At 43.4% G+C, this 144,179-nt stretch overlaps 1 protein-coding gene across 1 annotated transcript; it reads left to right on the forward strand.

Annotated features, from left to right (window-relative positions):
- Positions 1–17,115: 17,115 nt before the first annotated feature.
- LOC127584846 (zinc finger SWIM domain-containing protein 4-like) lies at positions 17,116–94,072 on the forward strand. The gene is made up of 15 exons (XM_052041806.1): positions 17,116–17,289; positions 21,317–21,518; positions 55,804–56,160; positions 59,375–59,523; positions 60,420–60,570; positions 67,468–67,656; positions 72,300–72,461; positions 73,611–73,757; positions 74,157–74,294; positions 77,137–77,397; positions 79,877–80,012; positions 84,852–85,009; positions 88,227–88,390; positions 90,129–90,210; positions 91,029–94,072. The coding sequence occupies exons 1-15, from the start codon at positions 17,116–17,118 to the stop codon at positions 91,889–91,891; spliced, it is 3,333 nt and encodes a 1,110-aa protein (XP_051897766.1). The 3' UTR covers positions 91,892–94,072.
- The last annotated feature ends 50,107 nt before the right edge of the window (positions 94,073–144,179 follow it).

Raw genomic sequence — 144,179 nt, forward strand, 5'->3', positions numbered from 1 at the left:
ATTGTATTGGTCTATTATTGTCACATGTACCGAGAAACAGTGAAAAGCTTTTGTCTTGCATGCCATTCAGACAGATATTGAGCATAGAAAAGTACAGCACAGGACAGGCCCTTCAGCCCATGATATTATGCTGAACTAATTAGTTACTGACACCTAATCCCTTCTGGTGGCACATGGTCCATGTCTCTCCATTCTCTGCACATTCATGTACCTATCTAAGAGCCTCTTAAAAGCCTCTATCTTATCTAGTTCCACCACCACCCCTGGCAGCACATTCCAGGCACCCACCATTCTCTGTGGAAAAAAAAACCTGCCCCGCACAACTCCTTTGAACTTTCTGCCTCTCACCTTAAATGCATGTCTTCCAGTATTAGACATTTCAGCCCTAGGAAAAAGATACAGGCTGTCTACTCTATCTGTGCCTCTCATAATCTTATAGACTTTCATCAGATCTCCCCTCAGGCTCCACCGTTCCAGAGAAAACAACCCAAGTTTGTCCATCCCATACATAATCGCATTGAGGTAGTAAAAACAAAACAAAATGCAGAATATATTACAGTTACAGAGAAAGTGCAATGCAGGTAGACAAATAAAGTGCAAGGTCCATGACAAGGTAGATCGAGAGATCAAGAGTTTATATTTAGTGTACGAGAGGTTAGTTCAAGAGTCTGATAACAGTGGGATAGAAGCTGTCCTTGAGTCTGGTGGTACGTGCTGTCAAGCCTTTGTATCTTCTGCCTGATGGGAGGGGGGAGAAGAGAGAATGACTGGGGTGGGAGAGGTCTTTGATTATGTTACACGACCAAGGCAGTGAGAAGTGTAGACAAGAGTCCATGGAGGGGAGACTGGTTTGAGTGATGGACTGGGCTGTATTCACAATTTACTGCAATGTTTTGCAGCCTTGGGCAGCACAGTTGCCATACCAAGCTGTGATGCATCTGGACAGGATGCTTTCAATGCGCATCTGTAAAAATTGGTGAGCATCATCAGGGACATGCCAAATTCCCTTAGCCTTCTGAGGAAGTAGAGGCATTGTTGTGCTTTCTTGGCCATAGCATCCACGTGGCTGGACCAGGACAAATTATTGATGATATTTTCACTGAGGAACGAAGCTCTCAACCATCTCCACCTCAGCACCATTGATATGGTCAGGGGTGTGTACTCCACTCCAGATCCGTTCTGAATCTAGCTCATTCAGTACGACTGTCATGCCAAACAATGTGATGGAGCATGTTCTAAGTGTGAAGACAATACTCCAAGTACTGCACATTATTCTGGGAATTCTCAACTGTGTGCTAGCAATTCACCTTGCTAAACAGAGGTGAGTTAGAGAACTGCTGCTTCTTCCAACGCAGCTGAATAAAATGGACCAGGTTCAATAACCAGGGAGAATTGATTATAATTTAGAAGGGAGTTGAAGAAAGGTGTTTGGAACCTTTCGCAAAACTGGAACCTGCCGCAAAACAAGAAATTTCACGGCATATGTCAGTGATAATAAATCTGATACTGATTCTGTTTGAGAGGATTACGGAGGTAGAAACTCCCATAACGTTTAGAAAGAACATGAATGTGCAATTGACATGTCCTGACCCACAAGGTAATGAACTAAAAACTGCAGGATTATTCTGAAAGGCTCTATTTTGGCCTGACACACAAAAAGCTGGGGGAGCTCAGCAGGTCAGGCAAGCATCCACAGAGTCAATGTTTCAGGTCGAGACCCTTCATCTTGTCCAGATATCAATTGTGGGTTAGCGATACTCCCAGCTTTTTGTGTGAATCAGAATCAGGTTTATTATCACTGACATATGACGTGAAATTTGTTGTTTTGTGGCAGTAGCACAGTGCAAGACATAAAGACATAAAGACATAAAAATTACTATAAGTTTCAAAAATAAATAAATAATGTGAAAGAGGTATAACGAGGTAGTGTTTATGGGTTCATGGACCATTCAGAAATCTGGCAGTGGAGAGGAAGGAGCTGTTCCTGAAACCTGTTACTCCAGATTTCAGCAGCCGCAGTCGTTTGTGTCTTTATTTTGGCCTATGTGGGTACAGTAGACTGAATAGTCTCCTGTGCTGTAAATTGCTATGATTTTTGTACGTAGCACTGAGACTGGAATAATCTGCTCTTTTTGATATTATCATTACAGGAGCTTGGAGACTTGGAGTCTGGAATGACCCATGACGTGAGAGGTCCTGAGAGTCTCCGAGATTGGATGGTGTGACCTTTATGTATTGACTGGGGATTGGGAGAAGCAGGAAAAAGCTCTTCAGAATCGTGTAAGGCAACAAGTCTCAGGAGCAATTGTAACATTTTGGAATTCCCCCACTGGGCTGAATGGCCTTTAGCAGCTGCTGTAGAATGACTACCCCAGAGTAAAGCACGGATCATGCATTTATATTACATTTCAGCAATTTGATACTGTAAATTGAAGAAAGATTTTATCCATCGATTTGTTTTTCTTTTGTTATACTTTAGTTGAATGTGTGTTACTGAGCACCAGTTGGATCATCCCTAGAATGGGCTTAGTTTACATTAGTATTGTTTGCAACCTGCAGTAGACAGATACTGCTATAAAACCGTGGGTAATGTAAAAAAAAATGATTTTTCAATTTGTGCCTCCTTTTTTTTCACAGCGCCTTGCATTTATGTGGAGCAAAAATCAGCTGGTCAGGCAGCATCTGTGGAGGCAGAGGGATGGTCAATGTTTATGGTTAAGACCCTGCATCAGGACTGAGAGTTGTAAGGGGGAGAAAGCCAGTATAAAGAGGTGAGGGGGAGGAGTGAGCAACGGATGGATCCAGGTGAATCCATCTGCCCATCAACCCCTCTGCACCTGGGTCTACATATCGCTTGCCAGTTCCTGCCTCACCCCTCACCTCTCTATACTGGCTATCTTCCCTCTACACAAGTTAGCTTCCCTCTACACACTCGGTCCTGATGTAGGGTCACACCCGAAATGTCGACCATCCACAGATGCCGCCTGACCCGCTGGGTTCCTCCAGCATTTCGTGTGTTGCTCTAGATCCCAGCATCTGCAGTCTCTGGTGTCTCCAGTTTGCATTCATGTGGCACCTTCTCAATGTAAAATAAGCAGAAGAAAAGTAGATGAAAATCAAAAAAAGATCTTGTGTCTCCTCAGGTCAGCTGTGAACTTACTGAATGGCAGAGCAGGATAGAGGGGCTGAATGTCTTAGCCCTAAGTGTGGTTAGAACGTGGTATTCACAGCCATAGGGACTTTGGAAGCAAAAGAATATGGTTGTATTTAAAGGGAAATTAGATAATAAATGAGGGAGAAAGTGATCAAAAGTTATGTTGATGGGATTAGATACAGATATGTATTTATATCTATACTTCTGTTCTATATTTATGTTCTACACCAATGCTCAATACAAGATGGCATGACCTTAAAGTAATGGGTGGGAAGTTCAAGGGAGATATCAGAGGAAGGTTCTTTACCCAGAGGGTGGTTGGGGCATGGAATGCGCTGCCTGGGGCGGTGGTGGAGGCAGGTACATTGGTCAAATTCAAAAGATTACTAGATAAGCATATGGAGGAATTTAAAATAGAGGAATATGTGGGAGGAAGGGGTTAGATAGTCTTAGGCGAGGTTTAAAGATCGGCACAACGTTGTGGGCCGAAGGGCCTGTATTGTGCTGTACTGTTCTATGTTCTATATGCACCTACTGTATATGTCCCAAAACACTCAAACCAATGTAGTGTTTTGAAATAGAGCAGTTTTTGTTTGATTTCCATCTGTTCTCATTACAAATGCTGAGTGACCAGTGTTGGCCAGATAACTCCCCTGTACTTTGTAAAAGGCTCCACGGGACCAACCTGCATCCACCTGAGAGAGCAGACAGGCCCCGGATCTGAGAGAGGGACCTCTTGCAGTGTTGGACTCCCTCAGACTGATCCAGGTTGTCAGTCTACTTACTTATACCCAAGTCACTGAACGGGAATTGAACCTGTCACAAAACCAGAGTACTGTCAACTGAGCCAGTGAGCTGGGAGGATGCGCATGTGGAACTTTAATTCTAGTGTGGTCAAATAGCCCATATCTGTCTGTGATATCAGACCAGATGTGGAGTGCAACACAGCTCAGGAATGGGCAGTGCTGAACTGAATTAGTAGCCAGGAAGGAGGGGTGGAATTAGTTGTTGAGGCACAAAATGGGAATAGAATGGGGTCCTGTATAAAGTTGCTATCTTCACAGATTTCAAGATGTACAGTAAGTAAGTATATTCAAGACTTCTTCCTCGTGTATTATCCAGTTTCCCTGCAAATACATCTGTATTCTTTGCCTCCACAGTCCCTGTGATCATGAATTCCACATTGTAGCCACACTTTGGACAAAGACATTCAGCTTGTCGATCATGCTCTGCCATTGAGTAAGGTCATAGCTGATCTGATCTGTCTCGACTTAACTTGCCAGCTTGTTCTCCACGACCCTTGGTCCTCTGCAGTCCAAAAATCTGGCTCTCCTCACCTTGAAGTACAGGTATATCAGATTCATAGTAGTTCGTTGTCATGTACACCAGGGTGCAATGAAATTCCTTGCTCGCGTGCAGCTCACAGAGTGAACAGTGTCCACGGGAATAATAAATACAGTAACGAGTACAAGGCAATGGAATTGTGCAAAGTATAGCAGTGCAAACCGAGGTAGTGCAAGGAGAAGTTCTAACTTAACAATAATAGAAGAGGTAGAATTGAGGGTTTTTGAGAATATGGCAACACCATTGGGAAGGGGAGGTGAGAGAGGTGACTGGTTCAGGAGTCTGACAGCAGTGGGGAAGAAGCTGTTCTTGAGTCTGGACATTCAGGCTTTCAAGCTCCTGTATCTTCTCCCAGAAGGTAGAAGAGAGAAGAGGGAATGGCCAGGGTGGCAGGTGTCCTTGACAATACTGGTAGCCTTCCTGGAGCAACGTACCGTGAAGATAGACAGGATGGAAGTGACGAGCCTGTGATGGACTGGCCAGTGTTTACCACTCACAGCAGGTTCCGACAATCCAGAGCAGAGCAGTTGCCTTACCAGGCTGAGGTGCAACCCATAAGGGTATCTTCTCTAGTGCATCTGTAGAAGTTCGAGAGAATCTTTGTGGACAAGCGGAATCTTCTCAGATGCCCCAGAAAGTTTGATCGGTTTTGGATGCTGAAGGGTTCGGGGAGTATGGTGATTGAGGTAGACTGTAGTCTTGATGCACAGGATCAGCTTAGAGCAGGCTCGAAAGGGTCTGGTGCTGCTCCTGTTCCTAATGCTCGATCTTTCAATGATGTAAGGAGGAAATGAGAAACATAGGGTTAGTCTTCGAATGGAAAGACAAACTCAGTTGGCTGCTGAGATACAACGGTGTTGTTAATTGGCTGTCATTATTGGAAAAAAGTCTTCTCTAATTGTTTCTATTGAAACAAATTCAAACTTGTTGGTTGGGTCAAAGTGCCTCGGGGATGAAAATTAGCCTATTTTTATGTTTGTGGTGCTATTTTGCTCCTTTGTACGATCAATAAATCCTTACATCTGTTTGACATTTCATCAATAAAGAACACGTGTTACAGATGGAGCTCAGCACAGATCTTACCAGAAAATATTTTAAAAATTCTGTCAAATAGCAGACAAAAAGAAAACATCAGGCATTCATGTCCCATCATGTAGAGCACAATGCTGTGAGTCAATTGATTTTGGTGCCCTTTCACTGAGGGGCTGTTCCCCACCTGTCTGCCATGTTGTGGTCCATGTAATAGGACAGATGAAAACAGACAGGTTGGGTTTGGCTCTTGGGTCAATTGCCTTACAACTTGACTCTGCCCACTGTGGCAAACAGGGGGACAGTGATCATGTTAAGGGCAAGGTCAGGATGAGTTCCGATTGGTATCCTAGTAGGAGCAGTAGTCAGCCACACGGCAGCTAGTTGAGCTGCTGCCTCACAGCTCCAGACACTTGGGTTCAATCCCGATCTCCTGTGCTGAATGTCTGGAGTTTGCACGTTCTCCCTGTGACCACAGCCCCAGACACCTGGGTTCAATCCTGATCTCCTGTGCTGAATGTCTGGAGACTGCATGTTCTCCCTGTGACCTGGTTTCCTCCAGGTGCTCCACTTTCTTCCCACATCCCAAAGACATGCAGTTTGGTAGGTTAATTGGCCACTGTAAATCGTCCCTGGAACACAGAACCTAGAACAGTCCATCAGAGGAACGGGCCCTTCGGCCCACAATATTGGGGCTAAGCATGATGCCAAATTAAACTAATCCCTTCTGCCTGCACACTGTCCATATCCCTCCATTCCCTGCATATTCATGTGCCTATCTAAATGCCACTATCGTATCTGCCTCAACCTCCACCCCTGGCAGCACATTCCAGGCATCCACCACTCTCTGTGTAAAAAAAAACCTAGTGGGTGAGTGATAGAATCTGGGGCGGTTGATGGGAATGTGGGGAGAATAAAATGGGATTAGTGTCAATGGGTGGTTGATGGTCGGCATGGACTCGATGGGCCGAAGGGCCTTTGTCTGTACTGTGTGACTCTTTATACAACTTGAGCCTGATCTGATCTTAGTCTCAGCTCCACTTTCCTGTTTGTTCCCCAAAACATTTGACTCCCATATAAACCAAAAATCAGTCTGTCTTGGCCTTGAATATATTCAGTGACTGTCTCCACTGCCCTCTGGGTTAAAGAACGCCAAAGATTCAGAACCCAATGGGAAAAGAAAGTCCTCCTCATCCTCACCTCTGTCTCAAGTGAGTGACCTCTTATCGGAACCTATCAGAATCAGGTTTGTTATCACTGATTTATACGATGTGAAGTTTGTTGTCTTGCGGCAGCAGTACAGTGCAAAGACATAAAATTACTATAAATTACAAAATAACTAAATAGTGCAAAAAAGAAGAAATAACGAGGTAGTGTTCATGGACCGTTCAGAAATCTGACAGTGGAGGGGAAGAAGCTGTTCCTGAATCGTTGAGTGTGGGTCTTCAGGCTCCTGTACCTCCTCCCCGATGGTAGTAACGAGAAGAGAACATGTCCCGGATGGTGAGGGTCCTTAGTGATGGATGCCACCTTCTTGAGTCACCGTCCCTTGAATACGTCCTCGATGATGGGGAGGGTTGTGCCTGTGATGGTGCTGGCTGAGTCTACAACCCTCTACGCCCCCTGGTTCTAGACTTCCCATGAGGGGGAGCATTCTATCAGCACCAACCATGCTCTGAAGCATGCTTCAGAAGGGACATAAAGGACAGCAGGCTGTGCAAGATATTAAAAAACAGTTTCAGTGAGTGTGATATGAGGTTGTATCATAGGGATGAGTTTGTGACTGGTTGGCATGGAAGCATCAGAATTTGCACAAAACAAGTCTTCTATGTTAGGATTGTGTGGACAATGGTTTTGGTCAGATTTAGTAGGAGGCACAGATATTTGTAGGGGGCACTTACTTCTAAGTTAGAAGGTCAGGAATTCATTCCCAGCTCAGAGGCAGGCGCGGTGGCTGTCTGAATATTGCAGAGGGAATGCCATTATGTCAGGACAGAATCATGCAAAACTTACAACACAAGAGGTCTGTTCAGCCCATTGTGTCAATGCTGTTCGAGAAGGAGCAACACACATTCTGCTGGAAGAACTCAGCAGGCGAAGCAGCGTCTGTGGGAGGATAGGAATTGTCGATGTTTTGGGTCGAAACCCTGGGCTTCACCCGCTGGATTCTTCCAGCGGACTATTTGCTGCTCCAGATTCCAGCATCTGCAGTCTCTGTGTCTCCTCTGTTCGAGAAGGAGTTACCCGATCTAGTCCCACCTACCAGCACTGGATACGTAACCCTGCCGGTCATCGCCTACAAGCACTGTTTAAATGTGATGTGGTGTTTAGATTTGAATTATCATCAAAAACCCCCACCATCCGGGCCGTGCCATCTTGCAGCTGCCATCGAGCAGGAGGTACAGAAGGCTGAAGTCCCACACCACCAGGTTCAGGAACAGCTACTTCCCTTCAACCATTCGGTTCTTGAACCAACCGGCAAAACCCTAATCACTACCTCAGTATAGCAACACTATGACCAATTTGCGCTACAATGGACTTTGTGTGTTATTTTGGTTCTAATTGTGTTCTTTCTTGTATAATTCATGTATAAATTATGTTTAATTTATGTTTTTCTTATGAATGTTGTGTCTCTGATGCCATGTGCCTGTGATGCTGCTGCAAGTAAGTTTTTCATTGCACCTGTGCACTTGTGCATGTATGTACTTGTGCATGTGACAATAAACTCGACTTGGACTTGTGTTTCTGCCTCACCCACCTTTTCAGGCAGTGAGACCCTCACCATCTGGGTGAAAAGCTTTTCCTCGTCTCCACTCTCATTTTCTACCAATTACTTTAAATCAATGCCCCCTCACTTCAGGGGCATTTGTCCTTGCTACATCTGTGTTCATAATTTCTCCAGACCTCGATTAGGTCTTCCCTCAGCCTCTGTTCCAAGGTAGACTCCCCTAGCCTATCTTCTCTGGGATAAGATGGGATTCATCAGATATCAGGGAAGGAGGAAGGTGGATTCGCAATCTCAGTGGGCTGATCAGGAGGCACTGGTACTGTGGCCGGGACATCGAGTTTGTGATATTGCTGGGCTCTCTGGATGCTAATGAGCAGCCCTACCTCAAGTCAAGTCGAGTTCATTGTCATGTGCACAAGTACAGTGAGGTCAGGTACAATGAAAAACTTGCTTGCAGCAGCATCATAGGCGCATAGGTACAGGCAACACACAGGACATAAATTGTACATAAATTATACAAGACAGTGAAGAAAAAAAGACCTTAGTGCAAAACAAACAATCAGAGACAAGTCCATGGGAGTGCAAGAGGTGGTCCGTGGTGTTCCGTTGCTGAGGTAGGGTTAGGGTTGTGCAGGTCGGTTCAAGAACCTGATGGTTGTAGGGCATAGCTGTTCCTGAACCTGGTGGTGTGGGACTTCAGGCTTCTGTACCTCCTGCCCGACGGTAGCAGCGAGAAGAGGGCATGACCCAGATGGTGGGGATCCTTGATGATAGGTGCCACCTTCTTGAGGCAGCATCTCCTGTAGATGCTGTCAGTGGTGGCGAGGGCTGTACCTGTGATGGACCGGGCTGTGTCCATACTCTCTGCACCCTCTTTCATTCCTGTGCATTGGAATTGCCGAACCAAGCTGTGATGCAACCAGTCAGGATACCTTCAGCAGTGCATCTGTAGAAGTTTGTTGGAGTATTTGGTGACATGCCAAATCTCCTTAAGCTTCTAAGAAAGTAGGGGCACAGTCATATTAGAAAACAAAGAGTTGGAATAAATGGGTCCTTCTCAGAGTGGAGAGATGTAACTGCTGGAGCACCCCAGGGATTGACTCCCGGCCCTCAATTGTTTACTATTTACAAAATGACCTGGAGGAGGGAACGGAATGTAAGGGTTCCAAGTTTGGGAATGATACAAAAATAGGTGAAGAGGCATGTTGTCGTGAGGACATTGTGATTCCTTAATGGAATATGGATTGATGGAGTGATTGGGTGAAAACCCAGCAAATGAAGTTTAATGTGGGGAAGCATGAGGTCGTGCACTTCGGTAAGAGGAAGCAAAAGGAGGATTATTATCTGAAAGGGGTGAGACTGCAAACGAGTGAAGTTCAGACAGATCTGCATGTTCCAGTGCATGAATCACACAAGTTAGCAGGCAGGTCCAACCAGTAGTTAAGATAGCAAATAACACGTTGGTTTTTATTGCGAAGGGATAGGAGTTTAAGAAAAGGGGAAGTTGTTACAGTAATCCAGGGTGTTGGTGAGGCCTCACCTGGAATACTGGGGCACAGTTTTGGTCCCCTGACCTAAAAAAAAGGATACAGGAGCATTGGAGGTGGTCTAGAGGAGATCCAACTGGGATGAGAGGGTTGTCCCGTCAAGAGAGGCTGGACAGATTGGGTCGGTATTCCTTGGAGTGTCGAAGAAATGAGGGGTGACCTTATTCAAACAGATAAGATCCTAAGGAGACTTGACAGGGTAGACGTTGAGATGTTTTCTCAAGTGGAAAAGTCACAAACAAGGGAACATAGCTTCAAAATAAGGGGTCGGACATTTAAAATGGAGGTGCGTAGAAATTTCTTCTCGGAGTGTGGTGAATCTCTGGAATTCTCTGTCCCCGAGGGTGGTGGAGGCCGGATTATTAGATAGATTTAAGGTGGAGATAGATAAATATTTGAAAGATCGAGGAATTGTGCATATGACAATAAACTCAACTTTGACTTTGAGGGTTATGGAGAACTGGCACAGAAGAGGAGTTGAGGCCAGCATAGATCAGCCATGATCATATTGAATGATGGGGCAGGCTTGAGGGGCCAGGCAGCCTACTTCTGCTCCTATTCACTTGTGTTCTTGTGTACTTGCTGAACTACCCTTCTAAGGCCAAGGACAGCCAGGGCTGTTCAACCTTCCACCCCAAGTGACACGACCATCTTCAATACAGAAAGCCTGAAGCCCAGGGAAAGGGCGTAAGAAATTGGAAGGGATATGGAGCAGCTAATCAAAGTATTTTATCTTGTATTTCTGACTCTTGTCTTTGGAGTTTTGCCTAAATGTTTAACTGCTCCGGTTTTTATAATTGTCTCTCATTATTTTCATGTTTATTTCCGTTGCCCTCCTTCACTTTCCCTTGCACGTCATTATCACACTCAGTAAAAGTAAATGCTCACAGGCTTGTCTCCAGGCCTTATCTCATTTACTTTTCATTTCACAGGCTTGCTCACGGATATTCAGGGACTAGTGTATTGCATTTATCCAATCAGGTGCTCTTTCCAAGAAAGGAAAACAAGCCATCTCTTCAATTTTAGCTTCCTGACTGCAGTTTGCACCTTGTTCTGGGAGGTGTGAGGGGTAGTCCTTTGTGTACTGTACCTTTTATCAGCAGCCCTGCTCTTGAATCATCTTCAGTGCTTGTTCACACCTCATTCCCGGGTTGCTCAAGTGCATTAAAGTACTTGCCACAGTTCCTGTGATGATCAGCAAGTTAAACCACAGTTAAACCAGGTGTGTTACAAAAGGCAGTGTCAGGTGAGCATTTTGCCATTCCTACTCTGGCATTCCTTTCATTCTACTCTCTTGTGCAACTTCTAGCCCTCTTGCCTTCCGATATGGACTCCTGGTGCTCCACATATCAGAGATGGTTTCAGATTGAGTTCAGGATCAGAATCAGACTTATTATCACTGACTTGTATGTTGTGAAATTTGTTATTTTGTGACAGCAGTACACTGCAAAGACAAAATTACTATAAATTACAAAAATAAATAAATAGTGCACAAAAAAAGGAATAACAAGGCAGTGTTCATGGGTTCGTGGACCATTCAGAAATCTGATGGCGGAGGGGAAGAAGCTGTTCCTGAATCATTGAGTGTAGGTCTTCAGGCTCCTGTACCTCCTCCCCGATGATAGTAACGAGGAGAGGGCATGTCCCAGATGGTGAGGGTCATGCATCCTTAGCGATGGATGCCGCCTTCTTGAGGCGCCGCCTCTTGAAGATGTTCTCGATGGCGGGGAGGGTTGTGCTCGTGATGGAGCTGGCTGAGTCTACAACCCTCTGCAGCCTCTTGCGATCCTGTGCATTGGAGCCTCTGTACCAGGCGGTGATGCAACCAGTCAGAATGCTCTCCATCTATAGAAATGTGTAAGAGACTTTAGTGACATACCGAATCTCCTCAAACTTCTAATGACGTAGAGCCGCTAGTGTGCCTTCTCCGTGATTATACCAATCTGTTCGGGCATCCACTTGTCTTTCACGGAAGCTCCTTAAAACATGTGAACATATGAACTTGGATCAGGAGTCGGACAGTCACCCCTTGAGCCTGCTCTGTCATTTAATAAGATCACAGCTGATCTGATTATAAACTCAACCCTGCATTCCCATCCCTCCACGATAACTTTTCACCCTTAGCTTATCAAGAATGGCTGACCCTTTATTTTTAAAGTGCGACCCCAGGTTCTAGATTTTACCACGAGAGGAAACACCTTCTCTGCATCCACCCTGTAAAGACTTTTCAGGATGCTGTATATTTCGAAACCTACCTATCCTATTAACTCCAGTGACTTGGTCTCAAAAATAGAATATATTGGAATTTATTACCCAGAGCGTTATAGACTTGTGGAATTCTTTAGTCCCGGAGGACTGTTGATGTATAGTTGTTGAGCATATTCAAGTGGAAGATTGACAGATAATTTATTGGACAGTCAGGAGGTTATGGAGATGGGCGGAAAAGTGACCTTAAGCCACAGGATCATGTGCAATCTTATTGAATGGCAGAGCAGACTCTAAGGGTTCGATTAAATTCTTATGTAATGCTCCTGTGAAATACCTTAGGTCATTCATGGGACTGTTTTAGTGCAAGTTATTGCTAGCCATAATGTAGAAAATAAAACTCTAGGTCCTGGAAAAGAATGAGATGTATTAATCTGTTATTCTGATTAAGGAAAGGGAGCTGGTGTAATCTGCGCAGTTGGGAGGTGCTCATCAAGTTTGTCTTCTGCCAGTCTCTGAAGTAAAAGTGGAGCCTAGTGTAACCACAGCGATGAGATCCTGGCTCCAAGTGTTAGAACAGAAGAGCTGCACATGTTATCCAATGTCAGGAAGCCTGACGTCAGGGGGACAGCTGTAGGAATGCTGTACCCTGGGGGTTTTTATGGAACTAAGGCACCGATTTGCTCTCTTCAATTAGAATCATAGAAATAAGTTCACAGGAAGGCATTCAGTCCATCGCACCCATGTTGGGTCAGACCTATATAGGTTAATCCCATTTGCCAGTTTCTGTCTTCAGCCCTGTAGGTTACAGCTCTTTGATTACTGATTCAGTAGCTTTTTAAATATGCCTGTACCTTCAATCCCTTTCAGGCGGTGTACTCCAAGTCCCTATCACGTTCTTAGTGAAAAGAAATTCCTCAACTCCTCTCTAAGTCTTTGTAAAAATGACCTTAAATCTATGTCCCATAGTTACTGAACATGCAAAGAGAAATGGGTCTTTTCTTTGGGAACATTTTATTGCTTTTTTACTCCTTAATTAAATCTCCTCTTTTCCAATTAAAAAAATGACCTCCATTTCCATTCATCAGAGGAAGTGGATCTGTGCATGACGGACTTAAAGTGACAACACTGGTGGTCACAATTTGCATCTGAAATCTTTGTAGAAGTGTCTGCCATTCAGACACTGAGGCTGTTGCTTGGAAATGGAAATAGCAACAGAGCAGCTCCCAAGTGTGAGACACAAGAAGGACTGGAAATCTGGAGCAACATACAAAATGCTGGAGGAACTCAGCGGGTCAGGCAGCATCTATGGATGGAAATGGACAGTCCCGAAACATCGACTGTCCATTTCCTTCCATAGTTGCTGCCTGACCCGCTGAGTTCCTCCAGCATTTTGTGTGTTGCTCCCAAGTGTGAGAGACAGCCTCGATGGGTCAGTTTCTCTTTTCTCTCCCGGTCTGGAGACCACCGGCTCATTGGGCAGAGGAGCTTTCAGATGGGTTTCCGAGAAACTTTTCACAAGTTCCATAAAGGGGAGGGGTAGCAAAATTGAGGAATTAATGATTCCTTTGTGACTTGCCTTCATAATTGATTGGACCTTTGGAAATAGAGAGTACATAGAACATAGAACAGTGCAGCACAAGATCAGGCCCTTCAGCCCACAATGTTGTGCCGAACTAATTAAGCTTATGACAGTGGACTCTGCCCAATACATCAGGGGTGCGTCCTCTCCCACCATCGGTAGTATCTACAGGAGGTGCTGCCTCAAGAAGGCAATATCCATTACCAAAGATCCCTACCATCGGGCAGGAGGTACAGAAGCCTGAAGTCCCACACCACCAGGTTCAAGAACAGCTACCTCCCTTCAACCATTCAGTTCTTGAACCAACCGGCACAACCCTAATCACTACAGTTTAGCAACAATGTGGCCACTTTGATCACTTTGCACTACAATGGACTCTTTTTTTGTTCTAATTGTGTTCATTCTTGTAAAAATTGTGTATAATTTAAGTTTTTCTTGTGAATTCTGCTTATATGATGCTATGTGCCTGTGATGCTGCTGCAAGTAAGTTTTTCATTGCACCTGTGCACACATGTACTTGTGTAGATGACCATAAACTCAACTTTGACCTAATCCTTTCTGCCTGTATGTGGCCCATATCCCTCTATTCTCTGCACATTCATGTGCCTATCTAAGAGCCTCTTAAATGCCTCTATCATATCGAGCCTCTTAAATGCCTCTATCATATCTGCCTCCACCACCACCCCTGGCAGCACATTCTAGGCACCTATGTAAAAAAAATTGTCCCACACATCTCCTTCGAACTTTTTTCCTCTCACCTTAAATCCATGCCCTCTAGTATCGACCCTGGGAAAAAGATACTGGCTATCTATCTATGTCTACTCTATCTGAGCAGGCGTAAAGTGTTTGGTCTCTGAATGTTGTGTACCTCAACATTCAGAGACCAAATATGTACTTGGGCCTCAACTTTGCATGCTCTAAATGAATGGCATCAAAGGAATATCTCATCACCTTTCCAAGCTTGCAGTTGAAGCTGCTGTGAGGCACAAATCTTATGTTCATGAATCTGCAGACAGGTGTGGAGAGAATAAGAAAGAGGGTAGACAGAGTTCAGTATCGGGAAGTGTAAGGGTATCTTTGTGACCATCAAATAACCATCTATACTAATCCCATGTAACAGCACTTGGTCTGAAGCCTTCTATGCACTGGGATTCAAGTGCTCATCTAAATACTGAAATGTTGTGACAGTACCTGCCATTATCACCCCTTCAGGCAGTTTGCTTCAGATTCAAACCACCCTCTCGGTAAAAAAAAATCTCTTCCTTGGATCCCTTTTAAGCCTTAAATTAAATCTATGCATCTTAGATATAATTTTGTACATCAGATCCCCCTCAGCCTCCTCCATTCTGACAAAGTAAATCCAATCTCTCCTTAGAAATAAAGCACTCCATCCCAGGCAACATCCTGGTGAACTTCCTCTGCACCCTCTCCAATGCAATCACATCCTTCCTATAGTGCAGTGACCAGAACTGCATGCAGTACTCCAATGTTTTCTCAGTAGTTGGATTTAGATATCCATGTACACCTCATTAAATGGTATAAATAACAATCAGGAAAGCTAATAAAATCTTGGTCTGTTCTCAGTGCAGTCTGAGTACAGAAATGACAACATTATGCTTTAGTGTGCAGAGCCTTAGTCAAACCTCAGTACCCCCAATGACTGAAACCTATCTCAAATATCTTCATTTTTGGGCAGGAAGAATATATAAACCCTGGGAAGGGTACCACGGCTTAAAAGGGTCAAATTATGTGGTTACAAAGACCTGATTTATATTCCCTTTAGGAGACTGAGGGGTGACCTCATCAAAGTACTTCAGTGATTAAGAGTTTCAGTAGAATAGAGAGAAGCTATTTTCTGTCATTGAGGAAATCCAGGAGAAGGGCACATCATCTCCAATTCCGAGCTGGGTCACTTAGGCATGAAATTAGGAAGGATATTTTCACACAAATGATCATAAAAGTCTGACACTATCCCCCTTAAAAGTTTGTGGATGCTAGGCTGAAAGTGTTAGATTATCAGTAGGTAAGGGTGTGGAAGAGAGGTGGGAATAATGGAATTGGAAAACCATGATCCGACTGAATGTCAGAAAGGCTTCAGGGGCTAAATGAACTCATCCTATTCCCATGTTTCTGTTGGGTTGGTTTACAGACAAAAGCTGTTACTTTGGAATGTGTGTTACCCACAAAACAGTATTCATTGAGTTACAGTAGAATGAGATATGCAATAATGATCCTTCTCTTAACCTCCAACCTCTGTGGAGTATTTCATGCATCACATACACTATGTTTTAACTTTCCATACCAGCCAGGCTGTGACCTCTTCTACGTGAGGTTGCCAGTCAGAGGTCTTGATCCATAGCCGATGCAACTTGTCTGGATTTCGACACGTATTATAAGAGATTGCCAGGGGAAAAGTAGCAAAGATTAGAGTATTTCTGCTGAAAAAAAATCTGTAAATTGGCCAAATAAATTGAAATGTGTAAGCAAATTATTTTATAAACATACTGTCTGAAATTCTAGGAACAGTTTAGAGAATTATATTCATTTAATGAGAGCAGGCTGTACCATAAAACTTATCATAATATAACAGTTCTCTTTTGATGATCCAAGTGCATTAGACTTTCTAAAATTGTTCCAGGCACAAGCTTTTGCTCCTGTCAGTTTCCTCTCTTTCATTTGTCAAAGGCTTTGACTTGTTACGTAGGTAAGTTTCAACCTGAAAAGTTAGCTCTGCTTCTATTCCCATAGAAGCGGCCTGATAATGTTATTTTTTTATTTCCTATTACTTGACTGCTTACTTTCTGTGATACTTGATACTTGACTGGTAAGCAACTTTTAACACCACAGTCCTGATGCAGAGTCTCGACCAATGCGTTGACCATCCTTTGCCTCCACAGATGCCACCTGACCTGCTGAGTTCCTCTGGCACTTTGTCTTTTGGTCCAGAGTAACACTGCAGCTGAGTATCCATGCATGTTGATTGCAACTAGGCCTGTTTTGTTTGTTTTGTGTATTGCGCTCTTGCCCAGAGTGTTGAGGGTAATGACAACCTTCCTACCATCCCCAATGGCTAAAGCCCATCTCATCTTAGGTCTTGAATTGAATTTGGCTCCTTTAGTCCTGTTGTTTAGTTCAAATAACTTTTCGAAGGGATTATCCCGAGATCCAAATCCTGTCTGCTAATGATTTAAAATGTCCAAGCCTAGACTGTCCCAGACATGAGCATGATTGAGTCAGTCTGCAATAATAGACATTAATTCTCCTGGAACTGGGAGAGTGGGATCTCTGTATGATTGAAAGGTCGACAGCCAATGGCCGAAGCGGAGGGCGGGCTAAGCGGCGATTGACGCGGCGGCGACGCGGGGCGGGGCTCCCAGGCCTGACGGACGGAGGCGCGGGGCAATGAGGAGCGAGGAGGCGGCGGCGCAGGGCCAATGGCGGCGGGAGGGAGGCGGGAGCAGCGGCGGCCGTATAAAACGGGGCGCCGGGAGCCGGCGTGCGGTCAGTTGTGAGCGAGTCGTCGGCGATGGCGGACGTGAGGGGGGAGCCGCCGGCGAAGCGGCCGTGCCTCGGGAATTGCGGGGCTCCGACGAAAGCGGCCCAGACAAAGCCGGGCCACGGCAACGGCAGGTCCCACAAGCCCGACACCCTGCTGGACATCAGCGCCAAGAAGGTGGCGGAGAAATGGCCCTTCGAGCAGGTGAGCAGTGCAAGCGCAACAAACGAGGGAATTAAAAATAAATCACCTCAGTAAACAAGGGGGATGGCGTGGAGAGGGGCTGAAAACAATAGGCAATAAACCCCGAGCTGTCACTCCGCATCTCCAGCCCAGCAAATGCCCCCTTTTCCAACTTTTACACCAAATAAACACCTTCAATCAATTTTATTTTCACTCCTGTAATTTCTTTCCCCAATCTCTTTGTTTTTGGAAGATTTATATCTAGAAATGTTTATTGTTTCTTTACATTTTTTTAATGTATTTGCTCCTCAGACTTGTAAAATTGTACGGTTCTTTAATGAAATCTGTCCTGGCTGCTGTTAGTCCTGCACCAGGTTCATTTCTAAACATCTTTTTTTTAAAAAAATGTATATTGAGGGGGGATGCAGTGGTTGAGCTGCAATGGGATTTAAAAAAAAATCTTTTTAATTCCCCAACTTTCAATTAATGTGTATCTGGTGGGAGAGAGGAATGAGAAATCGCAGCAGTGACTGGGGAGATGAGGAAATTGGAGAGGAAAGAAATTGAGTGTGAATTGCTTGGGGTGTTGGTGGTGAAGGATACTGCATTACTGAGTGTAAAGGGAACCCAGATAGGAATTGTCAAAGACTTTTACTACACTTGGTTTTGAGCAATTTGTTTAAATGATTAACTGAGCAATTCCTCCAGTTTTTCCCTCCCCTCTTCTCTCCCCCCCCCCTTATAGTTTTTGTGCATTCTTCATCTTAATGTAAAGATTGACACCCACAGTTGATGCCTGCAGTAGAAATTGTGGCACTTCTGGGTTAACTGGTATCTGTAGCTGATTTTGTTATTCGATGTTGGTGAAAGATTTTGGCATTTTACAATCTTTGTTCTGTTGTTCAACAGGCGACTTAACCAAACCAGCCAGCACAGTTATTTTGCAGTAAATTACTGTAAACTCGTTTGGCTAACTACGCTAATTGATGTTTTGATTTTTGTGCTGACTTCATTTGCACAGTGACTTTTCCAAACAATGACAGCCATAACTTGAGAAAAAGGACTTTCCTCTGTACATGGGTATAAACAAGCAAATAAAATATAATTCACTGACAAATAGAATTGTTTGTGATACTGAATGTAACATGGAGAAAAGGGTCTTTTTGTTTTCACATAGTTGGAAATATATTAAAGTTGGGTTTTATTTAATGGATGTTCTAAGATGTGTTTGACTGTATTGAGTCTGTGCGTGCGTAGTTTCTTGTTGATGGAATGAGTTTCTTGTCTGCCTGCATGAGAGTAGAGATTTGTCCGTGAAGACTTGTATTGTTTCCACAGGAACCACATTCAAGAGGTGTGTGTCAGCAAGGGTGGGAGTGAATATTCTTGTTTCCGTCTGACTATTTTTACCCACCTCCTCTCTTTTTTTTCCCATTTTCCGTCTCCCCCAGGGTGTGGGTGTGAATATTTGCCCCATAGAGAGGGTTTGAAAGTCGGTCAGAGTAGCTGTGATTCAGACTTTATGATTAAAGCAATAACTATTGCCAGAGGTTTCTGTTAAATATTTAAATATTGATTTGTAGCGTAGAAGAGACCAAGACCGCATGAATTGTACCGTCAACCAAGATACTGGTCTGGACTGTCTTGCTGTTTCAGTTCCCATAGTGGGTCTTTTAAAATGATTGGATAATGTGGGTCATATTGAGCTCAGACTTTTGGTAGGAATATCCTCACATTTAATCAAACTGATTAAATTTGCTTAATGCTGCACCCAATGGTAATTTTATGACACATCAGGCCAAATGTGTTTTACGTTGCGTATGCATTGTAATTTTAATCTGTTGGTCTAAATACTGATCCAAAGAGTATCTAAGGCTTGTTGACTGAAATTGATTTGCTTTGTAAGGTGGTCAGTAACTTGTGTTTGGGGGGGGGTGAAGAAAGCATGCGGTTAAGGGAGTAATATCGATTATTGGGTGTTGTGCGCAGTGTGGAGTAGGGGTGAATGTTGTCAGACACAGTGTAATGCAGTCTCTGGTTCATGTATTTTGAGTATCCCAAACAATCAGCACTGTAGAAAGTAGGTTAACTGTGGAACTGAGTGGGTGTGAAAATAAAAATACCATCAGACATTCCCCTCCTTCACAGGATGTACCAATCCCACAACTGGGCACTGACGTAACTCCGTTTGAAGGTAATTGAGGCTGTAGCAGCTAACAAAAAACCATAACAAAGCCTTTCCACTTCAAAGCAGAAATTTCCAAGAAAAACAGCGTGGTTTGTGGTTTCTTGTAGTGTCGCTCTCAATTTGCTATATGTGGAATGGGACTGGCAGACAGATTGGGTTTGTGTGGCGCTTCTCTCATTCGGCACATCCAACGTGGTGCTGTTGCAGGGTAGGGAACGCAGCTGCCAGTTTGCACTCAGTAAGGTCCGTCAGACGGTGATGTGGCTCTTACCAAATTTTCTGTCTGAGGGGTACAACTACTGGCTGGACCACTGCTGACAGCTCCCGTGCTCATCTTTGGAAATAATGGCTTATTTTAACATCTCATCCATCAGTGCAGTGCACTCTCAGTTCTACACTGTAGCTTCAGCCCAGCTTTTGTGCTCAAATCTTCCAAGTTGGCCTCGAACCCCCAACCTTGTAACCGGGTGAGACTGCGACAAATTGAGCCATAACTGACAACTAATAGTAATAGGAGATGTCAGGGAGATTGAAGTCTGTGCCCATCAAAGGGGGTTTCCATAAATTCACAAGTGGCACAAAGGTGATTGTTGTCTTAATCCACCTTGAACTCCTTTTCACTCTGGGTTATTTTTGTGTAGTGTTTAAATTGCCTTGCAAAAGCATTTGCCACTTGAAATTTGAACAAGGTGCAAATTGCACTTTTTTTTGACAGTAACAACGTATAATTTCTTTGTATTTAGAATCTTGCTGTTTAGGGGGATTGGTGGGGAATCATTGTGTGTGTGTGTGCTTCAGCTGTGGTGAGAAAAGATCAGTGCAGTTTTCATGTTTGCAAATGCAGAGAATTTTAAGCTCCAGTGATATCATTAATAGTCAGGGTGGGGAGCTTATTTGAGGTAACACATTGAGAATATTGCATGACTGCATAAGTTGAAATGTAATGTTTCATAGTCTGTTGGCACCAGTTCACTAAGACTTGTTAATGCTGTATGATTTCCCAATGTAGTTGTATCAAATTCCTGCATTGAAGTTCTAATTTGTTTAGAGTAAATGTGTTAAGACTTTAGCTTGTGGTCAGCAGAGAGACTTGAATGAGTACAGTTGGTGTTCACAGGTAATACTACAACTGACTTCCAGGTGTGAATATTAGCATGATCTGATTTTCTGATGCCATATTTACTTCTAGTGAGAACTCTGTTTTTAACTAGTTTATGCTTTATTAACTATTTTTGATGTGTTAGAACCTAGTTGGCAGATGGAGTGCTCAATTCAGAAGGCATGTGGTTAAAGAAATCTGTCCTGTATGGATATGAACTCCTCACTTGCAGAAAAAACTGTGCCACTTCTATTCATGTTTTGGGTGGAGTCCACAACAGGTTAAATTATACACAATGGGTGGAAAGAACAGGCTTGACTGGCCAAATCATGGTCTTCATGCTTCCTAAATTATTTGAATTAGTTATTCTCTCGTGAGTTGGGATGGTTGTAAACTGCTTAAAACTAACTACTGTGTTTTCTAATGGGTGAGAGTGGCTGGTATTTATATCTAGAGTTGTGATATTGCAGGAATCCTTTTTAAGCAAGTGGTGGAGCTGATAAAACTAATAGTCACCGGTAATTATCATGCACAGCACTTGCTGTCCTGCATGCTGTGGTTCCTTCAGCTTGTTGAAAGCTGGGAATTGAAATTTACTTTTCAATTTGCAGACTTGTACATTGATTGCTTAGAAGCTCAGACCACATTTTGGGAGTGTTTTATTCCCACCTTATCGTTTAGGTTTGGTTCTTGAACTCATCATTGTACTGGTCTCTAATGACAGGATGCAGTTGGTTAATTTTTTGTGCATTTATTTTTAGGTAGAGGAGCGATTTTCTCGAATTCCAGAGCCAGTTCAGAGGAGGATTATTTTCTGGTCCTTCCCCAGAAATGAGCGAGAGATCTGCATGTACTCATCACTCAGCTATCAGTGTCAAGAAGGGGAGAAGGATGGTGAAGTTCCTTTCAACAAAGGGCTGAGATTATTGGAAACAGGAGCCATTGAGCGTGTACTGCAAGTAGGTGAGTATTATCAAAATGCCTGGAGGTGGGTTTGTTAGATGTGGATAATTGCCAAATTAATGCAGTTTGAATCTATGCACTTAGTATGATATGGTGGCATTCCTGAATGCTACTGCTTAGTTTAAGACATTGCCACAGTATGATGGTTGCATTGCCTTTGTGTACCAGAAGTACAGGAAGATGGAAATGCCCTTCAGGATGTTTGCTGAAGGGCTTGCTTCCTCATGCAGCCTGCATGTAGGAGGAATGACTTGGGTCCATCGAGACTCGTAATTGTGGAAATGCATTTGATGGTTTGTAACGGCTGTGGCTTTGAAATCTTTACTTGAAATTACTGTGGTTTGATTTTATTTTGTTGCTGCATTGCTGTTAGAATGCTACTGGACTAGTTTGAAAAGCAGGTATAATTTTTCAGGAGCCATTAACAAGATCTAGATTACTAACTTGGCATTGAGTAGCTTTTAGCAACATGCGTTAAGTAATGGACTTCCTTTTATGACGCTCGTGTGGTCCCTAGCCGGTGGAAATGGAGCATTTTCCCACAATAGTGAAGTCATAATATAACTTCAGAAGGCTTGGGGCACAACCCTCAGTTCAAAATAAAAATTGAATTGGGCTCTGTTTTGTACTCTGAGTTGCAGTAACCACCAAGAGTTTGTGTAGAAGGATTTAAAGTTCCAGTTACACTCCCACCCCCATATTAGATTCTCTCCTTTTTTCCTTCCTCTTGCCAGTCCCCTGCACTGATTCATTGGCTGAGACTATCATTTGATGCTGCAGATTGCCTAAAGTGGGAGCCGTAGTCAAATGCTGGCATTCTTGCCTCTGCTTAAAGTTGTAGATTGAAGTCCCACTAAAGGGATTTGAGTACAGAAGTTCAGGCTGATAAGTACTGTACTGTGTCTCATTAAGTTTTAAACTGAAACCTTGTCTGGCTGTCAAGCGGATATAGATGATCTTCTAGTTCAGTTTGAAGATCTTTATAGAACCCTGACCAATATTTACCCTTCAATCAACATCTTTCCTTTTTGAAAGAAAGGGGTCATTATCATGTTGCTTTTTGTGAGCTTAGTGTGTGTGTGCAAGTATATAGGTTGCCTCACTTCCTACATTACAATGAGTGTATCCACTGTTGTAATGTGCTTTGGGGTGTCCTGATGTCATGAAAAGTGCTGGATGAATGAAAAGTGATGGTTCACCATTGCCTCAGGAGTTCCAATGGAACAACTCAGCCAGGACCACCGCTGCTGGAACTCCTGATACATGCTGAGCCTGTTTATGATGGACAATTTGACCTTTGGAGACGGGAAATAGTCTCAGTTGGTACTCCATCCGAGTTTCATCCATGTGGTTGAGTTCGTGCCTTTTTAAAGTGAGAGAAAATGATCAAATCCTACATTGTTATATGTTCCATTTCTTCCTATAGTTGCTGAGTTTTGCCTGACTTCATACTTGTTATAGCATCTGAGCAACCTCGAGGCATTTGTGTAACTTTTATTGAGCTCATCAGCCTTTCACAAAAATTGCCTTTTTATAGTGGTTGCATAACAGGTGAACCTTATGCACAGTTCCAAAAGCTGATTAGGCGATGAGTCAGTAATCCAGTTTTCCTCTGTGTGGTAACAGTGCACCAATGTCTCTGAGTTGTTGGCCTCCAGGCTTCCCAAACTGATTTGTTTGGGGTGTGTAATTATGTATAATTCATATCAGAGGTCCCTGAAACCACTCAGGTGTCTGTTTAACATGCTTATTTTTGCACACACATGGTCACTTAACTGAGCCAATCCAGCAACGCACAAGAAAATAATTTTGACAAAAGTGTACAAATGTTACATTTGCAATAAAGTGTGAGCTGTACCCAAGGGTTTCTAATGATGACCTAAATCGTAAAAGTGGAATATGAGCAGTTTGCAAAGTCTTCTGAGCACCAGTGACTTTTTCAACCTTGATGTGCAAGTCAGCTGTTTTGTAAATTAATTTTGCTGTGTTTATCTAGTATAGCTTTGACTTTCTCATTTAACAGTAGTTCATTTAAAGTGCATCCAAATTTCCTTAAATATTCTGTTTTGATAGCTCCTTCCTTCTCACCAGTCTCTCACCTTTTGAGCCCTTTGTCTGAAGAAATGTCCAGTACTCTCCTTAGCACTACCCTCTAGAGTGACGCATTAAAGTACTCTTGGACCAGGGAAAACGTCTTCCAGTATATTTTAGTGGAAAAAATAAGACAGCATCAAAAGTTGCCAGCTTGCTGAACATGCCCATGTTGTACACACTTGCTCTGTCAATGAGTGCATTGCATCATTGGCACTCAGCCAATGAAATTGTGGTATGTAATGACCCCTTTTAGAGCTGGTTCAATTAGCAGTCTAGTTCACGGGAATGCTTCGTCAGTACTAAGTGAAGTACCAGTGTATTGTGCAGTTAAGTTTTGTTTTGGCACCACTGTTGAAGGTTTGTCGTTAGGGGGAATAAAACAGAAACCATTTTGTGTTTGGCATAGGCAAGGTTGATCCACAAGATCACAAGACAAGGGAGCAGAAGTAAGCCATTTGTCCCATTGAGTCTGTTCCAAGGAAGAGGAGAAAAAGAAAAAAATGAGATGGGGGGGGGGAAGGAGAAGAAAAAACTATTCTAATCCCAATTTCCGGCTTTATCCCCATATCCCTTGATACCCCGACTATTTAGATATCTATCTATCTCTTCCTTAAACACCCCCAATGATCTGGCCTCCACTACTGTACCTGGCAAGGAGTTCCACAAATTAACCACCCTCTGGCTAAAGAAATTTCTCCTCATCTGTTTTGAAACTGTACCCTCTAATTCTAAGATTGTGCCCTCTGGTCCTGGACTCACCCACCAAGGGAAACAGCCTAGCCACATCTACTCTGTCCATTCCTTTCAACATTTTAAATGTCTCTGAGGTCCCCTCTCATTCTTCTGTACTCCAGTGAGTACAGTTCAAGAGCCGACAAACGCTCATCATGCATAAGCCCTTTCATTCTGGGAATCATTCTCGTAAATTTCCTCTGAACCCTCTCCAACATCGGCACATCCTCCCTAAGATATGGGGCCCAAAACTGTGCATATTGTCAATCAGTCTGGAATTCTTAAACTTAAGGAGAAAAATCAAATAATGATGCAAATTGAAAATCTATTTGGGATTTGCAGAGAAAAGGAACAATTGCACTCTGTATGTGTGCACCATTCCAATCAATCGAGACCTGCAGTTCCAGTTGGAGATGCACAAGATGGCAGATGCTGGAATCTGGAGCAATCTGACCTGCTGAGTTCCTCCAGCTCTCTGTGTGTTGCTTCAGTTCCATTTGTCCCATTCAATGGTGGAAAGCTAACACTGCAGACCATCAGAACAGGTTGTTCTCCTTCATTCTTGTCTATGGCTTGAGCAATATTTATAGCTTGAGATTCATCATTCATTGTACAGGCTTTTGGTGAAAGGAGTTAGCTTGTAGATGTCTCCATTTATTATGGATTGAGGGCAGGATGTGATGATTTGGGATATTGCAGGCAGGAGTAAGTTTGCTACTTGGGCAACACGTGCAATTGATGCGCATGACACGTTTGCTTTCTGAAGCCCATGAACCCTTCCCATCAGGTCTCTAGTTCCTTGTTTTGGCCAGTATTTTCATTTGGGCTTTACTTCATTTTTCATTACTGTTGAAATTGATGTGATGGTAGTAGAATGAGGAAGGGTTCCCCGCAACCATGCGGAGTGTTGCAGTTGGAGGTGGTTACGGGGCAGTGGTTAGTGTTCCCAGTGGATTGGTATTGTGCCCAGTTCTGGACACCACACTTGAGGAAAGATCTAAAGACTTTAGAGAAGGTGCAGAAGAAAGTTACTAAAATGTTGATAGCTAAGGTCCTTCTTAGAACAGACGGGGTTGCTGGAGATCTGCTGGAGGTGTTTAACATGTATGGTCTAATATAGGTAGTGAAACTGTTCCCATTGTTGATGGGGTCAAGAACTTGACAATACAGAACAAGGTGATGTGGGGGATTTGTTTTTTTTAAAACAGCAGTTGGGTCCAGGTAAGCATGCCAGGTGAAATTAGAGGCAAATTCAATTGTTGGTTCAAAAGGGAGCTGGATAAGGAGCTGAAGAGAGAATTTGCAGGACTATTGGGACCAGCTGAATTGCTCCTGTGTAGCCAGTACAGACCAGCTGAGCCAAGTGCTGCCTCTTGCACAGTAACCATTCTAAGATGTGGATTACTGAAGATTCACAATCTGTCACAGCATCTCAACAACTGTCCTGAGAACTATTATTCCTCTTTAATTTATCTAACATCATCTATGACCATGGACACTTTTTTTGAAGATCTGTTTTTGACAGAACTACTTCTAGTGGATTAATTGTAGGTTGGGACACAAATGCAAAAGTACAAATTAATATATAGATTTAAATGTCATGCTGTGCATCCATCTTAAGACAAAAAATTTAGACATCCTGATTTTAGATGGGCTTTTTGTGGATGAGGAGGATTTTTTTTCTTGTATAACCACCTGTTAATTGCTGCTACATTTAATATTGATTAACTCAAATCATTGTAGGTGTGTTTAGCAATTTTGGACAGTTATCTTGTACACTTCAGGTGTAGTTCCTGGAATGAATATGGCACTACTAATACCTGATGGTATTTTGTAACATGGAAGGAAGGTGATTCTTTGTTTGTTCTCCCTGCCTGCCCCTCCAAAATTATTACATTATTCAGCAGACAATTTGTCCCACTGCTTCTGTTATCTGCTAGGTCCTATTCCCCATGTCTTCAAATTTTCTTTCTAAATTTATTTTGCTGCTTTTAAAATTACTTAAAAGGATTTTGTTCACAGCTGTTTTTGGTAGAAGATTCTGTAAGATTCCCAGGAGACCAATGTTAAATTTTAAATGTCTCCTTCAGTACTGCCTCAACTGGATTATTCGAAGCATAAATTAAGACTGCTTTTTCAAGCTGGGTGAACCTAGGGCCAGTCCACTGTTTGGTCATCACCTGGGAGAGAATATGATGGGCTGCTTGTATAATCATGGACTTTTGAAACAGAAATTATGCATTATTTTGGATCCTAGTTATTAGAAAAGAAACATAGGGTTGCTTCAGGTAGCCTGTAAATTGAGCAGCTTCCCAGCAAAATGAACAAATACAAGCTCTGAGACTCCAAGAAGCCTGAAGCGGGCTTCTCGCTTGCTAACTCTGATCTGCTGGCAAGCACAAGTTGGCTGACTTTATCAAGCCACCTGTATAGGCCAACAAGATTGTTTGCCAATGGAATAAACTCCTTTTGGTGGGTGAGAGGAATCTCCCAGGAATGGAGTGACTTGGAGGAGAATACCCAATTTATTCTGCAGTCAAGCACCTTTTTAGATCTACTGTTATATTGCAAGGAAGAGAAAAAAAAAACTAGATGAGGTGATAGAAAAGGGAATCATGCTTTCTGTATTTTTTTAACTCAGTGGATGCTTTAAACTGAATGGAAATGTAGGCAAGGTCTTTCTGGAAACAGTTGACTTTTTAATGATCTTTCATCAGAATACTGGATTATAAAATTTTCTTAGTGTAACTAGGTATGAGAATTGATGAAATTATACTTGAGTTCTGAAGCTTAGCATATTGAGTAAATGCCAGTGTTCTTGCAGAAACATCGTCATGGTGCTGCATCTTGTGTAGGTTATTTATGGTTGAGTCTCTAATTCAAGTAGTCCCTTCTCCCCTTCATGCCAGCAAAAATAACAGGCAGCTATCTTCAATACTCATTTTTGTCTATAGAAGTAGATTTGCCTTGCACGTAGTACTTTCACAGGCTATTTTACTGCATGGGTGGGTGATAAGAGACCAGTTTGAATGGATCACCTGTGTGAATCATGTACAAACAAACATTAGTAGAGAGTGACCGATGGAGACTTGGCACACAGTGGCAAAACCAGATGTGAGCCTTTTTAGTCCTCCTAAAGGGGTAACTTGTGCCTGAACATGGTTTTACAGAGCACAAAAAAAACTACCAGTATCCAATTCCTTAATGAAGGTGGTAATCTTTGGTGCATTTTGAGTCTAGAGGTTACAGACAACCTTGGTGTAATACTCCGCTTAAATGCACATGTTTCAACGGATTGAAAGCAAGACTGCAGGCTGACTTTGCGACATTAGGTACCCCTCACTTCCATGGCTTGGCTGCCAACTGTAGTATCCATCCAAGTATCCTGACAGTGACTTAACTTGGTGTATACCAAGAAAGCTAACTGGATTTTGGTTGTCTGTGACCTGAGGTGTTTTTACATGGCAATTTGCAGTTCCTGACTCAATTCCTTTGGACATTGGATGTTGGTCAGTTACATTAGTGCCATTAGATACTGGCTCACTGGGATGGGGAAATGACAAGCATGTTCAGAGATGAGTGATTCTGAAACTGGTACCATGGGGTGGTGGAGAGAAATGGGAAGATTGCACTTCTGGTGTGCAGTGGTGGTGAATGGTGGGGGGGGGGTGGAAAGAGTAAAAACATCTTAAGAACATGACATGCTTTGTCATTGGTTGAAGTTGATGCTATTGAATCTTTTTGGGAGGGCAAACTGACTATTTAAAGACAATAGTGCAGGGTTTGTAAAGCAAGAATGTATCAGAAATCTTCCAGTAAAGTGCTGGGACCAGATTATCTGTAACTGTACAGTTTGAAACACACCAGCCAATTTGCAGTTTTTAGTTCTGAAAGCATTGTACCATTGTGTCACAGTGGAGGCACTGACTGGTATGATTGCTGGATTTGTGTTGACACTCCTGGCAGTAAAATTGTAGCTCATGCAAACTTTGATCTTCTAATCTGCTGTCATTATAAAGCAGTGAGCATACCAAATGAGGTGCTGGTCTTTCAGAAACTAAATTAAAGCAGCAACATGAAAGCCAGTGGGTGAGTGCCTTTCTCCTAATTAACCTGGTGTAACTTTCTTTTTGGTGATTTGTGTATCTGTACCTCCCCAACTTTTCCTGCCTTGAGTTGCCATCAGAAGCCATAGTTGAGAGAGCAGGAGAGATTTGTAGAACTGGAAGAGGTTAGAAATGGGGAGAGTTTTTTGTCCAGGAAACAGTGTAATTACTCATGGTTCTTGCAGTTCCTGTTTGCTAAAAATGAATGTCCAAATGGCAAGTTGCACAGGAAAAACTCAATCACGCTAGAAATTGTTTTATTTTTATGCTTTTAAGTATGGTACATTGGGATATAGTTGTCAGGCAAGTAACCTAGAATGCTGCACTAACAATCTAGAGATATTTAACTCCTACTCTGGAATTTAATTTGTATGGATTTTTTTCTTTAAAAGAACAGTCAATCTTGGTTTTGATGACCACAAACTACTGAATTTACTGATGTATATTAAAACATGAATTCTGCCACTCTTGCCCAGTCTGGCCTAGAAGTGACTGAAGACTCGGCAAGATGAGTCTCTTCAATCCACTCTGAAGTGGCCTTGCAAGGCCCTCTCTGCTGGAGCAGCTGTAAGAGAACACATTGAATTACTGGTACAATGAATGTAGACAAAGACGTGTTCCAGTTGTATATATTATGAATAAAGTCCATTTTTGAGTAAAAACGAGTAATAAATGGTGACCTTGCCAACATTGCCCAGATCCTTTTTGGGGTGGGGGTAGAGAAATGAATAACAAAAGTCAACAAAGGGTGGGAAATTGCTAAGATGCCTTGGTTCAAATTGTTTTAACAGCCTTCATTGTTGAGGGTTGTGTATTGGCTAAATAACAGGCTTTGTCCTCTGATTGTGAACAAGCTTTTCTGTGCAAAGTGTTTGGCTCTACAACTTCAAAGCTATTTGTGTTCGCTTGTTTAAGAGATCTGAAGGAAGTGACCATTGGGTTTGGGGACGGCACAGTTGGAGATGTTAACACAGCCTTGAACCAAAGACGTGTTTGAACAGACATTTTAAACTTTTTTGTTTAAGTGTCTTGCCATAATCCCTGGCTGTGATAGATCACTTATCGAGATTGATCATTCTGCATGTCTCTAGCTCACCACATGTGCAAAGCACCGCTACTTTTGAAGTTTAGACAGTGGTCTCCTGTGAGTTTTAGCAAACAGATTTGTTTGGGTTCCAGCAGTAGCTGAATTTCAGTTTGGAAGTCCAGTAACAATGAGATGAATGTGATTTTTAAATTTAACAATTGTAATGCATTCTCTATGGTTACATCTTGTTGCTTGCTCCTGCTTAATCTTAAACAGAAGCTAAAGATACTTGCTGTGTTTTTCTGTAACTTCCAGGTTGGATGTTCATGTGGGTGAAGGTGGGGACTAGTGCTAGGTGGAGTTGCACTCTCTTGAACCCTGTCACTTTGGTACAGACTGCTGCTATCACTGGAGATTGTTAGGGAATTGTGTGGTGCTTTAAATGTTTTAGGAAGATGAAAAATGAACAGCTTCATTTGCCTATGTCTGTGCTACTTTGAATCTACTCTTGTGGACAGACTCCTTTCGGAATTGATTACTAGCAATCTTCTGTAATTTGTGCAAAAGGTTGTAAAGGATTTTTAAATTGTTATCATTTGCATTAATTTCTATATTTGTTGCACTGAGCACTTGTTCTTTTGAGATCTGGAGGCAGGTGATGTAGTGCAGGAGTCCTTGCTGTAGAAGTCAGTCACCTAAATTGGGGGAAAAGCCAAGCTAGGCATATCTGGTGGAAACATAACAGGTTTGAAAGTCAAAAGTCAAACTTCCTACTGGTAGTCACTCCAAGGAAAGAGCTGTGCAGGGAAGGGTCTATGTACTCAGTTTCATAGTGTCAGTGAACTAGGAATCAGCAAGAGGCTGATAAATTTTGGATGCGAGGCCACCAGACTTGAGTGAAACTGAATCTGAGACCAAGAAAGATGCTGGGGATCTTGTTGAGCTGCGTGTTGTTAATTATTGAATGAATGCCTGTAGACAGTTTGTACCTGCCCTGTTGTGAAGCAAGATAACTAAGTTAGTACCGGTTTCAAGTAAGGGTGCTCCATATTTGGACAAAATCAGTCTTGTATTTCCTGTTGAATTGCAGGGAATGTAATGGAGGAAAAATAGGAAAATCAAACTGCCTTTCAAGTTGGCATCTTGCCTCACTCCTGACCTCAGTGAAATTCCACATTCTATTTACCTTTAGGCATTGTACTTGCGTACTAGTTTTGATTTTGTATGTGAAGGGCACTGATGTGGAGTTTAACTTGCTTAACTGTTCACCAACCTCAGCTGTTGGCATGGTGACAAGAAGTTCACATCCCAGTATAGCAGCTGGAAAATTTAAATTCCAGTTTTCTCTTAAATAAAATATCATCTGGTATCGACAATGGCTATCATTTGATACACTTGCAGGATGCGGAAGTGCTGAGCTCACTTGATGTAGCCTGAATGTGACTCTAGCCTCATCAATTTTTGACATATTCTAGCAAGTCATTTATTGGGGGGGGGGGTGTGGGGGGAGTAATAAATCTTAGCCTTGCCAGTGACATCCACATCCTGTGAACAAATTAGATTTAATCTAGCTGCTTTCTGTTAGGAAAATATTCAAATTCAAAGTGCAGAGTTCTGCACAATTTTGGTCATTCATTTAAATGTGAAAGGTTACTGCAGGTGAATGGAAATACAGAGTTGAAATTTCAATTGCTTCAGTTGTGATTTTATTAAATATCTGAAGCAGGCTTGAGGAATCCAAATAGTTCTTGTGCCCCTTTGTAATGTCCTGCTGCCATCTACATGACTTGTTGTTCCTATAGGTGTTATTTACAAGATTGGATCTCCAACTTCCTAATCCTATTTAATTAAAAAGGTGAACTTTAAATGTAATGTTGGGGAGGAATGGCAGTGGAGGGTGATAGTTATTATCCTGCCGGTTGGACAATAAACCTTTTATCCTCCCACTTGCTGCCTTCTTCAAAATCAACTGTTGGATCCACTTCTACACTTGTCCTTTTGATAATCATTGTAGATATTTATTGAAAGTCTAGATAAAATTCACATGTACTTATGAACTATTCTACTAGCTGCAGGGCAGTAAGAGGCAATCAGTTAGAGAGGGGCAAATCCTAGATCTTAAGACTGTATCTACTGATTTTTTTTATATACATCGAAACAGTGAAATGCATCTTTTTGTGTAGTGTTCTGGGGCAGCCTACAAGTGTCGCCATGCTTCTGATGCCAACATAGCATGCTCACAACTTCCTAACCCCCCCATGTCTTTGGAATGTGGGAGGACATCAGAGCACCCAGAGGAAACCCCCACAGACGTGGGAGAACGTACAAACTCCTTACAGACAGTGGCGGGAATTGAACCTGGGTCACTGGCACTGTAATAGTGTTATGATAACCACTACACGTATAAACACTTGGTAACTCTTAAATCTTCTAGTAACCTCATAATGCCAAACTGTGAGGAAAGTGAGTAGTAAGAACAATGTTTGATTAAAACTTTTAAAAACTTATACAGCACAGTAACAGGCCCTTCCCACCAATGAGTCCACACTGCCCCTTTAAACCCATGTTAACCTACCCATATGTCTTTTGGACTGTGGGAGGAAACCAGAGCACCCAGAGGAAACCCACACATGGGGAGAACATGCAGACTCCTTGCAGACAGTGATGGGAATTGAACCCACGTTGCTGGCACTGTAATAGCATCACACTAACCACTATGCTACTGTGCTGCCCTGAATTACCTACCAGACAGACACCTTGAATTGTGGTGGGGAGGGAGGTGTTCTTGGAAAACAGTCTGAATCACTTCTATCACGTGAACCTGTCATCTGCACATTCACAAGTTAAAGGTTTGTTGATTTTATTTGTTCACAGAAATGAGAGTAAATTTTATTCTGTATTTCAAATTTTTGGGTTGTAATTTGAATTCTGTAAGGGTGAATTTCCTTGACCCAAATGGTCATAACACAGGGATGGCATGTGTAGTGTTTTGTTTTATGTAGTTCTATCATAGGAGGTGAGCATTTGCCCATTGCCCCTGCAATTTTCATGGTGAGGGTGGTTATTTTCAGGGGCAGGAATCTACCTTCCCCACCTCCTTATGGTTTGGTAGATCAGCAATACCCACCTCTCTGATCAAGCTTGGCTTGGGGCAGGAGTCAGCTTTTGTGGTTCAATACAATGACTGGGATGTAGAACTGCCTTTGGAGGGAAAAACCTGGTACTTTTGAATTTTCCAAAAGCTTGTGCATCATGCTACCTCTTTAAATGAATTTTGCTAGTTTTGGTGTAAATGTTTTGCATCTTAATAGACTAAAGATGATCAGAATACACCAAGCAGTTGCCACCATCTTTGCAAGTTAGACACATTCACTACCGACTTTTGATGTGTGTATCTCAACCCATAAACATGTTATGAGAGGAGTTTAATAATGGTAGCTTATTTGATTCAGTTTTACCTCGGGGAATACTTAGCAGCTGATGGATGAATAGTTCAGGAAGTTTCAGTCTCTTTGCAAGTTTCTGTGACCCTCCCCTCTGACTCACCCTTCCACTAGTGAGTTACTGGTGAACTATGTGACCAGGGAAACAGCAGTGAGTTATATTAGCCTTCTATTGTTACACCATTATGGCTTTGAACTAAGCAAGTTGCACAGCTGCAGATTGTCTTGTGAAGAAATTAACTCTATGTAATTTTACAAGTTTAAATGTTATAAGTATTTCCAAGTGCTTAAGTTTTAAGATGAGCCCTCGCTGGCTGCTCCACCAACCCAAACTTCCCTTTAGCTGGTTTCCACAGATCACTCCTAGTCACTTTGAGTTCTTTTGTACTGTATTTTAATACAGAACCAAATGGAGAAGCCTTGTGTTGAGTACACTTAACTCAGAGTTGAGAATAAAGCAGGGCATTACATTCAGTCAGACCCACGTGAAATACTTGCTGAGATTGGTGTTAACATTTTCTAGGCGAAATGTCTGAATAAAAGAGGCCATGTTGCAATGCAGTGTATGTAAAATTTAATTTCTAATCTCCAGCATCTCATGTACCTCATTAATAATAAACTTGTATGTGCAAGCAAAGTTGTTACCAACTTCAGAAGTTGGTAACTATCTTTTACAGAATACTGTTTTTCAGAATTATATGCAGCAGTATAACCATTGCAGGTTTCACACAAGTTGCATTTGAAATGTGGACTGTATTCACGTCTAGGTCAACACCAAACCACTTGAGTGTTAACAACAGCCTACAGCTTTGAAGATTACTTTTTAAAAAATTCTATATATTAACATACTAAATTCAGTTTTGTACCTTGTGTTGGAGTTTACCCTTGTGGCTTCAGGATTGCTCATTAAGTGGCATAGCCACAAAATATGAGCTTATTTGTTTTTGTGTATTGGTTTGTAAATGCCATATTTAAGTGATTTGCTGAGAAATGAATGTGCCCTTACTGCAGTACCTATCTTGTTATACTAGTCGTTGTAATTTTGATTGTTGTACACATTCAGAATGCTCTGTGAACTAAAAAGTGAAAGTAAGACTTTGTCCTTTGAAAGGAAATGGCTGTCCAAGTGGTCAAGTGTACTAGGTGTCTATTGTACCAAAGATGGAAGGCTCCAGTTTCATTGTGGATACTCTGCAAAGTAACACATTTCTCTAGTGCAGATCTGCTGAGGCATAAAATTCAAACACAACTTGAGCTTAGTCCATGGCTAATTGAAACCCAACCCAAGCTTGAGGATTTGTAACCTACTTGATACTCAACCTGGAACTCTTGCAGAAACAGTCAGTTCCCATTGGGCAGTCAAGGTACCCAAGGACTCCAGTTAGTCTGTACCAGGGAAATGAAAAATTAAAGAACTGTAAATGCTGGAAACACTCAGCAGGTCAGATGGCATCTATAAAAGAGAAGCAGTTAACATTTCAGATGGAAGATCCTTTGTTGGAATTGGGGAAAGAGAAAAGCAAGTAGAAGTTGCAAAGTGGGTAGGGTGAGGGTGTGTAGGACAAAGGGAATATCTGTGAAGGGCCAAGGCCAGGTCAAATGGATGCAGTTGGAGGGTGATTATGCTTTGTGTATTGTGAATAGCAGGACTGTGGGATATGCCCAGCAGGTCAGGCTGTTGGGGAGAGAAATGGAGCCAGGATTTTGGATTGATAACTAATTTGCAGCAGAAATGGCCAGTTTGGGTGCAGATAAAGCAAATTGTCTAATGTTGAAGAAGTTAAGTTGCAAAGGCTGCACCATGTCTGGATGGAAAATGAGATGCTCTTAAGCTTGTATTGGTCCTTGTAACCATGCAGTGAGCCACAGTTCAGAGTAAAAGTTGGTGACTGGCAACTTTGGCCAGTCACCAAGTGTTAAGCAATGGGGTGCTATGAGTAGAGTCACCTCTGGACTGGACTGGACTGAACTATATGGGTTCCCATAGCCACATCTTTGATCTGGAAAAAGTGAAATTGAAGGGGATAGTCAGTATGAGAGCAGGTTCAGCCAAGTGAATCAACACTGATAGAGAAACTCAGTGGGTCAGGCAGTATTTGTGGAGTTTTCTGGTCAAGACCCTTCATCTGGGCAGTCAAGTGAATGATTTTTGGTGGTGGAGGGGAACTGGACTCTCCCCACATCTGGAGGTACTTTACTGACCTTGTATTGCTCAACTTTGTGCCAGGTAATGTTAGTAAAGTCATTGGCTTGTGTTGGAAGTGCATTATGCTTGCACTGAACTATGAAGCTTCCTCTGCCAAACTCTTTAATAATTTGGAGTGCACAAAAGGCCTATTGCCTCCATTCCTATTTGTACACTGGTTTGGCTAGTTTTATTTTCAAGGATTTGAGGTTTGAAAAGGACTTTCAGTGACTACAACAAAACAATGTGTTGTGCAGCAGGAATGGTTGCATTCTTCTAACTTTGTGGTACAACACTGGATTCTGAAGCAAACAATACATTTATGTGATAGAAAAGCAGAGCTCTGAAAATTCTCATTTTGCATAACAATAAATGGTTCTCTTCTAATTAACATTCACAAATACTTTAATACTCTTGTTAAAGAGATTCAAATGGTAAACTGCTCCAGTTGATTCCAGCTCAAACCTCTTGGCTGTGCCTCACTTTGCCTCATCATTGGCTTCAGTTTCCTAGTCCCAGATTTATCTTTCCACCTTACCATAGTTCCTTTGGCAAAGCTTCTGATTATCTTCCCTAATTTGTTTTTAAAATTTAAGAGAATGCTCAATGCTGGATCGTAATACAGGTTGAAACTCTCTACTCTTGGCATCCTTGAGACCTGACTGGTGCCAGATAACAGAAAATATCAGGTTACAGAAATTGTAATACAGGAAAGTACGGGACACTTCATGGGTTACATGACTGCTTCATTCCTGAGAACCATCAGTAACCCAAAGTTTCAGTAAATTCGGATTGCTGTTGCCTCGATGGCAGAAGTTAGGTACTTTTAGATTTAATTATATTTTAAAATTAGTTAATTAGTACAGATCTATATACAGATCAATAATACTCCATACAACAGGAGTTGCTGGACCACAGAATGTCACACCTGCACTGCTTTGGTAAATGTGACAAAGTTGGAATGGTAAAGATAACGATTTATTAAACCTGAGAATTGCCAGTTGTATCTCCTGTCACCCAGTGTGGGACTTCTCAAATTCCAAGTAAGTTGTAAGAACTCCTTTCAAAATGCTTTTTAAAATGAAGCTCTGACATTAGTTCTTCCAGTTTCAGAGCCATGTACAAAGTATGAACAGATTGCTTGGAGGATAGTTTAGGTCTATATTTGTAATTAGTATCACATTGCTTTTTCCCCTTGTTTGTGTAGCTGGGCATTTGTCGTGGGAGAGCACATGGCTGTCACATGACAGTAACAACACTGACCGCTCTGGTCAGAGGACAGCATTGCTCCTTAGATCAGAAGTGACACCACTGTCAATCAAGGTGTGGCTTCACCCGACCCATCGGGTGTGGGCATAGGGATTGGACTTGGAGAGCACCTTTGTTTCTGAACCTGCCTGACCATTGGCCTGTCTAAATCACCTGGCCAGGCTCCACCCAGCCTCCCAGCATTATAAAGTGTTGCAATCCTCTCGCTCTCTCTCGCTACAATGCTGCAGAGACAGCTGGTAAGGGTGTGCACTACCATGTGGTTTCGGAGCATCTTAATCAGATTCCAGGGAGTGTTAGAGGCAATGCTTGTCTAGGTCAAGGTATTCAGGCATTGAAGTATTTATCCTTTAAGCTGTACCTTTTTTTTTTGTGTGTGTGCATCTCATCCTTGTTGCAATTTCCCCCCTCACGTTCGCGGTCTCCTGTGTGTGTGCGAGTGTGCATCCGTTCCCATTCATTCTGTTCCCGCATTTGCCTTTGTGATTAAACTGTTTTTAAAATCCAAAGCCTGTGTCCAGAACCCTCCATCTTTAAGATTCCGAAAGAACCTTTTCACACAACAGCATTTCATTCATGTGGAATTCCTGGAACTGGGGACAGTGTGAGTAACAAGTGAACTATTCTGAGCACCTTTCAACATAAAATACTTGATCAATTAACTAGTGAAATAACTTCACAATGAACTTGAATCTATTTTTATGACCCTTAATGGTGGCCTTTCCTATTACTGGGTTACAATAATAGAATTAGAGCAGAATTTGGCAATAGGCAAATTTCCATTCTATATTTGTACAAATGGGTGTATAAATATACAGCAATATTTTAGATTTAAAATTTTTATCTAAATCTGATCAGGGCACGTAGAGCTGTTAGTACTAGTGGTTCCAGGTACTGTCAGCTATTGAATGGATAGAAAGTAGTGCATAAAGATCCTGCTGCCATGTTAAAACAAGTGCCAACTGATTTTTTTTTTCCCTTTCAGCTCAGCCATGAACCAGGGTGAGATGCCTTGAAGGTTCAAAATGGTGAAAAGATTAACTATTGCCTGTTACTCTTGCTCCACATTAAGCATCATAACTGGAAGTTCCAGAGATAACTTTCAGCAAAATCATAGGAGAAAATTTGGTTCAAACCAACATTGTCCTGTAATATACCATAGGATGTTGATGTTTCAGGGAAATGCAGAAAATGTCCTGGTTTGTTGGATGGCTTTAAGTAGCTGGTTATGTTTTGCAGACATGTTAATTTACTTAACCAATTGCTGAATTCTTTCAATTACAAAAATAGAAATCTACAAAATTATACCTAGCGCATCATTTTAAAGGAAAGAGTTTAACAACCAGATCCCAATACTGACATCAAATTTCCAGTTTTGCTGCACCAAAAGCAGCTTAAAATTGTTGGTCTTCAGTTCCCCATTGTATTTGCTCAGAACGTACTGTGGTTGCCTGTGCTTTGAGTTTACTTGTTCTGTATTTGTGTTCTGACGATTGTCAAACTTGAGTGAGATTAGACATCTGTTTGGTGAAATTGCATTTACCCCATTAGATTTGAATGGACTCCTTTTCCTCACTGGTCACATTGCCAAAGCAGCAACACCAATCAGGAGAACTTGAGGCTGCTTTTTTTACTCATGAGGCAAATCTAGAATGCAGATACTGAGGGACTTGATTTGTTTAATATTACATTAAAGACCCAAGTGGTATAATGGACCAATATCTCGTATCCTCAAGTCCTGCTCCATCAAATTCTCTCACTGAATTGGAGACTGATGTCAGGATTATGTAACCCAGAGTGTGGTTAACTTGGCATCCACATGTAAATGGAGCAACAGGATTTAACTGTTTATTTAGCTGGGTCTACTTAGGATGAAGTTTTTAATTGTTTATGGAGAGCTCTGTGGGTCTGGTGGTCCTGTTTGTTGTTTTGCAATTACCTACATGCTTTGACAACCAGTGTTTAGAATTGGCACAGTTCAGCTGTGAAATTGTCAACCTTTTGCCAGTCACAGTTCCCAGGTCACTTTGTAAGTGTGGTTAGTTTTGTTTGAGTTGGTGCATTACAAAATTGTCTCATTTCCCTGCCCTTTTTAAATGGAGATGTGCATTGGTGGTTGTCATTGATGTAATGGTCATGTGTGTGGAGCTCTTTTGGGTGGTCCAAAGCTGACAAAGCATGTCAGGAGTCCAGGCATTTCAAAGAAAGCATAACATTGGATGTGTATTATGCCTTAAAGCCTGTTCTGTAAATATAGGCTGAGGAGGAAGGTGTGAAGTATGCTGGTGTGTATTTTAATCCAATTTTCTGGTGCTGTTTAATTTTAGTGTTGTGGAGATGGGGGAAAGTTGGTGGCTGCCTGTAATAAGTACCCCCCCCCACCCCCCAAAATGAGGAAAGGGAAAGAGTTACGTCACCTCCAAGGGGAGTACATACTGATGGTTACTTGTATGGGGCAGACAGTCCTAGAATTAAGATTTTAAATGTGTAGCTGAAGGTTTTTGTTCTGTGTTGATACATGAACAACTATTGCACGGAACAGGCAAGTCTTAAGTGTCTGTTACATTTCACAGTAATGGAAGACTGCTGGAAAATCTTGAAGTCCTTTGTCACCACTCGTGATCACCATTCATTTTTCCAAATATTTCTTTACTTTTACCCTGATCCTTCAAAGCAGTAGCTTTGTAGCTTGTAACAATCATCCCCTGAAGCACAAATGGACACTGTCAGCTGCTGTTGTCATCCTTGATGTATGGGGGTATCATTTTATTTGATGAGCTAAATATTCATTTGATACTTTTCTTGCATTAACTGATTGTATAGCTTGCTTAAATAAAATAAGTTTGAGTGTGTTCATGTCCTGATGTCTGAGATGCCAGGAACAAAACCATTTTCCTTGCATCTTCTCCAAACCTCTACCTATAAATATCAGTTTCCTGGTGGGTTGCCATATCTTACACAAGTGATTTATGAAAAATGTGTTTTCTCTTTTCTAACTTGGTCCCTTCATAATCCTATTTTTAAAAATAAAATTTTGGACTAAACCTTCATCTTGTCCAAGTAGTTGCTCTCTGCAGGCATTGGAATTCAAAGCATTCTGATAGGTCATCAAGCTGTAACCTTAAGTTTTTTTTTGTAATCTGCAGATACTACCTGATTAAAGTATTTATAGCAGCTTTTTCTTTTTGGTGTAGAACATCCATGGTTTTTTTGCCTAACTACATAAGAGTTTTGTGCAGTTTTTTGTTGCAACACAAATTTAGAGGTCCAAGAAGTTGCATCAATCCTTAAGGTATTGATGGTTTCGATGTAAAACAAAACTAGATTCAGTCCTGTTCACTGCACAATGGCATGTGTTTGATATTAGAATGTTCTTGTCAGCTCTTTGTCTGTTGGCTCAGCTTGTGTTTTGTCAGTTGGTGAATTCCAAGTCTGTGTTCAGCAGTGATGCAACAAATCTGTCAAGGTTTCTGAACAAACCTATATTCTACATAGACTTATTTCGTTCTTTCAAGATGCTTGCAAACTAATGAGTTACTGAAGTGCAGTGCTGCTAGGTGAATAAACACTAAGTGGAATGAATGTTAGTGGTAACATTTCAGTAGTGTTAGTTGGAGGAGAAATTTTGGTCGGGGTAATGGAAGAATTGAAGTGTCATCGATCTGAAATGTCATCTCTAGTTCTCTCTGGTTGCTGCCAGACCTGCTGGGTATTTACAGCATTTTCTGTTTCCAGTGGGGGAATTGTTTTCTTTGGATAGTGCCAAGGAATGCTTGTCCACCAGAGCTGCCATGCAGCCTTGATTTGAAACAGTAACTCATCCAAACTTAAGCAAAAGAGCTGAAGATGCTGGAAATCTGAAATAAGTAAATTCTGGAAATCAGGTCAAGTAACATCTGTGGGGTGAATTGTCTCTTTGGATCCATGTCCTGATATCTAAACATTGGACTCCTTTGAGTATTGTATAATGCTGGAATGCCACTTTCTGCGGTGTCTGAATAACTTTTGTCATTGTATTACCTCTTATATTCATCTTGTTTTACTGATTTGGTGTTTTCTAGGACCTTAAAGCTATACTATATTTAAAATTTCTCCTTTTTTTTCCCTGCATAGTTCAAAATCTTGAGCATGATTTAACCTAACTTTTATTTTCTGCTTCTGTTCTGATGATTTTGCTGAAATTATGGGGCCCTGATCAAAGTTTCTCAATCCTTCCATTTCTGCATGAGGGGATCCACTGTCTGCTCAACCACATCAAATTCATGGTCGAGCTGCTTGTCAGGGGTATGGAGGTATACAGAATGGAAATGGGTCCTTCAGCCCACTGAGTTGCTACTGACTGACAAGCACCCAATTACTCATCCTACACTAATCCCAATTTATTCTTCACACTTCCTCATCAACTCCTTCATTCTATCTCTCAACTACACTGGGGGCAATTTACAATGCCAATTAAATCCACGAACCCACATGTTTGGAATGTGGGAGGAAACCCATGCAGTCACAAGGAAGACGCGTCAACTCGGAATTGAATCCAGGTTGGTAGAACTGTAAGTAGCTCTACCAGCTGTGCCACTGTCCTGCCATTAGTCTTGAGACATTGACATCAATTTTTACATGTTCCTTAAATTCAGCTGTGGAAATAGATTTTTGGGAATATCTGTGCTATTTGGGGTTGTATTGGGGGAAAAAATGGAAGTATGATATTAAGCCTTGGACTGCATGAAGAGCATGTATACCAGTTTTTTAATCAATAAGCAAGGAATTGGTTTGTCTGTTTTTATTATTTGGGATATTGGAATTTTTTTTTTTAAAAATGGGAAACCTTTGTGCTTTTTGGTATAAGTTACCCAGGCTCCCAATTGTGAAATCATACCAATAGGTAGTGTTATGTTGTCTGAATTTGCCACAATAGATTCCCTTTTCCAACTCGAGCAAAACCCCATTCTGATCTTTGTAGTGTCTTAACAACTAATTAAAACTGTTAATGAAATGCAGTATTCAAATTGCACTCAAATAGCAATTAGATTGGGTGTTTTCACTTCCAATTTAAAAAAAATCACTATTGTCTGTCAACAAAAGGATCATCAGTTTTAAGTCTGGTGTACTGCATCAATGTCATAAATCTCATCCTGCTCTTTTGCATTGTCACTGCAATATAAATGCAATCAATTATAGTTCATCTGAAGATAAAGGTTATCTTGTCTCAACTAGCATGTTTGAAAGGACTACATTAAAAACAGACTGAGACTGTGTCCAGAACACACTCCCTTTTCTCATTGACCCTTTGTACTGCTGGTATTGGAGCCAGTCTTGTTCTAAAACAGCTGTGTGAGTCTCTGCATCTTGAACATACACAGGCCTTGCTCTGGTCAAATGGCTGTATACATAGCACATTTCATGCTACTTAGGTAACCACTGCCCTTGGCCTTCACAGCTAGTATCATGCTGGTTTTACTCAGTTTTTTGAGGTGAGAATTTTTTTGATTTTTGGCAACCTGAGACCTTGACATTTCAACAGTTACCATAAAATGAACCCTGTTAATAGCCTGGTTTGGTTTGATAACTTCCTTTCTTTCCTCTCCTGCATATTTTGCATATCCATGCCAAGTATGACCTGATAATTTTCCACACATCGGGAGTTCTACTTCAGAATTTCGGTGTAATTGGAGTGGATGACCTTTTATTAGGTTGATTTGAATTTATTCAGCAAAGCTGGATAATAAAATCAAATGTCATCTTTTCATTCAACTAGGGTAGAATATGTTGAGTTTTGGCATTGGAATATGTCAATCAAAAAAAAGAATGGAAATCTGATGTGGAAACAAAATGCTGGAAATGCTCAGCAGCTTGGGCAGTATCTGTGGAAAGAAACAGTTAATGTTTCAGACCTTTCATCAGAATGGAGGAAAATACAAGTGAACTTTGGGTTTGAGACCATGTGTGGGAATTCCAGCAATTCCCATTTAGCATTAATGTAGCACTTTTCATAAAATTATATCTCAGACATCTTTGCAAAGAAAGCAATATTTTTAAGGGGACTTGAGAGACAAAAGCACCAATTAAGCCTTGCCAATTTCATAACCATTGTTCTTAACCATGTCCTGAGTTTTGAATTGCTGAATTACTCTGCGACAGTCAGCTCTATTTATGAGATCCTGAGATTTAGGAAGCAAACATGCAGTAGATTTTGCATATGTAAATGTTCACTTGTTTATTCATTCCATCAGTGCTTTGAATCTCTACATGAGCAGTAACTGAACTTGTCTTTTTTTGCACCAAGGCCTTTTTGCAATTTTTTTTTCTCTTGTCTTGTATAATTTGTATTGTTGTCTGTACCTATGTCTGTGATGCTGCTGCAAGCAAGCTTTTCATTGTACCTGTACCTCATCATACTTGTGCACATGATAATAAACTTGACTTTTTGTGGCTCAGTGTCTGCTTGTTTAGTTTTTATCTCTAGTTTCTAAAGACTTTTGCATCCCACTCCAGTTTACTCCAATTTCACTTCATACTTAAAATTTACATGATTTTTCTTAAAATCTTAAACCTTGGGGTAACCTGATTATTTTTAATAATTTGGGGTGTTGTCCACTACATTTTGGGGGATACAGCTGCTGTAGTATTGCAGAAAGTGTGCAAAAGCAGTGAATATTCAAAGATGAAGGGTAAAAAGAAGTCCCAAATGGTGCAGTTGCTGTTTCAGAATGATACAATATTACTGCAGAGACTGGTTTGGCAGTAGTTATACTTTAACCATTGCGCATGAAGTGCATTTTACCCAAAAGAATGGAACTGGCCAGTTAGTACAATGGGCAACACACTAGGGTCTTTAAAGATAGAGCTATCAAAAAAAACATGATGACACTCCAAGCTGACTTGTAGGGTGCCTGGAGTCTTTGCCTGGCTTTGCATACATGCACCAAGCCTTGGATGCTTTTATGGGAGTGGGACTGTGGCAGACAATAGAAGCAAGAAAAAGTCGCATGCTTGTGAGAAGGATAATGTTTCGCAGCATGTGTTCCTTTTAGCTGGGGGTGTGATTCAGATGGAGATGTGTACGTATGAGGTTTCAGTTTGAGGCCCCCATGTTCTTATCACTGTTGTGATAACTGTATTAATGCGTAGCCATATGGAGACAGAATTAGCATTTTGGAAGGTCATCAGCTGATACCTTGGTTTCCTGTTCTAACAGGCAGCAGGCGAGCTGCTGTAGCCAGTTGAAAAGGAGGAAATTAAAGCCAGCCAGATGGAGAGATGGGAGCTTTTAAACACCCAGCCTACCTCTTCCCTCCCTTCCCCCGAGTTAACACGCTCATCCGAAGTAAAACTTGAGCGGCACTTGAAGAACAAATCTCCAGTTTTGCTGGCTATTTTGTTTGCAGTTTTATTTTTGAGATGCTGACTTTATTGATCTGGATAAGCATAATTAAAATGTCACAGCTAGAATGGCTAAACAGTTTGTTTAGGCTGTTTATTTCCAGAACATCTCTCTGTAAACACTGGAGTTCTCAGTAACCAGTGTTCTGCTGGAGGCAAGAGCATTAAGAATTAATTTTGAAGGTCATCGTTATGCTTGGCCATCCCAAATTGTCTTGACTGAACGATAGAAATCACTTTTTCAAAATAAGAAAACAGGAAGGAATGAGAGTACAGCATGGGATTGGCAGAATTATAAGCAAACTAGTCTGTTTCCGGGAACAAAAGTAGTAAAGTGTTTGGAGAACGGGGACTTCCTGTATAATGCGTCCAAGAGTCATGCAGCACAGAAATGGGTCCTTCAGCCCACCAACCATCAAGTACTAATTTACCTTCATCCCACTTTATTTTCTCCACATTCCCATCAACACCCCGCCACACTGAACTCTACTGCTCACCTACACAATCTGGTGGCCAACTAAACACTAACTCAAGTCTTTGGCCTGTGGAAGGAAACTGGAGGATCTGGGGGAACCCACATGGTCACAGGAAAAAGTGCAAACTACACACACACAGTACTGGAGGTTAGGATTGAACCCATTGCTGAAGCCACTGAGATGTTCTAAATGAGATGGGAGTGTTGCTTAATAAATCAATTACTTCTGAGCCATTGAGGATTCAAGCACAGTTCTGTGCTGCATGAGGCTAGTTTAAGGTGTTAACTTGGTGTCTCTACTCCCAGCTGTGGAAAATTTGCCATTCTTACTGCTCATTATTCAATAATTACTGGAAATCTTGCATCCTTATCCAAAAGAGCAGGCTGGTGATTGCCCTTTTGATTAAATAGACAGATTAAATGTGAAATGGTCAGAGATAGTGTGGTCATGGAGCCTACAGGAATATTAGTTGATGCCATCTGAGGGAGAGAGGCCATTCCTAATGGACATGGAGTCAGAGAGTGGGATAAGAATGCAAACTTTTGGAATACTTTCTCTTTCGTGGTCCATTGCCATTACTTGAGTATTGAGCAGGAAAGTGAGCAGCAATGGGTAGTTTTTAAAATGCTCTAAAGTTGGTGTTTTCCTCCACTAATTCCTTTTTGACTTAGTTGGTTGAAAATGTTTGTTTCTTTTGCACTGATCATTTAATTTTGTCTACCCAATAAATGAGAAAACTAAACAATGGAAGTTTGAGTTGTCAAGAGCTATTAATTTGCACTTGGGAGTGAAGGAACCTGCCCAAAAGGTGAAGAGAAACATTTAATTTTATAGGACCGACTCTCTCCCATCTTGTAGCTCATAGTTTCCAAAATTTAAGCTAATGGTAGAAAATACTAATCATGTTAAGAAGCATCTATGAAGAGAAGTGGTTAAAGACCTTGCAAGAGAATTTATCATTGACACATTTGAGCCCTGGATATCAAAAACTGTTCCCGTGACAAAAAGCATCTCGTATGCCCCAGCTGTAGGTGGAAGCAAGTGGACAAGGGAGGGAAAAAGTAGCCATGAAATAAGTTTTGCTGAACAAGAACAGGCTGAAACAATAGCTCTGCCAGGACAATTCTGCTTGTAGATTTTGGAGGGAAGTTAGAATGTGTATGTGATTGAGGTATTTGGGTGATTGAGATTGGAAGCTATGATTTCCAGAAGAAACTAGAGCATTGCTTGTCTGGAAAATGGCCTCGTGTTTTGTGGTGGGATCATGGTTACAGCACAGCAGAAGGCCGTTCATCCAAATTGGTTTTATACAAGAGCAATCCGCCTAGTCCCAGTCCCCTGCCTTTTCCTTGAAGCCCTGTAGATCTTCCTCTACTACCCTGGTAGTTCCAGATCCTAACCACTCGCTATTTTTCAAAATCATCACTTGCCTTCTGCCAATTACCTTCATCCTCTGTTCCAGATCTTAACAACTCTACCAATGGGAACAGTTTCTTTCAATGTTTTGTTTTCACCCTTCGTGATTTTAAATACCTCCTTTAGCATATCTCCTTGCAATCTACTAGGTTCCAAGGAGAACATCAGTTTCTCATTTCTAGCTACATAACAGTAAATTGTTCTATTGTCACGTGTACTGAGGTACAGTGATAACTTTGCTTTGCATGTCATCCATACAGATCATTTCATCACATCAGTGCATTAAGGTAGTACAAGGGAAAACAATAACAATACAGAATAAAGTTAGTTACAGAGAAAGTGCAGTGCAGGCAGACAATAAGGTGCAAGGTCATAATGAGGTAGATTGTGAGGTCAAGAGTCCATCTTATTGTACTAGGGGACCATTCCATAGTCTTATAGCAGCAGGATAGAAGCTGTCCTTAAGCCTGGTGGGATGTGCTTTCAGGCTTTCCCTGGAATCAATTTGCTAAATTTCTTCACTGCCTCCTCCAAAGCTTTCACATCTTTCCTAACCTGTCTAGTTGAGGCCTAACCAGTCTTTCTGTGTAGGTACAGAACATTGAAGCTTGCGATTCCCTATGCTTTTATTAATTACTTTCTCAGCCTCCGCTGCCAGGCATGTTTATCCCCAGATCTGTTTTTGTACCACAGTTCAGAATATACTTTTCTTGCCAAAAATATTACACTGCACATTTTGAAATTGTGCCTTGTGCACTTGCGTAAACCGTAAATGCATTAATAAAAGAAGTGATCCAGTATCACTGTACCCTATTATACAACAAAAACCTTCACTGCTACACTGTTTACTTTGGCAATTTTCCAGCTGTGGTCCCATGGCCTTTATTCTAGGGCCTTCAATTATTGTTCTGGCACCTTATTGAGAAACTTTTGGAAATCCATATTTTATTAAACCAACTATGTTTCTCTTACCAACTGTTCCTTCATCAAAAGTGCTTTGCCCTTTTCAAACCCACACTGGCTTACTCTCTTCATTCCACATGGTTAATTCTACTCCTGATTACTGTCCTTAGAACTGCCGCTGAAGCTTTAAGGACAGTAACTAGTCCACATTTAGCGAGGTTATCTTTACTTCATTTAAAAAAAAATCGCACTTTTCTAGATCTTGGGTACTGGCCCTGAACCTATAGGCTTTTGGAAGGTGTTGACTAGGGTCTTGACAATTTCTTCCCCCAGTTGCCTCAGTACTGTTGAGTGCAGGTGGTTTGTCCATGCAGAGTGTAGCTTATCTGCATGTTGTAAGAGGTTTGCTTATCAATTTGTAGACTATCTAAAACTCCAAGTGCACCTTCCTTTCCTTGCATTTCAGCATCTTTGCGCTGTAATACTGCTGTAAAGTCCCATTTTTGTTTGCTGTTGCTCTTTACTTTTCACTTTATAAATTTTGTATAATGAGCTTGGTTCTCACCTGTCCTGACATTTTGTATAATGTGCTTGGTCCTGACATCTCAATTTTTTTTCTTTTGCTCTATTTTTGTTTCTCCTCCGTCTGTGATAACTCATGGAGCTCTGCCTTAATTTCTCTACCCACTTTTCCAGCTTTGAACCGGCTAATACTCCATTTGAACTCAAATGAAAATACCGACTGTTAGAGATCATTCATAAGCAATACTGTGGAGACTTTGGGTAGTTATTTGACTTTGCAAGACATCACTGGTATCCTTCCTTTCTTTCTTTCCTGCTAGGTTGTTAAACCCAATTAGTTGAAGCATCTTGGCTGAAATCAGCTGCTCAACAGACCAAAGATGCACCTTGTGACCTTTCTGATCCCTTGCTTTTACTGTTTTACTGGCATTTCTTTCAGCTGATCAAGTTAGTTCTTGTACAGTGTGTAGGGCTGTACATTGATAATACTCTCCAATGTATGCCAGTTAAAGAATGACCTGTTATTGGAAATTGATGAAAACACTAAACCAATCATGAGTTTAATTGAAATGTGATGCTCCACTTGCTTGCACCCATTAAATGAATGGTGTTAGAGATAAAATTCATTCCTGCCTCACCTGAGCAACCACTGCTACAGAATAATTTGATTTTCCCCCTACCCCCAACCTTGAAAGGAAATACAACAAGTTGTCACTGTGTGGAGCAGTGAAGGTCTAAATGTACGTGGAGCTCAGTTGACTTTGGTGTTCTGTGCTTCGCAATGTTTCCACGCACCCCCCCCCCCCCCCCACCATTCCAGAGCTTGAACAGAATGACATGAAGACGTGTATTAACGTGATGGTCTGCTGGTCTTTGTTTTAGTGTCACTTGCCATCATTGGGTAAAATCTTGTCTGCTCTTACTATCGAGACATGACAGATAAGTCTTATTTTTTAAAAAAGTAGTCAGTGATGTGCAAATGAACTTGCAAGCCTAGGTAACATTCTTAAAAATAAAATATGTCATTTACAAATGTTTCATGTGGTGAGTAACTAAATATGTAAAGAAAATCACATTTTCCCATTTTAATGGAACTGTGCCGAGATGCTGACAGTCCTGTCTCCATCTTAAGTTCAGTGGAGACAATTTCAATATCTTATACTGGAATCAGGATGAGAACAATAGTGTTGAGCCCTGTGATCGACCTTCTGTTTTTATTTCCACTCCTCCTGCCTCTTTTCCAGTCTCTAGCTTTGTCTCTTAGAAAGAATCCAATGTTTTATTTTTAAAACATGATCTTCAATGGCTAATCCATTTGAGAGGTCTTCCTTCCTAGTCGGAAATGTGTCTTTGTTTTAATTTTGATCCATTTGTTTCACGCCTGCACAAATTAAACTTGCTGTTCAGTATGGAGTCCCATGTTAATGCATCTTCACAGTATATCTCCTGTTTCACATATTGAAGTACATATTGAAGAATTTTCAATTTGCGCTCATTGTCATGATTTTGAATTTAATTTTGAGGTGTACTATTCCCCTATTGTCCTTTTACCAGATAAGGTTGGGCAGGTGGGGGGTTGTGTGTGTGAGAAAGTGCCATTCCACCCTTCTGTCAGTGTTATAAAGTTTCCGAGTAATTTGATTGATTAAGCTAGCAGCACACGCTGAGGCGTTGAGCTCCAGTAAATCCCGACAAAGAAATCCCAACTCTGCTAGAAAAATGCTTTTCTCCAGAGAGAAAAGGATGTCATTTCATATGGCTCGCAACAGTGACATGCCTTTTTGTTCTAAAGGCTGTTATGGCTCCTTGGGGAGCAATTTGGATTTTTTGGGCTCCTTGGAGAACATGACTGCATGCAAGGACATGCAGTGGGGACGATCTAACTAATCCAGTTCTACAGCGCTGCAGTATTTGTGACTACTTGGCTTTTATTGATGAATGGTTGATATTGTGCTGTTCACTGTACTGTGCTGCAGTATCATTGTGAACTCCATGGGCCAGCAGTGGTAAACTTAACATCTACTGTGGTAAATGGCCTTTGGTAATATCTTTCTTTTTGAGTAATAAATTGAAGGAATTTGGTTGGCTAGTTGCATGTTGCAAAAGCCTTTGTTCATTTTGTCAGATCTGGTGTCAGCTTATGACTAAAATAAGTGATGCCATTCTCTCAATATTTTTTTAAGCAAAACAATGCGTTCAGTGAAAATCAACTTAGGAGGTTGCAGTATTGATTTGGCTGATCTCAGGCAGACTGGTACGGGGTGTGCTGCAGTGAGTCTGAACCAGGTAAGGAGAGCAGTTGGTTTGTTGGGGTGTCTTTGTTATACCTGATAAATTCTAGTTAGTCTAAACTGATCACTTTAAAATAGGTATGGTATATAATGTTTCTCATGCTTGAAGTTAATTGATCAGCTTAACAAAGTCATTGATTCTTAAATGTGCACGAGTTGATGCCTTTGGGAAAGGGGAGAAGAAAATTGGGATGGAATTCTAAATCGCGTCACTTATTTACTTGGTCTTGTCCTTCCCTGTGCAACAAGGCATCTCTTGAATTTGGAGCATTGGAGAGCACATTTCTTTGGGTTCGGGTTTCACTTTTGACTGAAAAAATGTTTTCATATCAGTGTTTTCCAGGTTACTGAATTGAGTGGCTACAAAAGAACATCTGTACACCTAAGTGTCCAGAGCATTTTTCATTTGCAGTACTGATTATCAAACAAAGGCAGGTGACCACGTGTTGAAATGATGCATTTAAGATCCTTTGAAGGCCTGGAAGATAGAGGTGGAGATGTTTAGGAAGGTAACTGGAACCATAGCTGCCACTAACAGATCAGTGATAATTGGGTAATACGGAAGGTCAAGACTGGCAGTTGGACGAATGACTGCAGCCAATTTTTGTGACATGTCTTACTTTGTTGTACTTCTTGTTGTCCTGACAGCACTAGGCCAGTTCTTCAAGAATACAAAAGCTCATGGGCTAGGAATACATTTGGTTAACACTTCAAGCCTACTTGTCAGAATTTTGTTTCCAATTCCAGAGTTGCATTGTACCCTTGACAAATGCTTTCATGATGCTTTTCTGTGCTAGGATGCCACTTAAGACCCATTACTGGCCCCCATCTCTACCTTGTCCTGGGTGCAGGCCTGGAGTCAAAAGGCATCTACCTGAAGCCTTGGGTGCCCACGAGGCTTCACACTTTGTAGTGCCCTGTAGCTTTTATGTGCGCAGTCCCTTTGTGCCCATTTATTCTATATTTATTCGTCTGTTTGGTTTTGGAAACTTGATGTTAGTAAGCTGTCTCCTGATGTTTGCAGTTGAACCTGAATACTTCAGACTTGCCTTAGACAGAGCCCTGGATCAGTGATGCAAAGTAGCAAGTGAAGTGAGATGGTGCATTGCACAGGCAGTTTGCCGACTTGCTAAAGATTGGTTGAAAGATAATGGTTTCAGGAGGTGGTTGTTTATCCATCCATGCTCAGTGATTGTTTTTTTTTAAAAGTACATTATTCCCAGGAATTGAGTTTTCCATTGGACCTTCACAATAATGTCAGTACAAGTCTAATTTATAAGCTACTTGAAAGCTTTGTCTGTTCCTACCTGCTGTATTTATTTCCATATGAAGCTACTGTTCCATCAGGTCTCCTAGTGTGCACATGCTGACAGCATGAATATGTGCCTTGCCTGTGCACATTTGCTAGACCAGAAAATCAAATGCAGTATGTTTAACTGCTACTGATTTTTCTTCCCCTGAAAGTGCTAAGAAGTTCCATGGTTTAAAGTGACTTGATGCAGCAGTAGAATTTTTAGGCCACACACTATTATTTTAATCTGCAAGCATCGCTCCTGATCTGTTTTGTTTTCCCACTTACCCCCACCCCCAACCAGCTTTTTTTCTCCACTCGGCTGTGAACAGCCACTGTGCTCTTGGTAAATGAACTGAGCTGCTGTGCGTACCACAGCAATTCTCAAGAAGCTGTGTGTTTGAGGAGCTAAGTCTTTGGAGAAAGAAATGCATATTGGAAAAAGCCGAAACTGTTTCGTGGGAATTTGTTTTTCAGTATATCAAATCATTCATAAACTTAACCAAATAGAATAGTTCACACTTAACTCTTAATTGCAACAAAAGCACTAGTTTAAGTTCCAATTTAAGCTTTGTTCTCCAGCAGTGCATCTTTACTCAAGTTCAAATATTTAGAACACTGACTGGAAATGTTAACGCTAAACTAAAGTGCTGCTTACTTCACCTCATTTCTCAGCACTCTTAGAACTTGGTGTTGATTTCCAAGTTCTGCCACAGTTAACCCTGGCTGAATAATAGTTCTTTAACCTCCTTGAGCTAGAATGTCATGGGTTTAAGCCCCACTCCAGAGACATGAGCACATAATCCAGACTGACTCTGGTGTTCGGCATTAAGGGTGAACTACATCATTGGATGGAAGAATTATTAAATGGAGCCCAGCTTCTTTTGGATTCCAGTGATCTTCTGGAATAGGAATAAGGGAGTTTTCCCAGTATCTTGGCTAATGATCTTAACCAGCTCATTACTCTGACGTTTCTCATTGTGCACACTTTCCTTCCCTATCCCTGCCTACATCGCAATGCATTTCAGTCACTGTTGTAAATTTCATTTTGAGGTTGTTGAAGATGCTAAGTTTGTAAGCCAAGGGAACAGTTTTCAAGTAATAACACTTTTCAGCCTGCCTTTTGGTGGGTGGTGAAAGTTGCTTAAGAGAGAAGTTTTCATTCAGAAATGTTAAAAATTGACATAGTTCAAAATTTAAGTTTTTAAAATAATTACAAGTAAACTGAAACATTGCATTGCTGTTATTTTAAAAGTAAATGGTGAGATAAAAGTAAATTTGGCTAAATTTAATTCTTTTGGTGAAGGTCAATAACTCATTCAAATGACCGTGCTCACCACTGGCTGAAAGAGCTTAAAGGGTTAGCTGCTGACTTGGTGCAGAGTCCAGGGGCAGGCAGTTGGATGCAGCAGCACATGATCTTCAGGGCATCTCAGACTTGCACACTGCAAAGAAAAGATGAACTGTGGTTCCCTTTGGGATCACTGCCCTCAACACAGCCCAATATTGTGCAATGTTGTATAATCTGTTTGAAAGTCCTTGCTGAAGATGATGTGTGGGTATACTGTTGGTTTGCTGTACACTTTCACCAAAGCTTCTTTTACTGGGCATTATATGAAGAGGAGAAAGCTGGTCTGGAAGATTAGATCACATGGGATCCACATCTGCTGGCCATTTGGATACAAGATTGGCTCAGTGGAAGGAGCCAGAGTGATGGAGGCTTATTTTTCAAATTGTGACCAGTGGTGTGCTGCATGGATCAGTGCTAGGTCAACTGTTCATCACCATCTAGATTAATGATTTGGATGAGAATGTAATTGGCATGGTTGGTAAGTCTGTGCATGACACCAAAGTTGGTGGTATCATGGACAGTGGAAACAGGTTGTCTTAGACTACAGTAGGATCCAGATCAAATGGGAAAATGGGCCATGAAATGGCAGATGGAGTTTAACTTGGACAAGTGCAAAGAGTTGCATTTTGGTAAGTTAAACCAGGCAGGACATAAATAATGAATGACCAGAGCCCTGAGGAGTGTTGTAGAACAAAGACCTAGGGTACTAGTTCCCTTAAAATGGCAACTCTGGTAGACAGGGTGGTGAAGAAGGCATTTGCATGTTTTCCTTCAATAGTCAGGCCATTGAGTACACGAGCTGGGACATTGCCTTGCAACTGTACAAGATGTTGGCGAGACCAGACTTGGAGTATTGTGTACCAAACCATAGGAAGGATGTCTTTAAGCTGGAAAGAGTGCAGAAAAGATGCAACTGGGACTGGAGGGTTTGAGTTATTAGGATGGACTGGAAAGCTTGGGGCTTTTTACCTGGAGTGTTGGACACCGAGGGGTGACCTTGTAGAGGCATATGAAGAAAAAAATCATGAGGGGTGTGGATAAGGTGGATGTCAGTCATTTTCCCAGGGTAGGGAAGTCTAAAACTACATGGCCGAGGTTTAAGGTGAGAGAGGCAAGATTTAAAGGGGACATGGGGGGGGGGGGGGGGGTCTGTTTTTCCATACAGAGCGTGGTGGACATGTGGAATGAGCTACCAGAGGAAGTGGTAGAGGTAGGTACACTCAAATGTTTAAGACATATGGACAGGTACTTGAGTAGGAAAGGTTTAGAGGGATATGGGCCAAACACAGGCAAATAGGAGTGGCTCAGGCAGGAAACTTGGTCGGCATGGACCGGTTGGGCCGAAGGTCATGTTTCCCTGCCATGTGACTCTGACTCTGACTCTGAGCAGGAGTGAAATTCATTCTGTCAGCAGATAAGTGCAGTATGTGGGAGATGCTGGTGTGTACTCTCTGCATCCAGTAACTGTGCTGTATACTTAAAGTATCCTGGGAATGCAAAGCTTACTGTTGGTTTAAAATTAACTGACTGCACAGAGTACAGACTTCACTCGGTAAGATGTTCTTTGAACAAAGTGTAGCTGATTGAATGAGAACAATTGTTAGCAAGGTGTTAACCAGTGGTACAATGCATTAATTTGAATTTCCATAGTAATCCATTATTGCAGACAACTGTGCAAAATAACAGGAGTTTTGACCTCCTTTATGAATTTGATTGGAACAGCTGAGACCAAGGAGTATGCTATATATTTAAAAAGGGCTTGTTTCTCTTTATTATAGTTAAATTAAAGACCAAAGCCACAATTGTTAGCTTTGATGTCTGTTTTCCCCAATATACAGGAAGTTAATGTTGTGTTGAAATGTAATAGCTCAATTTGTATGTAGGTAGAGTTGCACATGTTTATCTATAATTCAGTATGCTGGCAACTGCTGAGGGGATAGAATATTGCATTGTACCTTTTTGCCTTTGGACAGAACTGAGACAGCTGATTGATTGCTCCCCAAGGGTAGTGTAACTCCTGCCTCTCCCTCCTCTCCACTGCAGTCAATGCAACTCAATAGACGTCCAGTAAACTAAAGACCAGTGTCATCTGTCTGCCATCGATTCATTTATTAAAACTAATTAAGGAAAAATGAGCTTCCAGCAGAGCCTGGGGATGGGTCTGTTCCTCCTGGGGAATTAGACTGATGGAGGTGTGATGTGGTACCATGAGCTTGGCAGCTGACAGCATCAATTACCTTCTCAACAAGGGAGGCATTTGTGAAAATGACTTTTTACTCTTCTTTCCTTTCTCCTTCCTTACTCTCCTGGAACAAGTTACCGTTGTGGCCATTTAAAGGGATAGCAGTTTCATCACAATATCATCCTTATTTTTAAGTCCATTCCTAATACTTGGTGACTGGAGTGCATTTGGCCTTCATTTGTGATGCCACCTGGTTTGCCAAGACAATGGGGAATGCTGGGATTTGTGTTGTCAAATGTTAACAAAAAATTTACAAAAATCAGTGTTTTTTTTCAAAAAAATTGAAATTCGAGTAATTGTTTCATCACCGATATTTTTAATGTCATCTTAAAAAACCCAAATATTACTAAGGTTCTTTCAATTCAGTATATGAGATTTTATGAAGCTTGGAACCAGTCCAGAGGCTTTCCACTTCCATATATATGCCGAACCTGGGAATGGGTTGAGTATTGCTTGTGGTTGTGCTTTTCAGCTGTATATCTGGGAGTCAGTTCAAATTAAGCTGCAGCAAACCAACCCATTTTGCAATTTCTATTTTTAATTCTCGTTGGCTGCTGAACTAAGCTTCGTTCACACTGCGGATTTCTAAATCCTAGTGGGTCCCAGCACTGTAATTTACTTGTAATTCATTGCTGGATGGTTTTAACATTTACTCTACTGTCCTGTGTGGTCAGGGAGTTGCTTGATGCAACACAATGAGGTATCTAAACCAAAAAAGAGTTTATGGTTCATAGCTTTATTTGTCTACTGTGAGCAAATCAACATTTCAGGAAGATGGATCTAAACTGGAATTCCCTTTTAAGCCACATTTTTTCCATTCTGTTCTGCATTGAGATTTTTGGGTTGATAGCTTTTGAGCATTTTGAGGTCTGGTTTAGCCTAGCCAGAAAACCTTGACTCTTAGTTTTGTGCCTTTGCTGTTCTTTAATTCATTGCATTGGCAGCTTTTTAATTCTGGTTCTGGGAAACCAGAGTCTGAGACTCCCTAAATTTATGATACCAGTCTTGTCTTCCTGGCATGGCTTCAGGGTTTTTTTAAACTCCACTTTTTTTTGTGCCCAGGTCTGTTGGAACCAAGGAACACCATGCAATGTGGTCCTGAGATTAGATGCCCGTCGCCCAAAATCTGAATTAAAATAGAGCTATTATAAAAGTGACAAGATGCCCAAATTGTGGACACTTTTGTTTTGCTACATTCTCATGAGATTGCTCCAGATTCTTTTCTCCAAGCAATGAAAGAAGGGAGACTTTCTCATTGGGTTTGTCTGGATCCAAGCCCAAACCTCATTTCATCTGTGCTTGGCAGACGATTTGACTGCAAAAGGCCAGGGAGACATGACAATCTAGCCAAGATCCTTGCATCCTATTTGCATGTGTATTTACAGAAGTTGTTGTTGGATAATAGTCAGGAGTTTTGCTTCCCTTGGTACCCCAGTTGCTGACCTCATTGAGTTTCAATCTTGAAACCCTCAATTCTGCATGCTATCATGCTCTTCATGTGGAAAGAAGTTGGTGTTGATTTGAAGGCTACTTCAAATGTCTTTGTTTTTCTTGCAGGGTTTCATTTGAGTGGAACTGTGACGGAACTGGCCAGCCAGGGTGAACCTGAGAAAACATACAAAGTTGCTATCAGCTTTGACCGTTGCAAAATTACCTCTGTGACGTGTGGGTGTGGTAACAAGGACATCTTCTACTGTGGCCACGTAGTGGCACTCTCTCTGTACCGTATTCGGAAAGCTCAGCAGGTGGAACTGCGCCTCCCCATCTCTGAAACGTTATCGCAAATGAATCGGGATCAACTGCAGAAATTTGTGCAGTACCTTATCACGGCTCACCACACAGAGGTTCTTCCCACCGCACAGAAACTGGCCGATGAAATTCTGTCTTCGTGTTCCGAAATTAATCAAGTTCATGGTAAGGATCAGTGCAGTACATTGTGGGTATTGTTCAATTCATCATTTAACCCTATATTAGTCTGTATTAAAATAATTTCAGAACTTGTATACACAATTCTAGTCTGTTTAAATACAAATCTGCAACTTGCAAATTGCCCTCAGCTGTTAAAACTCTTAATTTTCTGTTTCACAGTAAACTCATTGTTATTTTATGCAGTTTCCTGTTCTTTTATTCTGTTTCTCTTCAGGTGTTTCTAAACCAGTCTGTGCTCTTCCAGATGAGGACTTCTTATTTTTAGAGCAGCATACCTGGCTTTTATTCTTGTTTCATATCCTGAATTAAGTGAAATCATGTATTTCATGGTTAAAATGCAGACTGAATAAATGTAATCTACCTTGAACTGGGATAAGGACTCAATCTCTGATTTTCTTTTGTCATTTCTGCAGCAACTCTCTATAGATATCCTAATATTGCAAGTTTGGAGCAGGTTTGTTGCTTGTCTCTTAGCTCCAGAAAAAATAGTTGGACCTTACTCAGCATCGTATTTTCTCAAATCCTTGTCTAGCAGCCATGAGCCACATCACTATCCGTGCTGGAAATTTTTACCCAAATCCGAAATGTACATCTCAGCCTTCCAATGTGGTGTTTGTGTGGGTATGCATGTGTGTAAACTCTGCAATTCAGATTACGATTTTTTAAAAATAATGCAGTTCAATTTTTAGGGTTGCCACAACTTCACAAAGAGCAGAGTATATGGAGTTGCATGGTATAATGGGGATACAGCATAAATGCATGAGGAGAAAAGGAATAAAGAATAGGATAGAGTGAGGTGAAGCAGAGTGAAGATGGCTTGTAGAGAGCACAAACATAGCCCAGACCAGATGGCCCAAATGACCTGTCTGTCATTTGTGTACTGTGAGTACTGTTGAAAAAGTGCTTTTCTAAAAATTCAATGTATTGAAAATGTTTGAAAGTATTTCATTGAAATAGTGAGTGAATAGTTGAATATGACAGCTGTTCTAGGATAATATTCCACAGAGGGCAGTAAGATGCATGTGCACTTTTGATTTTTGTAGTATTATTTAACTAAGAACACTTGGGCTGCAGACTGAATAATTGTTTGTGTTGCCATGAGATTTTAACACCCACCTTTAAGTCACCAGAGACCAGCTTAATGTCTTATTGGTGACTGGCACCCTTGACTTGGCTTTCTCCAGCACGGTAAGTCAGCCCGGACTTGTTTGTTCATGTATAATATACATGTCCTTTTTATATTCAGCTAACTCAGCAAAGCCGTCTGCTGAATGCAAGCTATATCTAAACCAAAAGCAAACCACTTCCCATGCAGTCCCCCTTTGACCATGATCTGATTAGGTCTGTGTTCAATTCATGCCTCATAAATTGAGACTTCATAGAGAAAAGGTTACTGAAAAGTTGTCAACAATTTTTATGCAAAAATACATTGGTGGCCAGTTGCAATTAGAGTGAGATGTGCACATTGCTGATCACAGAAATACAAGTGGGTCACTCGTTTTCTTGGCGATATCTTGTTATTATATCAACCAGAATGTACCGATTAGAATGCTTAAGTTGTCTTCAGGGCAGCTTCCAAGCAAAACACGTTACACTTATAAATTTTATGCCGAAACTTCCTGAAAGGAGTGATGTTAAGAGTCTATTCAGCAGATCTTTCTGGTACAGTGGTACAAGGCCTTTGACATTTCAGTGCAATCTTCTGCCAAGAGGACTGAACTTGCACTGTATTTGTGGTTTTTTGTTACTCATTTCAAATGAGAATGATTCCTGTAATTGTAAAGGGTGATAATAGTGATCTGAGTGCAACAGTGCGTAAAGACCTTTTGCTGGTTCATGCTGGTGTAGCCTTGACCCAATGGGTAATGAATTTGCTAAATGTTGCACTAACTACAGTGAATGAAACAGATGGTTTAGATGCAGAGTAGATGCAGTATTTTTTTCCATAGAAGGCGAGTGGTGCGGTGATTGGGGATGACTCCATTATGTATCATGTCAAATGATTTTCTTGGGCTATTTTACTCTTTCAAAGAGAAAAATAATGTAGGTATTTTAATTTATACATGTGCTTCTTGTCTATTGCTTTGCACCACCTGCCAGCCTCCTAAGCCTTGGATTGTGCTAATGTTCACTTCTGCTACTTTGTACAGCACCCATCACTGAGTCAGTTCCAAATGAACATTGTTCTTGCAGTGATCTGCACACAGATTGATGGCATACTCTGTTGTAGAGGATATCTTCGGTTCTGAATGTTAACCATATTCTATTCACACCTTTCAGTAGAACCATAGAATTTAGAATTTAGAAGTGCTAAATAATGATTGGGAGTGATAAATATGGTCTTGGTTTTTCCTTTAGGTAAAGGTGCTGTGATCTGTTGCATTGCCTCAATTCCTAGCCATTTCCACCTTGCATTTATCACTCTTCTAATGACCTTGATTAATTATTTTAGGAATACAGGAGACTGTAAACACTGTTCACATCCATCTTAGTTTTCATCCTGGTGTATAGATGGGATTCAACATTTTTTTTTAAACCTTAACCTATTTGATCTGTTCTGAGCACTTAATTCTAAATTTTAATTGTTAGAAGCTCAAAAGATGTCTTGCAGGTGAGATGTAGGAAGTTTGGGAGCACTCAATCTAGGCACTAGACAGAAACAAATATTTGTACAATGTTTATTTATATATCTGTGATCTTTAAACATTCTTTATTATAAAGATTTCCCCAAATCCTAACTGATCTTGTATCTTGCACTTATTAGCAATGGATGTGAACCCTGTCTTAATGACTTTTGCAAAGCTGGCATTGAATTAGGCTATTCATCTTCATTTTGGCCTGCAGCTGGGTTTAACAGTCCTTGGAAAAGGAGCTCAAAGCCATAAAGAATTGTAAGGCTGAGGCTTGAATTATCGGTACTGAGTCAAGCAATGCAATAATTCCGCATTAGGAATGGATTTCTTCTGCGGAACCTCCCATACTTGCTCACATGAAGTTTGGATTATTGTGCATTCATTGTATGTGAATTTGCATGGCTTAAGTTTGTTCTGGTGGGGAGAGGTCCTGGTTTGCTGACAGCTTGATGTAAGTAATTGATACAAGTAGCATCCTTGCTAACCCATGGGATTCCATCTGTGATGATATTTTTCCTGTAGAAACCAAACAGAGCACCTAAAGTACTTTCCTTGTTGAATTTCAGGTGCTCCTGATCCCACAGCAGGTGCAAGCATAGATGATGAGAACTGCTGGCATCTAGATGAAGAGCAGGTACAGGAGCAGGTGAAGGTGCTGCTGTCCATCAGTGGGTACTATGGAGCTAGCAAACAACTACATTCCATGTTTGCTAAGGTAAGAACTTGTACGAAGGGCTTTACAATCCATACCCTACATTGTGCAAGAATAAACCTGTTGAATATTTTAACTTCAATATTCCTTGACGATATCTGCGAGGGATATGATTAAACTTTTTGTTTAGTGGAGTGATTTCTCTCCCAGTGCTTTCAAGCCATTTGTTGTGCCCAAGTCTGTGATATTGTTTCCATTTATTTCAGTATTGACGAACATTGCGTGAACAGCTTTGGTCCTCACCATGCCCTCGCTGTTTATCAGAAATGGAAATTGTTCGGAACGTGAAGGTGTTGAGGAAATATTGGGTGTGTGCCTGTGTGTAGTGTTGGCTTAAATGGGCATATTTAGATTTTGTAATTTGCAGTAAAGTTATCCCACTAGCCTATTTTGTGTTTTTTTTTGCAATGTATTTTTTTTGAAAACCAAATCATTCTTTGAATAAGGTGTTGATGTGCTCTGCACAGTCCAGTCCCAAATACATTGGCAAGACTCTGGCACCTTCACTTGTGATCACTTTGCATTTCTAATAATAGGCAATGAATGACAAGCCCTCAGCACAATCCCACCCTTGCTGACCATCAACATGGTTTCCCCATTAGGAATTTCTGAGAGTGGGGTTCTTCTCTCCAAAACTCTTCCTCACCTTTATTTCTGAGGCTAATCATCATGGCTCCATTCTGTAGGTGAGATCAGCTTATTGAACCAACAGGACTCTCAGCCTGATTTATCAGCTTCCACAGTAGGCATCCACAGATGCTGCATACATGTTTAATTTACCCTTGTGCCAGTCTGTTAATTTAATAGCAAATGGTTAATTACTTGTGCCTATTGTTTCTGGTGGAGCCTTTAGCTGTTAAGTTTGCACTGTTTCAAAAGTTTCATTTATTGCACTGCAGGTACGGGAGATGCTAAGGATGCGAGATTCCAACGGGGCTCGTATGTTGACACTAATGACGGAGCAGTTTATGGAAGACCCACGCCTCTCACTGTGGCGACAACAGGGGACGGGAATGACTGATAAATGCCGAGAGCTGTGGGATGAGTTAGGTAATGGCTGCTGCTTGAACTTTGTAATAAGCATGCAGTTTCTTTTAACAGCTCATTTGTGGTTTTCTGTTTGATGGGTTGAAGATATTACACAATCACTTCTACATATGTTCTTTTGTGTTTTGAGGATGGATCTGTCTGAGAATGACTGTTTTTATTGGATTAACTGGAGCTGGCATGAGATTATTTTAGGTACTGGATGTTCACATAGTTTTAAAATTGGCCAGTCAGTTAGCAAAGATTTTGTTTTTCCAATTAATTCTTTGACTTGGCCTGTTCTCTTCATTGGCTGAACAAGCACCAACTTGGTATGAAACTAATCAGGTTCAGCAGCATTAATAGAAGAAAAAGATTGTTAATGTTTCAGATGACCTTTGTTGGGCTAACACATCTTACCACACTATTAGGGTTTTTGAATCATTTGCAGGATCGAGGATGCCGATGGTGTTAGTAGGAAACTATTTAGTTGGAAAACTTAATAGGTTAGTGGGAAATGTTTTCTCAATAGCACAAATCCCACATGTTGTATAAAAGTCATCTTTTATTATGAGGCATTTTGGCATGTTCATGAATGATTATTGATGTGCAATTTGTTGTCGGACACCTGCTTCTCAACTGCCATGGGGATTTTCAGGTTTACCTGTATCAACAACTTTGAGTCCATAATATTAGTCATCGAGAACATCTGATAATGCCGCACTTCCCTGACTTTTGCATTGAAGTGTTTGTCTGGATCACGCTCAGGTCTTGAAGGGAGTTTGACTCCAATTTTCTTGTGCGAATGCAAGATTCAAACTGGTTATATGCAGTAACGTTAACTGTACCCATGTAAATATTTTAAAGGCAATGTTGAATTTATTAATATATTTCAGTTAAATACACATTTCCAATGGGCAAATATCCAGAATTTAAAAAATGCAGGGCACCTTCAATACTAATATTTGAGTATAATGGATAAAGTGAGTTCTTTCACAAATAAAATCAGAAAATGCTGGGAACACTTGGCAGGTTAGGCAGCATCGTACAAAGGGCAGCAGTTATTTCAGGCTGAAGGTCTTCCATCAAATGATTTTGAAATTATTTCAGAAGTTGATCAATAATTACAGGGAGGATTAGGGAAAAAACAGGTATTTTAAATGACTAAAACAGTTTAATGTTTTGAGGGTAAGTTGTTTGATAGGAATCTTAAAGGCTAAAAAGTATTACAGGTAACAAAAAAAAAGCAGGCTAAATGGCTTTCTTGTGTTTTGGAGTCAAGTACCAACTTTAGTTTGTGCCCATGATCAGCTCCCTCTGCATTGCAACAACCAGTGTGGCTTAAATGCCAACATTGAGAGCATTTGCTGTCTCAGTATGTGACTTACTATTTCAACACTCGCACCTTGTCTTTCTGATCAAGGCTGATCTGACGCCAGGGCATGGTGAGCTTCTGCTGCCATCCATGGTTCACAAAATCTAATGTTAAATTGCTTGGTTCTCATTTCTATAAGGATCCTAGTAGCTGGCATGGTCAATTTGTTCTTCAGTGATAACACTAGACTTTGGAGGGGTAAAACATGCGTACATATTTGATTTCTGGAAGATAATTATTTCACCTGTGGCTTTGCATTCACACAGGGAAAACTGATACTTCTGGGTAAACTAGATTTAACAACAATGCTATTCAAGGACAGTAGAAGTGATTGGATAATTTCCTTATCAAATCTCATTACTGTAAATTTTTTTTGCACTTCACTTGCATGGAACTATTCTCCCTTCACTGCATTCTTTGGCGATGCTGCCCTGCTTTGGTTGCTAAAACGGACTGGTACTGTTGGCTATTACTGAGAATGAAGATTAGTTTCAGCTTTTACTCATCTCATTGGTCTCATTAATCCTGTCCTATCATAGAACAGTACAGCACAATACAGGCCCTTCAGCCCACAATGTTGTGCCATCCTTTAAACCTCGCCTAAGACTATATAACCCCTTCCTCCCATATATTCCTCTATTTTAAATTCCTCCATATGCTTATCATTGAATTTGACCAATGTACCTGCCTCCACCACCACCCCAGGCAGTGCATTCCATGCCCCAACCACTCTCTGGGTAAAAAGCCTTCCTCTGATATCTCCCTTGAACTTCCCACCCTCTCCCTTGATGACCCTCTCTGCAGACGGCCCAAAACATCATTGGGACTCAGTTACCAGCGATGGAGGACATCTGTCAGGCTCGATGTTGGAGCAGGGCTTTAAACATCATTCGAGAACCAGCTCACTCTGCTCACTACCTTTTTAAACTACTCCCCTCTGGTAGGCAATACAGGACAATACATGCACACACTACAAGATTGAAACACAGCTTTTTTCCCCAAAGCTGTTAAATTGTTGAACATGGACTGACACCTCCTATACATACATACATACACACACTATGTCTTCCCCCCTTTACCGGCTGGACTCATCATGGTGTTATTTAATATATTGATATTGATATGCTGCTGATTATCATTATTATTATCATCACGGTTCATTTGCACACTGCCTTTTTATTTTTTTTATATACTTTATATTTGTGTAAGTATGTTTTATTTTATAGTTATAACTGCTCTTATCAATTTACTGTTTTGGTTTTTATTAGGCAAGGGAGTGCCATCGTAATCTCGTTGTGTTGTTGTTGCAACAGTACAATGACAAATAAAGAAATAAAGAGAATTACTTTAAAGCCATGCCCTCTTGTATTGAGCATTGGTGCCCTGGGAAAGAGGTGCTGGCTGTCAACTCTATCTATTCCTCTCCACTAAGTTTCAATAAAGAGTGAAAAGGAATGTAGTAGTAAAGGAGCAGTGTAATTCGTGGGTTAGATGCTGCTCTCTGTGGTAGGGAGCATGAATCCCAAAGATTCCCCCCACAGATGCTGCTTTACCTGCTGAATTCCTCCAGCTGTTTGATTTTACTTTGGATCTTGAAGGTTTTGTTCCCTGGGTGCCAGGGTTAAGGATGATATCCTGGGGGTTGAGAGAAATTTGGAGTGAGAAGGGAAAGACCTATCTGTCATTTTCTATGTGGGAGCCATCAACGTAGGAGGTTTTGCTAAAAGAATATGAGCAGCTCGGATACGTATTTAAAAGCAAAAGCATGAGAATTGTTATCTCTGGAGTAAAAACTTTATAAAACTTTATTTGTACAGCACGGTAACAGGCCCTTCTGGCCCAACAAGTCTGTACTGTCTATTTACAGCCATGGTAACCTACCCGAATGTCTTTGGAATGTGGGAGGAAACCCACGCAGACACGGGGAGAACGTACAAACTCCTTACAGAGAGTGACGGGAATTGAACCCCGATCGCTGGTGCTGTAATAGTGTCACGCTAACGCTACGCTACCGTGGTGCCCGAGTACTACCCGAGCCACATGCAGATCAGCACAGGGTCAATGAGATCAGAGATGAATGTTAAGATTGGTGTGGGAAGAATGGACATCAATTCATGGGATATTGGCATCACTGAGAAAGCAGGCACTACTCTGGGATGCGCTTCATTTTAATTGGGTTGGGAACAATGCCTCAGTGAATTGAAGGATTGGGGCTATAGAGTAAATGGTGTTGGTGGTGGGGATGGGGGATGGGGAGGAAGCAGTGTGTGTGTTCTAGTGAAGGGAAATTTACAGACGTAATAGAAAGTGCAGAGCAGTGTTGTGAATTGGGTAATGATAACTAGCTTCTATTGGACAGAGCATATAAACAGGTATACCTCTAGCTCGTGTCATAGAAAAAAATAATAAAAACATGGTATTAAAATCCCTTTAACTGAATGGGCACAACATTCACAACAGATTGAAGTTACCATGATCTGTAAAGTTATGGTTGCAAGGTAATCAAGGTTGGGAGTTATTCCAGAATAATTTTTAGAAGATGTGAGCAAAATAGGAAAGATGGATTACTTCCGTTTTGGATATATGTTGAAGTGAGCTTGTTCCCTTTATCCTGTCACTAATTTGCTTTTGTGACAGCAGTCAATGTTGTCTGGAGGAAGGTGGGTGGGGTTTGAACCAGGCGTAGTGAGACAAGCGTGCAGTGTCTACTGACGTGTCTTCAACTCCTCCCTTCTCCACACCCTGTGTGGGAATGCCATGCCTCTGCTTACCAGCTCCTCCTGCCAGCACAGGAGATTAGGAAACCAGACATATTTTTATAGCCTGCTGTCAAGTTATTATGTTAACTACTCGGGTTTGGAGAGTGCGCTTCCTTGATTTCAAAGCATTCATTTCAAGCCCTAGCCTATTTTGAATTCCTTTTTAACCTTGCCCATTTTGCTCTGTGTGCATGTCCAGTGAATATATCGCCCTCACCCACAGGGTGGGGTGGACAAGGATGTTGGGGTCACTAAAAGGTGGGGGGAAAGTGTTTGGAACTCAAAATCCAAGTGATTGGCTTTTAAATCTAACATGAGGTGCAAAGGTGGGTAAAATTACAAATTTCCAAAGACATTTGGGCAGGTGCATGGTTAGGAAAGGTTTAGTGGGATATGGGCCAAATGCAGGCAAATATGACCAGATAAGTTAAGCAGTTTGGTCGGCATTGGTGAGCTGGGCTGAAGGGCCTGTTTCTGTGCTGTTGGCTGTATGACTCCATCATGGATTTGCGTTAATCAAAGACAATAAGGGATATGGGATAAAGCAGGTACATAGAGTCTCATTGGATGCAAGAGCAGGCCTAAGATGCCTTGGAAAGTCTGTATTCATTTCACCTACTTCCTATGTTTCTGCAACTTGCCTTTACCTCCAATTTCCCATCCCGACTTATAGTGGATGTAGCTGAGAAAGCTTTTAAAGTGCTACAGCCCATTGATAAGTTAATGTAACAATGAACTAATACTGCAGTTGGTATCATTTGCATGTTTTCCCTGTTGAGAACAAAGTATAACAATCCAATTCACGTTCAAGAGACTTGATTGGAATGTTACGTACCGGCAACAATAGAAACACAACGAGCCATGTATAAGTGTTAGAAACTATTTTATTAATAACTGCTTGTAATAATAAGAAAAGTAAAAAAACGGTAGATGTTGAACATTGACCCCAAAAATAAACTCAGTGTATGTGTGGCAAATTCCCAAACCCCAAGTCTAGGAATAGTTCTCAAAGTTCAGTTCAGCAAGTCATAAGGTAGAACGTGAGCAAAGGCTTTTGCAAAACCACAGCTGACTGGACAGAAAACGTAGAGAGAATTTATGAAATCCACACATTCTACGATGGAACCCACACAACACCTCAGTCTCCAATGATCTCCATTGTTTTGTTTCGAAGTATCTGCTACACCAAAGGCATTCGATACCTGGCCGCCCACAGAAATACGTGCTTTCCAGTACAGGTTAATGACAAAGTGGACTCCACTTGATTGCTCCAAAAATCCATACGTGGATTGTATAGTGACAGACAGTTATTGTTCTACATCCATAGATACAGAGACCGTCAGTCAGCCTTCAGTACGCTGCAGTTATAGTCTTGTAGATAACACTCACACTCACACACACTCTACTCTACTGTCCAGGTGCCTTAAAGGGACATTCACCAAGTAGCAACCTGGCTCGTAACAGGAAAGGAAAGAATTGTTTTTAGTACTTCTGAATTTGGTTAAAGTGGTAATTGGGGGGGGGGGGGGGTGTGGTGAAGCAGTCAAATTGCGTTCAACAACTTGGTGAAAAAATCTAAAAGAAACATTCTTTCGATTATCCAAGTAAATAGAAAATATAGTTCTGTCTCGCTGTTTCACAGAGGAATACGTATTTGTTGAAAAGTGAGGCTTCATGTATCTGAAGCTTGCTTTAGACTGGGCTCAAGATGGGACTTTTTCTGAAGTGACTGTATAATTAATGCATTTGCATTATTTAAGGTCATTGTTCGTGTATACTTGCAGCTTTATGAACATTGTGCATCCTACACAAAGTACTTATCGGAAGTAAACTGTTGCTGCATTTAGGCTAGTTGTGTCAGAGCTTATGTAATACGAAGGTTGAATCAGCCTGTTTGGCTGAGCTTGAACAGTATAATGGAGTCCTGCATTCTGGTGGTTTGCAGACCTCAGTGTCTCAACATCAAGGAATATAATGGTGTGCTGAGGAATGAACTTGTGCTGTGTGTGTACTCAGGACTGAGCGTGGAAATTACCCTGTTATATTTGATGAAGTATTGGTACACCGAGTTGGAAGGGGAAATTTGGGCAACAATGTAGGAAACAAGTGAGTAAAGTTTAAGCAATTAAAATGTAGAAAACTGTTAATGTTTTGTGTCAATGACCTTTCATCAGTACTGGGAGCTTCTTAAAGATGAAGTGTAGTTTTGTTTTGCATTATCAATCTAAATTGACACATAAAGTCAGCTTAACATTGGCACTGTTTAAGGTCTCTGGCAACTAAATACAGTCAAACCCCAGCGCTCTCAACCAATTCAATCTCTAAACACCACAAGGACCACTATTAATGTTTTTTTTGTGTTGTGATAATGAGCATGATTGAAGTATTCTTGAATTGCTAAAGTCCAGAATCCTGTTAAATGTGTGTCACTGGGAAGTGAGAGGAAAGAAATGTGAATGTTCCAATCACACACCAAATATTAACTGCGTTTTCGGATTTTTTTCGCACTGTTAGAATGGCAAATATCTCCATTACTCTTTCAAAAAGAGCACATCATAGGAAAATGTCTGTGTGGTTAGTGATCACCAGTGTAGTTAGCTCGTTTGAATTTCTTTTTGATGTCAGTAAACAGCTGAGAAAACCAGCGGGCTAAGTTCCAGGACACCACAGACTTACCCCGAGGTAACACGCTGTACTTGCCCTATTGTTTACACAGCAACACCAAAGAGGTACGGGTTTAATTTGGTCATTTTTGTTTTTAATTGCCAGTTTCTCCCTCTCCCTCAGGTGCTCTCTGGGTGTGTGTAGTACTAAACCCTCATTGTAAGCAGGAGGAGAAAGCTGGCTGGGTCGAGCTTCTCAAGAAGTGGAACAACATGGATGTCTGCCCACAAGAAGATGGTAACTATGGCAATCATGTCAACGAAACCCCGAGTATCACAGCTGGTATACAACACAACTCAAATCGAAACCAAGGTACTTAGCATGTTGTTGTATTGGAACTTTCCAAAAAAAAATGCCACAAACATGTTTGTTGCAATTTCCTATTCACCTTTGAATTGTAACAATAATTGGAAAAAACTGACTTTTGCTACTCTCCCCTCTTTGAAATCTTCTTGTTTTGTTCACACAAAGAACTTACGTGTCATAAAGATGTTCCTTCTTCCTGAGTCATTTAGTTACAGCCTTGCTTCAGTTTTGGGGCTATCAAATATTCCTCAGTACTGACCGTGGGGTGCATTTGACTGTGAGGGTGGGGAATGGGGTGTGGTTGGAACAGTAGTGTTGCATAGCCATGTTATCCAGGATGGAGTTGGGGTTAAGAACCCTAGTCTTCTTGACTCTTTTCAGCTGCCCTTCTCCACACAAAAGCCTTTTGATTTTACATTTTTTTTGTGCAGATGTCTCTATCTAATGGTTAGAGGAGACTGTTCAAATGTGAAAAGGCATTGATCTGGGCCGGGTGGGTTTTCCTTTGACAGTTCATCTCAACACTCTCTCAAGTTATTTGTTTTAAATAAGCTACTGATTAGGCTTTGATGGTTGAACTTGGGCATAAGGTGGTCTCCATTGTCTCGAGGCATAGGATAGCATGTGGACTCAACTGTCTTGTCTGTGCTTGGACATTTAGCTATCTTTCAAAAATGCTAATGTTGATCACAGAAAAGAAACAACTTGGGACAATGAATGTAAAGTGTATTTTCAAGCTTAAAATGGGTTTCATTGTGCAGATATGGCACACTAAACAGTTTGGGAGCAGTTCAGCTTTCAAAAAAAAGGGCATGGTCTGTTGGTTTGAGGGTTACTGACTTTTGAGGCAATAGGAGAAATAACTGCATCCTCCTAGTATGGGATCACTGTGAGGCTGGAGGTGTACTGGGAGGTGGCCCAGGGTAAGAATTGATTCATGGTGCAATGTGCCCTTTCTCATTCTGAACTTTATTTTGCTGTACAGCCTTGACATTAGATTTCAGTATACTTTGAATTTGAAGTCTAGTGACATCCCCACATTTCTGAAGCTTGTTTTGTGAAGAAATGTTGGGATGGGGGTTATTTTAGTTGGATCTTCCAATGAAAAGTTCATAGCACAAAGAAAATGCTCTTTAAAAGTTCAAACAGCAGCAGGCTCTTTATTTAAAGATAATCTCTGCTAGGAAATGTTTGAACTTTGCTACCACTTTCTCTTGATTATAGTTTGAGGTTCAAAGTAACTTGATTCAGTAGCTGTGGATGGTTGAGATTGCTAAACACAATAAAAATGCAGTTAGTTCTGCTCTGTCGAAACCTCCTTGATTGATATTGTGGAACAACTTACAGTGAAGGTGGTTTTGTGAAATTACTTGCTACCCTCCCACTGCGTTGGACTTGGAGTGCTGGAAAAACTACCTGGCATTTGCAGGTTTGTACAGGCCAGCTGTGTGGGAACTGTACTGCCACCACATGCAGTAGGCATGTGGAACAGTTGTCTTGTAATACTCGACAGCCTGCAGTCTCGTGTCCCAGCAGCAGTGTGACTTGCCCGCAGGGTTAGGTGAAGATACTATCCTACAAAGTGGCTGTGTTCAGCACAACAGTTGTTACAGAACTGGACTGAACAAGTTAAATTAGTGTTTATGTATTTGTGAATCACATGAAGGAGTGGCAGGCCATAGGTTGGCATCCACTAAATATTGCAATATTTTATCAGGTTAAGCATTCAATTTGGGAACATCAGGTTCTTAGTTAGAAACCGGAACCTCTTGGAAACCAACTTCTAAGCAGCATCTACCCCCTCAAGGTATATTAATCGTAGCTTTAAAGAAATGTGTGAATTTTATTTTAGTTTCTCCATTATTCGAAAAGTGTAGACCCTGGAAAATATTACCCCTTACACCTTTTGCTTTGCCCAAGTAATTGTAAGCTTGGGTGGCTTGTGCAAGGTTATTTTAGTTCTAAGTGTACTAAAACTGTAGCAGTGATAACTGCTGCAGCTGCTGTGCTATTGCGATTTGGTATTTGAATGGCAGAGAGGGAAATCAACACTTGCACTGAGTCCTTGGTTATTAGAAGAGATAATCTTGGTGTTGACCTTGTGGTCCCATTGGTACCTAAACCACTGGAACAGCCCAGCCACTGTCTCATCTGAAATCAGTTAAACTAAATTTCAGATTAAAGCTATGGCTTTAGACCATAAGACATAGGAGCAGAATTAGGCCATTGAGTCTGTGCTGCCATTCGATCATGGATGATTTATTTTTCCCTCTCAACCCCATTCTTCTGCCTTCTCCCTGTAACCTTTGTCCTTACTAATCAAGAATCTATCAACCTCCTCTTTAAATATACCCAATGACTTGGCCTCCACAGCCATCTGTGACAATGAATTCCACAAATTCACCACCCTCTGGCTATAGAAGTTCCTCCTCATCTCTATTCTAAAGAGACGTCCTTCTATTCTGAGGCTGTGCCCTCTGGTCCTAGACTCTCCCACTACTGGAAACCTCCTCTCTACGTCCACTCTATCCAGGCCTTTCAATATTTGGTAGGTTTCAATGAGATGCCCCCTCATCCTTCTGAGCTATAGCAAGTACAGGCCCAGAGGCCATTAAACGCTCCTTGTATGTTAACGCTGCTCATACATTAACCCTTTCGTTCCCAGGGTCATTCTTGTGAACCTCCTCTGGACCCTCTCCAATGCCAGCACGTCATTCCTTAGATATGGGGCCCAAAACTGCTCTCAATACTCCAAATGTGGTCTGACCAATGCCTTATAAAGCCTCAGCATTACATCCTTGCTTTTATATTCTAGTTCTCTTGAAACTAATGCTAACATTGCATTTGCCTTCCTTACTACTAACTCAACCTGCAAATTAACCTTTAGGGAATCCTGCACTAGGACTCCCAAGTCCCTTTGCACCTCCGATTTCTGAATTCGCTCCCTGTTTAGAAAATAGTCTACGCCTTTATTCCTTCTACCAAAGTGCATGACCGTACACTTCCCTACGCTGTATTCTGTCTGCCACTTCTTTGCCCATTTTTCCAATCTGTCCAAGTCCTGCTGCACACTCCCTGCTTCCTCAACACTATCTGCCCCTCCACCTATCTTTGTATCCTCCGCAAACTTGGCCCCAAAGCCATCAATTCTGTCATCCAGATCATTAACATGTAACGTGAAAAGTAGCAGACCCAATACCTACCCCTGCGGAACACCACTAGTCACTGGCAGCCAAACAGCAGAGGCCCCCTTTATTCCCACTCTTTGCCTTCTGCCAGTCAGCCAATCTTCTATCCATGCTAGTACCTTTCCTGTAATACCACGGGCTTCTATCTTGTTTAGCAGCCTCGTGTGCGGCACCTTATCAAAGGCCTTCTGAAAATCCAAGTAAACAACATCTACTGACTCTCCTTTGTCTATCCTGCCTGTTACTTCTTCAAAGAATTCCAACATATTTGTCAAGTAAGATCTCCCCTCCAGGAAACCATACTGACTTCGGCCTATTTGATCATGTACTTCCAAGTACCAGGAAACCTGATCCTTAATAATGGACTCTTAACATCTTACCAACTACTGAAGTCAGGCTAACTGGCCTATAATTTCCTATCTTTTGCCTCCATCCCTTCTTAAAGAGTGGAGTCCTCCGGAACCATTCCTGAATTTAGTGATTCTTGAAAGATCACTACCAATGCCTTCAGCTACCTCTTTCAGAACCCTGGGGTGTAGTTCTTCTGGTCCTGGTGACTTATCTACCTTCAGACCTTTCAGTTTCCCAAGCACTTTCTCCTTAGTAATAGTGACTACACTCGCTTCTCTCCCCCAACTCTCTCAGATTTCTGGCATGTTGCTGGTGTCTTCCACAGTGAAGACTGATGCAAAATACTTATTCAGTTCATCTACCATTTCTTCTCCATTACTACTTCTCCAGCGTCATTTTCCAGCAGCCCAATGTCCACTCTTGCTTCTCTTTTACTCTTTATATATCTTATAAAAGAGGATACCGGAAGTTTTTTTTACACTATTGGATAGCTTACCTTCTTATTTCACCTTTTCTCCCCTTATTGCTTTTTTTAGTTCCCTTCCGTTGGTTTTTAAAAGCTTCCCTATCCTCTAGCTTCCCACTAATTTTTGCAGTAGTGTACACCCTCTTTTTTTGCTTTTATGCTGTCTTTGACTTCTCTCTTCAGCCACGGTTGTCTCATCCTCCCTTTAGAATGCTGCTGCTTCTTTGGGATGAACTGATCCCGCTTGTTCCGGATTACTCCCAGAAACTCCTGCCATGGCTGCTCGACCGTCATCCCTGCTAGGGTCCCCTTCCAATAAACCGGCCAGCTCCTCTCTCATACCTCTGTAGTTACCTTTTACTCAGCCGTAATACTGACACGTCCAATTTTATCTTCTCCCTCTCAAACTGTGGGGTGAATTCTGAGAGTAAACCAGTATTATATAAGAATAAATCTAAGTTCAAAGTCAAAGAGAAAGAAAAGGATATGTTGATCAGATGGCATCTAGAACATGCACATGGGCATTCAGTTGGACCTAAATAATCCTGTTTCTGGATTTAGAATTGAGTATTTTTGGTTTGTGTGTGCTGTGTGCATTTGGGAGGCTGGACTGCAGACCATTGAAACAAATGCTTCTCTCCTAGTTGGATCACGGAGAACTGTTTTTGTGCGTGCAATAGAAGCCTGTGGCCTCGATTGGAAAGACTGTCACCTTCGCAAAATTATCAGCAGCGACAACTATACAAACCAGTGGCGTGATGGAGACCGGTCGTTGTTTGACTCCCAGGGGCGGCCTCTTTGGCTGGGTATGTACAGCATTGTTGTAGACCATCAACAAATTGTGTCGAACTCCTTCCTTACTCTGTCACCACAGATGTACACACTGTGCCAACTGCTCTCTGGGACTTTTGCAATGACAGTTGCACCAGAAAGGTTTTTTAAAAAAAACTCTCAACTAAAGATGTTCAACACCAAGATCAAGTAAATAAGACACAGTTAACTGATCATCCTATTGTTCCAAAGAGAATGAACTTCTCAAGGAATTGTTGGTTATCCTCGTAATTTAAAAGAGAATGTGGTATAGCTATGGGTAATTTGTGTACGATCAGGTCATTGCATGCATAATGCTTCCTTCTGTAATCAACTGAATCCGACACAGCCGGTTCCTTTCTCTCTCCTCCCCTTGGCAAGTAACTGCCAGACTGTCAAAATTGGTAGTCGACCCATAAGCAAAATGAGACATCTGTGACTCCACATACATCCTGGTTATTTGTTGTTCATGTTGATGGCCTTAACCTTACAGAACGCTCAGCTACTTTTTTTTCAAACATTGGCTGAGGCAAATGTGTGAAGCATGTGCATGGAAATTATTGAATTTACTGTTATGTTTTGTTCTAACTACCTTCTGTCCTGAATCCCTCACAGTCGATGCTGTCACAGGTAATGTCCTTTGTCTTGTCTAGTACACAGGCAATGCACATTAGCAGCTTGTTAAAAATTCCCTGTCTACCCACCCCATTGTGGCCTGGTTCCTGGCCACTGCAGCTCCCAACCTGCATTGCAGTAGCTGAGTGTAGCAGTTAAGTGGGATGATGATGATTTTAAACTGCGTTCCACTTTCTTGTGGTAAGGTCTTTCAACTTAGTTGGGTATAGTCATTCATCTTTCAACATCATAGTTCTGTTTACACAAGCATGATGAATGCTGGCCTTTTCTCTATGGGAGACATTGCAGATCACAGCTGTATTCTGTATCAGAAGCAAGTAGTGTGGGGAAGCTTCCATTGCTTGGAAGAAACTGATTTTTCATCTTGCATTCTTTGTGTTGCAACATCGTCTTTTCTCATCCCCTTCCCTATGTTTATGTATTCTTAAAGTGTAGCTAGAAATTTGGGTTTGTATTGTAAATAATTTTGAAATGTTTTTAATTCCATTGTTGAAAATCTAATTCCACAGAGCATGTACCAACTGCTTGCGCCAGAGTGGATGCATTGAGGTCCCATGGATACCCCAGGGAATCTCTTCGTCTGGCTGTGGCAATCGTCAATACTGTCAGGTTACAGAAAAGACGTCAGTTGGAAACGTACAAGCAACAGAAGAAAGGTAAGGGGCCACAAGGTGGATCAGAGAATGGGTTGTGAGCTCACAAACAAGTAGTAAAACAATCTTGGGTGGCTACAGAGTTAATACGTTTGGTTTTTAGTTCAGAAAGTCGATCGAAGCCATCACCACCCTGCATATTGGGAAAATGTTCTTATTTCTGAATTGACATTTTGCCAAATTGTGTCATGTTACTGTTGAAGGAAAATAAGTAAATCTTATTAACAAAAAAATAAAAATTGTATGTAAAATAATTGGGATGGAGAAATGTGCTTTATAAACCTTTTGGAAACTGGATCTAATGGCTGGTTTGTTATGCAGTATATCTTTAGCAAGCATCATGAACTTTGAAAGGCTGCATGGAAAAGGACATATTTTAATAGTTCCTTTATTTTTCTCCAGAGCTATTACAGAAAGGTGTAACCACAATTGCAAATCAAGAAGGTTGGGTTGGACATCCTCTAGATCCGATCGGGTGCTTGTGCAGAACGTTGCTCGAGGCTTGTAAAATGGACGATGAAAGCTCTGTGTTATTCACAGGTAAATGCTCCATTCTTTTCAGAGTTGAAGATGTGAGCTTTGTTCATAACCCATGCAGTTATCTGCTTGAAGCCGAGGCAATAACTGGGATGCTACAAGTGACTCAGTTAGAGGGTAATTTTGTGTGCTGGTAGTTTGATATTGGAGCAAACATAAATCCTGCCTATGGTAGATGAGCAGAGAAATGGACTTGATTGAACAAGGGTAGAGCCAGGTGCCATACGAGGTCTGCTTTAACTGATCAAATGATTCCCAAGAGGAGAGAGAAAGGTGGGTGGTGATTTTTATAACATGGCTGGTGCAACCAACCTGACCAATGGGTAAGACTGTAAAAGACCTAGTGAATGGAAGGTTGGCACTGTGTCACATCGAAAGGGATTTGCGAAGTATTTTAAGACTGAACAAGTTGTCCACTATACATCTGTTCCCTTAAATCTAATTGTTATCAGTGGTCATGTAAACTGTTGTCATCGCAGCATATTAATGGAAGAATGGCTAAGCTGAATATGTAAATTATAAAATCTATCCCTATAAAGCTTCATTCCAATGAATTTTTCATGGGAATAGATATACTAGTAGATTTTATGAAGGCTTGGGGAACCTGGATCCAACCCTGATTACTATTCTTTTTGGTGGAAGTGATGTACTTTTGTTGGTGACGAGTTTTTGCTGCACTTATTTATAATGGAAATGGTTTGGGAATCTGTGGATCTTAATGCCTATTATTGTTGTAATCTGATTAAAGTAACAACCCCTCTAACACGGTCCCTCTCAGAATCGGGTTTATTGTCACTGACGTATGTCATGAAATTTGTTGTTTTGCGGTAGCAGTACAGTGCAAAACATAAAAATTACTATAAGTTACAAAAATAAATGAATAGTGTCAAACGAGGAATGACGAGGTAGTGTTCAGGGGTTCATGGGCTGTTCAGAAATCTGATGGTGGAGGGGAAGAAGCTGTTCCTGAAATGTTGAGTGTGGGTCTTCAGGCTCCTGTACCTCCTCCCCGATGGTAGTAATGAGAAGAGGGCATGTACCGGATGGTGAGGGTCCTTAATGATGGATGCCACCACCTCTTGAAGATGTCCTCAATGGTGGGGAGGGTTGTGCCCGTGATGGACTCTCTCCACCTCTCAATTCGATGCAAGGAAAGAAAGTGTTGGTAGTAGTGTTTGATTAGAATTTTAGAATTGAGACTACAGCTGGAGTACTCTATACAGCTTTTCCCCCACCCCACCCCCCCCACCCTTTTTTTAAAAAGATACGTGCAATAGAGGAAGGTAGCGAAGGTCCACCAGGCTAGTTCCTTTGGCATGTCTAGCATATAAAGAGATTGAGCAAGGTAGGCCTCTATAAAGTTTAGAAGAATGAGAGTGACCTTGCTAAAATGTGCAAACTTCTGAGGGCTAATTGGGGCAGATATCGTGGCTGAGGAGTCTAGGACCATGGGTTACAGTTTCAAAATTAGGGGTAGGCTTTTTGGGACTGAAATGAGGAAAATCTTCAAAAGATGGTGAACCTTTGGAATTCTGAATCACTGGGGGGGTATGGAGGATCAGTCATTGACATCACTATGAACTAAGGCTGATAGATTTGGTATTGGTTTATTATTCTCATGTGTACTGAAATTGAGAAGCTTTTGTTTTGAGTGCCATCCAGACAGATCATAACATTACATCGAGGTAGTAAAAAGAAAAACAATGCAGAATATATTGTTAGAGTTACAGAGAAAGTACAGTGCAGGTGAGTATATGGAACGAGCTGCCAGAGGAAGTGGTTGAGGCAGGTACAATAGTTTCATTTAAGAAGCACTTGGATAGGTTCATGCAGGGGCAGGGCCTATGGGTCAAACGCATGAAATTGAGATTGGACCGGTGGCCACCATGGTTGACGTGGACTAGTTGGGCCGAAGGGCCTGTATCTGTGCTGTATTGGTCTATGACTCTTGACTCTGGGTAGACAAAGTGCAGGGGCCATGATGAGGTAGACTCTAAGATCTAGAGTTCATCTATTAGTGTATGAGAGGTTCATTCAAGAATCTAATAACAGTGGGATAGAAGCTGTCCTTGAGTCTGGTGGCACGTGCTCTTTGGCTTTTGGATTTTCTGCCCGAGGGGAGAAAAGAAAATGACCTGGATGGGAGGGGTCCTTGATTGCTTTCCCAAGGCAGTGAGAAGTGTAGACAGAGTCCATGGAGGGGAGGCTGGTTTGCATGATGGACTGGGCTACGTTCACAACTCTCTGCAATTCCTTGCGGTCTTGGTCAGAAGAGTTGCCATACCAAGCCATGATAGGTTGCCGGAGCTTGGAGAAATCAGGGATATAGGGATCGAGCAGGAAAATGGTACTTGAGAGAGATGAGCCTGATGTTTTGGGATAGCCTGATAGGGCTGAATGGCCTACTTGTGTTTCAAGCCATCTTGGAAGGCAGTGCAGTGGTTGTTAGCAAAAATATTGATGCCCAATTGGGGCTTCTGTGTTCTAAAATATTTCCCACTGGGTGCCTATGTATGTGATTGTAATTGATGTGAACATTTTTAGCAGGGAAAGTCGAAGTCAGTTTATGTTAAATATAGCATGTTGTCCAGAAGTCTGCACAGACATCTTAATTTTGGCAGCTTTTAGAGGTATGTGTGCACCTACCCTTGCTGTTACGTGATGAGTCTGTGCACACATTCTTAACTACACTTAATGTTGTGTTTGCATGCACACTCAGCAGTTTTTATTGTATTTGTGTGAATGTCTTCCCCCTCCTTCACTTTCAGTATCCAAGAACACAAGCCATCGTTAAACTTTCTAACTGTAATTAAACTGACTCAGTGTGATGTTTCGTTGTTATCAGATTCGATAAATGATATTCGGAAGCCGATCTATCAGCACTTTCCAGTTCCTGGCAGCAGCAACACTGGAGAGTCTTATTATGCACTTGCACTTGAAGTGGCACTAATAGGATTAGGCCAGCAGAGGTTAATGCCAGAAGGACTCTATGCTCAGGACAAAGTGTGTCGGAATGAAGAACAGCTTGTATCAATGCTGTCACAAATGGAATTTGATGAACGGCTCGTTCAAGTATTGCGAAAGCAAGCTGTCTTATTACTGGAAGGTAAAAAAGGTTTTAGAAATGTTTTTGTTACTGTTTGCTCTCTGCTCTTTCATTCAAGGTTTGAATCCTTTCTAAAGCTGCTTTACGCATGTCGCACTTCACTGTCTTAGCTGCGAGCCAGTTTCGAGCCTGTGCCTGGGCAATATGAGCAAGCTGTTTTACTGCTGGCGAATGGGGAATCGGATCCTGCCTCAGCCTGCTGCTACTTGCTGCATGGTCATCTGGTGGTCTGAAAGTGGTGATCAACATTATGGACCCTTGCCCCTCTTCACTGTTCCATAACCTCATGATATTAAGGCTGCTGTTTAATGCAGTGGCTGACTGGGGGAAACTCTACAAAGGCTGAGATTGAAATGGGGATTTCATTGTAAGTTGTTACCTGAAGTAACTGAGCTGTGTTTAACTCTTTAATTGACAGACGATTAATTGCCTTTTCTGCAGCTTTGTGGTCAACAATTACTTTAGAGATTGGAATTCATTTCAGTATTTTTTTCCCCTCCCCTGCATCTGCCTAATTCTTTATACATTTAAGTCTCTTGCAAGGCTGGTGGTTTGGGGGTACGTAAAATCGGTGGTAAAGATGTCAGGACCCTGTGCAGTAGGCCTGGACCAACCAAGCTTTACATTGTCCAAGTTATGGTATGGTTGCTGGCACTGAGTTAAGCTTGGCATCCTGATGCAACTTTTTTCTGAGTCCTTTATGCTCATTGTCATTTGAAATTAATGATCAGGAACAGAAGCTTATTTTGGGCTGATAGCTTTAAAATCTGAAATTAAAAATGGTGCTGTTAAATACTTGGCAGATCAGATATCCTCTGGAGGGAGAAATTATTGAGGTTTTGAGTCAGTCCTTCCAACTATTTCACTTACGAGCATTTTCCAGTTTTTAATAATACTGCTGTGCAATCCAATTGCATAATGCTGTATTTTTCAGTATTGTGATTGGGAATCATTTTTTTCCCCAGAGATGTGTTGTTACAATCACTTCACTTTTGTTGCTCAGAGATCATATCAAGCATGCATCACTTCTGTGCTTTTGACATGATCTCTGCCTTGGTGTCAGCCCAGGGGGGCATTCCTATTCAACATTCCTTTTGGTGCATTGCAAAGGGATAAGTTGGACTTTGTTGTCCTAGAGCTGACCATCATTGGCCTGTCCCAGAGCTGACCATCATTGGCCTGTCCCAAGGCAACCTGGTCTTCCAAGCATAGCATGAGACAGAGGGATACGTGTTAGTCAAGTCAAGCCTTCAACTCATCACCTTTGCTGTCCCGATATCTCATGCCTTATCCTGTTTCCCCATTGGAGCACTGAACCATGGGGCCACTGACATCCACCTCTCACAACCACCTGAAGGTGACAGCAGGATGACTAAGCCACTTCTCAAAGTGTGCTGCAATTTGTAAGCCTATGTTATTGAACAGGGATCAGTTCTTCAATGCCAAAGATTTAAAGGAGTGTCCAATTCCCATCTGATCAATTTTGCTATTTTCTTACTCTCCTTCTGTTATAAAACATCGTGAAGATAACTAACACATGAATGGACTTGGGGGGCTTTGTTTTGTCCCAGAATTCGGCACTCTGTTATAGGCAGGTCAAATTTTTGTGCAGTTTGAGTACCCTGGCAGTATGTGATTTTTTTTATTTTTCCCCCACACTAAAGTGGAGATTTGGAGCCTTAACTGTTGTCATCTGAAAAGTGGAGTTGGCGCACATGGGTCAAGTTGTAGGAGAATCTGTTGCTCCACTTGGTCTCAAAATTTCCATTGCGAAGCAAAAACCCACTGAAGAGTTAACCTTTGAAAACCACACTTTCTGCTCTGCACAAATGTCAGTGTGGTTGTTCGGTGCAGGTCTTGCGTGCACTTGCACATGCTCTCTACTGCGTTTTCAAAATGTGGTTCAATCTATTTGGATTACTTAGCCTTAATTTTGTTTTGCTAGCTGCCGATTTAATCTTTGTCTGACCTCTACGCTGTGCGTAATAGTGCTGGGTTTGGTCAATTTGGTAAAGCTCTTCATTGAAAGAGTTTATTGTTCATTCACTGCATTGCTATCAGTGTAATTCCTGCAGTTGGGCAATGAGAGAAACAAAGCTAACTATTGCAAAATGTTCTCAAAGTAACCCTGTAAATCTGTTTTTAAGTTCTTGAGAGTTCAGTGTGCAATATATTTTACTGTGGGAAACTGTTGGATGAGTCCTTTTTGTTATTGATGTGTGTTTTCTGGCCAGGATCATTGGATAAGAGTGGGTATGGAAACGCTTCTGTCCCCACTCCAGCCCAAGATCGCTGAAGTCAAACATGTCCTATTAATGCCCTGGATCTAATGTGGAACCCAGGAATTAAATGAGTCTGTTTCATGCAATGTCACAAGTCATTAGGAAAGTACACAGAGGAGTGCGATTTTGTTCAAATGAGACAAGTTCCCAATTCATTTCAGAGATAATGATACTAAAAATTGGCTTTTTTTTTCCAGGAGGTCCATTTAGTGGCCTGGGGGAAGTTGTCCACAGGGAAAGTGTTCCCATGCACACTTTTGCAAGATATTTGTTCAAAGCTCTCCTGCTTCATGACCCTGATCTGGCGTACAAAGTGTCTTTGAGAGCAATGAGGTAAGGTGAAATACTTGAGGAAACCTTCAACTCATTAAATGTTCAATAGTTGTATCCTGCAAGTGCAAACTGTACAGTTTTATTTTGCCTTCAAAAGACAAACTTTAAAAATTGAAGCTCAATATAAAAGTGTTCAACAAATATTGAAGAATAGCACTTGTATGGAAATGGAATAAATACTGTAATGTGGGCTTTTGTTTCCATGAGGACTGTTAATACCTTGCTTAAGTGGGGGAATTGGAACAATTTTTTTTAGTGTAGCTGGCTCATCTAACCCATTTCATAAAGAAAATAGGTCTCCATGCATTAGTTTACTCATTGCAACTCTGCACTATTTTTAAATAAAAAGGGAGTGAACACTTTAGACTGTGAGTCACTGCTAGGACAAGCAGCAGTGCTCCTCCACTCGCCACTTCCCACTTGGCACTCTTGACACCTGTGGTTTGTGACATTTTATATGCCGGTGTGTGACGTGATTAAAGAGGCCCTTCGTGACCCAGTATGACATCCATTGTGGTAAGCCTGAGCCCTCTCATCAGTAGGCTGTGGGCTGTCAAGATGAGGGAAACTTCTCTAATGTGACATCACATTGCTGCTTATCTTTGCGTGGGTTCCCTTGGCTGCCTGAGCAAGAGAAGTTACGTGACCACAGACCCAGTTAAATAATCCAAGAGGTTTCCCTCTGTAAACCACACTTCTTCCAGAGAGCTGCCCCAAAATATTTTTCTTTCATCGATCAGTTCTCTGATCTGTGGAATTCTCTTGTGAATGCCTTAAACTTGATCCACGATTGCACTTTACTGACTTTATAGAATTACAAGGATTATACAACACAAAAGCAGACTATTAAAGTACCATTCAACCCTCCTTCCTTCCAGCCTCTTAACTCTTAATAGCCTAAAACTTTATTCCTTCAATTAAGTGCATCTGAGTGTAAATGTGATGCTTGTTTCAAATGTGTAAGCAAATTTGTAAGGGCACGCATTTAAAGTGAGAGTAGGAAATTTGAAAGGTGTGTGGAGAAAGTTTTTTTTTAGTGGTAGTCGCCTGGAATGGGCAGCTGGGGTAGAGGTGGAAGCAGAAACGATGGTGGCGTTTAAGAGAACATACGAATATGCAGGGAATGGAGGGATATGGATAATGTGTCTCTAATGCTATGTGCCTGTGATGCTGCTGGATATAAGTTTTTCATAGCACCTGTACATGCACTTGTGCATATGATAATAAACTCAACTTTGACTTTGTGCAGGTAGAAGAGATTTGTTTAATTTGGCGTTGTGTTCAGCACAGTGTGGTGGGCTGAAAAGCTTGTTCCTGTGCTGTTCCGTTCTATAAGTTCCATTGTCTCTCCACTCGAAATTTGTTGCTTGGTTCCTTAGTCACTATCCCACGAGTTTTGCTCCTCAAATGAAGTACTATCTCCTGCAGCAAAACTTTTGGTATTTTTATGGAACTTTATTAGGTCACACTGTGGACTTCTCTTCAAGAGGATCCCAGCCTTGTTTTTCCTTTCCTGAGGGGAATAAACTCTCATTTCTATATCATCCTTGCAATTATTCTGTAAAAGACCATTCCTTGTGGCTTTAAATGTGCTTTCCTGGACTATAGACAGTATTCCAAGATCCCAGAATTTAACTGGTCTTGGGAAGTGGGCATTAATCAGCATCACTATTGAAAGTTGGGTGGTAAGGACAAAAGAATAACAGTAACCTCTATTTAAATGCAAGAAGCACTTTGAGCAAGCCATTTGCAATGTTGCAGTTGTAACTCAAATCTGCAATCATTGCCACTCCAGAGCCATGACCAACTCTTGTTTGAGACCAAGGATATCGACTCGACCCTGTCGGCCTTCAATCTTGAGCATGTAATCTCAGCCTGCGCTCTCAGTGCAGTGCCCAAGGGGGAGCTGCCTTATCAGAACCACAACCTCCCAGGCACAGTAGTGTAGTGGTTAGCGTAACACTATTACAGCGCCAGCGACCCGAGTTCAATTCTGGCCGCTGTCTGTAAGGAGTTTGTACGTTCTCCCCGTGTCTGCGTGGGTTTCCTTCGGGTGCTACGGTTTCCTCCCCCATTCCAAAGACGTATGGGTTAGGAAGTTGTGAGCATGCTATGTTGGCGCCGGAAGCGTGGCGACACTTGCGGGCTGTCCCCCAGAACACTCTACGCAAAAGATGCATTTCACTGTGTGTTTCGATGTATGTGTGACTAATAAAGATATCTTAAATATTTTATTCCTCGTGCAAAATCATGCAAACCTTTCTGATCATTTGTCCCTGGGACCTGGCAGTGTGAAAATTGGCTCCTACAATTTCCTATGTTGTCAGAATACTTAACCATAAAATCCTGAATTTGTGGCAGGATTTGTGTAAATGCAGGTTTTTAAAATATTGCAACAGCAGCACAAGTTGGGTTATAATTCTCTTTTTGTGCTTCAGGATAGGAAGATAATTGGAAGATATCTTTTGGGTTCTTTTGATTGCTAACTAAAGTGTGTGTCTGCGGGTGGGGATCCCATTGTGATGGTAAAAAGAGCAACAAGAAAGTGGTTCCGCTGTGGCGGTCGAGAGGTTACAGATGGTATTAGATAAAAGGATAATGTTGCCAAAAATAGTAGCAAGCTGTGGATGGGAACATTTCACAATTCAGCTAAAGAGCACAAAGGCATTGAAGAGCAAAGTAGAATACGAGAGTAGCTTTGCGCGGATCACAAAGTGGGCTTCTGTGTGTACATAGTGAGGAAAAGATTAGCTAAAATTAATGCAGGTCCCTTACAAACTGACACGAATCAATAATTTTGGGGAATGTGGAAGTAGCAGAGAAATTAAGTAAAATGGTCTTCACTGAGCAAGAGGCGAAGCTGTTGCAGGTGGTGGAAAACTACAAGTGAAGGATGGACCAGGAGCTCAGAGCAGCATTAGTGACAAATTAATATTGGAGAAATTAATGGAATTAAAAGGCAATGAGTCGTTGAGACATGGTCTGCATCCCAGGGGTTTGAAGGCAAAGGCTGTGGAGGTGATGGGTGGACTCATCATCTTCCAAAGTTCCATGGATTGTAGAATGTTGACCACAAATCAAAAGGTAGCAAGTGTAACACCAGGAGAGAGAAAACGGACATTACACTCCAGTTAGCCTGACGTCAGTAATGGGGGAAAAGTGTATTGGGAAAAATGACCTCTATTAAGGAAATTTTGTTGGTATGATCAGAAATTTATCACAACAGGATTGGGCAGAGTCAGTGCAGGTTTATGAAAGGAAAATTGCTTTTAACAAATACTGTTTTTAATAATTAACTAGCAGAATAGATGAGGGTGAACCTGTGTTTGCTGTGTCTTCAGACTTTCAGAAGGCCTTCAATAAGGTGCTACGCAAGATTATTTAGAATGCAGGGTGTTGGCGTGGACTGAGGGTTGTTTAAAGGACAAGATATTTTCGCTTTGGGTGCCTGACAGGCCGGGGTACCTCCAGGATCAGTGCTGGGGCCCTGGCTGTTGACCATCTATCAATGATTTGGATGCCGGAATCAACTGTAATATATCCAGGTTTGTTTTTGATAGAGAGATAGGAAGCGGTGTGATCTGTGAGGGACATAGAGGCTTCAGCAGACTAAATGAATGGGCAAGGACACAGCAGATGGAATATAATGTGGAAGAATGTGAGGTTATCCACTTTAGAAGGAATTAAATGGTGAGAAATTGAAAGATGAAATATTGTCCAAAGGGACCTGGTTGTCCTCCTGCATGAATCACTAAGCGTGCAGGTACAGCAGACAGCAAGGAAAGCAAAGTGTGTTGGCCTTTATTGCAAAAGCATTTGGGTACAAGAGTAGAGATCTTGCTCCAATTACACATGCAGTCTAGAGTTTAGAAGAATGAAAGGTGACTTTATTGAAATGCTTAGTATATTTAAGACCATAATTAATAGATTTTTTTTGATATTAAGGAACTCAAGTGATATAGAGTTAGTGCAGGGAAAGTAGCACTGAAATAAAAGATTTTACCAACCAGCAGACTGTACAATGGGCCAAAAGCCTATTTAATGTATTTCTTAAGTTCTTGCATTAGTAGTCTGGTGGTGTCCTGTTACAGTTTCAAGTTGCAGTTTGGGCAATTGACAGCACTAGTGGTAATGTCCCAAACTGAGATGGGGACTTTCAGGGTCTGAGGGGAAGATAAGGAGACGAGAGCTGATTAAAGTGAAAAATTACTTTGGCATTACAAAAAGGCACATTCCTGGGTCCGTTCCCATTCAGATTGCGTATGGCAGACCTGTGATCAGGGGAAATGGTTGGAGATAAAGGGCTGCTCTACAGAGGGACTCACAGGTGCTAAATCTTGGTACCATTGAAGGTGTGTGCAACTTAGTAGAATATTAACCAAGGCAAATCATTAAAAGTAGAGTAACATCATAGGAAGAGAGATTGGACTTCTGAATCAACAGGTCTTTCCTTGTTCTTGTAGGTCATGAGTGGTCTGTACAATTTAAAAATAAAAGGCTGGTAATCCTCAGCAGGTCAGGCAGCATGTATGGAGGTAGAAACAAATACCAATTCAGGCTGGTGGACCTCTAATTGGGATTCATTTCATCATTAATTCCATTGTTCTGTACTCGTTGATAACACAAAAATCTTATAGGTCCCACTTATTGAAAAACTAAGCTTGTTGGGATGAATTCCTGAGTGTTTTAAAGCATTATGTGTACAAGAGTAAACACATTCCCTAATTTTGCTCCCCAGTGGATTGTGATTGGAGTTCGGTTACAAACCGGTGGTTGGATGTAGAATCTTATGTTGAAAGAAAATGCAGCCTCTTCTAACTTCATTTTTTCTTTCTGCAGGTTGCCAGTGCTGGAATCAATGGCCCCAGCTGGGGATGGTTCTCACCCACATCTGGTAGCGTTGGTGGATCCTAGTCGTTATCCACGTTGGTTCATCCTTGGGCACCTTGAAACGCAGCAGTGTGAGCTGGCATCTACCATGTTGACAGCCGCAAAAGGTACAGATCAGGTTATAGAAGCCCTTGTGGGTACCTTGCTGTTTCAGGCTGCTTGTGAGCTCCTGCTTCAGGCTGCTTGTAAGCTATTACTGTGATTGCATTTGCTGGAAGGAAAATGCCTGTCTCAACTATTCTCATAATGGCAATTTATTTGAGTATAAGTATGAATGGAGAATGCTTGTAAAAGAAATGCCAAAGTTTTTTGGGGGGGGGAGAGGATGGTGGGGGGATGAAATGGAAGCTGAAATAATTTACAATTTTTGATCAGAATGTATGCCTTGTTTTCAACCATTCTGATGTATGGACCTGTATGAGATGTTAGCATGCCATCAAATGCTGACTGGTCTAAGCATAGATTTTCTTTGAGAAATGGGTGTAGTTTTTAAGTCTCATCATAATGTGAAGCTTTATACATTGGTAATCTCATTCCAGGCCAGATCATTTCAATTCAGTAATAAACTTCCTGCAAGTGAGCTTCTATAGCCACCATGGAACTTAACTGCTAGTTTTAGTAATGTGAAATTCGTAGAATTGTAGGAAATTTGCAATGCAGAAGGAAACTATTTGGCCCACGTCAGTTGAGAAAGAGCTCGTCAGCTTAATCCCACATTTCATCACTAGTTTTGTATCCTTGCTGGTTGTGGTTTTCGGGTGCACAAACAAGTACTGTTTAAATGTCATAAAGGTTTCTGCCTCTCCCACTGTTTCTGACAGAGATTGAGCCCGACCATCTTGTGGAGAAAACACTGTCATTTGTCTTCAATCATCCTACCATTTACTTTAAATGTTAGATGGGTCGAAAAACGGGGTGAAGGGAAATAGGTTTTTATTTATCATAATTTGCGATTTTGAAGAAAAATAACTAAACTTATCCGATATTTCCTCAGCAATTTTTTGGTCCTGGAAATCTCCTCAAAATCTGTCTGCTTTACCTCCAGTGGAAATGCACTGTTCCTGTAATGTGGTGAGCAGGCTGTCACCATGTTACAGGAGAGCTCAAGCTGTGGGCTGTTTAGTGTTACCTACAGCTCAAGAAGAACTCTGCTCAGTTTGGGTCTTGCTGCCTGCACAGTTACACTTAATGCTAGTGCTTGGCTTTTGTTTGTGTTGTGACTGCAAGCTTTTGGGTGGCTCTAGTTGCTTTCTATTTTACTATTCATAGGCTGCTTGGATTATCACAGTGCCATCAGCAGAAGCCAGGGTATTAATGCACATTAATTTTTAGTCTTTTCAAAAAGTCACCATGATTTTTATAAACCTGGAGGGCCTTTTTGATGACTTTCCTGTTCCACAACTGAACAAGAAAGTTAACTAATGTTCTTGCTGATGATGCATTTTAAAAGCAGAAGTTTAACGTATCCAGTTCTTGTACTACTACTGTCTCGCCAGTTGTGTTTCTCTTGTGGTTCCATTAAATTTCAACAAAGAGCACTCTGCAAGATTGTTTAAAAGAATAAAAATCAAGCTTACCAGTTAAATGTTACTGACATCATTTAAAATTGCAATCATCAATAACTAGCAATTAGCTAGATCCTGTGCAATATAATTAAGTATTCTTGATAGCTATGGAAATGTTTATAGGAATTAATTTCATAAGGTTCTCTATTCCTGCTACAACATTCATTTCTTTTCCAGTGTTTCCCCACCAAAATTGCATCTAGCTCAAGACTCCTTTCTTGCAGAACTTGCGTTCATAAGTTACTGACATTCATGGGTTTTCCTGCAAAAACAAGCTTGTGAAAATGTCAGCTGTGGTGTGTTCTGCTTCCACTTCATTTTGTGCCACTTTCGTATTCCTTTTTTCAGAAGCCAGCATATAAAGCAGAAAAGGAGTTTTCCTTTAAGAACATTTAAGTCTCTTGTGGAGTTGTTTAAACTAATAGCATGATTTAAGGGTTGAACATCTGGTTTTGATTCCAAGGTGCATTGGGGGTGATTTTGGATTATATATTGTATTTGAGAAAGTGGGTTCTCTGAATAAATCATACCTTTTACCTGGCACAGTTGTACATTCAAGCAAATGGGTGGAAAACTACTCTGGGTCTTCCTGCAAGTGTTGCTCCAGCTATATCCTTTCCAGATAGAGGATGTGCCCCGGCACCACCTTCCTCTGGGGGAAATGCCTTTATAGGTCAAAAGGGTGTGGCTATGAGACAGTGTCTCCATGCCATGTTTTATGTGCTGTGCTTCTAATTATCCTGCAGTATTGGAACACAGATGGAGACTATTCAGCTCACTAGTTCAGTGAGACTCATTCCCAACCTAGTTAATTTTAATCAAATATTTATCCACGACTTCCACCATTATTTTTTGTGGTGTATTCATACATATAACATCTGATTTTTGCAAGATTTTGTGAATTGAAATTCATGGTAGTAAAATGGTTAAGATACAGGGAGGACTGGACTATTGATCCAGATACACAATTTCAAATCCCACAAACAAAAACAGCATTGGTAATGGTGACTGTGAAATTGCTGTTTTAAAAATTCCCTTCCTTCTGGAAAGAAAATATAGCCCTTTTTTTTGATGGGTTATACGTGACTCCAGACCACCAACACCATTGACCCTTAATTGCCCATGGAATAGCCCAACAAGCCACGTTATGGCTATAAACCCCTGTTTGTCGGCAACAACCACATCCTGCGAGTAAATTAAACTTCAAAAAAAAATTCAGTAATTTCCCTTAGAAAAATGCTACTTTTTCCTCTCAAATAGGGTATTCAGGTTTTACCCTAAATAATTGCTGTATGTCCCTTAAGTTTTAAGAATAAATTGAATAGATATATAGAGGGGAGAGGTCTGGAGGGTTAGGGACTGAGTGCAGGTCAATGGGACTAGCGGAATAAAGTTTCGGCACAGACTGGAAGGGCCGAATGGCCTGTTATATATAAACAGAGCACACCAGGAGTTGGTAGAGAAAGGTATAATGACAGAGCTTAAAGAGCATTTGGACAGGTACATGGATAGGAAAGCAATAGAGGGATAGGGGCCAAACACCGGCAAATGGGATTAGCACCTTGGCTAGCATAGGCGAGTTGGGCCAAAGGGCCATTTTCCATGCTGTATGACTCTGTAACCAAATGATTCCAGTCAGGCCATGTGTTTAAAATATTCCACACATGGAGCTACAGGTGAAAAATCTGTGGGCTTGTGTTTGGGCACTGAGCTATTCTTTATGGTTTGATCAATCTGTTAATACTTGCTGTTGTTGCAGGAGACCCAAAGTGGCTGCGAGTGGTGTTGGAGTCCATTCAGCAAAACATCCATTCTCCATCGCTCATTTACAAGCTGGCACAGGATGCTTGCAAGACGGCAACACCTCCCAACTGTGCACCTGACATTACACTCCTCAATGTATCTCTGGAGCTCGGGCTACAGGTGCGATCTTAGTGTATGCACTAATGGTGTTTATGATGGTGCAGCATTGCAGTTAGGAAGGTAATTGGTATGTGAGTAGGAGAGGACTTGGGTATAGGAATAATGTGATGGGGAATCCAAGCAGGAAATTGGTATCTCCCTGTTGCAAAGAGTACTGTTAAAGCATTCTGAGGTACAAAAGGTTGAAATTCGGGAGCATGTATACAAAGTTAAAACACTCAGCAGCAAAAACAAGATTATTTTTTGAGATGTGTCTCTTTCATTTGAACTACTCATGAAATTTTCACTTAGTTCCATTGTCAGGGACAAAGGATATTTCACAGAATTCTACACATTGATTAATAATCCTTGTTTTGTTAACCACTGTAACAATGGTTGCATACCTAATGCAGGTAAATAGGATTAGTGTAGCTAGTGGACAGAATGGATGTGATGGTCCAAAGGGCCTGTTGCTGTGCTGTATTACTCTGACTCTGATTCTATAACTCGAAGTCTTACTGCATTTATATATTACAAGAAACCTTGGTGAGACCACACTGGGAGTATTGTATACAGCTTTGGTCCTTTTGTCTAAAAGAGGATATAATTGTCACAGGGAGTGTGATGAAGATTCATAGACTTCATCCTAGGATGGCAGGTTTTCTGTACGAGGAGAAGTAGGGTTGGCTAGACCTGTCTTCTGTGGAGTTCAGAAGAATGAAAAGTGATCTCAGAAATTTGCAAAATTCTGAGCTTGATAGGCTCTATGCAGAGAGGATGTGCCCCTGGCTGAAAAGTCTAAAACCAGAGGTCAGTTTCAGATTAAGGGACTGGGCATTGAGGACAGGTGAGAAATTTCTTCACTCAAAGGGTGTTAAACTTTGGAGTTCTCTCTCCCAGAAGGTCCTGGAGACTCGGACATTCTGGATGTTGGGAGATGTGGGAATAGTGGAGGAAAATGGTGTTGAGGTAGATCATCATCCAGGTACAAATGCAACATTTAAAAGGCATTTGGACAGGTAAATAATAGGAAAAGTTTACAGGAATATGGACCAACACAGGCAAAGGGAACTAGCTCAGGTAGACAACTTGGTCAGCAGAACGAGTTGGGCCGAAGGGCCTGTTTTCCGTGCTGTATAGCTCTGAATCTAGCAGGCATGATCTTGATGAAAGGTGGAGCAGGCTCAGAGGGCCAAATGGTGGACTCCTTGTTTCTTTCTTCATATATTCAGTATCCTGGATGCCTCTTTTATTTTTCCCTTTTCAATCTGCAGTAGGATTTCATGCATTCGATGTGGCAGTTCCTTCACGTTATTGACCATGCATGTGCTTGGAATGGTTTGGGAAGGGAATAGTTTAAGGCCCAGGCTGATGATCAAGCCAGACTCTCAGCAGCAGGTGTCTTGGAGGGTTGGGGGGTTAGGTGGGAGGCTATGGAGGGATTTGAGGCCAAAGATGAGAATTTTAAAATCACAGCTTTGATACAGTGGGTCACTTGTAATGAGGTGATAGATGAATTGGATGGGCTTTGGTTACCAAAGGTTTGAATAGTTTTTATTTTGTGGGTCCAAGGGGGAAGGCCAACCCGGTGTACTCGAAGAGTAACAAAGGAATGTTTGGTCTGCCATTTTTTTTCTCTCATGATTTTGCAACCACTTGAACCTGTGAAAGCAGAAGATATTTTTTGCAAGTCCACACCATCAGAACTTGTATTAGTGTAACCGCTGGGATTTGACTGTGGAATGCATTCACCCTGCAGGTAATGAGAATGACGCTGTCAACCATGAATTGGCGTCGCCGTGAGATGGTGCGCTGGCTGGTGAGCTGTGCTACAGAAGTCGGTAAGTTGGTGGGAGTTCATAATGAAAGCATTCCCTCCCTCCCTGGAATGCCATGAAATACCAACTTGCACATCTCGCTCAGAAGCACCAAAGTCATGGGATTTGTTTTAATTCAAAAGATGATATTTTTACATCTAAGTATATGCAGGAAATACAATGCAATGCATCAGTACCACTCGTTCCCCTCTCAGCACTACACCCATGAAATGTTTGAGATTTGTTTTTAAGGTAGTTTTGGCTGGTTCACAGCCAGCACTGATCTTAAAGGGTGGAGCCCGTGTTTTCGCCCTCCCTGATGCTGTAGTGAATTGTAATTCACAGTCGTGGTTAACCTGATTAACCTTGGACGTCCTTGTTCTGCTTGAGATGGAGGATTGCCTCTGAATCTGCATTAGCTGTGAATCAGAGGCAGCAGTTTGAGTTGGTTTTGGCTTGAGCCCACTCAAATGCTGACATGAATACAGTGCTAGGGGAGTGCTGCACTGTCAGAGGTCATTTGTTTGTGGATCATTTGCAAAAGTCCCCCTCCTACCCCCTTTTTTTTTGAGTGAATGTAAAAGATCAAATGTAACTGTTCGGAAAAACAGAGAGGAGGCCTTTCTGGCATTGTGGCCAACACGTCCCTCATCCAACATTTGCAGTGTTGTGCCTTTCATAGCTGTGTGTGTAATCTTGCTGTGGAAAAAAATAGCTGCTGCCAATTAACTGTGGGGCATCATGAACGGTGTATAATAATAAATCCTTATGGAACCTGCCTCTGTTCTAACAAATAATGAAATTGCCTACAGCGTTTAAGTAGTCCAACTCTCGTCTTTCAGGTGTTTGTGCCTTGATGAATATCATGCAGAACTGGTATTCTCTCTTCACTCCAACTGAAGCAACTACAATAGTCGCTGCCACAGTAACCTCTCATGCCACTGTTCTGCGCCTGAATCTGGACTATACCCAACGCGAAGAGCTCGACAGCTGTGCCCGGACAGTTGCACTCCAATGCACAATGAAGGATCCTCAGAACTGCGCCTTGTCAGCTCTGACTCTGTGTGAGAAGAACCACGTAGCCTTTGAAACCGCGTACCAGATTGTTCTCGACTCTGCTTCCACGGGGATGAGCTACTCGCACTTGTTCACCATCGCTCGGTACATGGAGCACAGGGGCTTCCCCATCCGTGCCTACAAGATGGCCAGCCTGGCCCTGGCCCACCTCAACGTCGCTTACAATCAGGACACTCACCCAGCCATCACTGACGTCCTGTGGGCCTGCTCCCTGAGTCACTCGCTGGGCAAGAACGAGTTGGCTGCCATAGTCCCGCTGGTCATCAAGAGCGTGCAGTGTGCCCCTGTGCTGTCGGACATTCTGAGGAGATGCACCATGTCTGCCCCTGGCCTGCCCGGCGTTCCCGGCCGGAGAAACTCCGGAAAACTCATGTCGACAGAGAAGGCCCCCCTTTGCCAGTTGCTCAATGCAACCATCGACGCCTACATCAGCACCACACACTCGCGCCTGACTCACATAAGCCCCCGTCACTATGGCGAGTTCATCGAGTTCCTCAGCAAAGCTCGAGAGACGTTCCTGATGGCTCAGGATGGACACATACAATTTACACAGTTCATAGACAACCTCAAACAGACTTACAAAGGCAAGAAGAAGCTCATGATGCTGGTTCGAGAACGTTTTGGCTGAATTTCAGGCTTGTTCCTGTTCCCAAGTCTTCCTTTGTTCCAGTGAACTCCTTTCTATTAATGATAGAGCCAAAATTACAAAGTCATTCCATGTGCACACTGTTGGTGCAGCCGTAAATAGGAACTTTTGAGAGCTGGTTCTGTCCTGGGCTGAGTCCCAACAAGGGCAGAGTTTAGAGCACCCCATCCTCTGCGTCCTTCTGTCAGGGGTCAAAGGTGCTGGTGTTAGGAATTTGGATGTTGTCTTCAATGGGGTGAGACTGGAATGGGAATACAAAACTTGCAAGGTGTGAGTTATCCCAGCTGAGGGTCCCCAATCATTTCACAGACCTGAGCTAATTTTTTTGTAAAGAACTGTTCTATTGCAGTCCCTGTTTAGAGATGGTTATACCTTGTTATTTCAGTGGGTGAGGGTAGGAATCACGAACTCTAAGGATGGTTAAATGATTTATAGCAGAATGCGTCCCCATCTTTCAGTCAAAAGATATGAAGGGGTGGACTCACTGGGAAGAGTGCTGTATGATTCTTCGCTTTCCTGTGTGACGTGAGCTTGGTCAGACCTGTTTGTAACTCCCACCCCCTGCCCGAGCACCCTTGCACAAACCTTGGTGTGCCATAGCCAGAAAGCTGCCTGTGTTTTAATGCTGTTGCTGTGTTGAGAGTCCCCACTCTGAGACCATGTAACAAAGACTAGTGCTGGGGATGAGGCCAGTCTTGCACAGGTTCAGTAAAAAAAAAGCTCTCCAGAAATTATGGTTCATCATTGGAGGAGGGAGCAGAGTTTATGTCCATCTCTCTCTCTCTCTCTCTCTCTCTCTCTCTCTCTCTCCCTCCCTCGTGAATCTAACTCAGTGGGTGATACTGACACCTAGTGCCAAAAATGGGAGTGTTCCATTCCCAAGCAGTGTCCTCTTCCATAGTTTTGCTCATTAATCAGTATTTTTACACTTTACTCGAGGTTCAACCCACTTTGCATTTCGCTTGCATGTATTTTTTTAACAACTGGAATGTCTTTAAGTTATGTCCTATCGTAATGCTTCCTGTTAGAGCTGGACTGTGTGAGAACCAGTGAACTAAACCCTTTCCCCAGCCTAACCACCATTTCCCTAAATAAGAAGGCCATGTTTCCTTTTTTGTTTTAAAAAAAGTATCCATTATATAACTTACAAGTGTGATTAGTGAGTGAAACAGAGCAGTGATGTATAACTGAACCAGCAAACACTGTTCACAAATGAGACGTTTTGGTGCTGAGAAGTACTAACCATTTTGTTCCTGCCCAACTTGCTGGTTAAGGACTCTGTTTCTCTTGCAATGTGTGGCACTCTTCAGAAAACGTATGGAGCAATCTTAACATTTTTAGAGAACCAACAAAAGTGATGCTGTAAATTTACTTAACAACTCTGCTGAATGGAATACTCTATCAGACATACTGTGGTAGTTAAAATTCTTGTGGGGAAATACCTTGGTATTCTGTTCTGTAAGCTTGGAGTACTCTCTACAGGGAATCTCTTCCCTTTGTGGTTTTTTTTCCCAACCCCCAAGTTAACACAGAGCAACACCGACCAAAAATGAAAACTTGGAGACACCAGTGAATTACCACATGTAACCTACTATACCAAATCTCCTGATGTATACCTCCTTCCAACACTTTCTCTCTGTCTCTATCTCTTGCCAACAAACTCCTGCCAAACTTGAATTTAAAAAAAATAAGGAAGAAAAAACTAAGCCATTCTGAACAGGCGAGTGTTTTTTGTAAACCTGTGTGTGCTGTGACTGAGCCCATTCTCAGGGAAGAAGAAAATGGTTTGTAAATAGTATTTTATTTGTCAAATTAATATGAAAAAATTTAAAAAACCTTTAATTTATGGAATATGTGTAATATAGTACTTGAATTTCTTTTGTGGGCAAGCAGATTGTCATCCTTAAATTTTTTTGATGTATTGCACAGCTGTAGGGTTAAACTTAAAACAGCTGCTGGTCAGTTTAATTGCTCTTGATTTTTGTACAGTGTATCCTCAATTTTTTGTTAAATATTTATTAAAGTTTGTAAATGGTTTCACTGTTGAGAAATAGACCTATTAAGATGACAAATTGCTGCGTGTTTTTGGTTCATTCTCTTATAACTGTGTTGAAGTGTGTGCAGTGAATCAGCTATTATTAGCTTTATTTTCCCTGAGTCAGACAGACACACAAGAGTTAGAGGGTCAGCAAACTGGTCCATTTTGACTTTGTAATCCAAAAGCAAAATGCAGCAGATGCTGGAAATCTGAAATAAAACGCTGTAAATCAGAGTCATTGAGCAACACAGCACGGAAACAGGCCCTTTGGCCCACCCGTCCATGCTGACCACGATGCTCTGATACTCTGAAATACTCTGAACTTCTGACGGAAGGTGATTTGATTTGAAACATTTAACTCTGCTTCTCCTTCCACAGGTATGCCTGATCTGAGTAATTACGGCATTTTGTTTTATATTGACCTTTTTTTACTCTCCTGTATTTTCACTCTCATATCCACCTGGTTCATCATTTTACCATAGTCCTAGAGGGAGGCAGCACAGGAACAGACCCTTGGACCCATTTACTCTAATTCTACATTAATCCCAGTGTTATTCTCCTCGCATTCCCAGTTTACAGCAGCCAGTTGACCTACCGACCCTTACGCCTTTTGGGATGTGGAGCATCCGGGGAGAAAACAGACAGTCACAGGGAGAACGTGCAAACTCCACACAGACAGCACCGGAAGTCAGCGTTGAACCTGGGTCACTGGTGCTGTGAGGTAGCGGCTCCACCAGCCTTGCCACGACGTTGCCCAATTGTGTTTGGAGTTTAACTGTGTGTCCTGCTGCCTCAGCTCAGAAATAAAGATTAAACCTGCTTTCCACAATGCCGACACACCGTTTAGTCTTGTGTTCCCCTCTGAACCATTCTTGGGGTTGCTCAGTCTCCTGACTTTAGTGCAGATGGAGAAATGTGGGTCAACATCAGAAGGCTTGCGTCAAAACGTAATGAGGGCAGAGTGAGGGGTGGTGAAGTTGGAGTGACGGTAACGAGCAGTGAGTAGGCAGTGTGGACGGGTTTCAGGATGACTGTGGCTCAGCATGTAAAGCTTCATGTCCCGCCGTCACGTATTTAGACTGAGGTATGTTGCAAGCAGCATGTGAACTGACACAAAGCAAACAAGAAACTGGTTCCATTTTGGTCTGTATAACTTCCAATGCTGCAACGTGTTACCTGCTGGATTTCAGGAATTGCCCAGCTCCCCTTGACCTTCACTGAAAGTGGCTATGGGCTTAAGCATTTTATCACAGGCCACCAACTTCTCCCTTCCCTGAAGGTGGTAAGTCCTGGCTGAGGCAGACTTCAGCAGCTGTTGAACTGGTGGAGACCATCCAGCCCCATGTTCCATCATTTTGGTGGGTCAAGTACACACAAGCTCCACTTTCCCACCTCTATTCCAAAGCCTTGCCCTACAAAAAACAATTGACCCCGGTGCTAAATGCTCAGTTGGCTCCCAGTAATGCCAACTTTTTTTGGGGGGATGGTACAAGGGGGATGGATGAGAGGAGAAAGGAGGTCTGAAGTGTTGGTTGCACTTGGTATGAGGGCATCAAGTGGTGAGCTATACAATCAGAATCAGGTTTATTATTGCTGACATATGTCATGAAATTTGTTTTGCGGCAGCAGTAAAAATTACTATAAGTTACAAAAAGAAATAGTGCAAAAGAGCAATAATGAGGTAGTGTTCATGGGTTCATGAACTGTTCAGAAATCTGATGGTGGAGGGGAAGAAGCTGTTCCTGAATCATTGAGTGTGCGTCTTCAGGCTCCTGTACCTCCTCCCCGATGGTAGTAACACAAAGAGGGCATGTTTTGGAAAGTGAGGGTCCTTAATGATGGATGCTGCCTTCTTGAGGCACCGCCTCTTGATGATCTCAGTGGCAGGGAGGGTTGTGCCCGTGATGGAGCTGGCTGAGTCTACAACCCTCTGCAGCCCCTTGTGATCCTGCACATTGGAGCCTCCATACCAGGCTGTGATGCAACCAGTCAGAGTGCTCTCCACCATACATCTGTAGAAATTTGCAAGGGTCTTTGGTGACATACCAAATCTCGTCAAACTCCTAATGAAGTAGAGCTACTGGTGTGCTGCCATCGTGATTGCATCAACATGTTGGGAAGGTTTGCTCTTGGAATCATTGTAGTGTAGAAAGAGGCTGTCAACTCTAGCCCATGCTAATTCCTAGTAGAACAACCCAGTCAGACCTCTTTTCCCCCCACAGTCCCTGGTACTGCAAACCATCCTCCATCAAGTCCATCCAATTCCCTTTGGAAAGCCATGAGTGATTTGTTTCCACCTCCTGTGTTCTGGATCATCACACTCTCTCCTGTGTTTTAAATTAATAGGTATACAGCACAGAAATAGGCCCTTTGGCCCAACTCTTCCATGCTGACTGAGTTGCCTATCTGTGCTAATCCCATTTGCCTGCATTTGGCCCATGTCTCTAAACCTTTCCTTTCCATGTACCTCTCCAAATGTCTTTTAAACCTTGTAATTGTACCCACCTCTACCACTTCCTTTAGCAGCTCGTTCTATATACCCACCACCCTCTGTGTGGAGAAACCTGCCCCTCAGGTCCCCTTTCCCCTCTCACTTTAAACCTATGCCTTCTAGCTTTAGACTCCCTACCCCAGGAAAAAGACCGACTATCTATGCCCCTCATGATTTTATAAACCTCTAAGATTTGAAGCCAACTATCTACTCTACGTCCCTCATAATCTTATAATCAGATTTAAAGACTTCCCCTCTCCCTCTCTGCTTTACTTGGTTGGGCCTACAAGACACTGACACTACTGGAACCCACACTGTTAATTTGGCTCCCTCTACTTCAACAGTGGCCTCATTGACACAGTTTTATTTGGATTCTAACACTGGTTCCTGGAATAAGAAGCAAATTCTTGGAATTAAGTTCAAAATTTAAAAGTGACTCAATATGAAGGGGATTAGAGTCTGCGAACTGTGAAAGGAGTTTGGTGTCGTGACTGTGATGTGTTCTGCTTACTAGATGTCTGAAATTGGGGTGGTTTGATCTTGGACTATTTTGAGCACTATTCACCAAACTAGGGAAAAGTTTAAAAACTTACAAGCTCCCTTTGGAGACACAAGAGACTACAGATGCTGGAAATCTGGAGCAACACACTCAGTGCTGGAGGAACTCAGCAGGTCAGGCAGCATCTATGGAGGGAAATAAGCAGTCGATGTTTCGGGCCGAGACCCTTCATCAGGGCAGTCCTGGAAAAGGTGGGTTCAGTGCAAGGGTAGCTGGGCTGCTTCGAGCAGAGAAGGTTGAGAAGAGATTTGGTGGAGGTGGAGAAGATCAAAATGGGTTTGGCGGGAGGAAATGGAAGGTGATCAAGGACGGGGAGAGGGACGCGCAAGATCTAGGGGGACTTGCAGTGGGGAATGGGAGGGGGTTTCCAGTGGTTGTGCTTAAAGGGTGGTGGACATGGAGCCAATTAGGACTTGCAAAAAGGAATTTGATAGTTACCTGAGAAAATATAACTTTCAAAGATTTAGGGGTGGGAAGGGGATAGATTGCTTGGACTGATAAACAGAATCTGGAATGAGCTCAGTGGTCCTCATTGTGCTCTGGTTCTCCCACTGTTTCTAACATTTGGTTTAATTCAATTCAGTGCATCAGTTTGTGCCAATGATTAGGTCAACACAGTGCCTGGTTTGACCACTGGGCAGACCAGGGCGATGCAGCACTGGCCACTGACCAGTTGTGGTCTCTGGAGCAGTAACTGGGTTCTTCACATTTTGCCACAGCGATCATCCAGGTTGCAATGGGACATTGTCCAGTCCTCCTGCTCCTGCCAAGCCATCGAGTTGCTAGCAGGCACTAGGACTTGCCTCTTGAGTCGAGGGTTTGTACCTGTTCTAAGTACAGCATCCAGACTGGTGATCTCTGCCAGAGATGTCAGCCTTGAGACTTGGGTCAAGAGGTTTCTGGACACTGAAATAAAGGGAATGGGGATGGAGCAGGGCAGTGAGCTGAAGGCGCGGCATCAGCCATAAACTGCGTTGGAGGGCAGAACAGTCCAAGGGGTTTGTGGTTCACTTCTGTTCATTTCTTGTGTTTGTGCTTTGGATTAAACCTCAATCCTGGCTTGGATTTAACAGCACACATTCACCCTGGTGCTCTTGCCAGTGTTCACTGATGTTACTGCCACCACCATTGCAAAGCTCTCGATGTCTTTCTGCATGTAATGCAGCAGTGTAGATGTGTCTGGGCTGAGCCAGTGGCACTTGTGCATATCTCTTTAAAGCCAGGCTGTGAGGAAGGTGATTGGTTGATGAACTTGGTAAATCCTGATCATTGCTAACACAGAGCACAGGGGTGAATTTGCCAATAGTTCGTATGTCGGATGTAGTGTTCCTTTGCATTACACAGTTGCCCCCTGGTGGAATTGAACAGGGCTTGATTTTGGAACAATTTTTTTTAACAAAAGATAACATCCCTGAAAGGCCTACTTGAAAACTTTTCCCGCTGCTGCAACCCTATACCAGCAATAAATCACAACAAAAAAATAATGCTGATTTTTTAAAAAGAAAATTTGCATTCATTTTGTGGTTTTCAAATGGCTTAAAGAGTGCATCCAATCACATTTGTGGAATGGGGATTATCACAGTGAACTTGGTATTAAGCTAATGAATTTAAATGTGCATGTGTTGCTGTTATTGATGTAAATTTAATTGCATTTTACAGCAAACAAAAGCTTATGCAGGTTTTGACTAATTTTTTTTAATAAAAGTATTAATAAAACATAAGTAGGAGCAAGAATAGACAATTCAGCCCCCTCGCCTGTTCCACCAAACATTAAGGTCAGGGCTGATTTAACCTTGGCCTTGGTCCCACTTTTCTAGTCCCTATAATCCTGGGATTCTCCTACAAAATTATTCCAACTCAATGCTTCAACTTCCACAACTCTCGGGGGTAGAGGCCTAAAGGATTCACCGTTCTCTCAGGGAAGAATTCCTTGTCTGTCACCTGAAATCGGTGACCTCTTATTTTGGATTTATGTTCCCCATTTCTATGTTTAGAACATCTACAAGATACTAAACCTTCCTGAGCAAGCAGATGGGACGTCTGTATAATTGCCTTAACCAGGAGCTAGGGTACATCTGATTACACAGCATTTCCTCAGTACTGGAGGCTCTAGATTATTGGCACATCCTGGAATCCATTGACCTTTTCCAGAAATATACTTTTATTCAACATGTTTCATTCACTGTGCAAAGTATATCAGTGCATCTGTTTACACATTTGCATTATGTCAAACAGGCATCTGCTTTCAGCTTCAAAAACTGGTAATTGGTTTATCATTGTGCATCTGCTGAGATAGTGAAAACTTTTGCTTGAAGGCCATCCAGACAGATCATTCCATACATAATTACATCAAGCTAGTACAAAAAGGAAAAAGAAAATGCAGGACATAGTGTTGTAGATAAAGTGCAGTGCAGGCAGACAATAAGATGCAAGGGCCACAATGAGGTAGATTGGGAGATGGAACATAGAACAGTACAGCACAGGAACAGGCCCTGTGGCCCACAATTTGTGCTGAGCCAATTCCATTCATAATAAAAAACCCAACTAAACTAATCCATTCTGCCTAGATGATGTCCATATCCTACCATTTCCCTCACAATCATGAGAGCTTCTTGAATGCTCCTATCGTATCTGCCTCCACCACCACCCCTGGCAGCCCATTCCAGGCACCCACCGCTCTCTGTGTAAAAAAAAAAACTTGCCCCGCACATCTCCTTTGAACTTTCCCCCCCTCTCAGTTTAAATGTATGCCATCTGGTATTAGACACTTCAACCCTGGGAAAAAGATACTGGCTGTCTATCTACACCTCTCATAATCTTGTAAACCTCTATCAGATCTCCCCTCGGCCTCTGCCGCTCTAGAGGAAACAACCCAAGTTTGTCCAACCTAACCTCATAGCACGTGCTCTCTAATCCAGGCAGCATCCTGGTAAACCTCTTCTGCACCCTCTCCAAAGCCTCGACATGCTTCCTATAATGGGGCGACCAGAACCGAACGCAATACTCCAGATGTGGCTTAACTAAAGTTCTATAAAGCTGCGGCATAACTTCCTGACTCTTGAACATGAGGCCTCAACTAAAGGCAAGCATGCCATATGCTTTCTTTACCACCCTATCAACCTGTGTAGCCACTTTCCAGGAGCTATGAACTTGGACCCCAAGATCCCTCTGCTCATCAGCACTGCTAAGGGTCCTGCCATTAACAGTGTACTGTCTCTTTACACTTGATCTCCCAAGGTGCAACACTTCACATTTGGCTGGGTTGAACATCTGCCATTTCTCCGCCCATAAGGATCTGTATCCTGCTGTATCCTTTGCCGGTCTTCTACACTATCCACAACACCACCAATCTTTGTATCATCTGCAAACTTACTAACCCACCCATGTACATTCTCATCCGGGTCATTTATATACATCACAAACAGCAGAGGTCCCAGTACGGATCCCTGAGGAACACCACTAGTCACGGACCTCCAGGTAGCATAAGTCCCATTGACCACTACCCTCTGTCTTCTACGGGTTTTAAGATCAAGAGTTCATCTTTAGTATATGAGAGGTCAGTTCAAGACTCTTATAACAGCGAGCTAGAAACTGTCCTTGAGCCTGGTGGTTCATGTTCTCAAGCCTTTGTATCTTCTGCCTGATGGGAGTGGGGAGAAGGGAGAATGACCGGGGTGGGATTCAAGATTCAAGATTTGCTTTATTGTCATTTCTCTGAGTATTTACATACACAAAAAAACAAAATACTGTTTCTCATCAGCTCATATCGGTGCAACAAAAAGAACAGTGATAAATATCTAAAATAGTCTATAAAAACATCTCTAAAACAAAACTAAAAACATATCAACACCACATATTCATATCTGTTAAAGTGCGTTTATGTATTAATAAGTGCTTATTCAGCTCGAGATGAAGTTCAACGTATCAGGTAACTAACTGTCAAACTGTTCCTGTATTGATGTGAGTACGTACGTGTGTGTGGAGGGAGAGTTTGTCAGGGGAAGTGGAAGGGACACGGTCCATTTCTGATCCTGACTGCTTGTGGGGAAAAAGCTGTTCAGCATCCTACTAGATCTAGAGCAGATGCTCCTATATCTCTTCCCCAACGGCAGGAGGGAAAACAGGTCGTGAGAAGGGTGATGAAAGTCCTTAATGATGGCCGTAGCTCTGCGAACGCAGCGCTGCTGATAGATCCCCATCAAAAAGGGGAGAGGGGCACCAATGATCCTGCCAGCTGTCTTCACCATCCTATTGAGCTGCTGTTGTTCGTAGGCCTTGCAGCTACCAAACCAGGAGGTGAGACAGTAGGTCAGGATGCTTTCAATGGTGCCCCTGTAAAAAGTGATGAGGTGTGGAATAGGGAGGCCTGCCTTTCTGAGTCTCCGGAGGGGGTAAAGCCGCTGCTGGGCTTTTTTAACGATGGCTGCAGTGTTAATAGTGGAGGTCAGATCATCCGCTAGGTGAACCCCCAGGAACTTAATGTTGCTGACCCTCTCCACAGCAGCACCGTCAATAGCCGTGTATGATCGTGCTTGCCAGCCCTCCTGAAATCAATCACCATCTCCTTTGTTTTGTCCACATTGAGGGCGAGATTGTGGAATCTGCACCAGGCTGTTAGCTGCTCCACCTCCATCCTACATGCAGACTCATCATTGTCACTGACGAGACCCACCACTGTTGTATCATCTGCGAACTTAATGATGTAGTTGGTGCTGAATCTAGCAATGCAGTTGTGTGTGAGCAGGCTAAACAATAAAGGGCTCAGGACGCAGCCTTGAGGTGAGCCTGTGCTCACTGAGATGGTTCCTGATGTATGACTGCCAACTCTAACTATCTGCTGCCGCTGCGTCAGGAAATTGAGGACCCAGTTGCAAATGCCAGCATCCACCTCTAACAGCCTCAGCTTTCCCACCAACTGTTGTGGAATGATCGTGTTAAATGCTGAGCTGAGGTCGATGAAGAGGATCCTGGCGTATGCATACTTCCCCTCCAGACGTGACAGTGTGAGGTGGAGCAAAGTGGAGATTGCATCCTCTGTGGATCGATTGACTCCATATGCAAACTGTAGGGGATCTAAGTTTGCAGGAAAACAGGTCTTAATATGCTGCATGACCAATCACTCAAAGCATTTAATTATTATTGGTGTAAGGGCCACAGGCTGGGTTTGACTTTTTAGGGGCCGGAATAATGATGGCACTTTTGAGGCAGGTGGGCACTACTGCCTGGCTGAGCAAGATATTAAAGATGTCCTTCAGCTGCTCTGCACAATCCTTTAAAACACGTCCAGGAATGTTGTCCAGCCCAGCAGCTTTCCGTGGATTGATGCTGATGAAGGCCTTTTTCACTCCAGCTGCAGACAGCTGAAGTACCTGGTCTCTTGATGATGGTGGAAGCATCTGTGCCTGAACAGTGTTATTTGCCTCAAAATGTGCATAAAAGACATTAAGTTTATCTGGTAAAGAGGGATCATTGTGACATATCCGCGGGGGGGGGGGGGGGTGGGGGGGGGGTGGGGGTGGCTTGTAGCTGGTGATTGTTTGAAATCCCTGCCACAAACGACGTGTGTCTTTATTGTTCGTGAAGTGGCTGTTAAGTTTCTGTCCATACAGCCTCTTCGCCTCCCTGATCCCCCAGGACAAGTTTTTCCTTGCCAATCTGTACGCAGCAATGTCCCCAGATTCAAATGCAGCATTACGGGCTCTCAGCAGTGAACGGACTTCCCCAGTCAACCAAGGTTTCTGAATGGCATGCATCTTGATGGTTTTGACCACAGTCACGTCATCTATGCATTTATTGATGTAGCCAATGACGGTCTCTGTGGATTCCTGCGTCAATGACATTGTCATATGTTGCTGCCTCTTTAAAGATATCCCACTGTGTATTTTCAAAACAGTCCTGCAGTGCTGAAATTTTAACTTCTCTGACCACTGGCTTGTCTTGTTTCACCCTAGGTCTATATGCAGGTGTGACCATAAAGGCTAGGTGGTCGGAGTTACCAATATGGGGAGGAGGGGCTATTCTATATGAGTTTTTGATCTTTGTATACACCAGGTCTAATGTGTTATTGCCCCTAGTTGCAAAGTTCACATGCTGATAAGATTTTGGCAAAACAGATTTAAGGAGGGGTCTTTGTTTATGTTGGCTGCTTTCCTGAGGCAGTGGGAAGTGTAGACAGAGTCAGTGGAGGGGAGGTTGGTTTTTATGATAGACTGGGCTGGGTGCACAACTCTCTGCAGTCTCTTGTAACTGCTCTGACCAAGCCTGCTATGCCAAGCTGTGATGCATCCAGATAGGATGGTTTCTATGATGCATCTGTAAAAATTAGTGACTGTCAACAGGGACGTGCAGAATCTTCTTGACCTTCTGCAGAAGTAGAGGCATTGGTGTGCTTTCTTGGTCATACTGTTCACGTTGCTGGGCATGTGACAATAACTAACCATCTCCAACCAGAGGTCGGGTGCCCTCTCCCAACCCTTCTGCCAGGGTCTGTGCAGCAAGTCCAGCCAGAGAACATGGGATACTTGCTCAGTGTTAATTACTATAGAACATAGAACACTACAGCACAGTACAGGCCTTTCAGCCCACAATGTTGTGCCGACATTTTATCCTGCTCTAGGATCTATCTAGCCCTTCCCTCCCACATAACCCTCCATTTTTCTATCATTCATGTGTCTATCTAAGAGTCTCTTAAATGTCCCTAATGTATCTGCCCCCACAACTCCTGCCAGTAGTGCGTTCCACACACCCACCACCTTCTGTGTTTAAAAAAAACTTACCCCTGACATCCCCCTCATGCCTTCCTCCAATCACCTCAAAATTATGCCCCCTTGTGTGAGTCTTTGTCACCCTGGGAAAAAGTCTCTGACTGTCCACTCGATCTATGCCTCTTATCATCTTGTGCACCTCTATCAAGTCACCTCTCATCCTCCTCCTCTCCAAAGAGAAAAGCCCGAGCTCACTCAACCTATCCTCATAAGACATGCTCTCCAATCCAGGCAGCATCCTGGTAAATCTCCTCCGCACCCTCCCTAAAGCTTCCACATCCTTCCTATAATGAGGCGACCAGAGCTGAACACAATACTCCAAATGTAGTCGAACCAGAGTTCTATAGAGCTGCAACATCACCTCTCGGCTCTTGAACTCAATCCCACGACTAATGAAGGCCATCACTCCATACACCTTCTTAACAACCCTATCGACCTGCGCGGCAACCTTGAGGGATCTGTGATGGAGAAGGAAGTTGTTTGGAGAAACAAAGGACTGCAGATGCTGGAATCTAGATGAAAAACACAATGATGCTGGAGGAACTCAGCAGGTCAGGCAGCATCCATGGACAAAAGCAGGTGGTCAATGTTTTGGGTCAGGACCTGAGTCCTGAAGAAGGGTCCTGACTGGAAACGTGGACTGCCTGCTTTTCTCCACGGATGCTGCCTGGCCTGCAGAGTTCCTCCAGCATCATCGTGTTTTTCATCGAGGAAGTTGTTTGGCCCATCGAGTCTATGGTGGCTCCAGCAAGGCTGTCCCATCCCCCACATTTCCCCGTGACCCATTCTCTCTGTCGAGCCCAAAGACCCCCATTGATTCTCCTCCCACCCACCTACACTGGGAGTAATTCACAGCAACCAATTAACCTTCCTACATATCTTTGGGATGTGGGAGGAAACCGAGCACCCAGGGGAAACCCACGTGTACACAGGGAGAATGTGCAAACTCCACACATAGACAGCACCAGAGGACAGGATCGAACCCAGGTCATTGGTATTGGTATTGGCTTATTATTGTCACTTGTACCGAGGTACAGTGAAAAACCTGTCTTGCATACCGATTGTACAGGCCAATTAATTACACAGTGCAGTTACATTGAGTTAGTACAGAGTGCATTGAGGTAGTACAGGTAAAAACAATAACAGTACAGAGTAAAGTGTCACAGCTACAGAGAAAGTGCAGTGCAATAAGGTGCAAGGTCACAAGAAGGTAGATTGTGAGGTCAGATTCCATCTCATCGTATAAGGGAACCATTCAATAGTCTTATTGCCATGGGGTAGAAGCTGTCCTTGAGTCTGGTGGTACGTGCCCTCAGGCTCCTGTGTCTTCTACCTGATGGGAGATGGGAGAAGAGAGAATGACCCGGGTGGGTGGGGTCTTTGATTATGCTGGCTGCTTCACCAAGGCAGCGAGAGGTATCCTGGAGCTGTCAGGAAGCATTTAAAGCAGTAGGGTAATTAACACCATATTTGTAGACAAGGGTGGGGGTTAGTTGTGTGGGAGGATTGCTCGGCCATGCAATGTTGAGGACCCTTGCGGATAAACTGTAATTACTGTAAGATGCCACCAGATGGAACTCACATCAAGGAAGTCGCATGTTAGGCACAAGCCGTCTGTTGCAACAAACGATCTGCTGGAGGAACTCAGCGGGTCAGGCAGCATCTGAGGAGGCAGAGGGATGGCCAACATTTCGGGCTGAGACCCTGTGAGAGTCCCGATGCCAGGTCTAGACCTGAAAAGTCAACCACCCTTTGACCACCACAGATGCTGCTCAACCCGCTGAGTTCCTCCAGCAGTTTGGTTCTTGCTCCAGATCCCAGTGCCTGTAGTCTCTGGTGTCTCCAGAAACTATCTGTTGCTTGGTACCTACTGAGTCTAGGTGAGCAGGTCCGATGTCTTTCTGTGGGTCACCTATGTTGCTTCACACTAGAAGGAAGGATTTGGATATGATTTTCATTCATTTAAAGGATGTGGCAGTCGCTAGAAGAATTTATTGCCCACCCCTTAGTTCTTGAGAAGAATGTGAGCCACCTTAAACGACTGTGGATCTTGTGGTGAAAGTGCTGTTGTGGAGGGAGCTCCAGGGTTTAGACCCAGTGACAGTGAAGGACTGGGTGACATACTTCCAAGTCAGGGTGGTGTGTGACTTGTAGGGGGTGGTGTTTCCATGCATCTGCCGCCCCTTCGTCTTGCTGGTACAAGTCACGGGTTTGGAGGTGCCATCGGAGAGTAGCCGCCGCGTGTTTTGTCGACGGTGCACACCGCAGGTGGTAAGAATGAACGTTCAGCGTGGGTGGGCGCCATTCAAGCGGGGGGGTGTTGAGCTGCTTGACAGGTGTTGCAGTTGCACTCATCCAGGTTAGCAGAGAGTGTTCCTTCGCTGGCCTGGCCTGTGCTTTGTGGATGTGGAAAGGCTTTGGGGTGTGTGTAGGTGGGTCAGTCAGTCCGGGTTAGCCAGCCTCTGGGGGATCTTGTGGAGAAAGTGTTTCCGCGATGATCAAGTCCAGTGCACAGTACGGTGAGGTGCAGGTACAACGAAACACTTGCTTGCAGCAGCATCACAGGCACAGAAAACACAGAGAACATAAGTTGTACATAAATTGTTGTGTGATGCTTATTCTGTACAGCATGATTGAGATTCTCAATGAATTGTCTGTTGGATCATAGAGTCATACAGCACGGAAACTGTCCCTTCAGCCCACTCAGTCTGTACTGAACATCAACCACCCAGTCATACTGACCCCATTTTACTCTCCCTGCATCCCCCTCAACTCCTCCCAGATCCTTCCACTCACCCACACACCAGGGGCAATTTACAGCGGCCAATTATCTTCCCAACCCACCCGCCTTTGGGATGTGGGAGGAAACCGGAGCACCCGGGGGAAACCCACGTGGTCACAGGGAGAACATGCAAACTCCACACAGACAGCTCCGGAGGTCAGGATTGAACCCGGGTCACTGGAGCTGTGAGGCAGTGGGTTTACAATTGGCCTTGATTAGATGACAGCACTGAACACTCACCAAAGCAGTCTTTTTTAAATTTTTCTTTCCTTCACTCTCAGGAGGTGAACATACCTGTCAATCTGGGCACTGACTGTCCGTCCCTCAATGTCCTCTAGTTAAGGGAGAGGGGAGCTTAGAGTCGATCACTGTGTTAGGTGTGAAGTCACACTGGCTCAAGACGGCAAATTTCAAGACATCAGTGAACCAGAGGGCTTTTAAAGATTCTAATAATTATTTAAACAAAAAACTACCATTACTGATTTTAGTTTAATTCCAGATTTATTTAATTATTTGTATTTAAATTCCTCAGCTGCCGGGGTGGGATTTGAACTCTCGTCTCTCGATCAGTGCTCAGGATCTCTGGCTGCTCGTTTAAAACGATTGCTAACACAACCACTGCACCACCATGGTTCTACTGTAAGGGATGGGTGGGGGGTGGAAAGTATATTAGAGGTCAGGGTTTATAAATCACGATAGAAATCCCTCCCTTCCATTCAGATGTATTTATTTGCCCTTCTCTGTACCACTGTTTGGACAGCTGCAGAGTCGCCTTTGTCTGCTCTTCATGATCAAAAGGACTGCACTTAACGATGTCATCTGATTTGAAAACAAACTTTTCTAATTGTCATCCCCTGAGCCTTAGCTCGGGAGGTTTTGCCTGAGTCGTGAAGTTTACACTGCCCTCCGGGCGACTGCAGGCGTGAAGTCACATGGGTGGTTCAGCTGAGCCAATCCCTGATAACTCCTGGTCGCAAAAATGTGAAAAGTAGGAGGAGTTGTTGGCCATTCGGCCCCTCAAATTTCTCCTCCAATGAGATCAAGACTGATCAGATCTCGGCTCCACTGTCCTGTAACTTGACTCCCCAACAGCCCAATGTTCTGCCTGTCTCAGCCTTGAATAGTCAGTGACTCTGCCTCACGTCCCTCTGGTGGGGGTGTTAGAATTCTCCAGGCTCGTGCTCCTCTGAGGGAAGGATTTCCTCCTAGGCTTATATTGAACAGGTGACCCCTTTTTCTGAGACTACGATCCCTTCCTCTGGATTCTTTGTGTTCACAACATCTACCCTATCCAACCCCATCAGATCCTTCAGTGTTCCAGTCAGCTTAGCTCCTTTTCTGCAGTGCAGACGAGGGGTCTCAACCCAAAACGTCGACTGTCCATTCCCCTCTACAGATGCTGCCTGACCCGCTGAGTTCCTCCAGCTCCTTTGTGTGTTTAGTGTAGGGGCAGGCACGGTAGTGTAGCGGTTAGCATAACACTATTACAGCGCCAGCGACTCAGGTTCAATTCTGGCCGCTGTCTGTAAGGAGTTTGTACGTTCTCCCCGTGACTACATGGGTTTCCTCCGGGTGCTCCGGTTTCCTTCCACATCCCAAAGACGGGTTAGGAAGTTGCGGGCGCGCTATGTTGGCGCCGGAAGCGTGGCGACACTTACGGGCTGCCCCCTGAACACTACGCAAAAGATGCATTTCACTGTGTGTTCTAATGTACATGTGACTAATAAAGATATCTTTTAGGGAACAAATATTGGGTCAGGCGTCAGGACCAACTCCCCTGTTGACCATCGCCATAGAGTTTTTACTGCTGTCTAAGCGGCTTTGGTTTAACATCCCATCTGAAATTGCCAAACTGTGATCTTATTCCCCAGTACACGACTGACAACTCTGACAGAACATCTCATCCGTTCCCACACCCACCCTCCGTCCTTCACATCCCCTAAACGGAAGAAAATCTTTCAAAAGCAACTATGGATTCTACTCCTTTGACAGACTGGTTTTGTATTACTGGCAAATTTCTTAAATAAAAAAAAACTCCTCTCTTCATTCTTTTGGCAACTATTTAATTGTTTCTCCCTTTTACATTTACAATGACCAGCTGAGATCTAAGGTCTGGAATTCCTTCCCTAAACACCTCCACCTCGCTCCCTTCCATTCAGACACACTCGAGATCCCTCTGCCACCCTCTCTACAACTGAGAACTAACTTCTTTTCCCTCTTGGAGACAATACCCAGTGTGAGGCTGACAGTGTTATCAGGGACACCTGCACCCCTGGCTGTTCCCTTTTCTCTCTTCTACCTTCTGAGAGAAGATACATGAGCTTGAAAGTCTGGACGACCAGAGTCAAGAACAGCTCCTTCCCCACTGTTGTCAGACTCCTGAACCAATCACCTCTCTTACCTCCCCTTCCCGGTGGTGCTGCCACGTCCTCCAACCCTTAACTCTACCTCTTCTGCTATTGTTACTTCAGCATTTCTTTCTGCACTAAGATAAGATTTCTTTATTAGTCACATATACATCGAAACACACAGTGAAATGCATCTTTTGCGTAGAGTGTTCTGGGGGCAGCCCACAAGTGTCGCCACGCTTCCGGCGCCAACATAGCACACCCACAACTTCCTAACCCGTACGTCTTTGGAATGTGGGAGGAAGCCGGAGCACCTGGAGGAAACCCACGCAGACACGGGGAGAACGTACAAACTCCTTACAGACAGCGGCGGGAATTGAACCTGGGTCGCTTGTGTTGCAAAGCATTACGCTAACCGCTACACTACCGTGCCTGCCGTCTACCTCAGTCTGCACGATGATACTTTGCACCATTCTGCTGTTTTGTGCTGATCTCTGAATTTATTGCTGTATTTATCATTACCATGTACTCTGTAAGCTTCATGCGAGTGAGGAATTTCACTGCGCCCCGGTGTACGTGACAATAAACTACTCTGGATCTGAACACCTGCCCTTTCACCTCTTCTGTTCCCACCATCCAGGGACCCAAACAGTCCAAGTGAAGCAGCTTCCAATCTCGTTTATTAAGATAAGATACCTTTATTAGTCACATGTACATCGAAATAGTGTTGACCATGCAGCCTCCTCTACATTGGGGAAACCAAACGCAGGTTGGGTTATCACTTTGTGGAGACCCTACGTTCTGTCCACAGGAGTGACCCTGAGCTTCCCGTTCCTGTTTCACTTCACCACCGCACTCCCACTCTGATCTCTCTGTCTGTGTCCCCCTGCACCGTTACAAAGAGGTTACCGTATCTTCTGTCTGGTCACCTTGCTGCTTCTGAACTCAGTATCAAATTCCCCAACTTCAGGCGACTTGCTCTTTCTCTCTCTCTGTATCAGAACCAGTCATTTCTGCCTCTCAGTTTGGTTTAGTTTTTCTTTTTGTATTAGTGTAGCCAGGTCTGCTGGACATGATGCACAACCCTGGTGTTAACGGCACATTATGCAGAGAAACAATGTATAATGGGCTTCTATCTGCCATCTGGTCTCACCCTGTCAGTGATATTTCTTGTGACCTACCAATTCCTTCTCCACCCTCTCTACAACTGAAATCTAACCTCTTTTCCCTCTTGGAGACACAGGAGACTGCAGGTGTTGGAAACCTGCAGCAATACACAAAGTGCTGGGGGAACTCAACGGGTCAGGCAGCATCTGTGGAGAGAAATGGACAGTCGACGTTTCGGGTCGAGACCCTTCATCTGGACTGTCTGGGTGAGCATGTGGTCAAAGAGCCAGAGAACAGTGGAGATCGGAGGGATCGCAGTGGGAGAGGGTCTCCTAGAGAGGAGGAATATTTCTTCAAGGTCAGCATACCTTGAAGAGACTTGGCTGTGGGGCAGCAAAATAATGACACTGGGGATCTGGAGCAACACACAAAATGCTGGAGGAACTCAGTGGGTCAGGCAGCATCTGTGGAGGGAAATGGATAATGGATAATGGATCCTCTTCCCTCTTTCCCACTTCTGATGAAGGGTCTTGTTCTGGAAACTCTCTCTCCACTGAGTGTTTCCACCATCTTCAGTGTTTATAGTTGTCAATCCAGCAACCTTGTGACTTCCGTATCTGTCCGGAGGATTTACCAGACTGTCGATGTTATTCCAATTAATACCGCATTCAGTTTTTAAATGTTGCACAGTAGTACAATAAATATTCCAGCAAACGCAGGAAGTTTAAAGAGACTGAGGGAAACAGAACCAGGTGAGTTTCAAAGGAGTGAAGGAAATGGGTCCTGTGTGTTAATGGGAGTGTGGGGACCTGGTCCCGTGTGTTAACGGGAGTGTGGGGACCTGGTCCCGTGTGTTAATGGGAGTGTGGGGACCTGGTCCCGTGTGTTAATGGGAGTGTGGGGAACATGGGTCCCGTGTGTTAACGGGAGTGTGGGTACGTGGATCCCGTGTGTTAACGGGAGTGTGGGTACGTGGATCCCGTGTGTTAACGGGAGTGTGGGGACCTGGTCCCGTGTGTTAACGGGAGTGTGGGGACCTGGTCCCGTGTGTTAACGGGAGTGTGGGGACCTGGGTCCCGTTGAACCAGATGCTGAACCACTGAGATTTCTGAACAATTGGATCGGGGATTATCAGAGTTTTATTGTAGTTCACATTTCCAACATCTGTAGTTTTTTTAAACTTTTCATCCTTAAACCTGTTTGTTCTCACTGTCTGTGACCTCCTCAGCCCCTTCTTTCATTATTAGTGTTTGTTAAACCCCTGTGAAGTGCTAATGCCCTATTACCTTATTAAAGCATGCTTTATAAATTGCTAATTGATCTCAAATCCCTCCACAATTCCCTAAGATCACTCATTATCCCTCAAAAAAAATGTCTGTGACTTCTGTGACTACAGTAATCCAGACTTATTTTCCACACATAATTTATGTAGAAATATCCTCCAATCACTATACTTTCACAGAAACCAGCCTCCCCTCCGTGGACTCTGTCTATACCTCTTGCTGCCTTGGTGAAGCAGCCAGCATAATCAAAGACCCCACCCACCCAGGTCATTCTCTCTTCTCTCCTCTCCCAACAGGCAGGAGATGCAGGAGATACAGGAGCCTGAGGGCACATACCACCAGGCTCAAGGACAGCTTCTACCCAACTGTGATAAGACTATTGAATGATTTCCTTATATGATGAGATGGACTCTGACCTCACAATCTACCTTGTTATGACCTTGCACCTTATTGTCTACCTGCACTGCACTTTCTCTGTAGCTTTGACAATAATAAACCAATTCCAATCAGGTGGCAAATTGACTTGAGGCGCAGAATCATAGAGTCCTAGAGCATGGAAAATGCCCCATCCAACCTAGTTGTAGTTGCCCATGTTTGGCCCATATCCCTCTAAATCTTTCCTATCCATGTACCGGTCCAAGAGTCTTTTAAATGTTGTTATTGTACCTGCCTCAAACATTTCCTCTGGCAGCTTTTTCCACATACATACCACCTTCTGTGTAAAAAGGTTGCCCCTCAAGTCCCTATTAAATCTTTCCCCTGTCACACCTCATTAGGTGTGACCTTATTAAACAGGCAGACAGGGTTAGGGTGAGGGTTTGAGGGGCTACTCTTGCTAGTTTCTGGGACCCCATCATTGATGTTGTCACATTCGAGCTACTTGAGCAGCAGTCCCCTGGTGACACCACAGCTTAGTACATCAAGAGTCCATCTTATCGTACTAGGGGACTGTTCAACAGTCTTATAACATCGAGATAGAAGCTGTCCTTGAGCCTGGTGGTACGTGCTTTTAGGCTTCTGTATCTTCTGCCAAATGGGAGGGGGGAGAAGAGAGAATGTCCGGGGTGGGTGGGGTCTTTGATTATGCTGTCTGATTTACTGAAGCAGTGAGAAGTATAGACAGAGTCCATGGAGGGGAGCCTGGTTTCTGTGACATGCTGAGCTGTGTCCACAACTCTCTGCAGTTTCTTGTGGTCATGGGCAGAGTAGTTGCCGTAATGCATCTGGATAGGATGCTTTGCATGGTGCATTGATAAAAATTGGTGAGGGTTGACAGGGACATGCCAAATTTCTTTAGCCTTCTGAGGAAGCAGATGCGCTGGTGAGCTTTCTTGGCCGTGGCATCTACGTGGTTGGACCAGGACAGGCTATTGGTGATGTTCACTCCCAGGAACTTGAAACTCTCAACCCTCTCGACCTCAGTGCCATTGATGTAGACAAGAGCATATGCACCACCCTCTTTCCTGAAGTCAATGACCAGCTCTTTTGTTTTGCTGACATTGAGGGAAAGGTTGTTGTCATGACCCCATGTCACTAAGCTCTCTATCTCCTTCCTGTACTCTGACTCATCTTTATTTGAGATACGGCCTACAACGGTGGTATCATCTGCAAACTTGTAAATGGAATTAGAGCAGAATCTGGCCACACAGTCATGAGTGTATAGGGAGTAGAGTAGAGGGCTGAGGACGCAGCCTTGTGGGGCACCAGTGTTGAGGATAATCGTGCCGGAGGTGATACTTCCTATCCTTATTGCAGTCTGTTGGTCAGGAAGTCAAGGATCCCGTTGCAAAGGGAGATGTTGAGTCCCAGGTCTTGGAGTTTGGTGATGAGTTTGCTTGGAATTATAGTATTGAAGGTAGAGCTGTAGTCAGTACACAATAGTCTAACATAGGTACTTTCACTGTCCAGATGTTCCAGAGATGAGTGTAGGGCCAGGGAGATGGCATCCACTGTAGACCTGTTTCGGCAGTAGGTGCATTGCAGTTGGTCGAGGTTTTCCAGGAGGCTGGAGTTGATGCGTGCCATGACCAGCCTCTCGAAGTACTCCATAATGGTGGATGTCAGAGCCACCGGGCGGTAGTCATTGAGGTACGTTACCTTGTTTATTCTTAGGGACCGGGATGATAGTGGTCTTCTCAAAGCAGATTCCCAAAATATCTCAGTCCTGTGGTAAATTAAGTCTTTGAGTAAAGAAATTTCCCTCATCTCAGTCCTGACCTCTGACCCCTTGTCCTGTGAGTTTCCACCATCCCTACCAGTCTAGGAACCTCAGCAATCTGGTTTGTGGACAACTTTGGCAAAGGTAAATTTATTCAGAGGCTGAGGGGAGACCTGATAGAAGTTTATAGAATTATGAGAGGCATAGACAGCATGGGCAGCCAAAGTCTTGTTCCCAGAGTAGAAATGTCGAATACTGGAGGGCATTGCTTTAAGGTGAGAGGGGGAAAGTTTAAGGGGGATGTGAGGGTAAGTTTTTTCTGCAGAGGGTGGTGGGTGCCTGGAATGCACTGCCAGGGTTGGTGGTGGAGGCAGGTACGATCGTGGAGTTCAAGAGACTTTCAGACAGGCACACGAATGTGCAGGGAATGGAGGGATATGGGCCATGTGCAGGAAGGGATCAGCTTAATATGGCATCATGCTCAGCACAGACATCGTGGGCCGAAGGGCCTGTTCCTGTGATGTACTGTTCTGTGTTCTATGTTCCCATGTCCAGATGGCCACTAAAGAGGCTGTGGACTTGGTGTGGGCAAGAACCGGCTGCTATATTAGGGCCATTACTACGGAAACAGAGGCCTATTTCGACTGGATTATGGTGGGTTCCCATTCCACTGTGTATTAGCAGTTCAGCAGCATTTCAAACTTGTTTCTTCTTCAGGAAGCTCTGAAAGTTATCAGGGTGTGGGCTTTGATGTAGGAAGGTAAATACTCCATTAAGTTTATGCTAAGAGTCAAAGTAGCAACTTTTACAGTTAAATTTTCACAGGCAGGTTTTCATCTGAAGCTTGAAGTTCCAAGTGAAGGCATAAAGAGCAATCTTGGTTCAGGTCTCCCTTTTAATTGAAATTGTGACCCTTTGAACCAAGGTCAATTAATTTCAGCTGTCAGACGCATGCTGCTTGAGTGGATAAATATCGAGGCAGAGAAACACAATGTGGTTTCTCACAGAGGACCTTGAGCGTAGCGGTCTAAGAATGTGGGCTGTGGTGAGTGAGGGGGCTTTGGTGGGGAAAGAGTGTGGCATCTTCTCAACACTGGCCTTTGGTTGGTCAATGTGTCATTGGTACCAGTCAGGGTGGTAGTTGGTAAGTAGTTTTTTATATATAGCCCAAATAAACTGTGGGCACAGGAACTGGATTGCATTTTAGGGGCCACATTCTAAATTAAATGTATGGCAGGTGAGCTCAGTCCTGTCTGTTGTATGTGGGAATTCTGAATCACACCTTACAGTCTGGATTTAGAACATAGAACAATACAGCACAGGAACAGGCCCTTCAGCCCATCATGTTGTGCTGAACTAATTAAGCTAATGACACCTGATTATACTAATCACTTCTGTCTGCACATGGTCCATACCCCCCCATTCTCTGCACATTCATGTGCCTAACTATCTAAGAGCCTCTTAAATGCCTCTGTCATACCTGCCTCCACCACCACCCCTGGCAGCACATTCCAGGCACCCACCCTTCTCTGTGTAAAAAAAAAACTTGCCCCGCACATCTCATTTGAAGTTACCCCCCATCACCTTAAATACAGTCCCTCTAGTATTACACATTTCGACCCTGGGAAGAAGATACTGGCTGTCTACTCTATCTAAGCCTCACATAAATATATAAACCTCTATCAGGTCTCCCCTCAGCCTCCATCACTCCAGAGAGAACAACCCAAGTGTGTCCAATCTTTCCTACAGCTCATACCCTCTAATCCAGGCAGCATCCTGGTGAACCTCTTCTGCACCCTCTCCAAAGCCTCCACATCCTTCCTGTAATGGGGCGACCAGAACTGAATGCAATACTCCAGATGTGGCCTAACCAGAGTTTTATAAAGCTGCAACATAACTTCCCGACTCTTGAACTCAATGACTCGACTAATAAAGACAAGCACACCACATGCCTTCTTTACCGCCTTATCAACTTGTGTGGCCACTTTCAGGAAGCTATGGACTTGGGCCTTGTCCATCAACACTGTTAAGGGTCCGGCCATTAACTGTGTACTGTCCATTTACATTTGATCTCCAAAAGTGCAAAACTCGCACTTGGCTGGATTTGTACATCTGTGGGAGGTGCCTCCAGTTTGGCTGGCTTGAGTGCCAGGTTTTGCAGCTTGACTGCCTCAGTAGAGCAGCCAACAAAATCAAAGACCCCCCCACCCCCCCCCCCCCACCCCCCCCCCCCCCCCCCACCCCCCCCCCCCCCCCCCCACCGGCCATTCTCTCTTCTCCCGTCTCCCATCGGGCAGAAGATACAAAAGCCTGAAAGCACGTACCACCAGGCCCCACGGTCACCCCAGTTGTACCCTGTCAGAGACACCCCCTCCCTCACACTCCCTGAAGCTTCCTCTGCCTCCTTCCCAGTTCTGATGAAAGGTCTTCAACCTGAAACATTAACTCTGTTTCTTTTCCCACAGATATGGCCCTACCTGCTGAGTTTTACCGGCATTTTCTGTTCTTATTTTGGTTCTATTTTAAAGATGGACAACGCCACGAACATCTAATTCATTTGTGTATCCACCCACTGCTCACAAAGTGCACATGCAGCACAGAAAGCATCCTATCTGGATGCATCATGTACAGCAACTGCTCTGCCCAGGACCGCAAGAAACTGCAGAGAGTTGTGGACATAGCCCAGCACATCACAGAAACCAGCCTCCCCTCCATGGACTCTGTCTACACTTCTCACTGCCTCAATAAAGCAGCCAGCATAATCAAAGACCCCACCCACCCCGGACATTCTCTCTTCTCCCCTCTCCCATTGGGCAGAAGACACAAAAGCCTGAAAGCACGTACCACCAGGCTCAAGGACAGTTTCTACCCCGATGTTATAAGACTATTGAACAGTCCCCTAGTACGATAAAATGGACTCTTGACCTCACAATCTACCTCGTTATGGCTCTTGCACCTTATTGTCTGCCTGCACTGCACTTTCTCTGTAGCTGTAACTCTTTATTCTGCATTCTGTTATTGTTTTCCCTTGTACTACCTCAATGCACTGTTGTGATGAACTGATCTGTATGGATGGCGTGCAAAACAAAGTTTTTCACCTTACCTCAGTACATGTGACAATAATAAACCAATTTACCAATTTTAATTTTTTATTTTTTACCTTCTGAACTATGGAGACCAGATTTCAACCATGATAAACAAACCTTTGGTTTAAAAAAAGTGATCCTATTTTTGTACATTTAATTCAGAAGTACTAGCAAGGCCATAATGCACAACCATTAAGTGTGGTATTGATGTAAAAGGTTAACTGTTTCTCCACAGGTGCTGCCTGACCTCCTGAGCATTTCCAGCTTGTTTTACTTTTCATTGCATTGAGTGATGATTCTGCCAGAACTTAAAAACGGCACTGTCTAAGACTTTGGGACATCCCAAACCATTTGAAGTGCGTTTGAAGTGTAGTCACTGTTAAAGTGCAGGAAACCTGGTCACCAATTTATGCACAGCAAGCTCCCACGATGTGATAATGATCATATTATGTTTTTAATAGCATGGATTAATTTGAGTTAAACAAGCTTCCAAAGGAGGAGGACAGTCATAGAGTCATACCACATGGAAACAGGCCCTTCAGCCCAACTTGTCCATGCCGACCAAATTGTCCTGAGCTAGTCCCATTTGCCTGCATTTGGCCCATATCTCTCTAATCCTTCTCTATCCAAGTCGAACTTCTGAGTTCTACTAATTGGGATGGCAGCATTATTGACAATGGAGGCTGGAGGTGAAATTCCTCTGAGATTTTTTCTGCTAAACTGTCATTAGTTTTTTTGCCCGCTTTTAGTTTCTGCTTCCCCCAGATGACTGGGCGAGTGGGGGTGTGCAGGCTGATGGTGAACTGTGCGAGGTCTGTGCTGAACAGTGGCCACAGGACCTGCTCTCCTGCTTCTGAGGAACCCACCAGATGTAGAGATAAGAAGCAGAGCTTGGTTGAGTAACTGCAGTGCACTCTGTAGATGTTGTGGAGAGCACGAATGTTTAGGGTCAGTGATAGGGTGCTGATCGAGCAGGCTGCTTTGTCCTGATGGAGTTGAGCATCCAGGCAGGTGGAGAGTGTTCTATCACATTCCTGACTTGGGCCTCGTGGAACACAGGAAGGCTTTGGGGAGTCGGGAAATGAGTCATTTGTTTTTAGAAACTTCCCCTTGTAGCCATGATCTCCATTTCGGCACATGATGTCCATGTTGACCGTCGATTGCCCATCTACTTCCCGTCAACCATTCGGTTCTTGAACCAACCAGCACAACCCTGATCACTAGAGTTTAGCAACGCTACGACCACTTTGATCACTTTGCACAAAAATTGACTCTTTTTTTTGTTCTAATTGTGTTCTTTCTTGTGAAAATTTGTGTTTAAGGTCCTTAGCCTTCTATCCCTTGCAATTCAAGTACTTATCTAGATATTTCTTAAATGTTGTGAGAGTGTCCACCTCCATCAGCCTCTCAGGAAGTGCACTCAAGTTTTCAACCACTCGCTGAGTCAAAGAATTCTTCCTCATATCCCCTCCGTACCTCTTACCTCCTCATTATAAACCTGTATCCTTCTGTTTTTGACACCTCTAACATGGAGAGAAGTTTCCAACTATCTGCCCTTCTAATTTGGTACATCTCTCTCAGGTTTCCCCTTCAGTCTTTTCCAAAGAAAACACATCCAATCTCTTCGTAATTTCTCCAACTTCTATTCGTAAGGTAGAAATGGCCGTCACTTGTGCTGATGATGTCACTATGCAGGCAAATAATGTCATTAATGTTAAAATCGAGTTTATTGTCATCTGCACAAGTCCATGTGTTCACAGGTGCAATGAAAAACTTACTTGCAGCAGCATCACAGGCACATAGCATCTGAAAAGCAGCATTCACAAGAAAAACATAAATTAAACATAAATTATACACAGTTTTTACAAGAAAGAACACAGCTAGGATAAAAAAAAGACATTTTAGTGCAAAGTGATCAAAGTGGTCATAGTGTTACTAAACTGTAGTGATTAGGGCTCTGCTGGTTGGTTCAAGAAGCGAATGGTTGAAGGGAAGTAGCTGTTCCTGAACCTGGTGGTGTGGGACTTCAGGCTTCTGTACCTCCTGCCTGGGCAAGTGATGTCACTACATGGGCAAGTGATGCTGACTAAGTATTAGTTGCATTGAGGTGAAAGCAGTGCAGAAATGCCTGTCCAGTTTTCCACTGGTAATGGTCACAGATGGGTTAAAACACGGACCTGCTTTTAAAATTGGGTGCAGTTTGTAAGACTGATGATGTTGTTGGAACTCCCCAAAATTCAGTTTCTTTCATGCCTCCTCGTACCTTCCTTTATCATGGGTTGTCCGGTCAGAATTTTCCCCTCTGGGTTACAGAACAAATCTGATACTTGGTCACATGGAGACACAAGAGGCTGCAGATGCTGGAACCTGGAGCAACAAACAAACTGCTGGTGGAACTCAACGGGTTGAGCAGCGTCTGTGGAGGGAGATGGACAGTCGACGTTATGGATTGAGACCCTTCACCTACTCTCTCAGTCCAGAGGAAAGGTCTCGACCTGAAACGTCGACTGTCCATCTCCCTCCACAGATGCTGCCTGACCCGCTGAGTTCCACCAGCAGTTTGTTTGTTGATACATGGTCGGGTAGATCTATGTGTTTTGTTTCTTCAGCACTGTTTTTTTTAGATAGCCACCTTGTACAACAATGGGCCCATTTGCAGAAAAAAAGGGTCATAAATGTAATCTGTGGTCGTAGTTGTCTTCCTCTCACTGTGATTTGGCAGAGTGTTGGGTGAAGCCTCAGTGAATCCACACTGAACCAGCAGCTAGGGCTGGTTTGTGATCCCAGCTAACTCATTTCTTTTTGTTTGGAGCCCATCGTTCGCCTTGCATTGAACTCGCCATCTCTCTGGCTTGGGGAGTAACCCGACCAGTGTTAAGGATCAAACTACAACTTCATTCACCTTCTCAAAGGATAAACAAGCCTGGGACCGCCTGAAATCAATTTCCATGCATGCGGCAGTCTCTTGGAGGGAGAGGTGACAATGGGCTGCAGCTGGGCTTAAGATGTTTCAAAGCAAGTTGCCACATCAGCATTAGACAGTGCCAGGAAGGAACTACCTCTGAGCCTGATTTAGGTCTCTCTCTTTAGTTGTGAGACGTACCAACAAGGGGGTGTCACTCACTCCTGGATGGATGAGCCTCTACAAAGCCGCTTGTTGCAGCTGGTCTCGAGGCCACTACTCGATGAGCTGAATGTTCTCCCTCTGCACCGTAAACCTCTGACTTCTATCGCCCAGTTCCCAGGGAGCAGCTTCAGCTGTTGGCTGGGATTAAGTTAGGATCTCACACTACCTCAGTACAGCAACACTATGACCACTTTGCACTACAATGGACTTTATTTTTGTTCTAATTGTGTTCTTGTAAAAATTGTGTATGATTTATGCTTAATTTGTCTTGTGAATGCTGCCTATCTGATACTCTGTGGCTGTGATGCTGCTGCAAGTAAGCTTTTCATTGCATCTGACAATAAACTCCATTTTGACTTTAAATCTTCAGCACCTTGGGAAGTAACTAATATAGCTGCAGTGAGCGGTGGTCGCACAGATGGATTTTCAGGCAATATATTTCTCAGATTTGACAACAAGGGGTTAATTTATTACCGTTTTATTCACAGTGGTTTCCTCTTCTCAAACAAAGCAGCAGGTGCCGATGCTTTACCAGCTGCCACATATTCTCCAAGCATTCATCAGTCCTCAGACAGAATAACTGGTGATAATTGGATGTCATCACTTTAGGCAAGGGAACCCCAACAGCCCAATTAATCTCCCCCCGCCCATCCACCTCCCTCTTTACAGAATCCTCCTGCTCAAAGGCAATGTTATTCAACCCTTTGTACCCCTGCTAGCCCTTTGAAGGTCCCATGTTGCTGATCCTTCTCCACACCTTTTGGCTAGTCCGCTCCTATGAGCCTCCTGGTCACAACTCACAGGCGATGTGACCTTCCCCCAGTCGTGGGAGGGCATGTTGCGATGAGAACATTCGGACCCTGCAACTGGATGTAGATGGGTTGAGTGTCATACAGCACGGAAACAGGCCCTTCGGCCCAACTCGTCCATGCTGACCAAGATGCCCATCCAAGCTAGTCCCATTTGCCAGCATTTGCCCCTTGATCTTCTAAACCTTTCCTATCTATGTACCTGTCCAATAAAAGTTGTTATTGTACCTGCCTCAACCACTTCCTCGGGCAACTCATTCCTCTGTGTAAAAAGAAAGTTCCCCCTGAGGTTCCTATTAAATCTCTCCCCTCTCACCATACACCCATGTCCTCTTAGTTCGTGATTCCCCAACCCTGGGAAAAAGTAAATGGGTGAAGACTTATCAAATGGAGTTTAACTGTGTGAAAATGAGAGGATTAGGGCTGTAGTTGAAAGGCAGCTTATTATCTAATGGAGAGATTGCAGGTGAGCAAGGTACAGAGGTGTTTGTGTGCACAAATTGTAGCTAGTACACAGGCAGGTGTAGGGAGTGGTGAGGAAGGCGAATGCCACATTGACCTGTACCGTGTCTGCGTGGGTTTCCTCCGGGTGCTCCGGTTTCCTCCCACATTCCAAAGACGTATGGGTTAGGAAGCTGTGGGCGTGCTACGTTGGCGCCGGAAGCGTGGCGACACTTGCGCACTGTCCCCAGAACACTCTACACAAAAGATGCATTTCACTGTGTGTTTCAATTTACAGGTGACTAATAAAGATCTTATCATCATAGTGCAAGAGGGTTGGAGTTTAGAAATGGGGAAGTGTTGTTCCAAGTGGTCAGGGTGTTGGTGAGGTCACACCTGGGCACAATTTTGACGGATGCACTGGCGTTGGAGGCAGTCCAAAGGAGGTTCACCAGGCTAATCGCTGGGATGAGACGGTTGTCCTACCAGGAGTGGCTAAAGAAATTAGTCCTGTATTCTTTGGAGAGACAAGAGACCACAGATGCTGGAAGCTGGAGAGAAAAACAAAGAGCTGGAGGAGCTCAACGGGTCAGGCAGCATCTGTGGAGGCAGAGAGATGGTCAATGTTTCAGCTTGAGGCCCTGTATCAGTCCTTGTATCCTTTGCCCAGCATTTTACACCTATGTCCCCTAGTCCTTAACCCATCCGCTAATGGGAACAATTCCCCATTTTTCATTCTCTAAACCAGTTGTGATCTTGTCCCCCTCCATCAGATCTCTTCTTAGCCTTCTCTGTTCCAGGGAGAACAACTCCAGCTTCTTCAGTCTAACCCTGGAGCCGACATCCCTTGTCTCTGGAATCATTCCAGTCAATCTTTTTGCACCCCCTCTGTGGCTCCCCGTGACCAGAAATGGACACAACCCTCTGGTATCGGGCTAATTAACGTTTTACCTGGGTTCTACAAACAGCCCTGCTCTTGTACATTATAACTCAAGTTCAGAATATTAACTGTTCCACAGCCACGCCATGCTTGCTGCTTTCGAGGATTTAAGCACATATTCCCCTGAGTCCCTCTGTTTCTGCAGATCCTTTGGAACCGTGCCATTTATTCTACAAAGCCTCTTTCCACCAAGATACATTCTTTCACATTTCTCAATCTGTCACTTGGCTGGCAATGTGGCACGATAGCACTGTGGTTCAATTATAGGGAGAGCAACACAACTTCTGGACTATTCATCCAGATCTATGAGTTCACATCCAACCTTGACTTAAGTAACTCTGTAACTGTTTAAAAAAGTGATTTCAGTAGTAGTGACGTTGTAATTTTGTGATTGTTGTAAAAATTCCTTGGCTTCAATAATGTTTTTCAGGGAACACTTACCCAGTCTGTATAGAACATAGGAACATAGAACAGTACAGCACAGGAACAGGCCCTTTAGCCCACAATGTTGTCCCAAGCCGATTAACCTAACTAAACTAATCCCTTCTACCTACACAATGTCCATATCCCTCATGTGCCTGTCTAAGAGACTTTTAGACCCTTCTATCGTATCTGCCTCCACCACCACCCCTGGCAGCACATTCCAGGCACCCACCGCTCTCTGTGTAAAATATCTTGTCCCACACATCTCCTTTAAACTTTCCTCCTCTCACCTTAAGTGTATGCCCTCTAGTATTAGACATTTCAACCCTGGGAATAAAGATACTGGCTGTCTACTCTATCTATGCCTCTCATAATCTTCTAAACACCTATCAGGTCTCCCCTCAGCCTCTGCCACTCCAGATTAAACAACCCGAGTTTCTCCAACCTCTCCTTACAGCACATGCCCTCTAATCCAGGCGGCGTCATGGTGAACCTCCTCTGCACCCTCTCCAAAGCCTCCACATCCTTCCTATAAGGGGGTGACCAGAACTGAATGCAATACTCCAGATGTGGCCTAACCAGAGTTCTATAAAGCTGCAACATAACTTCTTGACTCTTGAACTCAGTGCCTCGACCGATAAGGGCAAGCGTGCTGTACGCCTTCTTTACCTCCCTATCAGCCTGTGCAGCCACTTTCAGAAAGCTATGGACTTGGGCCTTGTCCGTCAACACTGTTAAGGCTCCTGCCATTAACTGTGTACTGTCCGTTTGCAATTGATTTCCTACAGCGCAACACCTCACACTTGGCCTGACCTCACTTGTACGTGACTCCAGATCTTTCAGTGAGGTTGACCCTTAATTTGCCTCCTCAGCTCGGGTGCTATTATGGATGGACAATAAATGCTGGTAAGCTCAGTGTCCTCCACATCACAGGAACAAAGAAGTGAAGGACGTATTTTCTACTTCCTTTTTCAGTCTCCTCTCCTCAATGTCAACACACCTCTGGTTGGTTATGACTTCTTGAAATTATCTGAATGAGTAATTTTTCATCATCCTTTTTATGGCCTTTCAGAGTATATTAATCCGAACTACACACAGTGGTCCAAACAAGGTTTAGTATAACCTCTCTCGTTCTCCGGTGCGACCTCTCTAGAATTGACCAGACGGCCTGACCTTCATCGCAATTCTGTAAGCAGCAGACGGGAATTATTTTCTTTGCTCACTGATGTGTTCACCGGCTGGGGAAATAGGTTGATAAACTACCGCATTATTTCAGGCGACGGTGTGTAAATCCTGTGCAGGTGACAAGGCTCAGGCTGGGTGAGGGTGAGAGAGTCTCACTCCAGTGAGCACATCATTGTCATTCTGGGGTACTTCACAGAATTCTACCGTATGCTGAAGGAAGTCGTTAACCACTGGAAAAACATCCCAGAAGATCAAACTTTGAAGTTGCTTGCTGTCACCCTGAGGTAGTCAGCTGTAAAGGCGAGAACTGTCATACATCACACTCCGATACTCAATGTGACTTGCCTGCTCACGTTCCCATGACTCCCACCGGATGCTAACTGTGGACTGTTTCTGTATCGCGCCTTAGAGTCATAGAGTTATGTGGCCCTTTAGCCCAAATGGTCCCTGCTGACCGAGATGTCCCATCCAAGCTAGTCCCATTCGCCCACATTCGGCCCATATCCCTCTGAACCTTTCCTATCCATGTACCTGTCCAACTGTCTTTTAAAAGTTGTTATTGTATCTGCCTCAACCATTTCCTCTGGCAGCTCGTTTCATATATGTATCAACCTCTGTGTAAAAAAAGTTGCCCCTCAAGTTCTCTCCCTTCTCACCTTAAACCTATGCCCTCTAGTTCTTGATTCCCCAACCCTGGGAAAAAGACCCTGTGCATCATCCATAGGTTAATTCTTGGCTTATTTTCCTCTCACAGATACAGCAGGAAAACAGGGCCTTCGCCCCACTGAGTCCGTGCTGACCTCCAAACACCCATTGACACTAATCCCATTCCCATCAACTACCCCCAGATTGTACCATTCATCTACACTAGGACACAGGATACATACACAGGCACATGAATATACGCATACACACAGAAACTATATGGAGACACACGCAAGTATACATACATGCATTAACCCACAGATATAAATGCACACAGACACATAGGCAGCCCCTCGGCGTTGAGGATGACCTGTTTCCACTCTGGCTCAGTGTGCTTAGAGCTGGCTGATGCTGCCAGTGCGGGAGCCAGAGCCTCTGCCACAGATGGGCAGGAGATGGAGGGGTTAGTGGTAGTTTGTGAGGTGGTGCAGTCCCTTCACTGGCCACACAAGGCTGCTGTGTGCTCCCCTGCATGGTCTCGAGGTTCTCAGTAATGCACCAGGTGCTCCTTCTCCACTGCGGGTGGACGCAGGCCACAGACTCCCAGGAGTCAGAGAGGGTGTTGCAATTCAAGGAGATTTTAGAACATATCCATATAGAGATGCTCACGCACACTCACACACACACACACTCACTCACAGACACACACACAGTCACACACACACACACGAACACTCACAATGCACATGCACAAACACTTACATGCATATACAGACAGACATGCGCACACACAGACAGGAACACACATGCACAAAGATATGCACACGCACACACACAAACACACGGACACACAGACATACGTACAAAGACAGATATGCACACACAGACATGCCCATACACACAGACACAGACACAGACACACACACACACACACACAAATATACACAGACACACACACACAAATATACACAGACACAGACAGACAGACAGACAGACAGACAGACACACACACACACACACACACACACACACACACACACACACACACACACACACACACAGATATATATGGGACTCACTAAAACTCACCCGTCAAATAACAATCTCACATATACAAAGTGTTACCTAATTGTACACACAGATACGGACAAACCCATAAATCTGCTTGGCCTCAAATATGTATGCAACTTTAGCCTCATTATTTAAGAAAAAGAGTAAACTGGAGGCTCCATCAGTCAGCCTGCCATCAGCGGCAGGAGAACTGCTGGAACCTAGTGTGAAGGAAGCTCTTGGAAAATGAGGATGAGATTGGGCAGAGTCCGGGTGGATTTATGAAAGGGAAATCACATTGGAGAAACCCGTTACAGATTTCTAATGTTGTAACCAGCAGAAGAGATGAGCCAGCTGATGTGTATTTGAATGTTCAGAAGACTGACTATAAAGATTGGAGTGGGTGGGTTTGGGGTAATCTGTTGGCTGATGGATGGAAGGGTAAAGTGGGAATAAATGGGTCATTCTCTGGGTTGGGCCACTGAGACCGAGGTTCCAGCTGTTCACAGTCTATATCAATGAATCAGACGGGGGAATCATCTGTACTTCTGGGGATGTAAACAGGGCACAGGATGAGCAAGGACAAGGGACACGGAACATAATGTGGCAAAATGTGAGCATTAGAAAGGAAGATAATTTTCTTAAATGCTGATGGATTGAACAGCATTCATGTTCAAGCGGACCTGGATGTCCTTTTGTATGTGAATCAGTCAAAGTTAACCTGCAGGGACGGTGAGTGATGGGAAAACGACACAGGAGACGGCAGACGCTGGAATCTGGAGCAACAAACAAGCTGCTGGAGGAACTCAGCGGGTCGAGCAGCATCTGTGGGGGAGGAAGGAATTGAGACCCGGAATGTTGACAGTTCCTTATCCCCTCCCCAGATGCTGCTTGACCTGCCAAGTTCCTCCAACAAGTTGCTTGTTGAGGCAGATGGTGTGTTGAGCTTTATTGTGAGAGGTTCTGAGTACATGAGTAGGGAGGTTGCCAGGGACCTGGAATACTGCTTACAGGCCTCGTCTTCCCTACCTGTCGGATCCGGTTATTTTCGAATCCGCAGGTTCTTTCAGGAGTCCAAGGATGAATTGAAAACAACTTGGTGCTTCATAAAGTTTTACTGGACAAGTTTAAAACAAAGGAAGTCACAGAGCACATGGCACTAGCTTTACTACCGGGAGATGAGCCAAGACAAAAGGAACTAAAGATTTTTTTTATTCCAAAATAAGCTTTATTCATCATAAAAAACAAACTATACACAACAATAAAATGGTGCAAACCTTTACATTCGTGTACGGATCAATCATTAGTGTTACCTTTTTTTTAATTAAAAAACACAGCACCGATGTCCCTTGTGTGGCTCCCTGGGGTGCTATCCCAATCCTGTATTCACATGATGTAGGGGGCTTCCTCGCCTGACCCTGCCCCTCCCTCTCCATTGGCAGAAGAACCCTAAACTGTCATCCTTCCCCACCAAGCCCCTGCGTTGGCTGCACCCAGCTTCAGTGCATCCCTCAGCACGTACTCCTGCAGCCTGGAATGTGCCAGTCAGCAGCATTCCCCTACGGACATCTCACTGTGCTGGGAGACCAACAAGTTTCGGGCAGACCAAAGGGCGTCTTTCAATGAGTTGGTGACCTTCCAGCAGCAGCTGATGTCCGTCTCTGTGTGTGTCCCCGGGAACAGACCGTAGATCAGAAAATCCTCTGTTATGCTGCTGCTGGGGATGAACCGTGACAAGGACCCTTGCATCTTCCTCCACACTCTCCTCGAAAACCTACAGCCCGCAAAGAGGTGGGCGACCGTCTCGTCCCCAGCGCCGTCCTCCCGGGGGCAGCGCGCGCTGGGAGTGAGGTTCCAACCATGCAGGAAGGACCTGACTGGGAGGGCCCCTCTCACCGCCAGCCAAGTGAGGTCTTGGTGCTTGTTGGTGAGTTCTGGCGACGAGACATTCTGACAGATGGTCTGGACAGTCTGCTCAGGGAACCACCCCTCAGTATCCATCGAGTCCTTCTCCTGCAGTGTCTGCAGGATGTTACGTGCTGACCACTGCCTGATGGACTTATGGTCAAAGGTGCTCTGGCCAGGGGTTGGGGGAAGAGAGCAAGAGAGAGATTAACAGAAAACGGCACCTTTTATACCTGAGATAAGAGATACTCCTTGGTTAACAATAGTCCAATCAGGAAACCTATTAGATTCCTGTGGCGAAACCAACCAATGAGAAAACACATATTCGCCTGATGGATGAACCAATAAGCTAGGAAGTGGCCATTCCTTGTGCAGCCATTTGAGGTGCATTAAACACTGTACATGTTAAAAAATTACTTAAAACAGTCGAATCCAACTTGAAATTGAGGAAGGGCAGCCAAGATTTACTAGACTGATTGCTGGGAATGGCAGGTTCGTCATATGAGGAAAGATTAAACAGACTGAATCTGTAATGTTTTGAACTTTGAAGAATGAGAGATGATCTCACTGAAATATATAAAATTCTTAAAGGTCTGAACAGGTAGGGAGGATGTTTTTACTGGCCTGGGTGTCTAGAACTGTCTCAAAGTAAGAGGTTGGCCAATCAGGCTGGAGACAAGAAGAGAATTTTCCCAAGGTAGAAATGTCAAATACTAGAGAACATGCGCTTAAGGTGAGAGGGGGAAGTTTAATGGAGATGTGCAGGGCAAGATCTTTTTATACAGAGGGTAGTGGGTGCCTGGAACGGGCTGCCGGGGTGGTGGTGGAGGCAGGTACAATATTGATGTTTAAGGGGCTATTAGATAGACACATGAATACGCAGGGAATGGAGGGATGTGGATCGTGTGCAGGCACAAGGGATTTAGTTTAATTTGGCATCGTGTTCGGCACAGACATGATGGGCTGTAGGGCCTGTTCCTGTGTTGTACTGTTCTATGTTCTCTGTTCTACGTTCTAAATGTCTGCATCAAGAGATGGAGAGTTCTTGGTAATTCTCTGTCTGAGAGAGCTGTGGAGGGTCAGTCATTGAATACATTCAAAGAAAGCAATCAATAGATCTTTGGATTTTTTGAGATAATCAAATTGGTAAATTGGTTTATTATTGTCACGTGTACTGAGGTACAGTGAGAAACTTAATTTTACATGCCATTCATACAGGTCATTTCATCACATCAGTGCATTGAGGTAGTACAAGGGAAAACAATAACAGAATGTGGAATAACGTGTTACAGTTACAGACAAAGTGCAGTACAGGCAGACAATAAGGTGCAAAGGCCTGACGAGGTAGATTGTGAGGTCAAGAGTCCATCTTATTGTACGAGAGGTCTGCTCACAAATCTTATAACAGTGGGATAGAAGCTGTCCTTGAGTCTGGTGGTACGTGTTTTTCAGGCTTTTGTATCTTCTGCCCAATGGGAGGGGGGGAGAAGAGAGAATGTCCGGGGTGGGTGGGGTCTTTGATTATGCTGGTTGCTTTACCAAAGCAGTGAGAAGTGTAGACAGAGTCCATGGAGGGGAGGCTGGTTTCCGTGATGTGCTGAGCTGTGTCCATGACTACCTACAGTTTTTTGCCGTCCCAGGCAGAGCAGTTGCCATATCAAACCATGATGCATCTGGATAGGACGCTTTCTGTGGTGCATCGATAAAAATTGGTGAGGGTCAAGGGGCAGATGGAAGCAAAATAGGTTGATGCAGGAAGGTGGAGCTGAGGTAAGAGATCAGCCGGGATCTTACTGAATGGTTGAGCAGGTGCTCAAGGCCGAATGGTCTCCTCTTCTGTCATTATGTTCTGCAATATTCTACCCACAAACATAAACGTGTACAGACACACAGATTCCTAAAGGGGTCTGTGACGTCCTTGAGAGCAGATTTTCCCCTCGCCAATGCTCCCTCAACGAACCACTGCCTTGGGATCTAAGGGCCTCTTGGTGTGGCCATGGGTTTGACACTGCCCTCCCTGACTGAGCCATCAGGTGGCGCTTGTGGGACCTTTCTGAAGATGTGAGTCAGGGTGCTCGTGGACCCATTCAAGGCTCGTTTATCTCCAAATTCAGTTGCTCAGCGTTGTCTTTCTTCAGCATCAAGCTATTGAAAATCACATTTTGTTTTCCTTGAGTAAAGCATGATAATAACCATCTTGGGGTTGTCTTGTGTCACCCTATAACTTCTGGGTAAGTCACTCCTCATGGTCCTGGGAGTAATTCAAGGCTCAGGGTTGCATGGGACGACATCACTCACAGTGTGGAGTTCCTTCTGGAGATGTGCAGGGGTCACCCTGTCCTGGGTCCCTGCTTGTTGGTCACTCCCAGGACAACACGACCTTCAGATGGGACTTGCATAAGTCATTGGTGAGGTGGCACTCGGAGTACTGTGTACAGTTTTGGTCACCTTGTTATAGAAAAGACATGGTTAAACTAGAAAGAGTACAGAAAAGATTTACAAGGATGTTGCTAGGTCTAGAGGGCCTGAGTTATAGGGAGAGGTTGGCCAGGCTAGGTCTTTATTCCTTGGAGCATAGGATACCTTATAGAAGTGTTTAAAATTATGAGAGGCATAGAAAAAGTGGACAGTAACAGTCTTTTCCTCAGGGTAGGGGAGTCCAAAACTAGGGGGCACAGGTTTAGGGTGAGAGAGGAAAGATGTAAAAGGGACTTGAGGGGCAACTTTTTCACACAGAGGGTGGCGAGTATATGGAACGAGCTGCCAGAGGAAGTGGGTGAGGCAGGTACAACAGTGCAGGAAATTGGGACTAGTGGAGTGGGCACCATGGTCGGCATGGACTGGTTGGGCCAAAGGGCCTGTATCCGTGCTCAATGACTATAACTCTACAACTGCAGAAGTGGGTGAGGAAGTTACCCGCCTACGTATTTGTACATTTGCGAACACAGCGACCAATTTGGGCTCAGTGCAGTCCTTACACAGTAGGGGTCAGTGAGGCAAGATCCCCTCTCCCTGGAAAGCAATCTCCTCGCTCCTGTGCCAACTGCTTCTGAAACAGCTCGGTGCCCTTGCCTTGGTTGAGTTAATAAAGTGGCTTCATTGCAACTGGAAGTTCAACCAGAAAAGTGCAAGGGCCAATGCCAGGATTATGTAGATATACAGCACAGAAACAGGCCATTTGGCTCAACCAGTCCATGCTTGCATTTTCAGTGTCACAGAGCCAGGCCTTTCGGCCCACTGAGTCTCTGCCATCAAGCACCCATTTATACTAATCCCATTTTATTCTCCCCACATCACCATCAACACCACCCCCCACCCCCCTCCCCCCCCCAGATTCTACCTAACACCAAGAGCAATTTACAGTTTCCAATTAGCCTACTGATCTGCACGTTATTGAGATGTGGGAGGAAACCGGAGCACCCGGAGGTTTTGAATTTAACCCTTGCTTCCCTTCTCCCTCATCTGCTGGACCAACCTCCCCTTAAATGCGTCTGCATTATTCACCTTGACCACTCTGCCCCATCGGATCGAGAGCCACATTCTCACTGTGCCCTGGGCAAAGACGTTTCTTGTGGATTTACTGCTGGATTTCAGATACCATAAACAGATTAAGTAAAGTTTGGAAGCCTCTTACAGAAGCCGGCAGCATCTAATCATTGGCATGGTGAGTCAGGGCTCGGGAATGCTGAGTTCACTGGGTGTACAGTAATTAAATTTGACAAGTACGTCAGCAAGAATATTGTCAATAAGCTGCTCACCCAGACCTGCCCAAGGATAGGTAATGTGAGGCTCAAGTGTCTGGTTTATCTTCTTGGCGTGCCCATAACTTGCAAGATTGTGATAAAACACCAGACTTTCAGCACTGAGCTTTATCAAATTTCCCGTCAGATTATTAATAGCTGACATTTCTTTTTACAGATCACAGAGAGAGAGGCATTTCCTGTCCAGCATTTGGTTGGTTTATTGTACATATTTACTTACTACCAGTGGGTTCTCATTGTGCAGCAAAGAAACAGCCCTTTTGGCCCATTATGTCCACGTTGGCCTTTGAACCTGTCTACATGAAACCCATTTGCCCGCAATCGGTCCATAGCCTTCTATAGTGATTCAAGTGCCTGTCTCAATGCCTCTTAGCTGTTGTGAGAGTCTTGGCTTCTCCCACTTCCTCTGGCAGTGTGTTCCAGGCATCAACCACTCTCTGTTCCACCGCCAGATCTCCTCCAAACCTCCCATCACCCACCTTAAGCCTAAACCCTCTGGATTTAGACGCCCACCATGGGAAAAAGATTCTTAGTCTCTCATAATCTTATGTACCTCTGTCAGGTCACCCCTCAGTCTCCTTCACTCCAGGGAAAAGAAAACACGCCCAGCCTGTCCAATCTCTCTGCATAACTAAAGCCCTCTATTGCAGCAACATCCCAGTGAATCTCCACTGCACTCTCTCCAACACAACCACGTCCTTGCTATAGTGTGGAGACCAGAACTGCATACAGTACTCCACGTGTGGTCTAACCAGTGTCTTGTAAAGTTGTAACATGACTCCCCAGTTCTATGCCCCGTCTGATGGGGGCAAGTATGTCATACACCTTCTTCACCATCCGACCTACCTGTGTTGTCACTTTCAGGGAATGATGGACTTGAACACTGAGGTCCCTCTGCTATACAGTCATGAGTCATACAACATGGAAGCAGGCCCTTCTGCTCAACTGGTCCATACTAACTAAGATGCCCATCTAAACTAGTCCCATTTGCCCACATTTGACTCATATCCCTCTAAACTGTTCATATCCATGCACCTGTCCAAGTGTCTTCTAAGTGTTGTTAATGGTATTGGTTTATTATTGTCACTTGTACCGAGGTACAGTGAAAAACTTGTCTTGCATACCGATCGTACAGGTCAATTCATTACACAGTGCAGTTACATTGAGTTAGTACAGAATGCATTGAGGTAGTACAGGTAAAAACAACAACAGTACAGAGTAGAGTGTCACAGCTACAGAGAAAGTGCAGTGCAAAAAAGTGCAAGGTCACAACTAGGTAGATCATGAGGTCGGAGTCCATCTCATCGTATAAGGGAACCGTTCAATAGTCTTACCGCAGTGAGGTAGAAGCCGTCCTTAAGCCTAGTGGTACGTGCCCTCAGGCTCCTGTATCTTCTACTTGATGGAAGAGGAGAGAAGAGAGAATGACCTGGGTGGGTGGGGTCTTTGATTACGCTGGCTGCTTCACCAAGGCAGCGATGAAAGTAAATGCATCTGTCCCAACCACTTCCTCTGGTAACTCATTCCATATACCTCTGGGTGAAGAAGTTGCCCCTCAGGTTCCCATCAAATCTCTTCCCTCTCACCTTAAACCTGTGCCCTCTGGTTCTTGATTCCCCAACTGTGGGGAAAAGACTGTGTGCATTCACTCTATCGATGCCCCTCGTAATTTTATACACCTCTATAAGATCACCTACTCTCCAATGAATAGAATCCAAGCCTGCTCAACCTCACCTGATAACTCAGTCCCTCGAGTCCTGGCAACATCCTCATAAATCTTCTCTGCCCTCTTTCCAGCTTAATGACATCCTTCCTATAGCAGGGTGACCAAAACTGAACACAATACTCCAAGTATGGCCTCACCAATGTCCTGTACAACTGCAACATCACCTCCCAACTTCTATACTCAGTGCCCCAACTGATGAAGGCCAGTGTGCCGAAAGCCTTCTTCACTATTCTGTCTACTTGTGATGCCACTTTCAGGGAACCATGTACTTGTACTCCTCGGTCCCTCCGTTCTGTAATACTCCCCAGGGCCCTACCGTTCCCTGTGAAAGTTCTCCCCTGACTTTTCTTCCCAAAATGTAACACTTCACACTTATCTGAATTAAACTCCATTTGCCATTCCTTGGCCCAATTTCCCAGCTGATTAAGATCAGCTTTCATTTTGATAAGCCATCTTCACTGTCAATGACACCTCCTATTTTATTGTGATCTAAAAACTTACCAACTATGCCTTGTCCTTTCTAACCACACCTTGTACATTAACATTCCTTCAGGCCCTACCATTTACTGTGTATGTTCTACCCCATCAGGAATTCATTTCATGGATTCTGCTGGCAAGAAAATTGATCAATTAATGCCCATTTTTAAGGTGCTAAATGTGCAAGAGCGGTTCTTGCGTGGAATGATGAGGCTCCAGCACCAATTGGCACCTAGAGTTATTCCCATCTGTGCAGACTCTGTTCGTGGGCACCCTGTAATGTTCCTATTTACACCCTGCCCATTCACACATCCTGATGTAAACTGGAGCTGAAGGCTGAAACTGCCACCTCTATGGACAGATGCAGTTGAACTGGGAGTGCTTACTTGCTATGTCACAGAAAGAGGCCATTCAGCCCATCAGATCCATGCCAACTCCCAGCGGAGCAATCCTATCTGTCCCACTTCCCGCTCCTTATTTCCCTGTGGTCCTGAAACTTATTCTCTCCCACACACACGCACGCACGCACGCACGCACGCACGCACACACACACGTGCATCAGCTCTCCTCTGATTACCCTGCCGCCCACCTACTCCAGGGGCAATTTACAGTGGCCAGTTTAACCCACCAACCCGCACGTCCTCGGGACGTGGGAGGAAATCCACGCAGTCACAGGGAGGATATGGAAACTCCACGTCGACAGCACCGGAGGTCAGGATTGTACCTGGGTCTCTGGAGCAGTGAGGCAGCAGCTTCATCTACTGTGCCACCGTCCCACAGACCTGTTTCTTGCTTTTTTCACTATTTAAAGAGATACCTACAGCTTCCTCTTGCTGCATGTTGTATTGTCTTGGATATATATTGCCATTTCTTTATTGTCACTGGGTCTAAACGTTTAATACCCTACCTGACAGCTCTGAGGGAGCACTTTTCTCGTAGCTGTCGAAGAGGTGGCTCACCAACGCCCAGCACATCACGGAAACCAGCCTCCCCTCCATGGACTCTGTCTACACTTCTCGCTGCCTCGGTAAAGCAGCCAATATAATCGAAGACCCCACCCACCCCGGACATTCTCTCTTCTCCCCTCTCCCATCAGGCAGAAGATACAAAAGCCTGAAAGCACATACCACCAGGCTCAAGGACAGCTTCTATCCCACTGTTGTAAGACTATTGAACAGTTCCCTGATATGAAAAGATGGACTCTTGACCTCACAATTTACCTCGTTATCGCCTTGCACCTTACTGTCTGCCTCCACTGCACTTTTTCTGTAATTGTAAGACAAGATAGATAAGATATCTTTATTAGTCACACGTACATTGAAACACACAGTGAAATGCATCTTTGCGTAGAGTGTTCTGCGGGCAGCCCGCAAGTGTCGCCACGCTTCCGGCGCCAACATAGCACACCCACAACTTCCTAACCCGTACATCTTTGGAATGTGGGAGGAAACTAGAGGATCCGGAGGAAACCCACGCAGACACAGGGAGAACATACAAACTCCTTACAGACAGCGGCCAGAATTGAACCTGGGTCGCTGGCGCTGTAATAGTGTTACGCTAACCTCCATGTGTAACACGTTATTCTGCATTCTGTTATTGTTTTCCCCTGTACTGCCTCAATGCATTGTTGTAATGAAATGATCTGTATGGATGGAATGCAAGTTTTTCACTGTACCTCAGTACATGTGACAATAATAAACCAATTTACCAATTTACCTTCTCAAGGGCAGTGTTGAGTTTCTCTGTGACAACAACAACCAGTGAATGAATTACGCAGTATCTTCTGGCTTTGAATCTGTCTGTTTATACTGTGCTGGACTAAAACTTGGGAACTTATTCTGGCAATTGTTGTGGTTCACTCTTGAATTATCTGCTCCGTCATAACAGGCATGGAAACAGGCCATTTGGCCCAACCTGTCATGCCGACCAAGATGCCCATCTAAGCCAGTCTCATTTGCCCACGTTTGGCCCATATCCCTCGAAACCTTTCCTATCCATGTACCTGTCCAGGGGTCTTTGAAATGTTGTTAATGTACCTGCCTCAACCACTTCCTCTGGCAGCTTGTTCAAAATATGGACCACCTCTGGGTGAAAAAGTTACCCCTCAGGTTCCTCTTAAATCTCTCCCCTCTCACCTTAAACCTGTGGCCTCTAGTTCTTGATTCCCCAACCCTGGGAAAAGACTGTGCGCATTCACCCTATCTATGCCCCTCATGATTTTATACACCTCTATAAGATCACCCCTCGTTCTCCTACACTCCAATGAATAAAGTCCCAGCCTGTCCAACCTCTCCCTATGACTCCGTCCCTCGAGTCCCGGCAACATCCTTGTAAATCTTTTCTGCATTTTTTCCGGCTTAATGGCATCTTTCCTATAGCGGGGTGACCAAAACTGAACACAATATTCCAAATGTGGCCTCACCAATGTCTTGTACAAATGCAACATATGAAGATTCTCTGTGAATTATAAAACTGGTTGGTAATTGGTTTATTAATGTCACATGTACCAAGATAGAGTGAAAAACTTTGTTTTGCATGCCATCCATACAGATCATTTCAAAACATAAGTACATTGAGGTAGTACAAGGGAAAACAATAACGGAATGCAGAATAAAATGTTACAGTTATGGAGAAAGTGCAGTGCAGGCAGACAATAAGGTGCAAGGGCCATGATGAGGTAGGTTGTGAGGTAAAGAGTTCACCTTTATCATACAACAGGTCCGTTCAAGAGTCTTATAACAGCGGAATAGAAGCTGTCCTCGAGCCTGGTGGTACGTGCTTTCAGGCTTTTGCATCTTCTGCCCGATGGGAGAAGAGAGAATGTCCAGGGTGGGAGGGGTCCTTGATTATGTTGTCTGCTTTCCCCAGGCAGTGAGAAGTATAGACAGAGTCCATGGAGGGGAGCACTGGTTTTCATGATGGTCTGAGCTCTGTCCACAGCTTTCTGCATTTTCTTGTGGTCTTGGGCAGAACAGTTGCCGTACCAAGCCGTGAAGCATCTGGATAGGATGTTTTCTATGGTTCATGGAGGGTCAACAGCGACATGCCGAATTTCCTTAATGCCTTTCTTTTGAAAATGCCAGTGTAGCTGGATCTGACCTTCTGGGTGGAAATGCTATGTTCATGTCCTGGAGTTTGTGACTCAGTGTCGCTTCTGAACACATCCGTTTGAATAGTTCTTCCATAGAATGAGAGAATAAAGTATAAAGAGAGTACTATAAACAGAAGGATGTAAGAGTTAACGAGGGGGCTCTTGTTTGTGTTTGAGTTGGTAGTCTCATTTATCAGTGGTTTCTCAGACCGACTACTGGTTTTGACAGGAATTACTGGATGTCCCTCCCTCTGATATCTGCTCCTTGTGCAGGTTAAAGATAGTAGCACCGTTGCCTCACAGCTTGACCTGAGTTCGATCCTGACCTCCAGCGCTGTCTGTGTGGAGTTTGCACGTTCTCTCTGTGTCCGTGTGGGCTTCCCCTGGGTGCTCTGGCTTCCTCCCACATTCCAGAGACATGCAGGTTGGTAGGTTAATTAGCTTCTGTAGATTGTCAAGAGTGTGTAAGTGCGAGGTAGAATCTGGGGGGGAGTTTGTGTGAATAAAAATGAGATTAATGTAGGATTGGAGTAAATGGGTGATTGATGCTCGACACAGACTTGGTGGGCTGAAGGGCCTGTCTCTGTGCTGTATCTCTCTGTGACTCTGAATCTTTCCCACACACCATCTGAGAAACAGCAGAGGTGTTCAGTTTTGGCCCAGCACATAGATGCGATCACAAGGAGAGCGCGCCAGCATCTTTACTTTCTGAGAAGGTTTAGGAGGTTCAGCTTGTCCCCGAGCACTCTGACAAACTTCTACAGATACACTGCTGAAAGTATCCTGACTGGTTGCATCATAGTCTGGTATGGCAGTTCAAATATTCAGGAATGTAAGAAGCTGCAGAGACTTGTGGACTCTTCCCAATCCATCACGGGCACCCCCTCTCCACCATCGAGAAGGCAACATCTGTCATCAAAGATCCCCACCATCTGGGTCGTGCCATCTTCTCACAGCTACCATCGGGCAGGAGGTACAGAAGCCTGAAGTCCCACACCACCAGGTTCAGGAACAGCTACTTCCCTTCAACCATTTGGTTTTTGACCAACACTATGACCACTTTGATCACTTTGCACTAAGTAGACTTCTTTTCTAATTCTGTTCTTTTTTGTAAAAATTGTGTGCAATTTATATTTAGTTCATGTTTTTCCTGTGAATGCTGCTTATCTGATGCTATGTGCCTGTGATGCTGCTGCAGGTAAGTTTTCCGTTGCTTCTGTGCACATATGGACTGTGCAGATGACAATAAACCCGACTTTGACTTTGTGCTGCCTGTGCTCCCTCAGACATGCTCTGTTACCATCCTCAAAACAACAGCAGGAAGAGAAACATTGCTGCAAGATGAAATGCACTGAAGGTCTTGAGGACACCACAGAGGCAACTCTTCTCCCTCAGGCCTCATGCACAACCTGACAACCCCCTACCCAAGAGGAGGTGCAGATTATCCAGTGCCTGAAGCCCACTGTGATCAGTACTTATCTAGGAACTACTGGATGCCAATCAAAGGTCCTATACAAACCTGCCCCGCTGCACAGCATTGACCTCCGACGATAAAGGTTCACAATGATACCCTGGAAAATGTGGACCACCGTATATGTCGGATCTGTCTCTTGGTGAAGGCAGACATTATCGAAGCTTATGGGTGTCTGTGGAAGGAGTGTTTGAAGATCAAGACCTTAAACCTGGCAGGAGGTTAATAATCTACCAGGCAGCAGTGATCGGTGCCCTCCTGTACCCTTGTAAGATATGGACTACCTGCAGCAGGCACCTTACAGCACCGGAGAGACTAATGATGTCTCTGCAACACCCTCCCAATCCATTGGAAGGACAAGTTGAACCAATGTCCTCTCCCAGCCTGACATTCCCAGCACTGAGGCCCACCTTACACCCCAACAGTTACACACGGCAGGCAACGTTATTTGTATGGATGACATCAGACTCCTGAAACAAAAGTCACTCTCAGCTCCTTTCAGCAGATTGACTGAGGAAAACATTCAACGAAGTTCTTAAAGCTCCTTGGACTGGTGTTGAGAACCTGGAGCAACAAACAATCTGAGGGAGGAACTCAGCAAGTCGAGCAGCATCTGTGGGAGGAAAAGAATTTCGAGTCGATACCCTGCATCAGGAATGAGACTGAGGGCTGCAGAGGGCTGTAGACTCAGCCAGCTCCATCACGGGCACAACCCTCCCCACCATCAAGAACATCTTCAAGAGGCGGTGCCTCTTGAAGAGGCAGCATCCATCACTAAAGACCCTCACCACCCGGGACATGCCCTCTTCTCATTACTACCATCGGGGAGGAGGTACAGGAGCCTGAAGACCCACACTCAATGATTCAGGAACAGCTCTGCCATCAGATTTCTGACTGGTCCATGAACCCATGAACACCACCTTGTTATTCCTTCCTTTTTGCACCATTTATTTATTTTTGTAATTTATAGATTTTTATGTCCTGCACAGTCCTGCTGCCGCAAAACGACAAACTTCACGTCCGTGATGATAAATGTGATTCTGGGAGTGGAGAGGGGAGATGACCAGTGTAAAGAAGGGAAAGGGAGCAGTGAGACAGGAGTCCGAGGTAATTGATGGACTGAGGAGCGGTGAAAGCTGATGACCAGGTTGTGCTAAGGTAGGGGAAGGGTGCGGGGGCGGAGGTGGGAGACAGTGGCAGCTGAATGGCAGATGGAGGCTGAGAAAACCTTGAGTCTGTTTTTTGTGAGGACATAGAAATCCGGCATAAATGGTGAAAGGGTTGCACACCTTGCAAACTAACCTCCCCACACACCCTGCCAACTACCTCCTACACCAACGGTGCCAGAAGCTGTGGCTCCCATGTCAGCCACATCAACCACCTCAGAAACGACAGAAGCAAGTCATCCTTGACCCCAGGAGACCAGCTAAGAAGGAGATAAAGGAAGTCCTTCAACCAGCAGCATCATAAAAGGGTACACCAGCTTCAGAGAGCAAGGAATTTCTTTGCACCCCGGTGTATATAATAATAAACTAGTCTAAATCTGAATCCTGTTTCTGAAATCTTGCTCTATAAAGAACAGCAGCTGCATGTACTGCCTTTGGGTTGTGTTTCAAGATAATTTATTGAATGTGAACCACTTTAAGGTCCAATAAGGTTAAATATATGTTTGGATTTTGACCTCATTAGTACTGAATTCTTAAACACTAACATTTCAGATGATAAAAGAAACAACAGGAAATGCAGACAGCAGCAACCAGCTGTGAAATAACACTGCACCAAAGATATAACTGTTTCTCGATGGGGAGTGAAGTAATTTCCTCTGGTTTTTAATTCAATGACTGTGGTTAGTGTGAATGCTTGATTCCAGTAAAGGTCGAAGGTGGTTTCCAGACCGTAACAGAATTCTAGGAAGCCCGTGGTTTCTGTCATTGCAGAGTGTGATTTATTACAGCTGTTTGGCCCCCTGATTTTATCCTCGGTACTGCACAGTCATCTCACACGTTGACTCCAGACTCCTGTCCGAGCTCGCCTGACTGTAGCAGTGACTTCTCCCCACTTCCGACTGCAAAACATTGAGTGACGTGGACCTTTATCAGTGATTTACAGTAAAGCCCCACTGTAACTGAAGACTTCCCCAACTGCTGCAAGGGGCCCAGGAATGGGATACAGCCTTTCACAAAATGTAGCGTCGATTGAACTGAATGGCCCCTACGTTGGACTCCCCAGCACCCCATTCTACCTCCTATCTCTGCAGCTAATGGAACTGCACAGCAGGAGGCAATTGACGGGCAACAGACAACTGACATCTTAGAACAGTACAGCACAGGAACAGGCCCTTCAGCCCACGATGTCTGTGCCGACCATGATGCCAAATTAAAGTAAATCTGCATATGATCCATATCCCTCCATTCCCTGCACATTCATATGCCTATCTGAAAGACTCTTAAACACCACTATCAGATCTGCCTCCACCACCACCCCTGGCAGCGCATTCCAGGCACCCACCACACTCTGTGTAAAAAATTTGCCCCGCACATCTCCTCTAAACTCTCCCCCTCTTACCTTAAAGCTATGTTCTCTAGTATTTGACTTTTCTACTCAAAGATAAGATAGGATAAGATAAGATATCTTTATCAGTCACATGTACATCGAAACACACAGTGAAATGCATCTTTTGCATAGAATGTTCTGGGGCAGCCTGCAAGTGTCGCCACGCTCCCAGCGCCAACATAGCATGCCCACAGCTCCTAATCTGTACGTCCTTGGAATATGGGAGGAAACCGGAGCACCCGGAGGAAACTCACGCAGACACAGGGAGAACGTACAAACTCCTTACAGACAGCGGCCAGAATTGAACCCGGGCCGCTGGCACTGTAAAGCGCTACGCTAACTGCTACACTACGGTGCCTGGGAAATAGATTCTGATTGTCCATCCTATCTATGCCTCTCATAATTTTATAAACTTCTATCAGGTCTCCTCATAGTGTCTACCAGCACTCAGATCCATGGGGTATACATGGGGTAGTGTATCTTTAAGAATGAGTATGCTATGTGGTATGACCTTCAATACATTGTTGTGCTGGGCATTGCTGTTAGGACTGCCTTTGAGAAAGACTGTTTTGTTTCTAAATTTCCTTACGACAGAGAAGGAGGCCGTTTGGCCCATCTAATCTGTGCTGGGTCTCAGAGCCATCCCTTTCCCCCACTACTGTTCCTGTAACCAACCTGCACAACCCCAACCACTTCTACAGTTTAGCAACACTATGACCACTCTGATCACTTTGCACTAAAATGGACTTTGTTTTTTTGTTCTCATTGTGTTTTTTTTCTTGTAAAAATTGTGTTTTTGTTTAATTTATGTTTTTCTTGTGAATGCTGCTTAAATAATGCTCTGTGCCTTTGATGCTGCTGCAAGGAAGTTTTTCATTGAACCTGTGCACACATGGACTTGTGCAAATGACAATAAACCTGACTTTGACTTTCACTCCCATCAACTGCCCCAGATTCTACCGACACACTAGGGACAATTTACAGCGGCCAATTAACCCATCAACCTAAGAGATAAGATATCTTTATTAGTCACATGCACATCAAAACACACAGCGAAATACATCTTTTTGCGTAGAGTGTTTAGAGTGTTCTAGGCACGTATTTGGGATGAGGGTGGGAACCGGAGCACGCAGGGGAAACCCACACACAGACACAGGGAGAACCTGCAATCTCCACACAGACAGCACCCAAGGTCAGGATTGAACCCGGGTCTCTGGAGCTGTGAGGCAGCAGCTCCACCAGCTGAATGTGTAGGTAGCTTGACCGCTGTTATTTGCCTTAATAAGTAGCACCAAAGAACGTACAAACATGATGAAAACAATTTTTAATCCTTCTGTAGATCTGATTCCAAATAAAGGGTTTGCATCTGGGCCCAGCTGTTCATTAGTCTGTTGATCACACCACATAACCACACTCTGTCTCGAAACATGGATCCTGGAATTGCACTTGAGGTGGGAGAATGTGAAGGTGCCACACAGTTATTGGGAACTCTCTCTCCCATTGGTCAGGTACAGTTTAAAATAAGTAGATTTAGTATCTCTGCCAAAGCATTGAGAGTCAGGTCTTTCAGAAGAAGGACAATCACACAACAAAAATCTGCATTGATGTAGTGCCCTTATCATAATGAAACAGATCACTGAAAGTTGCCACACAGGTGGATAGGGTAGTTAAGAAAGCTTATGAGATGTTAGCTTTCATAAGTTGTGGGATCGAGTTTAAGAGCTGTGAAATAATGATGCAGCTTTACAAAACTCTGGTTAGACCACACTGTGTCCAGTTCTGGTCGCCTCATTATAGGAAGGATGTGGAGGCGTTGGAAAGGGTGCAGAGGAGATTTACCAAGGTGCTGCCTGGATTAGAGAGTATGGATTATGAGGAGAGACTAAAGGAGCTAGGGCTTTACTCATTGGAGAGGAGGAGGATGAGGGGAGACATGATAGAGGTGTACAAAATATTAAGAGGAATAGATAGAGTGGACAGCCAGCGCCTCTTTCCCAGGGCACCTATGCTCAATACAAGAAGGCATGGCTTTAAGGTAATGGATGGGAAGTTCAAGGGAGATGTCAGAGGGAGGTTTTTCACCCAGAGAGTGGTTGGTGCATGGAATACGCTGCTTGGGGTGGTTGTGGAGGCTATGTTGGTCAAGTTCAACAGATTGTTAGATAAGCATATGGAGGAATTTAAGATAGAGGGATATGTGGGAGGAAGGGGTTAGATAGTCTTAGGAGTGGTTTGAAGGTAGGAGCAACATGGTGGGCCGAAGGGCCTGTATTGTGCTGCATTGTTCTATGGCTCTATGGAAACCTGGCAAGGTGTGTAATCTGATAAAGGAATATAATGACGTGTGACCAAGGTCTTCATTAAGGAAGTAGGTTTTATAGGCTGTGTTAAAGGAGATGGAGAGGAAGGTTTAGAGTCATAGATTCATACAGCACAGAAACAGGCCCTTTGGCCCAACTGGTCCATCCCAACTAAGATGGCCCCATCCAAGCTAGTCTCATTTGCCTGTGTTTGGCCCACAACTTTCTAAACCCTCCCTATCCATGGACCTGTTCAACTGTCTGTTAAGGAGTGGATTCCAGAGGTTGGGTCTTGGTAGCTGAGGACATGGTCACCATTGAATTCAGGCAAGGAGCCAGATGCGGAGGGCTGCTGGTATTGAGGGCTGGAGGAGATGGGAAAGGGTGGGGAAGGGAGGGCGGGAATTTTTTTGATCTGCAAATGAAATTAGTGGTGAAACATCTTTGTAGGTTAAGTATGTTCAAAGCTCAATTTTGTAGAGGGATGGTCAGTCTTGGCCAGACTAGTGCTGGACTTATTACCATCAGTCACAATGTCTGAAGGCAAAGGCAAGGTGTTCAATGAACAAATCACGTAGACTCCATGGCCAAGAAAGCTCACCAGCGCCTCTACTTCCTCAGGAGGCTAAAGAAATTCGGTTTGTCCCCTTTGACACTCACCAACTTTTACTGATGTACCATAGAAAGCATCCTATCTGGATGTATCACGGCTTGGTACCGCAACTGCTCTGCCCGGGACCGCAAGAAACTGCAGAGAGTTGTGGACACAGCCCAGTGCATCACGGACACCAGCCTCCCCTCTTTGGACTCTGGCTTTACCTCTCATTGTCTTGGCGAAGCAGCCAGTATAATCAAAGACCCCACCCACCCAGGACATTCTCTCTTCTCTCCTCTTCCATCGGGTAGAAGATACAGGAGCCTGAGGGCACGTACCACCAGATTTAAGGACAGCTTCTGCCCCACCGTGATAAGACTATTGAGTGGTTCCCTTATACAAGGAGATGGACTCTGACCTCACGATCTACCTTGTTGTGACCTTGCACCTTATTGCACTGCACTTTCTCTGTAGCTGTGACACTTTACTCTGTACTGTTATTGTTTTTACCTGTACTACATCAATGCACTCTGTACTGACTCAATGTAACTGCACTGTGCAATGAATTGACCTGTACGATCGGTTTGCAAGACAAGCTTTTCACTGGACCTCGGTACAAGCGACAATAATAAACCAATACCAATAACATGAGAATCCTTATCCCACCTGGTCACTCAGAGTTGCTTACACATTCCTTTCCAATTTTCCTCCACTGTTCTTTTGCTACACTCATGCATCTGTTTCTCTTGTCTATGCATGAGTCTCAAGAACAATTTGACTGTCAGAGGCATCGCAGCTCGTGATGTGTCATTGGGCAATGGTGAGTCTTCGTTTTTACCCATCTACATTTTTCGTACTGTTAGACCAGGATGAACCTGGAATCATGTGGATGTTGAAAGTACCCTGACTGGTTGCATCACGGTCTGGGACGGCAATTTGAATGTGCAGGAATGTAAGGAGCTACAGAGAGTAGTGGACTCAGCCCAATACATCATGGGCACATCCCTCCCCACCATCGGTAGGATCTACAGGAGGTGCTGCCTCAAGAAGGCAAGATCCATCATCAAAGATCCCCACCATCCGGGCCGTGCCATCTTCTCGCAGCTCCCATCGGGCAGGAGGTACAGAAGCCTGAAGTCCCACACCACCAGGTTC

Source organism: Pristis pectinata, chromosome 31 (genome assembly GCF_009764475.1).
Source record: "Pristis pectinata isolate sPriPec2 chromosome 31, sPriPec2.1.pri, whole genome shotgun sequence".
In the NCBI taxonomy this organism is placed as follows: domain Eukaryota; kingdom Metazoa; phylum Chordata; class Chondrichthyes; order Rhinopristiformes; family Pristidae; genus Pristis; species Pristis pectinata.

Excerpts from the sequence above, each read along its gene's own strand:
- LOC127584846 (XM_052041806.1), top strand. The coding sequence starts at position 17,116 with ATGGCGGACGTGAGGGGGGAGCCGCCGGCGAAGCGGCCGTGCCTCGGG. Across the intron at positions 77,398-79,876 it reads AGCTGTCTTATTACTGGAAG|GAGGTCCATTTAGTGGCCTG; the intron begins GTAAAAAAGGTT and ends TTTTTTTTCCAG. Across the intron at positions 90,211-91,028 it reads GAGCTGTGCTACAGAAGTCG|GTGTTTGTGCCTTGATGAAT; the intron begins GTAAGTTGGTGG and ends CTCGTCTTTCAG.